This window comes from Camelus ferus, chromosome 23 (genome assembly GCF_009834535.1).
Source record: "Camelus ferus isolate YT-003-E chromosome 23, BCGSAC_Cfer_1.0, whole genome shotgun sequence".
NCBI classification, from domain to species: domain Eukaryota; kingdom Metazoa; phylum Chordata; class Mammalia; order Artiodactyla; family Camelidae; genus Camelus; species Camelus ferus.
In genome coordinates this window covers 17,730,916-17,875,094 of record NC_045718.1, presented here as the reverse complement: position 1 = coordinate 17,875,094, position 144,179 = coordinate 17,730,916, and the positions used below count along the sequence as shown (strand labels likewise).

Sequence of the window (144,179 nt, the reverse complement as noted above, 5' to 3'; positions counted from 1 at the left end):
AGCTTTCATTCATCCACGAGCAGTGGGTGAACATTTGTTTCCATCTGGCACCAGGTACTGTGCCTGGCAGTGAGGATACTGTCGCAGTGGTCCTAGCATGGTCTGGAAAGCAGACATCGGGTAAGTGAGGACCAATGTGTGCATGAACATTACAGCTGGGGAAGGACAAAGGTGTGCAGGTGAGGGCAGAGACAGGTGGGAAGCCGGAAGAATGAGTAGGACAGAGCCTCACAAATCAGGGAAGGGGGTTCTCAGCTCCGGGTGGGAAAGAGCTTGGTGTTTAGTACGAGTGAAGCACAAAGGGTGAGAGAGAAGTGGCAAGAGAGGAGGCCGTGGGGGTTAGCTGAGAGCCAGGTCCTGGAGGCCTCATGAGCCGCGTGAGGGAGTGAGGACTCATCCTTAGTAAATGCAGAGCTTCCTAAGCCTTCTCAGCAGGGAAGTGACTGATACTTTTGGAAGATCCTTTTGACTGGGATGTGGAGACTAGAACTGAGCCTGGTGAGGCTGGAGGCAGGTAGGTCAGTTAGGATGGAGACAGATGCAGAAATTCAGGCAAGAAGACATAATGGTGGTCTGATCCTGGGATAGGGCCATGGGGATGGAGAGAAGGACACTCTGAAATAGATTTAGGACAAGGTGATTGATGCGGAGTGTGCATGGAGGGAAGGGAGGGAAGGGGAGGAGTCAGGGATGATACCAGCTTGTCTCTGGGCACATGCAACTGGTGGGTGGTGGTGTCCCTTATTGGATAAGGGGACATTTTGGGTAGAAAATCTGCTATCTGTCAGGCGTATTCTGCAAGAACTTGTATCCCAACTTCACCCAGGGACCTCTAAATGATGTCTGTTTTGCCCAGAGGAGAAGAAATAGATGAAAAGATCCTGCCTACTTGAGCATTCGGCTTGCCAGGAGCCAAGGTGCCTGCGGTGGATATATGTTGATGGTGGAGCATCCCATACGAGGGGCATCAGACTCCCCTGCAGCAACGGCATTCATCTCCCTGGGCCTCCTCCAGTGGGCCTCCTGGTCCCTCAACCCAGCTTCCCTTTGATTATTATTTGCCAAGGGCATAGCATGCAAGATACCCTCATAGGTGCAGCTGGGGAAACTGTTCTTAAAAGAGTTCATAACCTAAAGGAGCGATAGGATAACCAACTGCAAAAATGACGTCAGGTCCACACGTAGAGTGTTAATAGCCACACACGGCAGAAAGAACACGCTCCCGGAAAACCGAAGTCACAGACAACACTTCTGAATGGGAAAATCAGGGAGAAAGCAGTATTCAAGCTGGTCTTAAAGGAGAGGTGGGATTTCTCTAGGCAGAAATGTGAGATTGGAGTAGGAGGAGGTGTTCCGGAAGGAAGAAACAGCATGAGCAAAGATGGCAGCGGGCACAGGTAATCAGCAGCTCCACCTCCTGCTGTCTTAGGGTACTGGCAGAGAGGGAGTTCTAAAGCTGGGGTCCATGGAGCTTTGAGAAAGTCTGAGAATACCCCACCATGCCAAATTATGTTTATGTATGTATGTGCACTTTTCTGGAGCGAGGGCCCACAGCTCTCCTCCCATTCTCAAAAGAGTTTAGATCCTAGAAAAGGTTAAAAAAACAGTAATCCAGATCTCCCGAATGACAATTTACAGGTGGGTTGAAGCAGCTGTGTTTTGGTTTTTGTTTTTTTTTTTAAAACAAGCTCCTTCGAGAACTGTCCAGTGCACACCTCGGATCTCTAGACAGGCCCAAGGGGGCTTTGAAATGCTAGCCTCACACAGGCTTCTTTCCCTTCGCCCACTCGAATTCCCCACCCCCACCCCAGTCTCCACTGCCTTAAAAGAGTTAAGGGAGGCCGGGTCAGAGGAGTAGAGAGGAAAATCAGGGACTCAAGCAAAGACTCTGGAATCTCCTTCAGAGATGGCGGTGGGTGGGAGCCTTTCCACCCTAAGGCTGGAGAAGGTCAGAACGCCCGGTCGGGTCCCCTCCGCCCCCCAGCAAACCTATGGTCAAATTCTGGGAAATTCCAAACCAGTCGGCATTGCTGCGGCAGACATTCCCGGACGCCGGCGCGCGATGCCCGCCGCGGCCGCTGGGTGGCGCGTCGCCGGGCGCCGAGCGTGGGAAGCGCGGGCGCGCGGGCGGGCTGAGCTCACACACCCGGGAAGCGGCCGCGGGAGAGCTGGCGTCCGCAGCGGCTGCGCATCTCGCTCCTCCCGCTGGGCGCTTGGGGGGCGGCGAGGCGGTTGTGCGGTCCCCCGGGAGGGAGGCGGCTAAGAAAGGTAAGAGCGGGGCCCCGGCCGGGTGGGAGGGGGCGCCGCGGCTGGGCCTGCGGACGGCCTCCGAGGGCCCCAGGGCAGGGGTGGGCCCCCTGGGGGCGATACCCCGGTCCCCGCCGCGCTCGGGTCGCGCCCCACCCTCGCTGCGGCGCGGCCTCCCCGCGCTGCTGCCCGCGCCGCGTGGGTGGGAGCGGATCGGGGCCGGGAGCAGCCCTGGCCGGTCCCCGGGCTCCGCGGCCGGGGCCAGCAGGGCGGGGGAGGTGGATGAGCAGCCCCCTGGGCCCGGCCGGCGAGCCCCAGCCCACTCCTCACCTTCCGTTCCTCGCTCCGCAGTGGGCGTGGTGCCCCTCTGCTGCAGAGGGGGCGCCTGGAGTTGAGGAAGGCAGTGGGGGAGGGAGAGCGCAGAGACAGGTGGTTGAGGGGGCGAGCGATGGTGCGCGAAGGCTCGTGATATTAATGCGGATTTCTTTCTCCCCCCTTCTTCAGGGGGCGCGGAGGTGCGCGTGGAGGAGGAGGCGGGAAGGCCAGAGGCATAGCTCGGGAGAGGCAGGCGCTGGCGGAGATGCCGCTGGGCAGTGTCTCTGTTCAGTAATTCCCCCCTCCTTCCAAAATTAATAAAGGGGGTGTGGTGGTGCGAGTGGAGGAGTTTGATGAAGACCTGGCCCAGAACTGCCCTGAACTGCCCCAGGCCGGCTGTCTGGCTCCCGCGTGCATATCCGGGAGCCACAAGCATGGAGCATCTGCAGAGGCTGGGAGTGGGGGCTGGGGGTGACCATGCCCTGGATCATAACCGCTCCAGCAACAGAGACAGCTCCAGAGAAGGGGCTGGGAGAAGGACGGTGGTTGGGGGGGGAGGGTCCGGAAGCGAAGGAGAATCTCCAGGCCTACAAACCAAGTTCATAGATGGTGGGTTGGCCAGGATGTGGTGGGAGGTGGGGGCTCCAGGGAAATAGGGTAATGTCCTGAGGACCCCCTCCTTCCAGCTTTGTAGCCGTAGACCAAAATTTGGGATTCGGCATTTGCCAAATGTGCCTAATTTTTTTTTTCTTTCCCTTTCGGTTTGTTTTGTTTTTTAGAGGAACGGCAAATGACAGAGCAGAGGAAAGGCTGGCCCAGCCAATCCTGGAGCCGCTGCAGCACTGGTTCCCCAAACAAACACATTCTGGTGCAAGGACAGAGAGGAGGGGGCTGCTGGCACACACCCCTCCCCTGCCCCTGGCCCCGTTGCTTCTCCCCTTTGGGAAGGGCAGCCTGGCCGCCTTAGGCTGCGTGGACAGAGGCTGCCTTGGGCCAGGGTGGTGATGGTGCTGCGGCCCCTCCCTGCTGCCCAGCGTGGGAAGAAGAATGCAGAGCCAGGCAAGTCTCCCTCTGTGTCCTCCGGGGTGGAAGGAGCAGGTATAGACAGGGCTGGGGCAGCCAGGGCCTGGTGTTGCTTTGGCATTGGTGGCTAGAGGGCTGTGCCTCCAGCCCCTTGGGTTTGGTTCCACTCCCGGCCTGTCCCTGGCACTCGGCAACTGCGTCTGTGTGCTTATTGGTGCCACCATGTTATATAACGCTTATATAATCTCCCAGGGCGAGCACTGTCTCCGCTCTCAGGTCACGCAGACACTGTGTCCGTGTGGGAGTCAGGATCTGGGGAGGCTTGTGGGTGGACTTACGCCCCCATTCTCAACCTGGCTCCTTCTCCTGATCCCGGCTGTAAGAGGGGGAGATAGGAGAGGAGGGACCCAGTCCACACCAGCTGTCTGGGGCGGAGGAAGATGGGCATCCTTCCTCATCTTCTTGCCCCTCTCGTGTCCCCCTTGCCCAGTGGACCATCTGGTGGAGTGATGCCATTCTTGTGCCTTGAGGCCAGCTTTTTGTTCTCGGGGGTCCCCTGGCATGGCAGGTGGGTGTGGTGAGATGACTCTCAAAATGTTGTGGTGGAGGAATACCTGGTCTATAGGGTTGGATAAAGAGAGCGAGAAATTAGCTCTGCCTTTGAGGTTTTGAGCATTAGTGACTGGAAGGATGGGGTTGTGGTGGCATTCTAAGAGATTTGGAGCCGGCCCAGGGGCTAGAGGATGGTCAGGGAAGGGTGTACAGGGAAGTGGATCAGACAGCAAAGATAAACATGGTGTTCTTTTACTGTACTCTCCACTGGGCTGTCCCTGGTTACCAGGGCAACAGAAGCAGTGATGAAAATCATGCCTTTCGTTTAGTGGAAAAATCTGGCTCCTCCTCCCTCCTCTTCCTTCTCTAATCGCCTACAGCCTATTGGGAGGGTGATGACTCCAGGGATCACAGGCCCCAACGTGGCCCTTTCAGGCCCCCCGCTTCCCCATTTGTTATCCTCTCCCCTCTTCCTGCATCCCCTGTCTCCCCCGGAGCTCTGTAATTGGCAGTTGCGTAGGAGTTGGACTGGATGGAGGGGGAAGGGCGTGGACGTCATTACAGGGCAGGGTGAGCAGAGCGTGGGCAGAGCTGTGGATGTGGGAATGGCTGGCACACAAGGAGGGTCAGGCATTGATCATCTAGATGGCCCTTGTTTCTGGGATGGTGGGAAGGGTGGGTGTGATGATGGGAGGCCCACAGAGCCTGGCAGTCTGGTGTGGCGGTGGTGGGGAATAGGAAGGCCTTGAGGTTTTCTGGTGTGGTCGTGGCTCCGGGAAAAAGCTAGGATTCATTCATTCAGCACTTTTTGGGTGTCTACCGTGTTAGGTAAGGTTTGGGGAGCTAGGAAGACACAGGTTAAGTAGAGCTTGGCCTGGACCTTGAAGAGATTGTGGTAGACGGGAGGAGGATGGGCATTTGGGGGAAGATCAGCTGGTGTTGCTACAAACCTCGAATCTGGGGTCTCAGGCAGGAGACTGGCAGTATTCCAGACTGGAGGTGATGGATGAGGGTGGAGCCTGTGGGATGCGGGGGAAGGGGTAGTTCAGAGAGCCCCTCTGGCTTGGGGACAGGACCTGGCGGAGAGAAAGTGCTGACATTTGGAGCCTTCATGATTGACAGAAAAATCAGGGTTCAAACTTCTTTGGGGGGAGTCATGTTTGATTTGCTTTTGGACATATTCCTCAAGACGATGGTAGGGTATCTAGATGGAAATGTTTACGGTCAGGCCAATAAAGTTTGCAATAAAAGTCAGTTCTGGGAAGCGATTTGGAGGAAATTGTAGTATGAAGCCTGGAAGGTGTGAGGTTGCTGAGAAGGTGTGGAGAGAGAGATCCAGGGCCTGGGGCATCGGCCTAGAACTGGGTGAGGCTGGATGCCTCGTACTTGTTTATTATCCCAGGGCCCGTCCAGACTGCTGGACCAGTTTCTGCTAATGAACACCCACGTCTTCTACCAAACCACACCCCTTTTTGAAGTTCAGGTTTCTGTTTTAAGTTTTCTTCTCCCTAGTAACTATGTCGGGAAGGGTAAGTCCTGGAAAGACAGATACCTATACACTCATCTCTCCAAGCTCTCCCCTTGACCTTTGCTGTACCGTTCACTTACAAATTACTCAGGCTCTGAGGTGTGCTGTGAAGATGTACCATAGGTCCTTAGCCTCCACCAGCACTGCTTTTTTTTTCTGGTTCCTTTCCAGTCATCACTCGGGAGGAATAAGAGCAGTGGACAGAGCTAGGAGGCCTTTGCCAGCTACGTGATCTTGGACAAATCACTTCTTTTTCTAGGCTTCCGTGCCTAGTCTCAAGGTCTAGTTTCTTTCGGCTCTGAAGCCTTCAGATTTGATGTCGAAAGCTTTTTCCACGTTTGCCCAGGTTTCTGATGCAGGCTTTTGAAATCACCAGCCCATGTTTCTTTGGTGCCTTGTGGGAGGGAGTGGCAGGGATCTGGGCTGCTGGTCCCTAAAGCAGGCTTCTGTCTCCAGAGGAGCCAGCCCTCCAGGCAGAGGGTGGCCCCTGTTCCTCTTGGGAGCTAGGAACTGCTAGAAAAGCAGGTTTTGCCAGTGACCAGGAGTTGGCCAACTACGGCCCATGGACCGGATGCCTGCTTTTGTAAATAAAGTTTTATTGGCACATAGACATGCCCACTGTCCATGTGTTGTCTGTGGCAGCTTTCATGCTGCACTGGTGTAGCTGAGTAGTTGCAACGGAGAACTTGTAACCTACAAGCCTAAAGTCTTTACTGTCCTGCCCTTCAAGAAAAAATTTGCTAACCCCTATCCTAGACTACCAGAAAAGTGTTTGGATCTCCACTGGGGATGCTTACTGTGGTCATTTTGGATCCCTAGGGTTCTTGAAAATTCTGCCTTGGGCCTTCCTTTGTGATCCTGTGAGAGGCTGATGTGGCAGTTGAGATGGTCAATTCTTAGAGTCAGTCCCAAGATAGTAGTCCTGTATCTGGGAAACCCCGTTCATTTTCATCCCTTTCCCTGAAGCCTGGAGGGGGTCTGTTCCCCTGACCCTCCCCTCCCCCCAACAATACTACTTTGAGCCTGGAGGCCTGAATTCCTCATCAGGGACAAGCTACCCTCCCTCTCATTTCCCAGGCCTATGCGGAGGAGGATGGACCAGCCCAAGCCCAGTGTCTGGTGAGAAGGAGTGGCTCCCGGGTCCTGCCAAGTCCTACACACACTTCCCTTGATAGCTTTGCTTTGTCACTTCCGGGCTCAGTGTGCCCTTTAGTTCTGAGGCCCTGGAGGTGCATGTGCAGAGAGAGCTCGCACCCCAGCCTGGCTCATCTGCCTCAGCCTGGCACCCTTCCCTCTCTGCCAGAACAAGGGCCTGCAGCTTGGGGTTTGTGGGGTTTGTTTCTGCGTTGACTTGGGGCCAGGATCGGCACTCAGTATTCTTGTGGCCAACGTCACAGAGTCCCCGTGTGTCCTGGTCCCCACCTTTTTTGACATGGTCCTCAGACTGGAGTCTTGGGGAGACCCCTGGCTGGGAACAGGATGGGGTTCACGTTCTTGCTTTTACACACCAGTAGCACAGAGCAGTTGGGTCACTTCTGCTCATGGCTGAGATAGGAAGTGAGACACTTTGGTGGCAAGAGGAAACCACGTGCTCGGAGCAGCACTGGGCGGGGAGGATGACTGAGGTTTATTCCCATTGCAGCTGGAAGGGAGGAGGCTGGCAGTGGGAGGAGGGAGCAGACGACCCAGAATAGCAAAGAAGACAGAAGCTGAGCGCACCAGAGCTGCTTTTAGCCGGTAATGGTAAGCCTGACTCTAGCAGTCTTATTTCTCACCTCCCCTACACACACGTTTTCCCCAGAGGCCGGATCTCTGACTGTTCTCATCAAAAAAGAAAAAAAGGAAGGTCTTAACCAAAAATCCTCTCTAAATACCTTTCTTTGCAGAGTGTAGGGTGACCCCACACTACACAGGTTTACAGGAATGTTCAGCCAAGTGCACTGACGTGGAGAAACATTCATCTACTACAGAATTACTAAGGATCTGTTCCTTGTGGGGCACTATGTGAAGCTCAGAGGATACAGAGATAAGCAAAGGATTCACAGTGTGGTCTGGAAGGTATATGGGCAGTTGAACCAGTTTTAATACGATCTGCACTAACTAGATCGTGAGCTTCAGGCCAGCACATCTGTGTCAGTCATGTTCATGGCCATCGCCCGCGTGTGGGGTATCATGCTTGGCACGAGGGGGCACACACGTGTTTACCTGGCTGGCCCATCCTTATTTGATCTGTCCTGGAAATGTGCAGGAGGGCTCTGAGGAGGTGAGTGGAGAGAGAGGAGCTCATGGCAGCGTGTGTGACAATCTGGGGCAGAGGTGGACTTAGCTGGGTGCCCTGGTAATGCGAGTGCCATTAAGGAGAAAGCAGGTGGAAGGGTTGACCGTGTGGGAATGAGGGACGCCTTTGGCATCAGGACCAGGAGGAAGCAGGAGAGTGACCTGGTACAGAGAGGTGAGTTAGCGGCCCCACCTCTCTGGATAAAGCCGGGGGCTGGGGAAGAAGGAAGAAGCGACCAGTGGCAGGGAAGGTGGGACTGGGGTGAAAACCAGCATGAGAGGGAACCTAGAGGCATCTCCAGGCCCAGGGTGGATGCACAGCTGAAGCAGGTGAGTCCCAGGCGAAGATGACAGCAGTGACAGAGAGAAAGCAGGGCTCTCAGCCCTGTCCCGCAGTCTCCTCAGAAATGACCGTGTCCAGGTGTGACCCAGAGAACCACGTTTCCCCGCAGTGGGGCAGATGCAAGGAGATTATCTACAGTTTGAAATTATAGTTACTCTTCTTTCTGAAGTTCTTACCTTGGACATTTTCACGCATCTGTGAAGGTAGAGAGAGTGTAAGAATCCTCAGTGTTCCCATCACCCAGGTCCCACCTGTCATCAGCACATGGCCCCTGTCGTGTCATGTGTACTTTCACCTTCCTTATTCCTCACTCCCTTCTTGGATTATTTCACAGCAAATCCCAGATGTCATAATTTCATCCACAAATACTCCATTATGAATCTCTAAAAAGCAATATGTTTTAAAACATAACCCCAGTAGTAATATCACCCCTTGCAAAGGCACTGTCATTCTTAATAACACCGATCATCTGTTCAGTTGTGTCCCTGGCTTGTCTTATTTTTTTTTTTTTTTAATATTGGTTTTGTTTGAATCAGGCTCCAAACAAGATCCACATGTTTCATACAGTTCATGATTGGTCTCAACGTCTCTGTTCATAAAGATTATGCTCAGTCTTAAAAGAATTATAGGAGGAGGGTAATAGTTCAGTGGTAGAGTGCATGCCTAGCAGGCACGAGGTCCTGGGTTCAATCCTCAGTACCTGCATTTAAAAAAAAAAAGAAGGAAAAAAAAGAATCATGTATTGCAATTCTGCTGTGTAGAATTACGTAGCTGCCTCCATCCCGCCAGTCAGCCGCCCTCAGCAGCTTTCCTGAGTTTTGTTGAACCGGTTGTGATTTTTGGAGCATTCTTCATCATTCCTCTTGTCTTGTGGCTTTCTGTAAGTAGTCATTTTCTCCTTCCTTCAGTAAGTGTTTCTGGAGAGCCTGCTCTGTTGCCAGGCACTGTACCAGGCCCTGGGCATACGGCTGTGAAAATGCAGGCTGGGCCCTGGGCTCCTGGAGCTTACAGTCTGGCCACGTGGGAGCTGTTGTGGGTCTGCTTGTTGCCCACCCCCCACCCCATGTTCATCACGGCCGAGCTGCGTCACCACGACAGTCACTTCCATGCTGACAGATCTGCCACGTCCTAGGGCTTGGTACCCATGTCCTCATGCTGTCCTTTTATGTGGTTGATTGGTGGTGTCCCCTGGACTGATGAAGAAGCCAGGTGTGGCTTCTGTGGCAGGTCCCTGTTTCCTAGCCATGCCCTGGGATTCTAGCAGCGTCACCAGCTGAGTTTGCGTGTGTCCATTTGACACTCCGGGCTTGAGCGTGTGCCGCTCAGCTGGTTAGCGTGGAGAGCTTGCTCAGCTGGCGGACTGTGGAGAGGCTGAGTGAAAACATCTGGAAGATGCTCGGAACCATTAAAGGGCTCAGCACACGCCACGGTGCCAGCATGTTCTTTGAGCAGGTCGGCTGTTTCCGTGTCTTTGTGGACTTCTGGTAGGTTTGAGGCGTTTGCTCATAACGATGAGACTGTCTGCCTAATTAGGCCCGTTTTCTCAGCTTGCCGTTCTTTGCCGAGCAGGACGGTATGGGGTGACCGTGCTGCGTCAGAGGCAGAATCTGATGGAACAGATCAGGCCGGTTTGCTAATAATGGTCTGTCTGGGATTTGCATTTGCATTTGTCTGTGAATAAATAATCAGACTTAAGTTTGGATGCTATGACTTTCGATTTTGAGAATGCTCCACGATTCCTGTTGTATTTTTCCATTTGCAGTTCAAATGCAGCTATATTGCAGTTCCTGGATTATAATGTCTGAGCCTTTAAAAAAAAAAACCTTAGTTAATAAAAATCAATATATTCTCAGATACAAAGACTAGTTTTCCTTCACCTCTCCAAGATCTTTCTTTGTGGGCTTAAGAGAGTCATACAGACTATATGAATATGCTGTGATTGTCACTAAGGGCCACATCATTTAGAGTCTGATGATATGTTTTATTTTCTTCTAATTAAGTCATCTTTAATTATTTTGATGATTACTGGTATTGGTTAAAACTTTTGAGCAGATTTCTCTGTGTGTGTGTGTTTATATGTACAGTATCGATGTGCCAGTACGTTACACGCATTATGAAACACAAAATGAAAAGTTAAAAATGGTCAGATGTGTTGTATTCTCTGCCTCCTTCCTGCGTAAACTACTTGGGTCCTGCCTGAGGGCAGCCCCTCTTCTTCGCGCTCAGTTTCAGCCCCTGAGACGTACTCAGACTTCTCTCCGGCCTTTCCCTGTCCTCGCGTGTCCAGATGCTACTGTTCTTCTCATCTTACAAAAAGTCTCCTTTGACCACCCCCCTCTTACAGCTACTGCCTGTTTCTCTGGCCCCAGCCCCAAGAGCGTTCGGGTCTTGCTCCCTTCACTTCCTCTCTCGGGTCCCCTCCAGGCAGGCTTGTCCCCACCACTCCGGACTGACGGTGCTCTTGTCCAGGCCGGCGGTGACCTCCGTGTTCCTGAATCTTGTGGCCCTTCATCACAGTCGCTTCAGCTAGACTCGGCACAGCTGGTCGTGCTCTCTTCCTTGAAGCTCTTTTGTCACTTGGCTTCCGGGGCATGGATTTCTGGTTTCCCAACCTGTCTCATTGGCCATCCCTTCTCAGCATCTCATCTCCCCAACTGCCCAATGTTAGAAGGCCTAGGGCACCTCCTCTCCATCTTCTCTCTTTCTGTTTGTGAGCTGCTCCCACCTCATGGCTTTAAATACCATCTATGTGGATTTTGTCTTAAATTTGCTTCCGAGTAATCCCAGGAGATAAGCAAGACTGACCATGAGCTGATAAAGGTTGAAGCTGGGTAATGGGTACCTGGGGGTTTATTATACTGTTCTGTCTAGTTTTGTTTGTGTTTGAAGTTTTCCATAATGAAAAGTTAAAAAAAAAATTACACACTGATGACCCCAGTTATTTGTCTCAAGCCCAGTCTTTCTCCTGAAGTGTAGTTCTACGTAGCTGTCTGCCTACTTAATGTTTTAACTTGAATGCTAATAGACATGCCCCAAACTGAATTGATTTTCCCACACAAATATATTCCCCTTCTGCTCCCTGATCTTGGTTGTGAGAGTGCCATCCTTCCTGTTTCTCTTCCAAAATACCTATGGTCATGCCTCACTTTTCTTTCTTATGTCCTTCAATCAGTCCATCAGCAAATATTGTTGACTCTACCTGCAAAATATATCTAGAGTATGACCAGTCAGAACTGCTCCCACGGCCGTCACCCTGGTCCAAGCTGCCTTCATCTCTCATCTGCCTCTCCTTTGCCCCTTACGGGCTGTAGTCCTCACAGTAGCCAGAAGGATCCCGTGAGACGTAGGCCACATCATGCCTGGGCTCCAAGCCCTGCTGTGGCTTCTTTCCACACTCAGTGGAAGCCGTGGTCCGTGGAGTGGTCCACCAGACCCTGCAGCTTACACTGTCGGGTAGAAATATAACGAGTTACACATGGGCACGATGTATGTAATTTAACATTTTCTAGTAGTTAAATTGAAAAGGAAAAGGAAAGAGGTGATGTTAGTAATTTACTTAACCCTGTATGTCCAAGCTGTTTTCATTTCTGATGTGTATTTCATTGCTGGTTTCGCACTAAGTCACGCCCGTAGCACATCGCAGTTAGGACTCGCTGCATTTCGTGTGCTCAGTAGCCTCGTGTGCCTGGTGGCTGCCGTGCTGGAAATGCAGGTCTGTGCATTCTGGCCCCACTTTGCTTCTGTGTCCTCCTCTCCTGTTGCTATTCTCTTCTTTCACTTTGCACCAGCCACACTGGCCTCCGTGCTGTTCCTCAAATAAACTAGACGTTTCCTGCCTTAGGGCCTCTATACCCGCTGTTCCCTCCCTTGGGGGTGCTTTTCCCCAGGTAGCCACCTAGCTGACTCTCAGTTCCTTTGGGTCTGTGCTTGGGTCCTGCCTACCTATTGCCTCACCCTCCCCTGTGCACACACTTGCTACCATTTCCTGCATCTCTTCCCCACGATGCTTTTTCTCCATAGCACCACCACCATTTAGCCCACTGTGAATTTCTGTTACTTCATATATTTGCTCTCGCTCTCCACTGGAGTGTGTGTGAGCTCTGTGAGGGCAGGGGTTTGTGTATGGTTTGTTCCCTGCTGTATTTGCAGAGCGTGGAAAAGTATCTGGCACGTGGGAGAGGTGAATAGATGTTGTTGAGGAATTAAATGAAATGTACTGTTGAGAATGATTCTTTTTCAGTGAGAGCCATTGAATTGAGTATACGTTATTGTTTCAGAATATCTGGGTGTCATATTTTGCAATATGACAGTTTGAGGGTCTGGTTCAAGTCACGGTACTTTCAGAGTCCTCTCTCTAAAGATGTTAGTATGGGTTCAACTTATAAATGTTTCAAGACCCCTGAAACAGTGTATTTCATGCATTTCATTGAGAGATTTACAAACTAGCTGGGTATTCTGTCTTAAGTGTTTGCATAGATACAAGCTTTTAGAGATAGTGTCCTTCCACCGAATTTGGTTAACATCATCACGTGACAGTGGAAATGATTTCCGAATGCCGGTTTTTGAAATGCTCTTTCTGTGACGTAAGTCTCTTTCAAAAAGTAAAGGCTTTCTTTCCCATTTTTAAAATGTTGCCTTTACCTTAAAGAGACAGGTTAAATATTTAATTTGTTCAAAAAGTATTCATTACTCAGCACTCTCCCAACAGGCACTCATTGTAGAAGAGGTCAACAAATTTTGGAACCTTGTTTCTGGCTTAAAAAGGAGTATATAATTTCTGTTTTAAGTAGAGCCACTCTTCCAGGTAGTCCACCGTGAGGTGTCTGTGACAGTGTGGTCCAGTGCTTGGCAGGTCTCATCCCTTCGCCCAGGAGGCCCCGTGCACACGTGCTGCCCTGGAGGTGAGCACGGCAGGGATTGCTGGAAGAGATGGCCGAGGTAGCGAGAGGAGCCAGCTGTCTTCCTAAAGGGAGAGGTGCCATGTCTCTGAAGCATTGTGACCGTCTTTCATCAGCTCACCTGTACGTGGAAGATGCTGGTGCATATGCTTCACACCCGTGTTGTTGATCTCCAGGGTGTATCAGCTGTCTACATGCCGTTGGAGTCGTCGTTCCAATTGCGGTGACCAGAAGTACCATTTAAAAGATGAACGGCTGGATTGAGAACTGTAGCTCTTGCGGGGAACAGAGGCCCTGGGTACTTCCTGCTGCAGTAGAGACCATCTCCCACGTGCCCTGGACTCGACATCGATGAGTAAGGCTTGTCCCCAGTGGGTCAGTCTTCATTACTTAGAACACTAGCCAACCCCTCAGCATCCGTTCTTGACACACGTTTGCACAGGGCCTCCTGTGGGAGAGGCTCCATGTTTCTGGTTGGAGTGGGTGGGCACAGGAAAGAGGGAGTGTGCCGCTGTGAATGGGACCTGGCCTCCGTCCTCAGGGAGCTGGCGGTTAGTGAGGGAGACAGACACCCGTGCTAAATACAAGACAAAGCATGAGAAGGATGTGGATGGAGTGTAGGAAAGTGTTACATTAGCTGGAAGGGGTTGGGATTTGGAGGATGTCTCTTGGAAAATGAGCAAGGAGTATCTTGTTCGTGGCTGAATCCTCAGAGCCTCACACTGAGCTTCAGCCCTATCAGTAAATACAAATTTGATAATAGTTGGGTATTGAAGGAGTGGGGCTTCCCCCGGAGGTGCAGTGTGGAAGCCCAGGGACGGAGGAAGAGAGGTCTCGCTGGGAGGAGGTGGTCGGCGTGCCCCGAGGGATGTGTGCCCCAGGAGAGGGGCTGTGTATCGCCAGGTTAGGGCCAGTCTCTTAGGGCCTTGACCAGCCTCCTAGGAATTTGATTTTGGCAGTTTTCAACCTCTTTTTGTACCACTTCTCCTTGGGAATTGGGTGGAAACTATAGTCTCTTTCTCTAGGAGAAAATACATCACGACAGCACGTGATTTGACATCTACCATCAGCGAACTCACAGATCCCAAGTTATAAAACCCTGCCAGAGGCCGGGGAACCGTCAGTGCTTACTGAGCTCTTTAAACGGGGATAAGATGCTTTTTTCCCGCTGGAGTCTTCAGGAACTGACTCAGATGAGTGTGTAGGCATTCTGGATTTTAAGGGCACTGGTAAGTGGCAGGCACAGTATTGGCCCGTTTGAGCCTGGGGAAGCAATGGAGAATTGCCCGGGGAGGGGGGCCCTCTGTCCGCTGACATGGAGAGATCTAGTGTTTGCTCCATTGAGTAGGGGATGAAAAATTTTACCTGAGGAAAGATAGAAAAAATTAACTTTTAAAACTTACTAATTCAAAATATGAAATGCTTATGCTAATTTTTTTTTTTTTTCTGTAATAATGGTTTCCTGCTCAGATACCCAGCCAAGCAGTAATTACAGACATAGAGAGGCAGTGTATTGCATTTCCGGGAACAATGCATATGGAAGGGAGTCATTAGAGTTTCATATCACCAAGGTATTGGGTTCAGAGAACTCCTTGGCAATCCTGACTCATCAGGGAGGGCTGCCTGGTGGAGGAGTGCAGCAAGATTTCACAGGCTGCTTAGAAAAGCAGAAAGACTGAGCTAAGGGCTGGGCTTCTTTTAAAATTGCTTGGTTTTTGTTTGTGTTGTCATAAAAATTCCTATAAAGAGTATCTGTTAAATAAATTAAAAAAGCAAACTTCCTGTCCTATAGGAAGGACTCGTGACATGCGAAAGGAGGCATACAGATAGACTTTTTGGAGATTTAAGAAAACCCGTTGTGGGCAGCACAGTGTTGCCATTTCTGCCTTTGTGTGTGGTAGGTAAGTTCATTCACAGAGGGGTGAGTTTGAGGGGCAGTGAGGCAGTGTTTTGTCCCAGGGAACAGCATTGATTGAAAATTGGCCCTGTGCCAGGCGGTGCTAGCTGCTAGTGAGCACCAGAAGGCACCACTGGAATGGAAGGGGCTGGCTCTCGCCCTCCTGCACGGGGTAGACCCTGGGGTCTTGAGAGCAGCCGTTGTCTGATGTGTATGGCAGGGCAAGGACTTGGTGGTGGCGATGCAGGCTCTGCGTCCCCTTGGCTGACGTCTTCCACTCATGGGATTTTGCTTTGTGGGGAGGTTAGTCTGTGACGGAGTTTTAAATGTTCTTTCAAGAAGAAGAGCCCCCCCCCCCCCATTTTCTCCAGAGTGGTGTTCAGACTGCAAGTCCAGACACCTTAATGGATCGTGAAATCAATTTACTGGGTTGGGACCAACATGAAAAAAAAGAACATAATAGAAAATATTGGATTGTGTGGTGTGTAGTAAAGATGAGTATGATTTCATGAGGCTGTTTCAGTTATAAGTGTAGACGTGTCTATATCTACACAGATACATAGATATATACATGTACGTACCTACACACATGTGTGTATGTACTGGGCCACCTTGTAAACTTTTTTTATTTTTTTATAAGGGGAAAAGGTAACTAGATTTATTTATTTACTTATTTTTTAAGTGGAGGTACTGGGGATTAAACCCAGGACCTTGTGCATGCTAGGCAAGCATTCTACCACTGAGCTACCTCTTCCCCTAAACTTTCTTTCTTCCTGTGGGTTAGGGTCCAAAAAGTTTGAGAAACAGGTGCTGGAAGGATTTCTTTGCTCTTGGTGTAGACAGCGGGTTCCAGCCGCTTCCCCTCCCGTGGAGGCCATCTCTGTGGAGACAGATGTGGTGACAGGGCTTTTTTTAAAGAGCAGCAGAGTCAGGCTCTCACAGCGTGATGTGAGGTTTGTCTGCGGCTGCTCGCCCGCCCCGTCCCCACTTCCCTGTGCCCAGTGTTTCCTGCCGTGGAGAGCTGGGGAGAGAGGCCAGGCGGACCTCCCCAGGGATGGGAGCAGAGGTCGCCTCCCTTCGCATGTCTCCAGGTGTGAGTCCCTGGAGGAAGAGGGCCAGCCCTGGGCCTTTCCTCTCCCTTCCAGGCCTGATTAACTGCTCCCATACCAAGGTCAGGGCAGGGGGAGGAAGGGCGTTCTGACTTACTACTCTGCCCCACCGTGGTTCTCTGTTTCTCAGGTTCACAGGGAGGGAGGTTAGAGGTCACACCATCTGGGATGGCTTGAGGGGTTCCTGGTAGGTGGGAGTGAGCCAGTTCCCCCCTCAGAATTACCACTCAGCTCCGTAGTTCTCTGGCTCCATCTTTCCCGCAAAGGAGAGGAGCCTTTCTGGGATGGTAGTTGCTTCTCCTTCCGCCAGCCGTGCTGACCGGCCTGCAGAGCGCTGACCCACTTGTTATACCTCAAATAGAGGTTTAAATTAGGACCTTTAATCTGTAAGAGGCTTACAGCGTGTTGGGTGGCCAGCTGCTCCGGACTCCCTTGTGGACAGCGCAGCACTTTGCCTGGCTGTTGTTGGGTTGAGGGAATCACGGGGGTCGGTGGCTTCATTGCAGGAGCGACCGGGCATGTGGCCTCCCTCGTCGAGGCCTGGGAATAGCAGGGGTCCCAGGGAGGCAGAGCTGTTTGCCCGATGACATTCCTTTTGCTGTCGGCACTTAGAAGCATGGGCCCTAGGAGTGGATGGGTGCTTCTGGGGATGGAGTGGGGTGCTGGTCTGTCCTCGTGATGGTGGAGTCGGGGGCCCAGAATTCCACGGGTCTTGGATGCTGGTGCTGCTTCTCCTGGGCCCCGAGCCTGGCTCCTTGCTGATAAGCAGTCAACTCTGCTGGCTCCACATGGATTTCCCTTCCACCTGTCCATCAAGAGCTATGTGTCCAGCACGGTGCTGGGTGCCCTAGGGGACACACAGAAGCCTAGGACTTGGGGCTGCCCCCAGATTGCTCATTGTCTTTTCGAAAAGGCCCAGCCAGTGCCTATCAAAGCATTCATTCATCCCACAGACATGTACTTACTTGGCTGGGAGCTGATCGTGGTAGCCAATTATAAAGTTCCAGAGTCACGGGTATGGGGGGAGTACTGTGGGAGAGAGCCCCGGGGCGCTGAGAGCTGGGCCTGAGGGGTGGGATTTGGAGGAATGCGGAGAAGGGAGGATGTGGAAGGTGGGAGGAGTAGCGGGAACAGAGGTGGGGAGAGTGGTCCTCCCCTACGTGCAGGTGGCTGGGACCTCTTCCTCCCCTCCCACTTCTTGAAACAGCCCCAGTTTTAGTCCTAGAGACTCACTCCTCGGACAACATAGACATAGTTCTCAGGTTCCTTCTTATTTTCTCCCCCTGTTTATCATTATAACAACAGTAATGGCTCCTGGCTTTTATTGAGCACTTACTGCATACCACCATTCTATGTGCTTTATGTGGATGGTCTCATTAAGTCTTCCTCTGAGACTGCTGTTAACATATTATTGTGCGCATTTTACAGTTGATAAAATGGAGGCACAGAAAGGTTGAATAACTTGCCCACAGTCACAGAACAAGGATGTGGTTGGGTCAGGAGTCCACCTGGGGCAGCCTGAAGGCAGAGGCTCTGCTCTTAACCCACTGGTTCCCGAACTCGTCTGAATATTGGAATCACCAGGGGATCTTTTAAAATTTCCAAAGCCTGGGCCAGTTACATTACCTCCCAGACCAGTCACATCGCAGTCTCTTGGGGGTGGGACTCAGGCATGAGTAGTTTTGGAAGTTTCCCAGGTGATTTCAGTGTACCAGGTTTAGAAAACACTATCTTAATGTCTGCATTCTCAGGCTTGTGAGTATTTGATTGAATACCTTTTTATCTCTAAGGCAGAGGGGCCTTCCCCCAGGCCCGTGTCACCCTCCATTCCTTGGGGAGTAACTCCAGCTTCTTGTCTGAGGGAGCAGGACCCTCTCGCCCTACATCATCTGGAGCTCCCCAAGAGTGAATCCTGAATTTGGCTAAGCTTCTGAGAAGCTTAGGGCAGAGGGAAGGCTGGTCCCTGGGCGTCAGTGCCCCCTTTTCCCGCCGACTGCTGCCATGGGGCAGAGACAGCTTTCAGAAGCCTGGAGACCTCCGACTGTGGTTTCTCACGTCTTCTGCTCCCCTGGGCCCCTGACTTCAGCGGGGAAGGGAGAGGGTCACATGAGGGCAGATCGCTTCTCGACAAGTCTCGCTCCTCTCTCCTGTCCCCGGGTGAACCTGAAATGGACACGAAGAGCAGCGTCCTTTGGGTGGCTGGGAATGGCACTAAATTTAGCAAAACTGTCGCTGGTGGGGGGCCACCCTGTAGTGAGCCAAAGCCAGCCCCAAGTGGACTAGATTTATAGTCAGCCACACAGCCAGCGTCCTCTGTGCTTGAGCACGTCTGCGGTTATATAGGATCTTTCCATTTCTAAAGCCCGGAAGCTTGTCTGCTGTCCTGTGGGGTCCCCTGGCTCTGCCCCTGTCAGACTTGGGTCCGCCTCCACCGTCCCTCGGGTTGGTTTTCCATCTGTCCTTCCCTCCTGAGTCTGGAGTTCTCACTTCAGTACCTTTGCCTTGGCCTGCAAATTCTTCTATGCCTCTTGGCCAGCGTTGCCAGCCTTCCTTCATTCGCAAGGCTGGCCCTGGAGCGCAGGACCTGAACTTTGGTCAATTTTTCATAGGGCATCTGGCATCTTTGGACACCTTTTGGTCAAAGTTGCTGAGTGGAGAGAAGGAAAGAGCCAGGTGATTAGTTGAACAAGGCTTTGAGGGATGGAGATTTCTGTTCCTTCTTCTCAGAAGCTTAGCCAAATACTTGGTACCCAGCACCCAGAGTGAATGATGATGGGGAGTGGCTGTGGGTGGGCTTTGAGAACCTGACGCTTGGGGATTTCTTTGGTTGGCTCAGTCTTCTGCCGTGACACGGACCATATCTGGGAGGAGGTGAGCTTTGTGGAACTGAAGAGTGGAGATCTGCTGGTGATGGAACATTCACCCCTCCTGGGCCTCCTCCTCCTTCTCAGATCTGAAAGTGGTCGCTTGCTTGACACAGCCTCTTTTGCCTTAATGCTCTGGGAAATAATGAGCGGGTTACGTTTACTCAGCCCTTTCCAAAGTGGATGATTACACTTTGGTCAGGGCTGGGGTCTTGTCTATGTGACATGATTTGTTAGTTCAAGGCATGTTCTCAGGCGAGGCAATTTTGCCCCCAGGGGACATTTGACAGTGTCCAGAGACATTTTTGGTTGTCACAACTGGGGAAAAGAAGGGGTCTTATTAATTAATGTCTAGTGGGTAGAGTCCGGGGGTACTGTTAAGTACTGTACAATGTACAGGGCATCCCTTCTCACAAAAAAGAATTATCCAGTCCAGAACGCTGATAGCACTGAGGTGAAGAAGCCCTCGGATAGGCGGACAGTCTTGAAAAAATGGCCTGGAGAGGTTGTTTCATCCAGATCCCTCCTCTGTTGGAAATGTCTTGAGCCCAGGAGCTATCTAGCCGTCGCCTTCGCCCTTTTACCCCTGCTTCCCCCGTCCCCCACCGCGGCATGTGCAGTGCCCTATAATAATTGTGCTAAGAGGTTGTTTCTAGGGAGCTGCTTAAACCTCTTATGGTCCAGTTTCCCATAGAATCCCTCCTTAAGCACCTGCATGCTCGGTGGTCATCTGGGTAGCTTGGTCAGCTGTGTTCCTGGTGAGGTTCCAGGAGCTGAGGGATGAACTTTCCCAGCACAGCAGGGAAGCCATTCCGTGCGAACATCACAGGGGAGTGATAAGAGTCTAGCCTGGAGCTGTTTTCCTTCGCTCTCCCTGTTGTCGAGGTGTTTGCTCTGCCTCGCAGAACCCAGTTCTGCTTGCTAAAGTTCTCGTAAATGCAGGAAACACATACTCATTGCCCCAGAGAACATGATGTTGCTTCCCAGATAAAACATCCAACCTGCTGCCAGATACCTCGGCAGCCCAGTGATCTCTGCCCTGCCAGCACCGGTCTCCTGCAGTCGACAGGGCTGCTGCGAGGCCAGAGCAGGGGAATGAGACGTCTCCCAAAGTGAGGGCTTCAGCTCTCTCTCCTTGGGGTGTGGAGGTTAGCTGCGGGTGTATTCTAGAATACGCTGGCATTTTCCTTTTCAAGACCAGCTTCACGGTTCTTCCCATGTGACTTCACTGCCTAGACGCCTTAGTTGTGATGTCAAATAGGGAAGGTGGAGGGGAACTTCGTGTGTGATGTGGGGGAAGAGGAGGCTGTGGGAGTGATGGCAAAGGAGATGCGAAGGGCAGATGCCAGGGTGAGGCCAGCAGCCTGAGAGATGTACACATTCTCTCCTGAGTGCCTCTGACATCCTTGCCCCAGGTGACTTCTCAGGGTTGTTCTCCTGCCTCCAACACAGTCACTCAATTTCCATGAGTGGGAGGGAGACCACTGTGTTTTTAGATGGGCCCAAGTCAAACAGGAAGGTAATTCTACTTAGTGGAGTAAATACAAGTGTTGTTGGAGTTACCTATTTTTCACTCTTTTTATTTTGAGTTTTCTGTTTCCTTTTGTTGTCAGAAGTCACTGAGGGATGGGTCACCTGGCAAATACCCGTCTTCTTGGAGTTCAGGGTCACTGCTTTCCTTGTTCCTAAGTAAAGGGCTAGGAAGATGACTGTGGGCTCAGGAATTGGGTTCTGGATTTCTGCTGTCTGAGCTGGCAACCAGGGCCGTCGAAACCAAGAGCCTCCAAAGTCCTGTTCAGCAATGGTGAACATTTGAGTGGACTGAACGGATGAGTGTGTGTTTATTCAAGAGCAGGAGCCTCCGGGTGAGTCCGGCTTGCTCATCCCAGCCGCAGGTCTGAGCACACCCAGGGTCACATCCTCTTAGTCCAGGATTGGCTGAAGTCACTTCCTTGTGTACCCAGGGCTGCCCACACCCAACCACTGTTTCCTGCGCTGGGTCAGGGCGTGCCCTTCGTTCTCCTCATGACCTCTTGGTAGCTTATCATCATCTGCCAGCTTTCTGGGTTCTTTGGTCTTGGTCCCTGAGCCTCCTTCCAACTTAGCTACCACCTTACTCTGGGTCCTGAGGCTTCTGCTGGGACTTCCTGGCTTCTGAGCCCAGAGCCACTTCCGTGCTGCAGCTGCCACTGGACACGAAAGCCCTGGGTTGCTGATTTGGAGCTGTGTCGTCTCCTGAGTCATCTTGGTCCTCACTCCCTTCAAACCCGGCCTCCATCATTCTGTCTTATCAAAAAATCTTGCTTCTTATAAAAATTATCTTATATTTCAGCATGCATCCATAAAACCCAAATACATTTTCAAACTCAGTCTCCTGGAACGTGCAGCTTGACAAATTAATTTGGAGTTTTGAAAACGTGTTTATTTAATATGGTTTTGAAGTTCTGTAGAGTAACGTTTCTGCCATTTATTAAAAGGCAATTGGAAAGCGATCAGAAATATGTATGTATCTTTTAGATTTCGTGAGCAGAGACCACAGGCACTGAAATCTGTTGGGGCAACAACCATTTGGATAAAGATTCATTTTTCTTAATTTTTTTCTTATTAGCTATTTTTTAAGTAGTTTTTTAACTGACACATAAAACACACACAGAGCAAATCCTATGTGTTGGGCAACAACCATTTGGATAAAGATTCATTTTTCTTAATTTTTTTCTTATTAGCTATTTTTTAAGTAGTTTTTTAACTGACACATAAAACAGACACAGAGCAAATCCTATGTGTTGGGCACAGAGTGCACACAGCCTGTAACCAGCACCCACGTCAAGCAGAAGAACAGAATGTTACCAGACCCCACTCCAGAACATGCCTTGTGCATCTTTCCAGTAACTGACCGCCCTTCCGAGGGTAACCTCTGTTTTGACTGCTAAAATTACAGATTGGTTTTGCCTGCTTGGCGTCTTTATGTAAATGGTATCACACAGTATGTTCTCTTTTGTGTTTGACCTCTTTCACTCGCCACGTTGTCCGTCACACTCCTCTCCGCCGTGCGCCGCTGTAGTTTCCCGCTCTTGTGTCTGTGTAGTGTTCCTCTTGACTCACGGAGCACAGCTGATGGGCCGTCGTATGGTTGATGGACACTTGGGCTGTGTGCAGATTTTGGCCATCAAACAGCACTACTCTGAATATGTTGGAATGTGTCTTTTGACGAATGAAGATATGCACATATACACACACAGGTATGTGTGTGTAAAACATGCATATTTTATGTACGTGCGTGTTTCTGTTGGGTACACACCCAGCCATGGGGCTGCTGGATCACAGTTGTAGTAGACAGTGCCGAAGCAGTTGGACCAGTCGTTCTTCCACTAGCTAAGCAGGAAAGTTCTGGCTGCTCCATGCCCTTGCCAGTGTTTGGTATTGTCTTCTTTCTTCATTGTACTCATTCTGGTGGCTATGAAGTAATACTGTACTGTGGTCTGAACTTGCCTTTTCATGATGCTGACCACTTGGGTATCCTCTTCTGTGAAGTGCCTGTTCAGGTCTCTTGCTTATTTTTCCTGTTGGATTGCCGGTCTTTCTCATATTGGTTTATAGGAAGCTCTTCATATCCTGTTGAGGCTATGAACTGCACATATCTTCTCCCTTCTACAACTTTTGGTGTCTGTATCTTGAGTGATCTCGTGGAGGTTAACCCACGTGAAAGCATTAGGGTTATATGTAGTACTTTGCACGGGAATCTTTCTTTGTTAGTGGTGTTGAAGTTGGGGCTACGTCCTGTCATTGCTCATCTACAAAGGCGCTCTTGTAGTGTTGGTTGTGTAGGGTCAACCAGGGACTCTTGAAGTTCTTGGCATATTTAGGTACTGGCGCCTTTGAGATCACGTAGAAATAAAAATTGTTAATATCCAAGTGCTTGCTGTGTGCTGTAGACTGTTCCAAACTTTCACAATGAACAGTCTCATTTATTCTGTACATGTGCTTATCTGCTAGTCACTATTATTACCCCCATTTTCAAATAAGGAAACTGAGGCTCAGAGACGTTTTGTAATTACTTAAAGGTCACATAACTAGGATTTTTTGACTGCAAAGCTCATGCTCTGTAATCAAGTATACTGCATAAAAAATTGCTGTTCCTAAAATTGATGCTTTATTAGAATGCCTGGAAGAGTGCCTGGCACGTAAGTACTGAATAAACACCTGTCGAGTGAAAGGATTTGACAGTGGTGAGTTGGATGACGTCTTTGTTGAGCAGGGAGGTTTGTTCTGGCAGGAGGATGTATTGGTGTGAGAAGCAGTTGTGCTCCGTCACGTTGTATCTCTGGCCTAGAGCAGTGCTGTTCCCGAGGAGACATCATAGTGGACATTTGTGGAGCGAATGGCTCAGGCGCAGGCAGACTGTAAACCCGGCTTAGCAGAAGGGTGCCGCAGAAGCCACTGCAGGGCCAGGGGCTAAGACAGGCACATCAGCAGGGGCCGTGGTGGTGGCCCAGGGAGAACTCAAGAGTCCAGCTTGCCGCATCCTGCTTGTACGGCCGCAGGGCAGCCCAGTTTGTGGAAACAGAACAGGGTCCGGTGTCAGCGGGGGAGGCTGTCCCAGTTACGGGCAGTCAGGTCAGAAGAGGTCCCGGCAGCAGTGCAGGGCTGGCAGGCTCCAAGGTCAGGTAATCCAGAGTCACAAGGTTGCAAGCAGTAAAAGTTCAGGCAGGCAGGAGAGGGAGCCAAGGAGCTCTTGCAGGGAGCCATTGCCCCAGCCGGCCGGCTTCCCTCCTGAATGAGGCCTTTCTTCTCTGGCCGCTGAGGGCCTGCGAGGAACACACCAGCCCTCGCAGGGCTGGGCTGGGTGGGGTGAACCCCACTTAGCCTGTGCCGGAGCCAGAACTGTCGCAAACGTCTCGTCAATCCCTTCATTTAACGGGCGAGGAAATTAAAGCTTAAGTGCAAGATTTCTCAAAGCCAAGGGGAAAGCCAGCCTTGGAGCCAGGCACCGCAGAGTGTTTCCTCCTTCCTCATGTTTTCCACCCAAAATTAAGAGGTGGTGAGAATTGCGGTCCTGGGAAGGAGGAAAGACCATGGTGACAGCCTTAAAGAAGAAAGATGGAGAGTCCCAGGAGATGGGGAGAAGGAGGAATCTGACTACAGGGCGAGGCCTGTGAGAATGGCAGTGCCAGTGACGGGGCGTGGGAAGGACGATGCTTGGCTGATGACTGCAGTCTTGTCTAGAATGTAAGTTCCAGGAAGATGGAGACTTTTTCATTGTTACTGAAACATAACAGGCAGAAAAGTACAGAGAGAGCAAGGAATTTTTTCCCCCGTTTCTTTTCTTTTTTTTTATTGTGGTGACTACGTATAACATAAAATTTACCACTTTAACCATTTTTAAGTGTACAGTTCATTGGTATTAAGTACCTTCATATTTTTGTACAACCATCACCACCATCCATCTCCAGAATTCTCTTCATCTTGCAGAATTGAAACTGTACCCATTAAAGAACTCCCCACCCCCTGCGCCCCCCCGCCCCCAGCCCCTGGCAAACACCCATCTACTCTCTCCTACTCTAGGCGCCTTATGGAAGTGGAATCAGACAGTATTTGCCTTTCTGTGCCTGCGCTTACTTCACGTAACATAATGTCGTTAGGTTTATCCGTGCTGTAGCACGTGTCAGGATTCCCTTCCTTTTAAAGGCTGGATATTATCCCATTGTATGGATGTACCACATTTCATTTATCCATTCATCTGTTGCTGGACACTTGGGACAAGAACTTTTATATGGTTTACTTTCCAATGACTGGAACAGAACCTGGCTGAACAAATAATTGTGGATGAATTTTAGTTACGTTGAATATAAACTGGCAGTGGGCAACCCAGGTGGGCTGTCCAACAGGGGTTCCAAGATGAGTCAGGACTCAAGGTGAGGTGAGGGATAAGGCCAGCAATGAGAGAGTACTCCCAGGGCACAGGGGCTGAGATAGGAGCAGGGGCCTGGGCTCAGCTCACGTGGGAGCAGAGCCATGAAAGATGCAGGAAAGGTGGTTTCAGTAAGTGCCATGTACTTGAAGTGCCACATACTTAAAAACAGGAGAGAGGTTGTAAGAAGGGGATGCTGAGCGCCATCCAAGTAAAGGAGGGTGGGAGTTGGCAAATAGTGTTGGAGCCAAGTTGAACTCGGCTCTGTCTGATGTCTTTGTTGACCTCAGAAAGAAATTGCTATAGCATAGTGGTAGAAGGTACACGCCAGAACTTGAGATTGGGGGAAACACGTGAAAGAGAAACCAGAACTACTGAATGCTGGGCGCTAGGAGGCACCCGGACTAGCAGCAGGTGAAGCAGCAGCAGAGAAAGATACATGAATCACGGATTGTTCTAAGATTTCATGGAAGTCTTGAACTTGAGTGTGACCTTGAAATATGGCTGGGCTCTGTACAATAAAGAGGAGAGAGGAGGATGCCCCAAGTAGATAAGCCATGAGAAAAAGAGGCTGGTGGAAGGAATAGGGGCGTGCATGAGGGCAGTGATGAAGCCAGATCGACGAGGCAGAGGATATGGGGGGGGGGAGTGGAAAATATGGTTGGTACGTATATTATTTCCCCCCTTTTAAAGTTGATAAATAATGGTGATTGGGAAGCTTGAGTAATCCGCATCTAAACACTACATCTAATGTAACTTAGCAGTCACGTTTGTGATCACTGGACACCAATCTCCAGGCAGCCCCACTGCCTGTAAATATAGTAGAATATTTGACCGTGGACATTGGTAGATGGAAAGGCTCGGGTGTGTGTGATGGGCACACCAGCCCCCACTACGAGCGTGGCTGTTTCTGAGCTGTGTGCTAGAGAGTCAGAGCCCCCCCACTCAGTGTGACTGGTGTTCACTGAGCTCCAGCTGCGAGCCATGCCTGGTGCCAGACGCTTGGCTATAAAGACAGAAAGGCTGAGATCTTTAAAGTGAGACTTGAGCCTGGACTGTTCCTAGACTTTTATCTGAGTCTTACAGACTTTCCTTTCCGCAGAGCCTGGGGAGATGTTGGGCTGATGACTGAGAAAGTAGATGTCACATCTGCCACCATCTCACTCTTAGCAGCTTCTACACAGACGCTGAGCAGCCGCCGCTCTGCCCTGGGTCTAGGCAAAAGTCTGCACTCTCACGCATGGCCCCTTCTGAAAAAGCAGTTTGATAAATTCTTACGTAGACCCACAAGATTGGCCCCAGATTGTAAGGAAATATTCAGGAATGGTTTTTAAAGATGATATCCAGCTAACTCCCCCCAATCCAGGATGCCTGGAAACTGTTTATCTGAAGGAAAATGCCCAGAGAATTCCCATAGGATGTAAATGAAGGATCCAAGGTGTGTGAAATGCGAGTCCTCTGTACAGGGTACCAGTGCAGGGACCGAGGCAGGAGAGACCAGAGTCCTCACCTGCTCCTGAGTACCAGGGTTTTTCTGGCAGAGCTGGGAGGCACGAAGCATCACCCTACCTGCTTCCAGCTCTGAGATGCCAACAGGGAAGCCAGGAGCCTGTAGGAGGCTTTGGATCTATGCAGGCTCTGACCTGTTTTATCTCTGGCACCACTGTTTACTCCAGCCCCACAGCAGGTTACCTTTTACATCCAGCCTAGTCCAGCCTGGCACTTCAGAGGCTGGGTTTTAGAGCGCCTTACATACAAACAGTAAAATAATAATGATAGCTAAATTCATCATGTGTTTACTGTGTTCCAGATGCTGGTCTGTTTTTATTAATTTATTTAAACCTTACAGTGAGTCTGTAGGATAATTGTTACGTGGGATAGATGAGGAAATTGAGTCACAAAGAGGCACGGTGTCTTCCCTGCAATCACTCGGCTAGTCACAGGTGGAAGTGGAAACTGAACCCGCCTGCCCCGAAAGCCTGTCCTCTTCGCGGGGGGACGGCCCCAGTGGGATGTGTAGGAGCCACCAGAGGTCAGAGCAGAGAGGTCAGCTGCTGACCAGTCAGACTCCGAGATCCGGTTTCTCCCTGCTGGAGCTGGCTGCCCCCACTGCTTGCGGCCGGGGGATGGGGGGGACTGCCACACTGTTGTATTACCCAAGGTTGCCAGGATTAGCCTCTTCCTCGTGTCAAAACAAGCCAAGCAGGAAAAATAATCAACAAACAGCTCATGACTTCCAGCAGAAAAAGCTCTGCAGCTTCTCCAGCAGGAGGGAGACGTCTGCTGCAGAGGCTCGAATGTCCCAGGTTATGTCCTGGTGGTAGGCATATGCTGAAGGGACCCCGAGACCCCTGGTTTTGCAGGTCAGTGCCCTGAGGCCCAGCCCACGGGGTGCCCTTTCCCTGCAGCAGCCCTCCTCCTCTGCCCCCCATCACGCCGCATGAGACTTGCTGCTATCCTGTCCTGCCACGGGCTAGCTTTGGGTCCACGGTAATCCCAGTTTCCATCTGCAGGGTAATGAGATTGGCTTTGAGCAAGAAAATTTTTTTTTTTTATTGCAGTGGAACACTTTCTTCAAGTAAAAAGCTTTCTCAGAGGCACACCGTATGAAACTGTTAATATCGAAGGTGTACATTTTCAAAAAAGTAAACACAGGGAAAGAACCTTAGGCCAGTCAGAACTCCCTACAGATTGCTCCCCGAGCCTGCCTGGTTCTGCTTCTGCACTTTTCTGCACGTCACTCCTGCCCCTTGGGTTGCCTTTGCTCTTTCCATTTTTATTGAAAGTTTTGGATTCATCAGAGCCCCCTTCAGCTTCTCCCTCCTTCATGGAGCCTCTGCCTCTGGTGAATCCTGCTCCTCCAGGTCCCTTTTGCATTTATTAACTGCTTTAATCATTGGACTCCCCCATACTGCCTAGTGGTGGCTTCAAAAAACTTATGTGTATAAGATATTTGCACATACATGATATTATTCATAATATTATATATCCAGATAGCATACATTTGCATATGCATTTATGTATATACGTATACATGCATGTGCATACATATGTGTAAGCACACACACAGCCTTTAAAGAAAGGCTGTCTTCATGTCCCTCAGCTCCTGATAAATAATAGGCCTACAATAAAGTTTTGATTGTGGGGATCATCTTCTGTGTCCTCTAGAGCATCTTGCCCGTGTTAGGTACTCAGTAAATATTAGCGTCAAATGAGTGCATGATATGGTGCATTGAACCTGGGAAGCCCTGGATATGAATCTTGGTTCCGCTGGGGAAATACACTCACTTTTCTCATCTGTAAGATGGAGATGATAATGCACACCTTCCACGAGTACTTACTGAGTGCCCATCACATTCCAGGCACGGTTCTAGGCTGTGGGGATTCAGCCGTTCTCAGACAGAAGTCCGTGTCCTCGTGGAGCTTACATCCCAGCCAGTTTCAGGAGGAGCCCCCCAGAGTTGCTGAGAGAAGAGTAGGAACAAAGGGTCCCCTCTTCCTCATCAGAGGTGGAGCCACAACCTGGGGCTGCGGCAGGATGGAAGCTGCCCTGGTGACCTGCTTGGGGCACAGGGAGTCCCAGGGTGGGATTTCCACTGTGAGAGAAGAGGAGGAGGAAAGGCCATCTGGGTTGCTCTGACGGGGCAGCAAGTCTCTCTCCCGCTCCCCAGCCATGTTGCCGTGCCTGACCGTGAGGCTGCACACCTCCACCGCCCCTCCTGCCCTGCCCCTGACACACTTACTGCCCCCTGGGCAGGAGGAACAGCACCAGCTGGAGGTTCCCTGGTCTCAGGGCTGCAGCCCAAGAGCCCTGCCCGCCTGTGCCTCAGAGTTGCACCAGCTTCCCCGTTCCAACCCTCCCCTGTGGCAGCAAAGGCTGACCTGGCGCAGGTGCAGAAGGCACGGGGAGTTCTTGGCCACATGGAGCCCACCCAAAGAAGAAGCCTTTCAGTACCCCACGGAGACCCCCTCCCCAGCTTGTGCCAGAGGCAGGACACTGGAATCACTGAGCTCCCAACAGACCTGGGGTCAAGTTCTCCCACCGAGTGGCCCCGGGTTAATGTTGATGCTGGGTAGGATTTGCTGTGGATTTGGGCTCCTCGTTGCCTTGTGCTATAACCATTGGCTGATGCTCATACACATGTCCCTTCCTGCTTTCTGCTTTCTTCCTAGAATGAGGGAGGGCAGCCTTGGGTGATGTGTTACCTGCCCCCTCCGTGTGTCTTTTCCGTGTGGGAAGTACCCATTTCTAGGGTGTCTCTTTGGGAAGTAGAGGCGGGGTGCCGTGGCCATAGCCATCCTTGCACTTGGCTCTGTCCATGGCTGTGGTCACCTCTGACTGCCCTGCTGGGCCTCAGCCCATGCCAACCTCTCTGCACGGGGGCCCAGTGTCCATAGAAGTTTGTCCCTCACTTGGGCTGATTTTGAGTAAGTTTCACTTTACCTTTGTAAACTTCAGTTCATTCATCTCTAAAATGCGAATGATAATAATTCCACTTACCTCACAGTTATTGAAAGGATTCCATAAAATAATGTCTGGCTCATAGGAAGTGCTCTGTCTCTGTTCCCCCTGGATTACTCACCACATCTGTGTGTTTTGGGTGGGCTTGTTTGCCTGGCCCTATGACCATGAGCTCACTGTGGGCAGGATATGTCTTCTTTATTCCTGTGGTCTCAGTGCCTAGCAGCAGTGCCTGGTACGTGGTAGGCATTCAACAAATACGTGCTAAGAGAACAGTGACCTCTGGATTGGGGCTGTGGAGAGGGACAGACTCGGCATATGTGGAAGCATATAGGAGTGCGGCGTATGGAAGGGCAGTTAAGCGGAATCAGAGGGTCCAGAATGGGAGAAAGCGAAAACCGGTTGGCGGGGTGGATTGGGACTAGACACGTGGGGCCCTGGTGGACGTGAGGAGAAAGCCTAGGGGAGGCATCAGGGACCCATTTCAGAGCAGGGGAGGGACATGAAGGTCCAGGATTTTTAGGGAAGATCCTGGTGGAATAGTCTGGACTCGAGAGCCTGGAGCCGTCAGGGTGACCAGTTAGGAGGTGCTGGGGACACACAGCTGGGAGTCACAAGCTGATGAGCCATGTGGGCAGGCAGCGTGCTATCTGCTCACCCTCCACCTCCCCCTAGTGCCATGAGGAGCCAGGCCAGCCCTTTGTGACCTTCCCTGTCCAGGTCTGACCGTTCCGGCCTCGGTGCTTGGCTCTTCACAGCCTCCTCACTCTGACACACCTTGTGCAGGTTGCCAGGTTACCGCCGAGTCCTTGCCCTGCAGCCCCCATGCCACTCGATTCCCCCTCACTCTCTAGCCTCTCTGTGTCTGTGTGTTTATTTACTATTACAAGGCCACATGCTTATATTTGCTCTTCTCACCAAGAACAGGCACGTTCCCGAGCCCAGGAGCAGGACCTGGAGCCTGGGAGGGAGGTGCGAGGCAGAGTGTGGAGAGTTCTCCTGGGACAGCGCAGGTCCTGGACCAGACAGCGACCGTTTGGTCCTGCAGTGGGAACCTGAGTCTGCCTGCTCGCAGGTCCCCGGTCCCGGAGCACATCCATCAGGGCAGGCGCTGCTGTTCAGAGCTACTGTGGCAGGGGTTGGGTCCCAGCCTCAACCATGGGAGAGCACAGGTCTTGACCATTGAAGTCACTGGCTTATTTCTGCTGCCTGCACCCTTGTCAGATGCATGGCTGGGGTAAAGGAGTTGCTTGTTGCCAACCTGTGTTAAGCACCTGCTGCATACAGGGTTGTACCTGGTCTCCACTAGACTGGCACATACAGAGCTAAGGCGACAGCACAGGTCTGCGTGGGCAGGGGGGTCTCCTCACCATCCCTGCCATTTCACGAGTGTTTACTAGGTGTTGGCCAGTGCGCTAAGCACTTCACATACATGATCTCATTTAATCCTCAGGGTAACCGCATGTCACAGTTGTTATTAGCAGTTTTATGGATGAAGAAACTGAGACAAGATGAGGTTAATTAACTTGCCCCAGGTCACACAGCCAGTAAATTGAGTCTTCCTGAGCTGGATCCTCCCTGTCGGTCCCTGTGCTATGCCTCTCACACAGGTGGGCACCCAGAACTTGAGGCTGCGCCCTGGGAAGTCCTGGGGTCAGCTTATTGCTCTGCCCGCTCGTCTCCTGGCTGAACCGTCTTGGCTGATCCTCCTTGCTTTTCTCATTTGCTCATCTGTAAAATGGGAATAACTGCATATGCTCCACTAGGCTTCAGAGGGGGGATGAAACGGGATAATTTGTCATGGAACTGCTTTGTGCACTAGAAGGAGTTGTACACACATTATACCTCATTTAAATAAGCCAGTAGTAAAAGCCTATTTTAAAAATACTTAGGAAAAAGGCACATGTGCATTTGCCTTTTTCTCCCTAAGGCAATGTGGTTGGTTAGTCCCACCTTTGTACTTGGAGTTGTCAAGTGTGAAACGGGGAGTGGCTCATCAGGGAAGGCCCGTGTTGGGAGGAAGTCTCCTAAGAGGAAGATGTTGCCGGCTTGCCTAGCGCAGTGGTTAAAAGCCTGTGCTTACGAGTCTGGTCCTGGCTGTGTATCCTTGCACTGGCTCCTTATTCCCTAACTTGTGAAGTGGAGGTGATGGTAATCCCGGCTTCTGAGTGCTGTTGTGAGGACTGAGTGAGCTGTGATGCACGCGGAGGGCGGGTACCAGGCCTGACACATGGTGGGCGCTTAATGCATATTGAGGTCCGTGTTCGTGATGAGGAGGATGCTGTTTGGGCAGCTAAGAGGCAAGGGTCATCCTGGTTTGGGGGCTAGCCTTATGTGAAGGCTCTGTCAGAAGGGGTGTAGGGAGCATCCACATCTGGTGGGAATGAGGGCCAAGGCCACAGGGCAGCCTTGGGAGGAGGACCAGACCCTTGTTTAGGGCTGTCAGCCAAATGGAGGCTCTGCTTCTCCCAACCCTCCTCTCCCAAAGCTGGGGTCAGTGGGGGTCAGGGCTGCGGGAGAGGTGTGGTCCTCCCGCGGTCCCCAGGGAGAAGGCCATGTCCTGGAGGTCAGCTGGTCAGGCTCCAGCCTGGGCCTGAGCAGGTTATGAGTCAGCAGGAGGAGAGATGCTCTCCATGGCATAGCTTGGCTTTGTCATTGTGGCCAGGGAGCAAAGTTCACTCCCGAAGGGTTTCTGCCATTTTTTAACTTGTTAACTTGGTTCTGCATGTGAGAACATGAAAGGGGACAGGGAGGTAAGAGTTGGGGTTGGGGTGGGAGGGAGGTTAATGGTGGGAGTGGCTCACTGGAGCCCATTTCTCTATTTCTTGCTCAAAGGTGATACAGTAACTGGGTACAGCCTAAAGGTAGACAGTAGTCAGTCAGAATCTGGGCATTTTATGATTCGAAAACGAGAATTAAGCATTGGTATTTTTGGGTGCTTAGAAGAAGAAGTTGTGCTGTGTTTCCATTCCTGTGTTCATTTGTCCAGTCAGCCAGCAGACGATTGCTGGAAATGGATGTACCATCCGTGGTGACGTAAAGGGCTGTGAGACACAGTCCAGGGCCACAAGAAGCTTCCTTGCGGTTAGGCTGTTTTATAACTGTTCCCAAATCATGTTAGCTCTGGAATCTATTTTAGGAACTCCTTTGGTTATGAACCATATCTTATATTTAATTTTGATTCTCTTTCTCCTCCTGTCCTGGATTCTGTAGCCCCGTCTACAAAACGCCGTGTGCCTGGTGTTATCTTAGGTGCTGGAAATATTCAGACGAATTAGAGATCCTTGGTAAGAACGTGGTAACTAACTAGAACCGGTGCCTGGAACCGGAGCTTCCCGAGGACTTGAAGCCTTTTCCGTGTACTCACCACTTCTCTGTCTCAGAGGACCCTGAGCTGCTGTCTGGGGCCTGTCAGTGTGTGAGATGCCTGGACCTGGGCGTCAAGGCAGAGGGCGTTGCTCCTCTGGTTCCCTGGCTGGTGCATGCTCCTAAGAACGGTAAGGATGTCGGCCCACCCCGAGGCGCACCCGAAGGCCGGTGAGGCTCCTGTCTGTCCTCCTGCCTCCTGAGGGCAGTGACACTCCTCCTTTGTTCCTTTCTCTTGGTCTGCTGCCGTCTCCAGTGAGGATGGCGGTCTGCTCTTTGCCTAGCCCACACCTATAGTTGAGTAGCCACGGGGAGCTGTTAGAATCTCTGGTCTTTGATCCTCTGGGAGAGAGTGGGTTTGACAGTGCCTTCCCAGTCTCTGAGATGAGGACGGCTGATTTCTCTCTCCTCTGTTCTCAGCCTCGCGTAGGGCCACGTGGCAAAGGAAACCTTGTGACCCGTCCCCAAGGTTCAGAGTTGACACTGCACTGTTTTCAGTCCAGGACAAGCCGCCTTTAGCATCCTTTGGCCAGAAGGTGTTTGCGAAAGCACAGGTTGGGTGTCCCTTTGATATTTGCTTGGGGACCCTTTCCAGAAGCTGGAGTAAGAGGAGGAAACTCATGTGTGACAAGCCTAGATCAAAGGAAGGAGAGACTAGCAGGAACCTCAGAGGACCAGGGCGTCCGGGAAAACCAAGTGAGCCCATTTCTGGTGTGTTTACTGGGGCCTCGGGGGGTCATGTCGGCAGGGAGGCCTGCCTAGCCTGAGCAGCCAATCAACAAGTACTGATTGAGTGCCACTGAGAGCTTAGCACTGGGGAGAAAGAAAGAGAATTCTACACCTGGCCAGGCCGTGGCTTTGAAACATTGAGACTCTAGTTTGGAGGCACAGGTGAGCACTCGTTACAAGACGTGACAGTGTATTATCAGTCTCTAAACTGTAGCACAGGGTCACACGTGCTGTTGGCATTTGGAGAAGGGAGGAAAGTCACTGTGGCAAACATGGATTGCCATCTGTCCTGCTTGGGAAAGACTGAAGAAGAATAGAGATAGACACGTTGTTCCATCAAGCAGAGACTGAGGGTGTCAGTTCCTGGTCCGGTGTCAGCAGTGTCAGCAGGCCTTCTCCTTGTAGGGGCTTGGCCAGGGGAAAGGCTCTATCCAGGGAGCACTCAGGACAGGGGCAGTGAGCTCTGGGGTCGGAGAACAGGGTTCGGTTCCCAGCTAAGGGAAATTGAGCAGATTGGTGGACATTATCAGGCTGAGTGTTTTTCACATAGACATATTCGGCAAAGGTTTGCTTGATATATTCCTAAGATCACGATTGAGAGATGCCCAAGGAAGACACCACAGCAAAGTTTTAAATGGGGTGTGGAGGGTGAGGGTGCGGATGGAGGGGCGGAGCAGCTGCACTAGGGGAGCAACAGGAGGGAGGGAGGGAGAGCTCTTGCGGGGGAAGAAGTTTCTGCTTGGAGGTCAGTCCGCTGGCCTGTGGCCAGCTCAGGCCGCTTGTGGAGGGTGGTTCCTGTTCTTGATCCCAATTAGGAGGGAGAATGTCAAACTGGAAGGAGCACAGAGGAGGGCTGTTGGCGTGGGGGGAATGGTTCGAAGCGTGGGAATATTTACCCCCGAGAGGGGAAGATTTCAGCAGAACTGGGTTTGCTGGGCAGTTTTGTGCCTCTAAGGGACTGTCACGTGATGTGGGTGTCAGGCTTGCTCTGTGGCACTCCAGAGGGCAGCCCCGGGGCCAGTGGGCGACAGTGGCTGGGAGGCCGACGTTGGTGTGGGGAACCGGGTCATCGCCCCCTCGTCTGAGCTGTGGAGGACGAGAGAGGGAAGATGGGAGACCCTCCGAGGTCGTGAGCACCTTCAGTAGGGCCTCTGGTGTTTACAGGGAAGCTGAGTGGCCGCCATCCCAGGGACGCCGATCACGAAAACAGTGATAACAGCTTTGGCTTCCTGAACGCCTGGCGCGCACCAGGCAGCGTCACCAAGTGCTTCGCTTGTGTGGACTCGTTTAATCTCTTGCAGCCCCGGGCAGGGGTATGAGTAGCTTTTTAACCACTCAGGAAAAAATGTATAGATGAGAAAGTTTACGGATGAGAACGTTTAGGCAGAGAATGAAGTAGCCCACCCCAGGTCCCACACCCTGGCCTCTGGCCCGAGGCCAGTCTCCTGGTCTTGGTGAAAGGTGAGGCCAGATGTCCCCCAGGGAGCCTTACAACCCCGGGTTTCTAAAGGCCACTCACTCCAGCCGTTTGGACGGGGTCGGGCAGCTCTGTCGGGTCTGGGGCAGGAATGGTGGTTCCTGCTCTCAACGGTAGCTCCACGGGGCCTGAGGTCAGTGTGGGGAGCTCTGTAGTTAGGGGCGTTCCAGCTGGTGTCAGGACCTGGCCTCTCTGGGGAGGTGTCTGGGGAGGCCCCAGGCTTATCTTAGCATCTCGGCTCCTTCTGTCCGGTGTCCTCTAATCCTCTGGTGACTCTGGGCTCTCGGAAGCACCAGGGTCCTTTTCCCGTGTCAGCCTCCCCAGAAGCTTCTTGACTGTGTCTTCAGGGCGCCCAGCCTGCAGGTGTCCCCTCAAGCCCACTTAGCTCTGTCACCTCAGAAGGGCACAAAATGCTGTCTAGGGGTCATGACCCAGAGGGGTGGCAGGACTCGAGCTGTCTTGTTTAGGGGGCGAGGGGGGATTAGGAGCCAGCTGTCTTCCTCCTGCCCTGATTTCCTGGTTCTCCAGCCTGTGGCGGCCAGCACAGCCCCTGCTGGCCAGGGGTAGGGGGTCTAAGAAGAGGGCCCAGCACCGTGCCTGACACACGGTCAGCCCAGACACATTTTTTTTTGAATAAATAAACAGCCCCTTCTTGTTCTAGGACTCACTGCCTTCTCAGTGCTCACACTGGGCCCTGAGGATTTTGGAGATTTTGGAGGGAGGATGTTGGAAAGTGGTGAGGTGCCCCTCTCACCCCAGATTACGTGGCACTGGGAGAAACTTCTCTGCGTCATCTTTTGTGTTTTAAGACAGAGCTGTTAACTGCTGCTCTGCTTTGGGGGAAAGAACAATGACCTCAGAGGCCTGAGCCAGATCCTGTTCTGAGAGTGACGGCTGCCTGCCAGTCCCAGAGGGCTTCAGAGAGCTGAACCCACAAGTGTTGTTTGAACACCTTCTGTCTGTAAATAAAACAATCACAGGACCGCCTCTCACCCCCTGATTCTGGCCATCAGCCCCTCCTGACTCTTGAGCTCTCTCTATGCCCGGGATGTACTCACATCGTCAAAGATTTTGTGGAACCTTACTTTCATTCAGGCTTCATATTATGAAAGCCATATAAAATGCATCCCAAATATTGCCCCAAAGTATGACATTAAATATTATGTTTTAGCCTCCCTCAGCCCCTCTCCCACCCATCAGATGAGAGCCTTGTCCCTGCTCCAGCTCCTGACAAGGCCGGCACTTTGCTGAAAGTCCAGACCTGCGCCCTGGTGTGCATGGTGGCCCCTGCGTCTTTCCTCTTCCTTCTTAGGCTGCGGACAAGGTCATGGGCGTGCCCCTGCCTGGGGGGAGAAGGCAGTATGGAAATTAAAGCACGAGTCAGAGTTGTGTGGGGAACCCCCATCCTACTCGTGTTTGTGGCTCCTCTGTCCAGTTCTGACTCAGCTGAGCAAAGCAATAGCTGGTCCTGGGGCAGGAAAGAAGCTCCATCTTTGAGACTCACAGTGCTACGCTCACGTGGTCACCCAGAAGTCAGTACAGCCCCGTGAGTCATCACTTGCCCATGTTCCGCGTACCCTCCTGCCTGAGCTTCCCTTCTCGATTGAGATGAAGAACCCCAGGGGCAGCAGTAACATCTGAGGGTCTCGGCCTGTGCCTGGAGGGCATCTGGCTGAGACCCCTCATTCCCCCCGGCCGCATCTGGCCTGTGGCACACCATGCAGGGGTGGGGTCAAGCTCTCTTTGGTCCACCTCACGTGGCCTAGCCACACTCCATCTCGCTGGAAATTATTTCCATCCGTTGACAGGGCTAGGGTTTCAAGAGCAGCCAGCCAAGAGGCGCGTTGGGTTACTCCCTGAGTCCCAGGAAGGGTCTGCCCCCTGCATTCGGGGCAGCACTAGAAGCCCCTGGTCCGGGGCTTGGCCACTGGGGTGACCATGTTCACTGAGCCCCAGCCTATCATCGGAATGGCAGGTGCCCATCCCGTTACCACCCTGGGTTTTGCTGGAGGCTGAGCCGCGAGCCTTCTGGAGCAGTGGCTTAGATTGAACATTCAGTGGCCTAGGACGGGACAGGCATTTTGGGCTCTTTCATTTTCTCAGGATGTGATGGGCGCCAGCTTGGGCAGGACACTTTGGAGCCTGGCTTTTTGGCCTGAGAGGCAGACTGACTCAGTCTTGCCCAGCAGAGAGCATCCACTTACAAACAGGGCATCTGCCATCCCAGGCCTGACCTTCCCCTCAAACAGACACGCGCCGTCATCATGCTGCCCTTGGCGTGTTCCTCACCGGAGTCTGTGTCAGTGCCGGGGCTCCCTTCCATTTGTTCAGGACTTCATGGGCCCTCACTCACCCTCCATCACCCTGCAGTCAGGGGAGTCCCGTGTTCGCTGGGCCAGCGCCTGCCAGGCCACTTACTGTCTGCTGCCTGGCTCCAGCTCCCCGCCTATGGCGGCATTCAGTGTCTGCAGCTCACCTCTGCCAGGACCTGCCCTCCAGCACAGGCTGTCCCCAGCCCTTGTCTCTCGGATTTTCGCTTGGCACATGGCGCCGCATTGTGTCCTTGGAGTGTTTGTTGTCACTGCTGGGGCCTTGTTTCGCTTCAGCTCAGCAACCCGGGGCGGAAGTGCCATGGTCCCTTGGGTTGGGAATTTGATGGGAAAGACTCCTCGGTGGTTCTGGACTAGTTGTTCCAGGGCACTGACGAGGTGTGGTCTTTAAGGCTGTAGGACTGACCACGTCATGGTCATTAGTGTTGATGGAAGCTGTTAAGGGCAGTGTGCATCCAGGAACCTCCTCTGCATGGATACTGCCAGACTTCTAATCCACGAGCACCATTTTTGACATCCCCCTCCCCACCCCATCCCCCTCCCCACCAGCGTATTTTCAGACTTTTTCTGATTATGTATATTTATAAATTCTGTTTATGTTCCTTCTTACAGCTCCCTGAGATTAGAATTTCCTTACCAAGTATTTAATTGCTCCAGCAGCTTGGCTTTTAATTGCCACCTCAGCCCTTTTTTTTTTTTTTTTTTCCCTCCAGTCCCCTTCTCTGTCTTGGGCCTGCCACCTGAACACACTCAGTCCTATCTACTTAGTCATGTCAGTATGAAGCTAGGCGTGGTTGTGCTGGGTCAGGGCGCGGTTGAAAGACGGAGACTGCCAGGTACTGTAGGTCTTCGGAGATGTTAGGGGACCTTCTCTTCCAGTGCCTGGTGTGGTACCAGGCACAAAATCATCATTGTCTGTTGACATTGTCATCATCGTCGTGATAGCTGGTATCAGCTGAATATTAACTTCGTGTTGGGCATTGTGCTGGATGCTTCTGTATCTCATACCATCCTCAGCCTCGGAAGTATGGATGAAGCTGAAACTAGAAACTTAGGAAAGTCAAGTAAGATGTTCAAGTCCATTAACTGATAAAGAGGCTGTAGTTGAATGCAGATTCAAGCCTGTCTCATTTCAGAGTCGGAGTTTCTCGCCGTCTGTATTACCTGTGTTTGGTAGTAGCGTGCCCACCGGATGCTCGCTGAATGGCAGGAATCGCTCCGCCCTTCTGGCTGGTCCCTGTGGTAGCACTGTCCGTGGAGGGGGTAGCATCCTACATTGCTGAGTGCTTAGATTGCTAGGCTGTGTATTGATGGGGTGTAAGTGATACACAACAAATGAATCTGTTTAATCTACACAGTTTAATGAGGAAGATTTCTTCCATTTTGCAGATTAGGAAACTGAGGCTCAGAAAGGCTGAGTTAACTTGCCCAAGATCACACAGCCAAAGAGTATACAGTCCGAATTTGGGTGCCAGTTATCTCTTAAACAGTACAAGTCTGTTCTTGCTGTGTTATTGTCCACAGAAACAAGGCTCATTCCTTCCTCTGTCCTTTTCTTCTTGCTGCCCCCCTTCCTTAGCATGGGACGCTCTCTCTGGGCCTATTTCTTTTCATCCTACTCTTTCTGACAGGCCCAGGGTGGGGTCCTCTTCTCAGACAATGCCTTCCACACTGACCTTTGCAAAGTTGGTTCTTCAGTTTTAATATCTCGAAACTTTACTTGTGGACATGTCCTCCTGTTAAAAATCATCTGATTTAAGATTGGTGCTCCATACTCTGTAGTAGACCTATTTGTCTATCTTATTTCTGACCAAAGGAATGGAACAGAGAGCCTAGAAACAGACTCATCTATATCTGGACACCTGATTTATGACAAAGGGGGCACTGCTGGGCAGTAGGGAATGGACGGTCATTTTAATAATAAACAGTTCTGGGTCAGTTGAATGTCCACAAGGAAAGAAATGAATCTTGACCGCTACCTCACGTCATACACAAAAATAAATTCCAGCAAGATCATTGATCTCAATGTGAAAGTTAAGACGAAATAAAACTTCGTCTGCAAGATAACATAGAATATTTTTATAACCTTTAGGTAGCCATGCATTTTTTTTAAAGAAGACACTGAGAGCACTAACTGTAAAGAAAAAGATTGGTAAATTGAATGACATTAAAATGAGGAACGTCTCATCATTAGACATCAGTAAAAAAAAAAAGACAAGCAAAGTGGAGAGGATACACATAGGACCTACAACTGGCAAGTGGATTTGCATCCAGAATATATAAAGAATCCAACAGATACATAAGGAAGAGAACCCTTCCCCCAGATGGGCAAGAAATGCCCCATCCTTATAAACTGAGCGGTACATAGTTTTCATCTCCCAATTCCAGGTTTTAACCAGTTTGTCCTGGATCGTTGGCACAGCCTGGTGGCTGGCCTTGGGAACTGTCTAACCCGGCGGCTCATCTCGACCTTTTCTTCTACGTGCGGACTGTGGACCCTTCCTTCTGCATGCCTACATCACTCAGCTGTTTATTCTGCCACAAGTGCCTCCGTTCTCGTGAATACGTAATGCGTATGTCTCTTCCTCTTTCCCTTTGCCTTGTTAACTTTTGGTCAGCTATTTTAAGACTATTTCTCTCTGGCTGCTTCTCCCCCACCATCCCTCCTGCCCCCTCCCCCTTTTTCATTTCCCTTTTTGTACCTCCTTGTTTAAACTTGTAGTCGTAAAAGTTATCCTAAAATATCCGAAAGCCTTTGGGGGAGTAGACTCGTTCTGTGGGCTCCAGAGGCAGAGAGAAGACTTGAGGCTGGCAGCTAGCTACCTCGAGAGAGATGGCATCTCAGCTATGTTCTCATTGTCTGAGTCTCCCAGAGGTGGGATGGCAGGTGGTGAATGAAGTAGAGGCCAGGTGGGGCCTTGGTCATAGTGATGTTTGTGGAGGGCCCTGTGCTTTGGATGGGCAGCTGGATTATGATAATCCTTTCCAATCTTATCAACAAAGCCCTGCGCAGACCCTCGGAGGATGTCCAGAGCAGCAGCCCTCCCCTGGGGGAGAGGGGCAGTGTATCGGAATGATTGCTTTGTCCTTCTGGTAGGCCGGGGTGGGGCACACATAGTAGCACTTTAATGGTTTCATGTATAGTTAAAAATGATTCTGAAGCACCCTTAACATGGGGCCGGCTGACAACCACTGACCTCAAGGGTAACACAGCCCTCGTCGTCTTCTGTGCCCCTTTTTTCCTCCAATTGTAGCATCTCTGAGTTACATCTTTTCAGTTACATTCCTCTTTGTTTCTTTATTTTATTTAAATCCTCACTGGGGCAGGGCTTGCTCCTGTAGCGTATTTTGGACACGGTACCACAGAGAAAACACAATGGAATCTCTGTAGATGTTTTGACTTTAAAAATTTAGGGACAGTGTTTAGAAATCAGGAGTTTAATGTAATAAATTTAGATTCTCTCCTTCTCCTGAAAAATTGGACGATCTTGGCCCTTAGGGGTCTCCAGCTCCAGGTGGCCCCAAGCGGGCAGGCCTGGGGAGGGGGCTGTTCCTTCCCCTGGACACATTCCCTCCCAATGGCTTCCATCCTTTGTTATCTGCCGAGCACCGCCCCAACCCCGCACCGAGGTGTTGGAGTTTGTGACTTCCTCCAGGGGGTAAAACAGGCCTTTGTGTGTTGGCCTGAGAACCCAACCAGTACATTCAATATTGTTTCAGTGGGAGGATGAATTCCAGTTCTTTAAAGAGCAGGTTTTGGAAATATCAAAGTGCCAATTTGGGGATGCTTGTAGGGTCCTCAATTAGAATGTGTCTTGAGGTCATGGCCCGTGTCTTGTACTTCTCCTGTGTTGAATGTTGGCTTAGCACCTAGTATGTACTTAATGATTTACCTTGTGGGGTCACTGAGTGCCCTTTGCCTGCCCCCTCCCAGGCGGTGAACAGAAACACCTTCTCACTGTGGACCCGAACCTGTCGGTGCTGCCTGAGCCCAGCCCGCAGCCTGTGATTCATCTAGAACACCCACTCTGGCCTTTGATACTCCGGTGGTGCTTGGGACCAGTCCCCTGCCCAGCTCCGTACCCTGAGAGAAATGACTTCTTTCCTGGTGACAGGTCCAGGCCGTGTTCAGGAGGCCCCAGTGAGGAGAGGGGAGGACGGAGAGGCCTGCCCTGGGCCTGCACTCTTGGCTGATGTCCGCCAAACTGGCATTTGTGGCAATTACCGAGTGCTTGCATTCCAAACCCAGGGCAAGGGCTGGGTAAAAGTTCAGCTCATTCCCTTTAAAGAAAAAAAAAATCTTCCTCTTTGACATTTCAAAGTTGTGACCCAGATCAGTCAGAGGCCACGGAGAGCTCGTGATGTCTGGAGAGTGTGTTTAGTTCCCGAGGCCTGAAGCTGCAGAGAGGCTGAAGAGAGCCAGTGACCTGCTGGGCTTGAGTCGAAGCCCCTGCCTTTTCAAGTTTGCCCCGGCCCAGCCTCCCAGGACCTCACAGGGTAGACGGAAGGAGCCAGCACCTTCCCCTCACTCCGAAGTTACCTTTACCCCCTGAAATCAAACACTGCGTGCGGCACCCTGTAAAATTGCTTCCTCGTAGGCTCGAGCATGCTCACAAAGTAAACATCCTCCCGTGTTTTTGGAACGGAATCCATTTCTGCTTCCTGGTCATCCCATTTGGGTTCTCCTGTTCTGGGCGCCACGCAGAATCAGGTTAATAGAAGGAAGACCTAGAATTGGGCAGAGGCACCTCAAATGACTGTTGGAGTCCTCGTTGAAGCGTCAGGAGAGTAATGGGGTTGTGGGAAGAAAATGAAACGACATAGTTGAAAAGTGAAATGAAACAGAGCCTCCCGAATGTAGTGCTGTCACAATGCTTTGCAAGTCAGAGTTGGTTCCTGCCGAGCCGCTGAGCCGGGGCCTGCCTTTGCATGGACCCAAGCTCAGTGGTGCTGTGGTTGAACCACAGCCGGCCTCTGTCTGTAAGTTCTGCGGCTTGAGCTCTCCTGACCCTAACTTGCTCTTGCTCCGTCTCTCGTGACTTATTTGCCTCTTCTCTCTCGCTTCCACCCACCCATGACATCTCCATCGCCATGGCAGTGAGCAGCCACGTCATTCTCCAGGTTCACGGGGTGATGGGCCAACCCTGTGCTGAGCCCTACTTCCTTCTCGTTCTCCCTCCTGAAGCAGGAGGCTCCCTGGCAGTGCTCAAAGCCCTTTGTTTATTTGATCCTGGGCTCTTGGATAAATCAGGAATGTCCTGACATGAACTTAGGCATGTTTTTCTTCCATGGAAAAGGAAACTACGGCAAATGGTATTTAAGTAGGCAGAGGACCATTCCGGGGGACTTGCTTTGGTGCCATCAAGGCCACATTCCTTTGGTCATCAGACCAGTAGGTGACTTCTTTATTGGCATGCTCTACCCTGGAGCCCAGAAGGTGTGAATTTGAAGCACTTTCTCCCCTGCTGAGAGCTTGGCACAGATGCTCCGGGTTTCTTTTAAAGCCGTGGAGTGCCATGGTTGTCTTCCAAGTGGTCTTCTTTCTGCTGGGTGAAACCTTGGCCCAGAGTGGTTGCTGGAAGGAGGCTGCTTGGAAGGCGAGATACAGGATAAGGTGGCCGCCTGGCCTCTCATTCTCAAGCCATCTTGAAGTTGCAAGGATCCTGATGTGGTATACGTTGAGTCAGCTGTCCCAGGACCTGACTGTGTCTCTCACTTCCCATCCCGTCTAGGCTCTTGTGGTGCAACTGGTCGTCAGAAACCTTTGCGGGTCTGTATTCTTTGGGTGTGGTGGTGTGGGGACCCAAGACTCCCTGGGTCTGGTGAGGTATGCGGGGTCCAGTGAGCTGTTCTGGAAACATTTCTGGGCCTGGGGGCAGGAAAATGTTGGGAGCTGTGTGTTCTGCTGCAGCGGAGATCTGTCAGTATCCAAAAACAACCCCACTCAGTCTCCAGAGCATTGGTGGGAACCCCCGTCCCTGTTGGAGTTTCCAGGTTTCCAGGTGTGTGAACGGCCCTGCGTGACACGGCCAGTGGTGGTGGTGGGTGGGCTGGTGGACGCTCGTCTCGCTTGGCTGCCTGCCCTGGAGAAAGGAAGCCAGTCGTTGGCCACTCCAGGACCAGGCTTGGCGGCTGCTCTGTTTTGCCGCTTTTCATGTTGTCAGAGGATCTTCTTGGGAACAAATGACTCAGCAACCTGAATCTCTGGGACTGAGCAGCCTAAGTGCCTTTTGAGAAGTGATTGGACGTATTCACCTAGGCCCTAAAATTCTGATCCCGGGAGGAGTGGACGTCCAGACTGCTTTCACTCTTGGTTCTCCAGGCTGCCGTTCAATATGGTTTCTCCAGATCCTGCCCCAATGGAAGGATCTCACTCACGGGGTAAGCAGGCAGTATTTTAATTACCCTTCTGGTCCTTAGGAAATTCCAGGGAGAAAAAGGTCCTGGTTTGGGGCCAAAAAAGCAGACAGCAACAAAAATCAGCTACGGCTGTAATTCTGGACTTGTCTGTGGCAGAAAGAGTTAATAGGATGGTGGTCTCAGGGTGGGGACCATTTTTCTCTCATGTTCAGGAGAAACTCATATAGTTCAAGAAAGGATGACGCCACAGCTAGCGTGGGACAGCCCGGTCTGGATTCTGGGTGCTGTCACTCAAAGAGTTAAGCTAGTGTTGAGGCCGAGAAGCCCTCAGAGAAGGCGTGAGCCTTCGGGGACCAGGCCCTGTGTGCCCCAGAGCAGGGAGGTCTGGGCTAGGAGAGAGGCTGAGAAGAGTGGCCAGGGAAGTGGAGTGTAGGCCTAACTTTTTTTTGCCTTGTTTGACCAGCCTTGGCACTGCCCTCCGGCTCTCCAGGGGAAAAGCTGCAGTTCTGCTCTTGCAACACAAGGAGCAGACTGGAGAATTTAGATCTGCGTCACAGAGCTCAGAGAGAGAGAGAGAGAGAGAGAGGAGAGGGGAGAGAGGGAGAGAGAGCGAGCGCTCCGTCGATACGTCTGCTAGCAACAGCCGTGCTGCAGCAGAGAGAGAGAGAGAAATCAAGAAACAAGTCATAGCAACACCGGGCACCAGGTTCTGCCAGCTCACTTGCCAAGCGTTCAGAAATCTGTCCGGGGCCGGAGGCCTCTGAGTAGCCTAGACTAAGGAGATGACACGCAAGGTGGCACGGGCGGTTCCCGCGGGGAGGAGGTGGGGTGGCTGTGGGGGGCAGGGGTGGGAGCAGGAGGTTTCGGGGCGACGGTGGAAGGTTTAATGGGACCAGTTTCTGGAACATTCGGGACTGCGGCACCTTACGGCCGACCGAGATTTGGGTCTGCGCAGGCGACGATGGGTGGTCCGATGGGCTTCAGGACTTGATGGCGTAACCCCCTTCTTCCCCCACGTACGTATTTGCTGGGATCGGGGGCGATGTCTCTGCGTATGTGGGTGCTCTGTCTTTCTCACCTTCTTTCTCGCTTTTTGCTATTTTTTTTCTCTGAGGGAGGGTTTTTTTCCACTTTAATTTCTGTTTCCTTAGTGTCAGCTGCTCAAGCCTGACCAGGGTAGAGGAGAGAGGAGCAAGCCGTCCCCGGCGTCCCACCTGACCTCCCGGCCTTTACCCCCATTTCCTTCTGTTGGACAGACAGACAGACAGACAGACTGGTTTTCCAGGTTGTTTGGGTGTCAGCATCTGTCTGTCTGTCTGTGCGGTTCTCAGGTGGAAGGTAGGGAGTGAGGAGGAAGGCGAGGGGGCAGTTTTCCAGGGCTTGCCTCGTTGAAACGTTCGGCCCTGGGAATCTGGGGCTGGTGGGGAGCAGGTGGGCAGGATGGGGCGTGGGCTGGGAGAAGTGGGGTAAAGCTGGTAGGTCTGTCACTGCGTAGTTGGGGAAAGTGGGGAATGGTGACGCAGTCACTGTTGGATCTTGTTAGGAGCTCTTGGGGGACAGGTAGTGAGGCTCCCAGGATCTGTAGGACCAGCCGAGAGGGGTTAAGGATGAGCTGAGAAGGGAAGCTCGCATTTAGAGATTAAATGTCATCCTTTTGGCGTTGGAAAGTTGTTTACCTTGCGCTCTCTGTGTCTCCATGTTGGCACCCTTCCAGTTCACATGTGATGGCCTTCCTTGTACTGCTGCATCATTAACTAAGTGACTGAGCTGGCCTTCCATTGGCCAGGGGAGGGCTCTCACTCCAGACACTTCCTCTGATTGGTGGGTGGGCCAGTGGCAGGTGAAAACCTTTTTTTGATTGGCTGAGGGCAGGGTATCAAATCTGAATTTGCATTTCACTTGCTTAAAGGAGAGGGGGGGAGAAGCCCAGCAGCTTTCTAAAATCTGTTTAGGGGTGTGCGTATGCTCCTGTGTCTGCCTGCTTTTGACTGACCAGTTGAAGCCTCTTCCTGTGCCTTTTTTATTTCATGCACTATTAGGAAGAGGAGCTGAGGGCTCCCCAAACTTTTTCTCAAAGGGGCGAAGGTTGGGGGAGAGGGGTGGGCAGAGGGTTGACCAAACTGGAAGGAAATATTTATTATTTAGTTTGGTGTCAGAAAAGGGAATTTTCCGATCAGCCACACCTCAGTGTTGCGGCAAAATAATTCTTGGCTCCCCTGGAAACGCATGGGCAAGGTAGGGCAGAGCTGCTGCCTCCGCCGTTGCCACCACCCTGGGCTTCCTGCTGACTCTGGGCTACTCCCCGGGGACAAGAGATTTGCATTGACGTCCCCGGCTGTCCAGAGCCCATTATGGGAAGGACCTGCCTTCTGGAAGCTGCTGCTCCCTGGTGCCCGGAAAGGTGAGGATGGGGACTGGCCCGGGGACGCTGCTCAGAAACTGCGTGTTTGGTGGGGTCTCTGGGAAAGCCATGGGCCACGAGAGGTTTGGAGGTCCCAGGTTAGAAGGGCTTGTCATCCTGGGGAGTGAGGAGAGTGAGAACAAAACTAGGGCAGCAGGCTGCTCGCCTCTGGTTGGGGGAGGAGGACTTGGAAAAAATCAGGGTCCCCGCTCCCCATCCGGTCCTTGATGCAGTCCCTGCGTCCGTGGGGAGGGGGTTTCGGAGCCCTGCGCCTTGCGCAGTGGCCCCCACCCATGACTGCGCATCTGGGAGCGCAGTGCGCCCTGGGTCTCCGGCCTAGGACAGCACCGCCCTTCTTATTACATAACAGAGGGCACGCTGTGCCTTCTCGGCCCCTCCTTGCAACCCCACCTCCTGGCTCCCCAGGGCCCACAGAGCTGGGGAGGGTCTGAAGGGGGAGCAGTGGAAGACTTCACCCCTGGAGGGTGGCCCTTGTCCAGTCAGTGATAGGAACTGGGTTTGAAGATGGAAAGGGGCTGCGGTCCCCTGTCTTGGGGTATGGAAGGAGAATGCCCTTCTGAATGCCCCGTGTCACCTATGGCCCCCAAGACCTCTCGGGGGATAGGGCGATGCCCTTCTTTCTCTCTTGTGCTTTCTGCTTTTTGAGAGGAAGTTTGTGAAGGGAAAGACATGACAGTTGTGAGAGTAAAGAAGTTGGGGGGGCACCCAGTTGGGAGGTGGTTGACAGTTCCCTCCCCTTGTCTCTGGTTTTTCCCTTTCCCTGGGTCGGTGGAGAATATGTTTGAACTGCCTTTATCATAAGGCTGCCATTTTGGAGGCATTTCTGCTGGTCTCCGACATGGTGGCGTTGGTTTTTCTGGTCCTGCTGTGCCAGTTCCGCAGAGTGGGCGGGGGGCGGGGGCTATGACGGAGGAGGGGAGGGGGGCAGACGCGCAGCAGAGGCGGGCACAGCGGTGGCTGCCGCAGTGACGGTGGCCTCGGGCAGGACCGCCCAGTCCCACCCTCGGACGCAGCCCTGGGTGGGGGTCCCACTGGCTGGGACCCTGGCTTTGCCAGAGCATGGGCACTGCTAACCGTAGGCCTGGGTCTCCCATGCCTTCCTCAGCCTGAGGCTTAGAGCAGTTCAGGGGGTGGTGGGGCGAGCTGAGTTTGGTGGAGAGGGAGTGGAGGCAGAGATACGGCAGCTCGTCTTGGACGTGTCGGACCTGTGGTTTGTGTTCCCCAAATAGGCTGTGTCCCTGGCAGTCTCCCCATGGGGACAGGGAGTGGGATCCATGGCAGCTCTGAGGATGTGTTTGGATGGCCCTGCCTTTTTGCCGTTCTCTCTCTCCTCTGTCCCTCCCCATACCCCCTGCCAGAGCCGTGGTTCCAGCTGTAGTCCTCCAGCGAGGCTCCCTGCTGCCCGTCAGGCCCTCTGCTCTCCAGGCCCTTCTGCGTGCAGCGGCCATCTTGTCTTCCTTGCTCAGAAATTTAAAATGGTTTCTCGTCCTTTCCAGAATGAGGTCCCTTCCCTCCAGCAGGACGCTGAGGGCTGTCTGTAACTTAGTCTTGTCTTAGCTTTCCCATGCAGTCTCTCTCGGTTTCCCTCGGTGGACCACGTATTCCAGCAGAACCAAGCGACTTACTTTCTCCTGCTTTTTCTCTCTCTCTCTGTCCTCACTAGTGATGCTTTCCACGCCTCCTCTCCACCGCACCCACCTGCGGCAGCCCCGCCGTCTTCCGCGGACCTTTCCTGATCACCTTCGCGGGCGGCAGTTCTCGTAACCACCCCTGCCCCCTTCGCCTAGGCTCCCATGTGCTTTACCCCTCTTTTATGCCCCTTTGGTGGTGCTGTGGCTCTTTGTGTGCAAGTCTCGTGTCCTCTGTTAGATTGTGATCTCCAGGAAGCCAGGGAAAAGAAGAAGGGAAGCGTGTACCTATTTGGTGCTTTCTGTTTGCCAGGTATCGCATCAAGCTCGTTCTCGGCAAGAATTTCGTCTGTTCTTCACCGCAGCCCTGCGAGGCACGTCCCATGGCCGGTAAGTGTTCTGATCGTGATTCGAACCCTGGTCTCTCAAAACCTTTGCCTTTTTCTTCTCTCAGTCTTCAGTGTCTGCAAAATGCCTCTTACGAGGTCGATCCTCAAAATGTGTCTATTTAAGGAGTTTCTAAGTCCCTGATGTTCTGTGGGAGTTTGGGTGGCTCATCTTCCTGCGCCCAAGATCTGGGTGGCTTAGCTCTTCTGTGCCACCCTCCCTACTGCCTTATTGATTTTCTCCTCTTCCTTTGAGAGCCAGGTTCACCCAAGATGGTGGGGGGGTTTTTTGGTAGCTGAAATTGATGGACTCACAAACTTCAGTTATCCTGGTCACCTTCCTCTTGGAGGAGGTGGGGTGGTCTGTAGCATCTTCGGAGCAGAATGAGCTCCAGAACCCGGAGGTCAGTGGAGGCCACAGAAGGCAGGGAGCAGAGACATTGCACTTGGGCAGACCTGCGTGTGCATCCTGACTCTGCGTCATCTTAGCTGGGTGGTTTTAGACGAGTCATTTGATTTTTTTGTCTTACTGTCCTCAGCCAGTGAGATGGAGCCACTATACCTACTACACAGAAACACCTAATATATTTCCAGGCAAATAGGTTCCCAAGAGAAAGTGATGCAGCTCCCTTCCCCTTGCCCAGTTGTCTACCGGGGACTTAAGAAAGAGACATAGCAGGTGGCTCAAGAAGAAATGGGGGAGAAGGGAGTGTGTGTGCCTTCAGCAGAGGTATCAGCAGGGGCAGGGGAGGTGGTAACTGGGCAGCATGCACCTGAGACCTGCACGGTGGTGCCTTCCCCCACCCTGGAGTAAGTACCCGCTTTTGCATCAGGAACACCTGCGTCAGGAAGACGCCATGGGCACGGAGCCGTGAGCATTGGCAGTGGCAGAGTGAGGGTTAACCAGTGAACCTTCCTGGGAGCCTTCTGATGCCAGGTTAGTTTCCCTTCTTTGCAGTGACTGCCTGCTCCCTGGCACTCTTGCATCCCCGTGGGAGGGGAGTTGGATGCCCTGAAGCCCCTCGTCACTGGTTCCGGGGCTGCAGAGCAGAGAATGACGACAGCCCGTGAGTCGTCAGCCGACGGCAGCGGGGACCCTGGTGACGGCTGCTTTGTTGTTTTTTTCCTCTTTGGATGATGACTCAGTGTGTCAGGAGCCGAGAGATGGAGCACTCAAGCCGAGTGGCCAGGATGTTCTGTCAACATGAAAGCAGCAAAAACAGCTTGTCGGGGCTCAGAGCTGACCCTGAGCTGGGGTCATTTTCAGGAGGGTCTTGGCAGGGGAAGGGCCACTCCCAGGCATCGAGTTGGGGGCGACATCGGGTAACCCAGCTAGGTTTTGTGGACCCTGTGTTTTAGAATCTGAAAAGAAAATGCAGCTGTTTGTGTTATTAGATGAGTTTGGCAAACAGGATCGTAGCTTGAGGTCTTCTCGCTGGTCCCCACTGAGAGGCATTTTCCCAGGTCCAGAAAACTCTTTGGGGTTTCTCACTGTGGCTCATTGCCTTGGATGGAGGGCAAGTCCCTTCTTGGGGCAGGGGTGGGCCCGACAGTCCTACTGCCTGTCATGGGGATGTGGTGTCTTAGGTTTTCTCTGCTGGCATCACGTGAAGACGGTGGATCCACATCACCAGCTTCAAGCTGAAGACCACCTCCCAGCGTCCCCTTCCCTTATCATCCCAAATCACAGCTTTTCTTCCCCGCTTCATCTTCCTCACCTCCGCCTTAGGTGAAATGGCGGACCTTGAGTTCTCGACCTTGTGTGTGTGCGTGTCATCATGGCGGCTCAGGGTTCTAGGCTTTTCTTGAATCTGCAGCATTGCGCTCCATGCGCGTGACATCCCCCCAGCCCCGCCCCGCCCGGCCTGCCCGGCCCCGCCCCACCCCGCCCCGCCGTGCCTTCTCAGGAGCAAGAGAGAAGATGGGCCTCCATTGCCACTGAGCCTCAGCCAAACCACTATCCCCGGCATCTGGCTTCCCGTCTCTCCTCCCGCTTCTCGGCCAGTGTCTGGGGCAGAGGAGCAAACAACTTGTGGGAAGAGATGGAGGGGCAGCCTGGCCGCAGAGCCCCCTGCCTCCTTTCCCCGTGTGCCACTTCTCAACCTCACGCTTTCCCGTGGATGATGCCAGCACTGACATTTGTCACCGAGCACCTCCTCCTCTCCCCATGGACCTCCCCGCGTGACTCATGTGGGATCCAGAAGGAGTGGCTCTGGGGCCTTGGGAGCCAGAGGGAGCAGGGAGACCTGGTCCAGGTCATAGCGGAGAGAGACAGGCAAGGGATAGGGGCTCGCCATCCCCAGCTGAGCCTTGAGTGGGCTTTGGGTTCAGCCCCAGCCCCTTTGCGTCATGTCTTTTTCAGCCTGAGTAGAGAACAGCTTGACCTAAAAAAATTGTATATATGTGGGTGTTGGATCCTTTGTGGCTCTTTGTCCAGAAGCTGTGCATGTGATGAGAGCCCGGCTCTGTACTTCAGAGCACTCTGTTGTGGCTCAGGTTTGTTTTCGGAAAGAGGTGATGGACGGGCCGTCCTTGATGAGACCCTGTGCCCACTGGGACTGGCATGGTCTTGCCTCTGTCAACGGATGGTGAGCCGCAGTAGAGGGCCGGGTCTGGGGGCCGCATATTAAGCCCAGAGGGGACCCTGACTGGGGCCTGCACATGCACTGCCTGGTTGGCCCTGGGAGCTGAGCCCACCTTTCACTTCTTCCTTGCAGAGAACTCAGAGAAGTTCAGCTCCACGAATCGGTGACGGCCTTTTGGAGACTCGGGCTCAGCTGACGATGGTGCTGGTGAGCAGAAGACAGTCGTCATCCTGGGGGATAAATGTGTATCCGTTTGCGTTTATTTGGAACAAAAAAAAAAAAAAAAAGGAGATGCCTGGCAGCCTGGCTCTCTGCAGTAAGTATTCGTCTGCATTCTTTTATTCCCTCAAACGTCGGAAGTGGATAGATGCTTATCGAACCCAGCCAGCTCCTGTGCCTTCTCCATTCTTCCCTGCACACCCCCGCCCCTGGTCCTCCAGAAGAGAGGACTAGATCGATTTTCTTGTGCTGCTGGAGAGCTGCAGAGAGGCTAGAACTCAGTGTTCAGCCTCCACACATCCCCCTCACATTCAGGAGAAGAAGTCGATTCTCCCTAAAACGGAGCCAAAAGGCCAGGTCCCTCAAAGCAGAGTGTTTACGGGCTGAATGGAAGGGCCCTGCCTGCCCTCACTGCCCGCAGCAGGGAGGTGAGGCTCTCAGTTGGCTGGCTGGGGGAGTGTGGGCCTTGCCAGAATCTAGCATGGTTCTCTGCCAAGTTCTAGCTCCAAATCTCTAGGCCGGTAGGAACCTAGACTATATATAGCATTGTGCTAAGCAATTCTTATCAGACGTGTCTGCCCTCCCCTTCGGGAGAGGAGCGCTCTGTCAGAGAACCAGAGCCTGGAGAGTGTGAGCCAGCTCCGTGGGGCCTTTTATTCCAGGAAGGGCTGTGCACACATGCATGTGTGCGTATGTGTGTGCGTGTGCATGCGTGCACACACAGGAGGGCCAGGAGGGACTGGTGGTTCTTGATGGATACCGGGTTTGGAGGAATGGCTGGGGCACACAATGTGGCTGAAAGCACAGTGTGGTCTCCGGTGTGTCTTCCTGGTTTCCTGTTTGCCTTGCTTTGCCCAAGGATGCCTTTTGACCTCTCTCTTCCTCCTTTTGGACCTCCTGTCTTCCCTGCCTTCCTCCAGCCCTCCCTCGTCCTTCCTTTGATTTTCTGTAGGCTATATGGGGCAGGCCCAGCTGTGGGCATCCGGGAGCTTGTCTGCTCTCCACCCTCACCCGCCTTTGGGCTTTCTGGGAATCTGGCTGGACTGGCAGAAGGGGGTCAGCTGTCCTCAGAGTTGCTGGGTGGTACAGGGCAGAGTGGGCTGGGTATCTGCCTCCGCCCTTTGAGAGGTGCTGTTGAGCCCCCAGTTTGCGTGATTCTGTGACCGCAAGTGCTAATAGATATGACCTGATAGATGTGTCTTGTCAGCGTGTCATCATGAGGCTGCTTGTTGGCAACCAGATGCGGCAAGGAAGATAGGATTTAACCCCGTCCTTGCCTCCCAGGTAAGTCAGGTGTGGGCCGCCCTGTTTCCCTGCCCACCCAGGGCGTTTTCCTTATTCAGTGGGGAATCCTCAGACTTCTTCATTCAGAATCTCCCAAACAATTGCTCTCTTCTTCCCATTCTCCTCCTCCTGGCTTTTCTGTGAATGGGGTTAGTAACCAGCCAGGGTTGGGGGCAGGGCGGCCAGCCTGAGTGGTCAGGCGCTGGACGTGTGGGAGATGGCGGGGTGTGGCGGTTGGCAGAACACTTGGGGCTCCCACAGTGACTGACCGACTGGGAGTTTGCTCCGGCCCCTGCGTCTGGCACGAGATTCTGGGTGCTGAGCCCTCAGAGGAGCGGGGAGCCTGCCTGGCCCCTGGGCCTTCTCTTTCCCGTGTCCTCTTGTCCTGAGACCTGAGTCCAGGGCAGTGCTTGGCGTTTATAGACTGTGGGCCTGGTAGTGGACATCTTTCCTTACTTTGATTTTTTTTTTTGGTTTTTGGGGGGTTTTTTTGAGTGAATCACTTTTTCTTTCTAGGCCCTCAGTGCCTTACTTTAAAAAAAATTCCCAGCGAACCATTACAGAGCATCTCCAGGCAGTTGACGCAGAAATGTTTTTTTGCCTCTGCCTCACTTGGTGCTGGTCGCGGTGGTAGCAATGGTGATTAAAAATGACGAGGCCTGAGGAACTGGGGAGGCCTGTGGCCTCACGGAGACGGGGCAGAAAGCAGGCCGTAGGCGGCCGCCACACCGCCGGGAAGTCTCTCTTCTGTCAAGTGGTTTTCCTGCCACGTTCTGGGCCAGCAGGGCCCGTTGAAATGGGCTGACTGCAGATTTGTCTGGGGTCTAATGATAAAAGGGATGGTGCTGGTCACTTTATGATGCTCTTGGCTAGTATCAGGGGGCACCTGGGGGATCCCAGCCCTCTGCCCATGCCCGTGGATGTGGGTGTTGTCTCACCTCCCCACCCCCACCCACCCCCACCCCCGGAAGTCTGGTGCATTCTGCCTCCCAGTGTTTTACCTTCTCCCTTCCCATCTGAGATGAGTCTCTGAGTTGGCTGCGAGCAGCCTGAGATCCTCACTGAACGAGGAATCCAGGGCTGTTTGGAAGAGTCCGGTGTCTCTTCCTTCAAGGAATTTGACAAGTCTCAGCCCCTCCAGCAGTAACGTAGGGAGGAATGGCTAGGGGTGTTGGACCTGGAACTTGAATAAAGAGGAGAGATCAGCTTTGGTGCAGCTGGGGAGACGAAGAGGAGCGGCCAAGTCCCTCAAGATGTGTCGGCTGGAGTCTGGCCAGCGCCGGCTGTCGGGCTGGAGCCAGATGGGGCTGCCAGCCGTACCCGGGAGCCTCCACTCGCCTCTGTGCAGTGCGCCCCCGTTCACAGCCCTGCCCTTGGCTTGGCTGGCATCACCAGAGTGGGAAGCAAAGGGGAAGCTGGTTTTGCTCTTTGAGACACATTTGTCTCTGCGGCCTCTGGTGTTCCGGGAATTGCAGTTGGTGCTTCCCTGCTGCTGCTTCTGGTTTTGTCCCTCATCTGGTTCTTTCCTCCCTGCTCACCAGCGGGGCTTCTCCTGACATGACGTGGAGCATTATGTGTCAGCAGTCGGGCGAGCAGAACAGTTGGCATCCCCTGAGAGGGGGGCCTCTCAGGCCAGGCGTCGCTGGCATGGCTTTCTTGACCTTTGGATCCCTGCGGTCTGGGAGCTGGGAGGCAGCGTGGGGCCTTTCCCACGTGGGGTCCAGCAGAGGTTAACAGAGCTGGTGGCACTGGAGCCCTGGTGGTGTGGCTTGGCCAGGAGATGTGGGGGAGGGGCTCTGCCAGGGGACCTGATTGGTCGGCACCTCCCCAGTCCATTGAATCCTGGTCTGGTCGGGGCTGTGAATTGTTTAATGCATATCTTGGCTGCGTCCCCTGGCGCGAGTGCCCCCGAGGCTGCAGCCGCAGCTTTAGAGAGGATCTGTACCTCGTGCGGGTCACCGTTTTGGGCGTGTTGCCTCCTCTGAAATATGTGAGAGAGAGCGCCTTTTGCACTAGCCGGCTGTCTGTGGGAGGCCCTCGTTTTGCGCTGCTTTTCTGGGATTTGGAGTGTCTGGGAGGAAAGTGGAGACTGGGTTGGGTTTCTTGCTAGCTCTTTCCACAGGAGCTGCTCGTGGGCTGATGAGGCCAGAGAACACCTGCAGGTCCGCAGGCCGGTACGGAGCCTGACGCAGCAGTGTGGAGCCCCGGCAGGGGAGGAGCTGGGGGCGACGAGGAGGGAGAGAGCCATGCCGGGGATGGTTGTGCAGCGTCTGACCACAGGATCAAGTCCAGGAGAGGGTCGGAGGATGTGTCCGTTGCTCAGCCGAGGCTGTCTGCTGCAGCCTGAGTGGACATGTGTGTGCGTGGAGCCCAGATCAGGGTCTGTAACGAGGCATGAAGGCCTGAGACGGGCATCAGAGTTCTCGGTCTCAGGGGTGCAGTCCAGGGAAAGGGAAACTGACCTTTGTTAAGGGCCCCCCTTTGCTTATCTGATTTCGTCCTATGGTGTAGGTGTTACTTCCCTTTTATGGTTAAAGACACTGTGATTGTTAAGAGACTTAACCACGGTCACACACGTGGTAGAGGTGGCCTTGTTGAGATTTAAACCCAAGTCTTTCTGACTCCAACGCCTGTACTCTTTCTTCACCCTCTTGGGCTAAAGTCAGAAATTTTGAGGAGGTAAGACCCGCAGAGGATAGGCCGCCAAACCAACTGATGTAACCCAGAGTGAGAGGCCAGGCACCCAGGTGACTTTGCAGTCACAGGGATGACTGCACCACGTCCCTTTTTGGGGAGACAGAGCAGATGCATGTACCCTTTGGTGTCCGTGGACAGGCAGCGGAATACATTCCTTCTATGAATATGTATTCAGCCTCTGCTGTATGTGTGCGGGGGATTGTTCTAGGTGCTGGGATGCAGAACTCAGTACAACCAAGTTTCTGCTCTCGTGGGGTATACATTCTAGTGGGCAGAGATCATTAATAATAGTGAATAGAATTTAAAAATAAAGCAGACATATGTGGAAAAGGAGGGGACCCATGCATAAGGACGGGGATCCAGCTGTTGATCGGAGAGGGAATTCGAGAGACTACAGGACCTCGGCTACCTGGGGAAACCATATTGACTGAGCCTCCAAAGAGTTAGAGCTGATAGGGCTGCTAAGCCCTCTCTGTGCCTATCAGCTCTGAAAATCCCTCCAGGGTGCACGGAGCTCACAGGAACTTGTGGTGAGTCAGGAATCGAGGCGGCAGTAGACAGCCAAGCCCTTGGTCACCGGCAGACTCGGGTTTTTTCCATCAGCCGTGGTTGCGCCTGACCTTCCGACTCCCACCCTTCCCGGTCGCCAGCTGGCACCTCTGCTTCAGCCCGGTCACCGTGCCCCTCTCTTGTCCACGCACCCCAGGGGAACATGTGGGTTACGTCTCTGCCGAGTCATTGGTCAAACACAGGCCTGCAGGAGGCAGAACTCAGCTGAGCCTCTCCTGCCAGAGGGCCTGATTCCAAGATTATGGCGATTGGGAAGGGACGGGCGGAGGGGAGGCGGGGAGAGTCACCTTGTGTCAGATGCATGGACAAGCTTTGTGTCTGGAGAGTTGAGGCAGGCTGGTGGCTGGAGGCGGGGGGAGGGGTGTTTCCTGTGTGCGGCTCCAGGGCCCAGGACTTGTTTACCCGGCGGGAGTGGAGTGGCTGCCGCCCGGGTGAGTCAGGCCACGTGATTCTCCCTCTTTGGCACCGCAGTCCTTGACGCCTGGTCCACCCTGACCGCGGAGGCTGCCACCTGCTGCCAGGGGGCTGATGTTGCACAAAGGTGGGGTGTAGGTTTTGGTGGCATGTGGTTGAGGGGGCACAGAGAAAGTGGGCCTGTGTCCCCTGGTGGAGACGAGTCAGCAGCCACGGGTTCTGGACTTGCTCACTTCACCTCTTTGGGCTCAGTTTCGTTACCTGTAAAGCGAGAGGGTTGAGCCAGAATCTTTTTGGAGGTTCCTGCCAACTTTGATCTGGGGGCGCCCTGGATGTTCGTGGAGATGTTTCTTAGCCAGAAACTCAAGATGAAGAAGACTAGATCTGAGTGGCAAGAGAGGTGAGGAGCCTTGAAGACACCTCTTAGAGCAGCTGGAGTCCTGTTTTCCGCAGGGAGACGGTCGGCATGATTTAGGGCAGGTGGGTGGAGTTTTCAAAGGACCCTCCTGAGAAAAGTGCGAAGGTAACGATGGTGTGAAGGTAACTGAAGGTGATGGATGAGGAGCCTCCAGGTGACCGAGGACGTGGACCCCTGCTCCCAGCAAGAGGCTTGTCTGGAGATGGGCCGTGGAGTGGCAGGGGGTGGCTTGACATGCCGTGTTCTAGGAAAGATGTGCCATCCTTTCTGGCCCTGAATCCTGGAGAAGACAGGACTGCAGGGCCCTTGTGTCCTGTGCCTTTGCTGAGACTCATCTTCAGAGCCTGTGCCCCTTTGCTGTCAGAAAGTTTTCCTTTATATTTAGCCTTCTTTTCTGATGTGGTTGTTTAAGCCCTTGTATTTAAAAAAAAAAGAAAGAAAGAAGAAGACAGAAACAAAAATATCTCAGAGCCACCAGTCCCATTTTGGGTTTTTAGTCTTGAGTCACTCTTTAAAAGACAGCAGAAATGAAATGCATACAGCAAAGCCCAGGGTCGCAGACCCTTCTGGACGGTTGTGCAAGACCAGGCTGGGGCCAGGAGTGGCGGGGCCTCAGCCTTGCTTCTCCATGGCAGCCTTCGTCCTTGCCGTCCGCTACGTCTCCTGGGCTGCGTGGGTAGGAGCCCTGAGGCTGAGGCACACATTGTGCAATCTGCTAGACAGAATGCAGAGCTTTAAAAATAGCTACACTTCTGCAAGATGCTATCTGCTTGCCACTGTACTGGACACTTACCTGGGGTTTGTAACTATGAGGCCCCCTGCCCCGGATGGTGTGGGGACCAGGGATTTGGGCTAGGATGCCAGAGGGAGAGGAATTGACTAGTCTCATGCACCATGCGATGTTTCACGGCTCTTTTCACCTTTGCTCGCTCTTTTGGCCCCCATGCAGCCCTGTGAGGGCAGGTGGGTGGTGTCACCCCTGTAGTGGATGACACCGAGCCAGAGAGAGTCCTTCCCAGATCCAGCTGCTTCAACCTGCTTCATTTGGGCCACCACGCAGGTCCCCTGACTCCACGGTTGTTACTTTCTCGGGTTCTAGTTGTGTTCTTCCAAGGGCCAGTGGGGTGGGGCAGGGATGGGGGCGTGGATCTTGGACAAGTTCACTTGATCTCTTTGGGCCTGGGGTCCCTTCTCTATGTATTGAAGGGGTGGGAAACCTCAGAATATCTAGCTCGTCCTGTTCTCCATTCTTTCACCTTCTTGGAACTCTTGTGAAAGCTGGCCTGGACTTCTTGGCTGGGAAGCCAGCCATTCACCATGGGTTTCTGGTGAGGTTCCCTACCCATGGAAGCTTCTGGAATATGTGGTGCTTCAGACCATTCTGACACATCTGTATGGCCTTTCCAGCATGTGCATAGAGCCATGTTTCTGCTAAGTAACATCCTTAGAAACCGAGGCCCCAGCGTGAGGTCTTTGAGGTTTTTCCATTGGATTCATAAGGCCCTCCTGGGGCTTTCCCAGCATTCACGTTGCATGTGTGTTATCTGTTCCTTAGCTGCTTGCTGTGCAGTGCCCGTTGGAAGAATTGGCTAAGGTACAATGTCAGGTAAGATACTGGAAATGCTGGCTTCAGCTCTGATGGTTTGCTCTGTGATTGACCTGGAGAAATGGCCTTCCCCATGGTGGAGAAGGTGGGCTGGAGCATTCTTGGATGTCAGTTTTCCTGAGTACTCAGCACCACCCCAACCCTTGACAAGGGATGCCGAGGCAAAGCGCAGGCTGCACGTCTTCCTGGCCAAGTGGCCTGCGTGATCTTCATTTAAATAGACCAGAACTTGTGTGAAGGGGCGAGAGCAGCGTTTATTTTATTTATAGCACCTTTAGCCATGACGGCTTAGGCTTTATCCCGGGCTGTTCCTTGAGGAAGCATTGGGATTGGACAGGGGGCAGTGTGCTTACAGGTCTGTAAGCGTCTCTCTATTTGTACCCCGAGTGCAGCCTCGGCTTGTTGAGAAACCCTGTGATGGGGAGGCCCCAGGGAGTTGTTATGGAGGATGCAGCCCTCAGTGACTTTACGTGTGAAGATGTGTCTTGTCGGACCCTGTTTTCCTGGAGGATGAGAACGAGGATGGCTGGACCTGCAGTGGGGAGGCTGACTCAGGCTAGACTTGAGGGAGAACCATGGCGTTCCCTTTGCTCCGGGCTCCCAAGGAAAGACAAGTCTTCTTTATCTGAGACGGGGAGACTGGATGTCCTGGACAGGGTCCTTCTGGGCCTGAATCTGAGGCTGCCCTGGAGTGGCTTGAGGTGGGGGTGCCAGGGTCCAGTGGGAACTCTGTGATGGGTCCCTCCATCTTTCCTTCCTGCCTTTGAGGCAAGCCTGAGCCTGGGGTGGGGGCCATGAGCATCGCGTCCGAAGCGCTGACCGCGTTCCCCTTGCAGAGAGAACATCTGGCGCTGGCCCTGTAGGACTGATGTTACTTGCAAATAAAAAAGGGAGAAAATCCCCCTCAGCCCTGCCAGGAAAGAGCCCTGAGCTACTCTGATTCTGAATTTGTGTCACCACCACCCACCCCTGCCGACTCCCCCAGCCCTAGGGACCTTCAGTAGGCATCGGAGATGTAAATGAGTGTGTGTTGGCTGGGGTGCAGACATGGTGAGCTGGAAAAAGACAGGAGCTGGAAGAGAAATATCTCAGGCAGGTCCACCCCTCAGGGACCACCAGCATTGCCTGCTATGCTAAGGGCGAGATGTGTGTTGAGCTGGGCATACTATTTAGAGGTGACCCAAAGCCTGAAATCAACCAGTTAATGGCTAAATGAAGGTTGTATTAAATCCGGAGAATCTTGTAGCCTTTTGTATTATTACTGCTTACGGATTCAGCACCAAAAGGCCTGACAGGTCAGGAACCTTTCAGTCCCCTCCCTGATCTGTAAGGTCATGCTTATTTTATATCACTTTTTTTTGTCTCCGTTCTCTTCTGTTTCCCACTCTCACTCACCCCTTAGGTATACAGGAACATTTGTCCATGCGTTTGTGTTGTCATTTCTTTAGGGTGCAGTTCTTCCAGTGTCTCTGACATTGTCCAGTGTATTACTTTTATTTCAAATGTAAACAAAACACAGGCTCACTGCAGAGATGAACCATCTCTGAGATGGGGCATCTCCCCACCTGGTCCTGGAGCGAGTCACCCAGACCCATGAGGAGCTGGGAATCAAGTGTGTCCTTGCTAGGACCAGCTCAGCCCACATCATGCCTTCATCTGGGGTGGGAGCTGCTTAGGCATGAATCCCCCCGGTCCTATGAGCTGTTTCTTCTTTTAAGCTTGAACCCTGAGTAGTGGCCTTGAAAGTCTGAGACCACGTGTTACTCTGCTAGGGGAGGAGGGGGACAGAGAGGGAAGAGAGGGACACAGACAGTGAGGAAGGGAACACGGGCTCCTGGCCCCTGGCCTCTCTCCAAGACAGGTGAACTCTGTGTTCAAAAAGGAACTCATTTAATCTTTTGGCCCTCGTGGTAGTTATTTGTGTTTTCTCTCCCTTTCTCTTTTCCCTCCTCTCTCTCCCTCACCGCCCCCCTGAGCACGCCCCCCCCCCGCCACCTCCAAAAGAATTTAATCTGCTGGACAACAAACAATACTGTTATAAAACTTTGAAAACAAGAGGGCGAGGCCTCCCTGACAAGGAGAAGAGCATGCCGGGTAACGGCCGAGGGAGCCTGCCAGGCCCGAGATGGAGCCAGGCGAGAGCCCTGTTGGCTGGGCACCTGGGCGCCCGCCCCCGCCCAGCCCACCAGCCGTGCCATCCCCGGTCCAGAGGGGAAGGAACTGAAACGAAAGTGGGGGCAGAGAAACACCCGAAAAGGGGAAGTTGTACGTGTTGCCCTCTCTCCCATCTGATGGGAATGCACCAGACTGTGAAACTTCCTCCTCCACCTCCCTCCTTTCCCTTCTTCCTCCTCCCTCCTCCTCCCTCCCTCCTCCCTCCCTCCTCCCTCCCTCCCTCCTCCCTCCCTCCTCCCTCCTCCCTCCTCTTCCTGCCTCCTCCCACCACCCACTGTTCCAGGTCCTGAGACTGGCAGACAGAGGTCCTGATAACAGAAAGAGGCTGGCACAGCAGTGCAGGTCCAGCTACTGGCCAGGCCGGCTGCCGGGGAAGCAGGAGAGCAGGGTGCTCCAAGTTTGGACTCCAGAACACCCTCTGCCTGCCTGGCCTCCCTCCCCTCACCTAGGGAAGTAGAGCCAGGCCACAGGGTGTGCCCGGTGCTTGGGCTCCGCCAGGTGGATGCCCAGGTTCTGGGTAGGTCCACCGCTAGGAGGTTAGCGGGCGCAGCCCTGCCTCCCTAGTGCCTGCCAGGGCCGTGCTCCAGTGGGGGATGTCTGCCTTGGGGAGATGCTCTGCTCTCCTTCCAGGAGAAATGGGGGCTGTGCCACAGAGGCCAGGCACACCTCTGGAAAGCCTCCTGGGGACGGAGATGTGTTCCTCCCAGCAAGCAGGCGTGCGGTCCTGTGAGTGGGGCTCCTGGTCAGAGACTGCATCTGTAGTGTCTTGTGGTGGCTGAAGGAGGGGGCAGCCCAGCTCCACCTGGGGAGGTGGGGAAGCTGGGTTCTGGGCATCTCTCCCTCAACTTCTAAAGTTAGATTTCACCTAAGGCTGAAGTTTCACTTCTGAGTCCGTCTGCACTGAGTCAAGTAGATGATTTGGGAGTGAAGAGGGAGCAGCGCTGGTGGTTCTCCTTTGGATACATGTTGGTTTGGACCCGTGAGCTGGGGGGAGGGCACTGTGCGTGTGTAAGAGACCATAGGCACGCTCACTCTTCCTCTTGTGGAAAGCACTGGCTTCCCTGAAAGCAGTTCCGGGCTGTGCCCGTCCTCTGCCCAGGCTAAGCCACTCTCTGGGGAACGGGGAGGGATCCCCGATCCTGTCTTCACTCCACCCCTCCTCCTTCCCTTCGCTGCCCACTGTCTCTGCTGCCCCTCGGGCCCCATGGCATCCCCAGGGCAGGGTGGCTGTGCACATCCTTCCAGCCAGCCAGCCATCCTGAGCGACGGGGCGTCCGTGCCCTGTCCTGAGTCTGGGAGATTTCCAGACCCAAGTTTTTCCGGTGGTGTTGAGGCAGAACAGAGGCCGAGGAACACAGGCCCCCATACCCCTGCCCCAAGGGCAGCCAAAATTGCCGATGCTCTGCCCACGCAAGCTGGGAGGGCAGTGACTTCTTGCCTTGTCCCCTCAGGGAGTGTTTGAGGGGCTCACTGGGTGCTGAGTGTGTCATCCCCACTTTGGGATCCAGGCCCTGGGGAGTGTGCTGGTCCCTGGGTGCTGAGCTCTCCTTTCCAGGACTGAGCTGCCAGAAAGAGAGAGCCATCCCCGTGTTGCCCCCGCCCCAGCCCCATATTCATAGACCTTTCATCTTATCACCCTTTCCTCTGATTCATTAACCACAGCTCGTTGGCAGCAGGCCCCACCCTGACAGCTCAAGACAAAATGTCCAGGACAGTGGCCCGGGGCTCGAGCCGAGAGTGACCGGAAGCTGGGCTGGGCCTCTCGGTTCCGACATACAGTGGTCTGGGGCTCACTCAAGGGCAGAAGTTCCCCCTTTTCCAAAAGGGCCTTCTCCAGGCCCCTCTCTCACCAAGATGACCCTTCCTCACTGCCAGGAGCCCTGAAACCAGCATTCCCAGTGGCAGGAAGATGGATGAGCTGGGCTCCACGTCCAGCGCTCCTCCCCCGCTCTGGCTGGAACTTGCGTCAGTCATGTAAGTAGCTGTGACTCAGCACCCAGCCGGGTCGGGAGGGAGGGAGAAGCCGCTGCCTCGCAGGAGCCTTCGCAGCGCTCTGGATCTGAACGGGCAGTGGGAGCGAGCGCAGAGCAGGCTGGCAGCACAGGGCTCCTGGAGGCGAATATCTGTTTGTTCCGTGGGTTTGCTTACAGATTTCATAAACAAGCCTTCCTCTCCTTCCCGTCTCCCACCCCTGTTATTTCTGGGGGCACCATGCTGGGCTTAGGGTTTCTCAGACTTTAAACGGCGCAGACAGCATCATTCATGGAACGCAGTGGACGCTCTGTCTGCAACCTCCAGACTGTTCTTTAAGCCGAAGCCCGTGAATGGTATTTAACCCTCAGATGTTTTCGTTTGCCCTGCACGGAGTTTTTTGTTTCTTTTTTCTTTCTTTTTTTTAATGTATCCGGTTCTGCATGCCTTTAGACAAAACGTGGCCTCTCCAGATCACTGTACTTCTGCTGCCCATGGTGGCTGCTTCTCTGTCTCGAGTTTCCTGCCCAACCTCTCCATGAATTGTAAGGCGCAGTGACCAGTCTGTGCTAGCTCCTCTCTTTTTGCGGGGACCATCGGCGCCTGTTCCAGAGGAGGGCAGGCCCCAGTTCCTAGAGCCCGGGCTGAGCAGGAGTCACAGCCGCTGTGTTATGATTCACAGTGCGGTGACCTTTCCTCCACCCTCGGGTCCCTGCCCAGGCAGAGGAGTGTCATAGGCACGAGGGGGTGGAAAACCTCCAAATCGGATGTGGGCACAGAAGTGGACTGGGGCGGCAGCAGGCTCCCCAGGCCCTCTTCCGGCACCACCAGCACCTCCTGGAGCCGACACGCCCTCGGAGTCCTTCCCCCTTGCTGGTCAGCTTGCGTGGTGGGGCCACTAGGCTGAGGGGGGAGAACCCCGCCACCCGCCTTTGACGGCAGAACGCTGAGCAGGCTGGGGCTTCTCAGGCTGCCTTCTTCCAGATCGAGTTGGCCCTCGGGCTGAGTGCCAGGAAGAGCACGCCCGTTCTGGCTACATCAAACCACCTGGCTGCGTGCAACTAGGGAGTAAAATCAGCAGCTGGCCTCAGGTAAGTGAGTCCCTGCTTGGCTGACTTGGAGAGAGAAGCCTGATTCTGTTGGGAGGCCTGAGACCTCAACAGACCCCTGTGTCTGATGGACTTGGAAGGCAAAAGCTTCGGGTACTAAGATGACTATTCCCTTCCTCTTCTTTTAGGGTGTTTATAGCAATGCACTGTTAATGATTTTTTTGTCTCTTTTTTCAGAGGACTAAGAGTATTTTAGAACTCGAGTTGGGAGCCCAAACACGGGCTCATGTCCCTTAGTTCCCTTGGTGACAGTGCGTCCTCTGCTCTGTGCAGCCTCTCCTCTGAGCTCAGGGCTGATGCTTCCTGGGTAGCAGGAGAGACGTGGATTGATCCCCTCAACGACCAGGTGTCAGAAGCGTGTTCTGAAGGGAAAGAGCTTGATGGTGTGAGAGGGCGGCTTAACCGAGAGCCGGGCTAGACGAGGGAGCTTTCCTGAGCACGGAGTGGCCGAGCTGAGACCTGCAGGAGGACTTCAGACCACCCTGCTGACCTGGGTCGGGGGTTGGGGGTGGTAGGTATGGGAGGGTGGTTGCAGAGTGTTCCAGAAGGCGGGAGCAGCATAGGCAGAGGCCTTCTGGTGGAGGAAGAGGCAGTCTGGGTCACTGTAGGACGCCCTAGGAGAGGATTCTGTGGATAGTGGCAGTTGGAAGTTGCTAAGGAAGAAGAATTTGGCTAAAGTGAAAAGCAGGAAGGCTGAGAATTACCAAATGTTGGTCTTCTCCAACCACTCATTTCATAGGATTCAGACCACATAGTAATGACTGTCATTGATACTCACTTCTGACCTTAGAGCCTTAGTTGTGATCTGACTCATAGCACCTTCCCCCACCAGCTGTTGACTGCAATGGTCCTTATTCAGAGCCCTTGCAGGCACTGCCAAGTCCTAGCCCCAGCTCTCCCATCTGTGGCCAAGGTCTGGAGAGCCCAGTGCTGGTGTCAGATCCCGCAGGCGTCCAGCACGGGCACTGCAGGGCAGCTCATCTCCAGTGTCCCCCCAGCTCCCACAGCCAGGCCATGGAGACCCCAAAAGGCACCGGAGGTGCAGGAGAAAAAGCAGGTATCAAAGCACCACGCCTCTTGCAGAACAGATGTGCTCCCATCTCCCCTCAAGTTTTACATGTTGTACAGTCAGGTACACCCCCCACTTTCCATGCAGAAATACTGCCTGGGATTCCCACCTGCCCTCAATCTTGTTCATAATTTAAGTTCAAAACCAGAATGAGACAATGGTCCAGCTGCAGAGCAGACGGCAGTGGGCAGAGGCGCAGGGACACAGACGTCGGAGTTACAGTGGGATCAGCACCGCTCACCAGTCCTGTGACTGTGGGCAAGTTTTTGAACCATTTTGAGGATCAGTTGCTTCTGCAAAAATGGGAATAACACCTGCTTCACAGGGCTGTTGTGAGAATTGAAGAGCACAGCTTGGTGTTCAAATTTTATTTCCTTCTCTTCCCTAAAGCAGCACATCATGTTATTTTCAGGAGGCATAAAAAAATATAAGCCTTTATCTCAAGACCTGAAGAGTTGGTAGGGAACCTGAGAGATCAGTCTCTGTCTCTTCTTTTTCTTGGTTAAGGAATCAGAGGAAATGCAGGCATATATCCTTAACTTCAAACAGCCAAAAAAAGATGGTGCAATTAGGAGATGGGAAATCTCATTTGAACACCATTTGTGAATTTCAGTTTCAGGCAAAATTTGAAAACAACACAAAACAAAACTCCATTCTTGTATTAGAGGATTATCTTCTTAATACAATTTAGGACACCGATTTTTTGTGTCACAGTAGAGGATAAATCAGTTTGCCAGTTCATGGGGTGATATTGGAATGTCCCGACAATTACCTTGGGCTGGGAAGGAGGAGCCCACGCTCCTCCCGAACGGGACACGTGGGAAAGTTGCCCTGCTTCAGGTGCAGCTGGCCTTCGCAGAGAGGCTGGAGCCTCCCGGGCAGACGGGGAGCTTGTTTCCTGATGAAGTGAGATAATATTAGAAAATGCTTTGGATACTGTGAAATACTGTACAAAGCAGGGCAAAATGGATGTAAATGTTAACACAGTTTAATAATAGTTTTGATTGTTTTATTTTACTATATATATAATAATTTGTAGGGACTGGTTGTGGAATTGAATAAATTAACCTAGAATTTGTGAGTTTCTGTATTTCGACTGTCTATGTGAATTACCAGCTTTGACATTCATGTTCTTTGGAAATTACTGTGTAAGTCTCCTCCCTGCCTTTCTAATGGGTCCGTATATTATGTCCCATCACAAGTGGAACTGCAAGAAGACGTTACTGCTCGGGGCAGAGACTGGGTCTTCTGATCGCATCTCCCTTCTTTCTTCAGTGAGATCCTCTTCTTCTGGAAGCTGGTTTCACATGGTGGCTTAGATTTTTCCATCTTTGTATCTAGCACCATTTGAAATCAGTGTTTTAGGAGTAAGAATTGCAGCACAGCCAAGGGCCGACTGCAGAGGAGCTGCCGCTTGTGGGACCGGCTCTCCTCCTCCTGCTGCCTGAGCTGGCTCAAAAAAGGATGAACTTGAAAAGCAAAGTCACTCTTGAGTATGTTGGGTTGTGGAGGCAACAGTGCAGGGACTGGGTTGTGTCCAAAGTGAACTCGGTGGATTGAGCAGGGCCAGGCGTTGTTATCTTTCTGAGGACAGGTAGCAGCAGCCGCCAGCAGTAACCTGTTGGCAGGGCTTTGAGCGCGTGACTGGGCAATGCTGGGTTCGGTACTGGATTGCAGTAGGGAAGGGGGAGGTATGAGTCCCGGGAGGACTGTCTCCCATCAGCGCCGTCCGCCTGCTCCTAGATGCCCTGGAACATTCAGCTGCAGGTGCCGCACAGCTGAAGTCAGACTTGCCACCTGCACTGCCAAGGTGCAGGACCCCCGGAGCACCACTGGACCCATCTCTTACACAGGCTGACCGATTTCTCCTGGTGTTCAGAGTCTGTTTTTGTCTAGCACCATTTGAAATCGGTTATGATGTAGGGGGAAAAGCAGCAGCCTCGAGGTCTCATGCCAAGTGTGGTGAGCAACAGCCTGTGGCTTCCTGGAAGATGGATGGGCAGAGAGAGGGGAGGGGATCACGCTTTTCCTATGAACTTCCTTAGCTGCATTCGTGATACGTTATACACAGGTAATAGATCATTTAATGGATTTTTCAAAACAAATAACTGTAAGTTTCCTGATGTCCTCAGTTTGCTGAATTGTGGTAGTACTGTAAACTATAAATTGGTTGCTGTTAAGTTACCTTTCTGTTAAAAGAAGTCTGTTCATGCATCTTCACCTTAATAAATGTTTTATTATATTCAGTTTATCATGTCTCTGTTTTTCATTTATTACTTTCTATTCATCATTCCATGATGATGAACAGTGGGGCCTGAGAAGTTAATTTGCTGTGCAGACTTACCTACTTCACAGAAAATCTGAAGTAGGTTACAGCAGACAGGTTTTAAAATGTAGCCCTTTAAGACGAGAATGAATTCTCTGAGCCACGAAACAGAATGAGAAAAGATCACAGAAGAGAGCAGGGCTGCAGACCTGGGCGAAGGAGCCTATTTGCTGATGAGGACCTGGGTGCCCAGTGGGCTGCAGCCCTGGCACCTCCGTGGTCAGCGCTCCTTCAGGAACGTGGGCTTAACTGAACCTGTGCTCGCGCGGCTCTTAGAGGGAGGAACACTGACGAATTCAGGTGCAACAGGAGATGCAGGAGCCCTACTTTGGTTCTTAGTTTCTATCAACCCTTGAAGACAGGGTGAACCAGTTCTGTAAAGGTATTCAGAGAGTAGCCAAAGTCGACTTCACAGGGGAGTAAACTTGGGGACTCTATGTCCCCTTGACTGACCTTTTTGCACAGGAGATGTGTGGCCACCTCTGAGCAACTGTGGGACTTTTTATTTCACGCCAGTGCTTCTTCGTAAGTGGTGGCATCTCAGCCACCTGGGAAGCCTGTCTGAGTCCACATCCTGCCAGTCTTCCCAGATGCCTGCCCTGCCTGGTGCAGTGAGGGTGGGACGGGTGAAGCACTGCTGGTTAAGCTCCCCAGTGAATGGGACCCCCCTCAACCCTGCAGCCACAGCACTATTTCAGGCTGTTGTCTGAAGAGTCACATGTCCCCAGGATGTGGCGGTGGGAATAGTTAGGACCCTGAATTGATTTATCACTTCTCCACTGAGGTAAATGTAGACCTGTTGGCATAACCGCTTTGGGTCAGGTGTAACAAACTGATCAACTTTTGATGCATCTACATGTCCCAGGCTCCAGCCTAGGAATTTCCAATAAAGTGAGTAAGGCACGGATTCTGCCAGCAGGTTGCTCTGACGCCAGCCCCCAGATGAGAAAGTGCTAGAAGATGGAGTTCAGTGTCAACACACAAAAACAATGACTTGGGACCCCTTTTCCATAAAAGTAGTTTCTGGTGCTCCCATGAATGCTTAACTTTACACAGTGCACATGGGTAGGTCATGAGGAGCAAAATGCACTCCCCAGGTAACTGAGGTGCCACTCCCACAAAACTATTTTTCTTTGTTCATCTGGAGGCTGACAGTTCTTTACCTAAAATGCCCATTCCAGCTGGTTTTCCCTAATTGTTAAGCAGAATGTTTCTCCTGGAGACATCTTGAGTCTGGCTTTCGAGGCCGTTCTTCCCACCCAGGTAGAAGATGCTTTGTCAGGCGTGGGTCCTGCTTACCGAAGTTTTGTCAGATATTTACTGTAAGCATGTAAGTGGAGAGGGAGTTGGACTGAAGGCGCGGCCAGCCTCATGCATGTTGTGCCGGCAAAGAATTCCCACCCCTGGAACTAAGTGCTGGTGAGTCCTAGTAAATGTGAGTCCAGGAATCTTTCTCCAACTTAGGGGAAACAATGTGCTAAATCTCCAACCTGGAAAGTCTTCATGTAAGATGTTGGCCCAGCCCTGCGTTTTGAGAAGCTGGTGTATGGTTTCGTGGGGGTACCCAGCAGACTAGTGCGTCCATATTTTGGGGTGGTTTAAGAGTTTTCCATGACAACTAGGAATGTTATGTTTTGTGTTTATTTTGCCGTGATAGGGCCCCATGCTGTGTTCTTATTACATTCACCCAGGTGAAGAATAGTAGAAGAGTGATTTTCAGGTCTCACCCCTACAGTTCCTGGTTATATACCACTGAAGGAATGGGGTGTGGACACTTATTTGTTTGTTAGAATGTTTCCCCAGGTGGTTCCTCGTGCAGTCTGGGTGGAGGGCCCCTCCTCTGTGGTCTTGCTTCTACTCCAGGTGTGGCCTGAGGACCCCTGGCATCGATGCATTAGTTTGCTGTGGCTGCACTTCAACAAGACCGTCGCGTGACGTCACCTGCACACTAAAATTTGAGAAGCATGGTTGTATGGGGTCCTACCCAGGGATCGTCCAGTCACTGAGTCCATGTCAAATACAGACGAAAGGGGTATTTTCCCTTGAACCTGTTTTAGGTGGCGGTGGGTGATCGGATGACTGGTCTTTTTCCCGAACACCATGAATCGTGCTCGTCTAAAGGACGGTAATCTCCAGAATTCTCAATGAAGCTACGAGCCCTCAGCATCAGGATGCCAGATCTTCTGCTTTCCTTCCCCGTGAGGCTGGCCCCTGTGAATACAATAGTTCATTTTTTAAAAAGCTACGTAAGAACGCTGAATGTTTTGAGCCTAAGTGGTTGCCCAGCTAATACGAGTTTTACGACCCCAGACAGATTTTCTGGACTAGGAAGTCAGGAATCAAGGCGGGAAACTTTCTCAGTTTCAGCAATTTTATCACATTCTGCTGGACTGTAAGTCAGAGGGAAGGAAAAATAGTTTATTGACCACAGACCGCGATATTATGCTTCACCCATATGTGAGCCGTAAGGGACAGAGTTTAGCCCTTTGGCAAAAGTTAATTTCCTAGAAGGCAAGCAGAAAAGAGCTAGTTAATTAAAATGAAATTAAAAATGGCTTATGGGAATCCCAGCAATGACTGAAACCTCTGACTAATGACAAAGTTTGATCAACTAAGGAAGGGACTGTCAAATGCCCTAACTGTCCACAGGAGGGCAGCAGTGCTATGAGAATAAAGGCTGACCACTTTGTTCTAGAGGATCCTTTTCTGGATGAGCCTAGAAATGATGAAAGCAATATAGTTTAGGAAAAAGAACAGTCTGTGTACACTGTTTTTTGCATTGTTTCTGGGAGTCAATGGACTCTTCAGGTTAAACCCTGATCTTGAGTACAAATACAGAAATTTTTAGTGTGCGAAAGTTCTTGGCTACAATATTGGCAGGAATTAACTAAGTTTTAGAATACCAGAGTTGCCTATTTTTCTTTTTTTTAATTTTTCTAATTTTTATTTTTTAACACCTTTATTGTGGTATGGTTCCTGTGCAGTAAACTACACGTATTTCAGATGTACAATTTGATCAATTTTGATAGGTGTCTACGCCCACCACAATCAAGATAGCTGACATTTCCATCACTTCCCAAGAGGTGTAATTTTCAAATTCCCAATTTATCCTTTCCCATACCCTTTAGCCTCTTGGAATCATAAGTTTGTTCTCTATGTCTGTTTCTGTCTTGTAGATAAGTTAATTTGTGAATTTTAAGATTCCACATATAAGTGATATATGGCATTTTTCTTTCTCTTTTTGGCTTACTTCACTTAGAATGATGGCCTTAAGATCGATCCATGTTGCTGCAATGGCATTATTTTATTTTTTATGGCTGAGTAGTATTCCATTGTGTGTGTGTGTACACACCACATCTTTATCCAGTCATCTGTCAATAGGCATTTGGTTTGTTTCCATATCTTGGCTATTGTAAATAGTGCTACTGTGAACACTGGGGTGCATGTGTCTTTTTGAATTACACTTTTCTCCAGATAAATGCCCAGGAGTAGGATTACTGGATCATATGGTAAGTCTATTTTTACTTTTTTAAGGCACCACCATACTGTCTTCCATTGTGGTTGCACCAATTTACATTCCCACCACAAGGGTAGGAGGGTTCCTGAGAGTAACCTATTTTTCTTAAACCTAGAATATTCTTTATTAATTTTAAATTCCTGCCTACTCCAGCTGTCTTCAGAATTCTTGAGAGGATTCTTATTGTTAGTTACCATAAAAGCTCTAACTATTTTATGCCATTAAAAAAATATATACCATGGTCTCTGCATCCTTTAATTATAGTCAAAGTGATGTTCATCTAGTGTTGATATTAGAAAGACTGCTTCCGGGCTTTTTTTTTTTTTTTTTTTTTTTTTTTTTAAAACACAGATAGCCTCCTTCGGTTAGCCAGACAACGAGATCTTAATTCAAGTTTTAGGAGTTTTCTGACTTCTTTAATAATCTGAATTACAAAATCACAATTTTATTCTATAAGTATAAGCATTCACTTTATGTCTTCATAAGTTCATATGCAGAAGTGGACTGTGGGGCTTGAGAACCAGTAATGCAGATGTTTGCAACCTTAGCTGCATATTAGAATCACCTGGGAAGCTTTAAAGAAACCCGATGCCCAGGTCACACCAGGTCATCGACAAGACACGTCTGGGGGGTGGGACCCAGGCATCAATAAAACTCCCTAGGGGTCCCAGTGTGCAGCAATGGTTCAGAAACACCATGAGGCCTGATCTCAGAGGTTTAGTAACCTTATTTGATACAAATCTGCAAAAAGCAATAATTTTTTTGCATAAATTAAAACAAACTCCGTTATTAGTTACACACACAAAAAAACGTTTATACATTCGTGGTTGGGACTTGGGTTTTCAATGACTCAGCCACACCCATGCATTACAGTGATGTGGAAGGTACGTCTTCTACCACACACACGTATATAGACACACATGATTCACACAAGGCCAGGGGATAACGAAGGCGTGAGCGCTGGGCAGACATCAGGAAGTGCTGCACAGAATGGACAACGTGAGCTGGGCCTTGGAAGATGCCCAGGATCAGACAGCACCAGAGGCACTTCTGGACAACAGTGAGCTAGGAGTTCAGCAGAGAGCACAGGGCAGACGGTCTGGCTTCAATGAGGGCAGGTTCTTCTGAAGTGTAGCAGAAAGAAGGCTTGGGAAGAAAAGGGGACAATAGTACAAAGCCGTCAAGTATCATGAAAGAAACGTGGACTTCATGCTGTAGGTAACGTGGTGGACGGAACACCTTTGAGCAGGGGAGGCACAGGACGGGCTGGGAGGGGAGATGCCTGGACACAGTTAAGGCTCAGACGTGGAGGACAGGAGTGATGATTGTGGGAGGAGAGTCCTTCCAGAAGAGGGACCTCAATTAGGAGCATGCTCTGATTCAAGATAAAACACATGGAAATAAACTCATCATCACGAATAAAAACCTCTCCAAACCTGCATTTTATTTTTCAGAATTCAAGTCTCAAAAAATGAACAATAAAGACAGGGGGGCTTCCCATTCAACTATGAATATATTCTTGCAGTTTTAAGAAAATTGTAAATTAAAATACATTTTTTCCCTCTTATTTAAATAAATATTTCTAGAGAAAAATGGTTTCCTCATTATGTGACAAATTATTTAAGACGTAATTTATATTTGCATACATATTTCAATTTCACATATAAATATGTTCAATTGGAAAGACTAATTTTGAAGTGGCAATTACTATAAAAAGCAGTTTATTTTGTAAGCAGAATGATCTTTGGTTGAAAACACTTGAGGGCTTTAGCAAGTACTAGTCACACCTTTCTTCTGAGCAGGTGCTACATTTTTGAGAACTATGTGAAAATGGGTACAGTAAAGCTTCAACTCTAATTAAGAATTCCTGTTAAGTTTTGCTCAAACTTGTCTTCCTAAGATGCCTCACCAGAGATTACAAAGGGAAGGGACACTTCCAGGACCTTATAAACAGGTCCTTAGGGAGTAAAACTGTTTACTCTGGTTCACTCTTGATCCACTCATATCCTTCTCAAGGCAACATTTCTTTGGCCCAATTTGTGCTACTAATTGGAAAATTGTACATCAAAACCTGTACAAATGTTGTTTGGGGCAGAGGGCAGCCCCTCCTCTTTGACCGCTGGCTCCTTTGAAAGCGGCCCTGCCTGGTGTGAGGACTGAGAAGGGGCTGGGAGCTGCCCCACCTGAGATAAAGAGCTACCTGAGCTGTTCCTCTTTCCTTCCCTTTGTATGACTGACAGCAAATCCACGAAGTTTGCTTTTCTGAAATACGTGGCTGAATCTTTACTCTGCCCTTTACAGATGAGAGGTGCCCATGGAGACAAAGATCCTGATGCAACTTGAGGTTACCTGATGAATTTACTCCCCACAAAACTGCCTACCGTCAGATGATGGGTTTGACATCTCCTTACTCAAGGAGAGAGAAAACCACCTAGAGCCAGAATTCAGCGTGGATTCTAATTCTCTTAAAGAGGGGACTTCTTTTTAAGAAGACTACAAGGCCACAGTGTTCACGTCTCACTGAGCTGGCCTTCCTGTTATGTGTGTGAGAGCCTCACTTTTCACAGAAGCAGGCAACTGAGGCTGAATTCTTCTTGATTTCTTAGACTGGCTTATTGTTATCAAAAGAGATGAAGAACAAGGCCGGACATAAACTTTATAGCTTCTCTAAATCATCAAGGAGTGACAAATAACTTTTAAGAATACTATTTTACCCTATTAAGTTTGAGAGTATTTTCCAGTAATTCTCTTAAAGAAGTCAAACTAGTTCAAATTCCCAGCATTCACTGTTCTTGTTTTTAATGTCCAAGGCCCAAAATAGTGTACACAGATTTGTCAAGGCTTTTTATGATAAATACATAAAGCACATTTTGTGGTTGTTAAAGAATGAGTCTTCAGAGTTGGCTTTAATCTTTGAAAAGAAAAAAAAATTCAAAAATGACTTTCTTTACAAATGAAATGCAATTTCATTTTGAATCGTCATGCTGACACTGGAGATTTTATAGAGAAAATACTTTCCCACATTTAACACTACCAGGAATACTGTGTTGACTTGCCCTCTAAATAGAAGGGTTAAGGGAAAAAAGCAAGGTGTTCAAACTCAAATTCTTACACGTTTCAAAGAAGCATAAAGGAGGGTGCCTATTCTCAAGCCACGGTAAAATGTTAGCATTATCGCTTAACAGTTGCATTGCTGACAGTGTATGAAATCAGCTGATGATTTTTATAGATGTTTTCTTTTAGTATTGAGATATAATTTACGTCTAACATTGTGTAAATTTAAGGTGAACGGCATGATTTGATAATGTGTATGTTACAAAATGATTAACACACGAAATTTAGTTAACATCCATCACTTCCATGTGGTTTGAACTTTATAAAGATTTACTTTCTTAGCAACTTGGCAACATACAATATAGTGTCACCGCCTTAACTCCAGTCCCTGTCCTGTCCTTTACATCCCAGTCCTTGTCTGGCTGATAACTGCTGGTTCCTTTTCTGAGCACTTTCACTCAATTCCTGTCCCCACACACCCTGCCTCTGACAACCACGAATCTGATTTCTTTTCTACTGGCTTGGTTTTTTTTTTGGACTCCACATATAAAGTGAGATCATACAAGTATATCGTCCCTCTCTGTATGATTTATTCACTTAGCATAATTTCCTCAAGGTCCATCTGTGTTGTTGCAAATGGCAGGATTTCCTTCATTTTCATGGCTAAACTGTAGTCCACTATACATCAATTTTTCATCCACTCATCCATCAGTGGGCACTTGGGCTGTTTCCATGTCTCAGTTCTGTAAATAAGGCCGCAGTACACGGGGAGGGGCAGGGATCTCTTCCACTTGGTGATTCTGTTTCCTGAAATATACACCCAGGGTGGCATTACTGGCTCACATGTTGGTTCTGTTTTTGATTTTTTGAGGCCTCCGTTCCATTTTTCATCGTAGCTATACAAATTTACTGTAGGCTTAACATTTTAATAAAATAAAAACAAGGTGATGCATGGTTTTGGGGAAACCATTTAGGGCGTCTGCTCTCCTGAGGTAGTTGATTTATCCCGGTAAGCGCTGTATGAAGTACTAATCTCTGTTTTCCTACGAAGCAAGGTAAGGAGACAGCATCAGAGATGAACATACTTAAGTACAGAAATTACACTCCAGAAGCCCGTTTAGAACATGGACAATTATAAAAAACTATTACTAGTAAGAGTCGTTGAACTAGGAAATAAATTATTCTTTTCAACTAATTTCAAATGTTCAACCAGTTGCCCTCTAGACCCCTTTCTCTGTCCCTATATTATATATATATATTTTTTTCTCTCCAAGACAAGAAATGGAATAGTTACATATACTTAGTAAATATTTCTTTGTTTTAATTTAGGGCCAGTGGGGAGAGACTAGAGAGAAACACACATTCTCTTAACATTGCAATTTAAAAAGTGGCTCTGAGATGAAACCTTTAAAAAGCAATGATTCCAGCTGTGTTCAAGTTCAGTTTTGCCTTATTTACTCCTCACTGTCAAGGAAATGATGTGTTCTGGTAAGAGAATCTCCTAAGTGACTAAAACTCACAACACACTTTTTTTGTAAAAACAGACATCTTTCCAAAAGCTATCAATCAAGTCCAGCCTTGTCCAAAGAAATATAATGCAAGTCATACAGGAAATTGTGAATTTTCTAGAAGTCACATTAAAAAAAGGAAAAGAAGCAAGATTAGTTTTAATATAGCTCGCTTAACCCAGTATTCACGTACTATACATTCCTTTGCACTAAGTCTCTGAATCTGGTGTGTCCTTCGCACTCAAGCTCATCTTATGTAGGATAAGCCTCGTTTGCCGTCACAGCAGCCACCGAGGGCTACGGAGTCTGGAGCTGGAAAACGCAGTCCCAGTTCCTCCTCAGGAAACAGGGTAGACAGACCACACCAAACGTGGACCAGTCGGTTACTCAGAGCGTGCCCGCCCCAGCAAGCACTTTGGGATGCCGACCCCACGTCAGAGCTAACGGTGTTAATTTTGGAGATTCTACTAGTTCTCCTGGTGGGCGAGGCTTCACTGAACCACCACCGTCACAGCACTGTGTTTGTAACAGAGCCATCTTCCTAAGGACTACTGTGGTGGGCGACTCCTCCTGAATCCTCCAAAACCACTATATTTGTCTATTTTTTGAAAGCACTTCATTTTTTTCTAGTGGTACTGGACTCTTAAAAAAAAATAGAATTATAAATAGAAATTTAACATATGAGAAAAATAAATAAGCACTAATATAATTTTAAAGAAACATTCATTAGATATAACAAAAAAGCTATTCGAAGATGATTAAAATGTGAGTGTGAATGACTAATTCCAGTTATGTTATTACCTTCAGCATTCATTAAGTTATCTTCAGATGTTTACAGACACTTTGAAGTTCAGGTCTGTCTGAAAACTACCTTCCTAGTTGGCTTTAGCCTCAAAGGAACCCTAGGAGAACCACGCAGACACACAGGGCTAACCATTCTAGACTGCCGTTCTAGTTGGCATGTTTTGTCTTCCCCTTTGCTCCTGTGATCAAAGACACCACTTTGCTTTTAACAAGAAATTGCCCCTCCCCTTCCTGTTGGCCTTTGTAGAATCTGCTCCCAAACTCATGACTGTAACCTAGGGTAGAGCCTCAGATTATAAATCGTGGGAACGTATCTCCTCTCTTCCCAGCTACGCAGACACACGTTCTGGCACAAAAGAAGAGCTTCCAGTTCATCTCACATTCAAAGACAGAAGGTGGAGGGGGTTAAGTGACTTAAGGCAATGCATTTCATGATTGTTCAAAATCTGAGCATATTTTTGGTTGGTTTCTCTTCCATATGCTAGAAATATTCTGGTCAAGGGAAACACGTAAGTACCTTTACAGAGTTATTTACAAGGTGAAATTGAATAGCTTCACAAAACTAAAATGTGTTTTGGTTTCTGTCAAAGAACATTTTTCCTCCCTGCATTTAAAATGAACACATTCTATGATTTTTTCCCATTGGGCTAAAAATTCCAAGTTTTGGACTCGCAGCTGCTAGAAGGCAGAGGAAGGCAGACAGTCTGATGAAAGGATGAGGGGACACTGCTCTACTGGGGTCAAAGCCAAAGCTTGTCAGTGCACATTATTTTATATTAAACAGGGAAGGTCTGAGAAAACATCAATAATCTGGCAAAGGGAGCAGGAATCCTAGTGTCCTCTGAGGTGTTTACTGCTCACACATCTGAGCTCAGGTCATCCATATCTAAATAGTTATCGAATGTTTTTTCAGAAGAAAGGACATCTCTGAAAAGAAATGCAACAGAAAGCAAGATACCTTTTTTTTGATAAAAGCAAACCTTTCTTTCATCTCCTCTTCTCTGGGAGAAATACGATTGACTTCTCTGTGGCTCTCATCAGTTAGATACGCACTGAACAGAGGAAGGGAAAGGGCCGAATAAAATAGTGACGTCAAACCAAAAGGAAGCAAGATTGGCTAATAAGTGGGGTAAAATCAATGACAGCGGAAAATGGAAGTAAAGCTGACAATTAGGTTCATAAATTATGACTCTCCTGATTCTCCCTAGGAACTTGAAACAGAATTTAGTGCAAGAAGTGACTTTAACTTTGAAGGCTTATAGACCATGAAGCAGATCGAGTCTAAATGTCTGTGCAATCTGTCTGTCTCTGAAACCACTTAGCCTGAAATGAATAATGGAAAACTCAACATGATGAGATTGTATGAGGAGAAGTGGTCCTGGTCTCTGGCACCACAGAATCTAAGGCGACACACAGAGCTGGTATTAACTCCGGGTAATACTGTCTCAGAAATCAGTTTTATGATGCTGTGTATTTTCAGATGGATCTTCTGCACTGAAGACAGTTTCTTCCTGTGGCACAACTGTTTTTGCCCTAGGGAAGATTTCTGTAAAACTTCCATGACCCCTTGTTCTTCTGGAATGGTTCTAAGTTTTATAAATGTGCTCTCTCAACTAATTACAAAATCTTTGTTATTCATTAGTTTCTGTTTCAAAATTTTTGAAGTGCCTGATGAATACTCAAGAATTTGAGAACCAGGGATGTTTAAGTTAATTTGTAAGTTTTTGCCCCATGTCATTATACACCCCATCACCTCAACTGCATTTACCATTTATAATCTATCAAAAAGCTTTAATAAGATTCATTTAAGCAGACCACTTAAAAAATTATAAAGTTACTGAATCAGTCATTATTAATGTAAACATTAAAATAGTTTAAAAATTACAACAAATAATAAATATCCTTAATGGAAAAAAGAAAAAGAATCTAGTTACAGTTACTAAAATATATAAATTATGCAGTAACTCTAATGAACTTAGCGAACTCTCACTTAACCAGTGATGATTTACCGTGAGTAGAGAAAATCATGCATTTATGAAAACAGTATTCACAACAAATAATTGAAAACATTAAAGTAAACAAAAGGCATTTGTTTTTTGGAACCACACAGTTAGGACATGCAAAACAGGACTCAAGCAGTAGCAAAAGAGAGGGCAAGGGCTAGACTCCAAGTCTGCAAGGTGTGGCAGAAGAATTGCTAAGAAAGGAGACTGGAGGGAAAAGGAAGGAGGGTGTAATGATCCCATCAGACCAGCTGGGGTCCTAGTCTATTCTTAGTTGAGAACTAACACACAGAAAACTGTAGCAGAATACTTTAACCTTGTGTCCATTTTTCATCATAATTTAAATGATGTTTAACGATCTTAAAGATGGCTACTTACACAATTTTTGTGCTTTGCTATAAAGCCTGTAGCAGGGAAATTTTGTCCCCAAATTATCCTAAATACAAGTGTACATCAAATCCAGTCTGTATCAAGTTTTAACAGTTTGGGATCATCTGTGCACGGTATCCTGCTTCCAAAGTTATCCTTAGAGAAGTAACTGTATACATTTTTCAGTCTTATAAAAGAATTTCTAACGCAACAAAAGCAATTTGGGCGGGGGTGGTGTGGAGAGAATATAGACACTGAACAGTACTAAGAATATAATAAAAATATTTACTTTTGGAAAAGAAAAGCAAACTAAAGCTACGAATTACCCAACATCCTTTTAAAAAAGCATACACATAGAAGAGGAGTCTTTAAAAAATCCAGTTACTTTAAGCAGGTGAGGCATTTCCCAGTAAGCTTGCTGGTGCCTCTCACATTCACATGGGCACATCGGTAACAGTCTACACCCTGGTATTCATAGTGCAGTCAGGCCAGCAGCAGCATCAAGATGCTCGTGAGGCATGAGGTCTCAGACCTCTACTGCTACTGAAATTGTAGCCTGGGGGTACGATGCTCAGATAACTGTTCACCTTTGAAACCGGTATTATCATTAACGAGTAGCTAGATGAGAGTTTGGTTAATACTTGTTAGGGAACCTTCAAGTATTTTAGTGCAGGAATGGTTTATACAAAGAAGGAGAGTGAGGAGCAGAAAGCTATTTTGTTTTGCTTTCTTTTGAGGTTATTTCTAAATAAGCCTTTTTGACTTCTCAAATATTTCACTGACGGTGCTTCCTACTCAGACTGTTTTGTATCTGTAACTTTAAAAATATACTGCTGATAGAGAAATCAGATATGCGTATCATGTGTTCTGTAGGTATAAGATTTAAGATTCAAATTCAAATGTGGGTATTTTTAAAAGATAATTGAGAAATATAAAACAAGTTTGTGCCCTATATGAGTGAAGAATGTACTTTTATTACATGTTCCAAACCCGGTGATTAATATAAAACGAATATATATCATGAAACTATGAATACCAATAGTTTTTAATTATTAGTTTGATTCCAAAGCTATTTCCAATGCAATAGGGCAAAAAAAAAAACAAAAAACCACTAAAAATCAGAAATATCAAAGTGCCTAATCTTGGTCTATGCTCCAAGTTTTATTCTAAGTATTTCATTAGATTTTAATTATTTCATTAAAATTGAAGTTTGATTTTTAAAAACTCTATTCTCCTTAGAAGATACATATTTGTATCTGTTTTGAATTCTAAGTCCCCCCCCCTTTACTTCATTTCTATAAATTAAAAGACAGATAAAATTAGTGAGGTGCCTTGTAAATCTTACCCCTCTCAGCAACTTTTAAGTTTAACCCCATCAGTTTTACTGCAACCTAGTAAATTAAAAGAACATAAGAGGGAAATCAAACAGTGTTGCTTTTAATTCTCCAGTTTAACTTGTATAAATAACAGCTCTAAAGGAAAGGAAATCAAATCAGGTATCTGGTAGCTTCTTACAACTACCCAAGTTAAACAGACAAACGGAAGCTTTCACCATAAAAATTCCAGTGAATCCAGCTGTCAATGTCTCCACAGCAAACCAATTTAAATTTAATCTTGGCCATTAGTTCAATCTAGGAACTAGGGTACATCTAGGGCAGGGAAGGCCCCATAATGACCTATGATTTGCTGCAGAATTTAAGCCTCAAATCCCACGGAAATTTTTCTTACATCATAACAGCTCAAGTGACCTGCACGGATTACTCTTGTTGCAATGATTTTAAAAGCAGCTGAAAATATTTTTAGCAAAGAAATGTTAATTCGGACAGCACACTCATGCAGGCACATTTTTAAAAGACAACACACAATACAGAGTACAAACAAAAACTGCACAAAAGTATGTCAACAGTAAGAAAGATCAGTAAGTTAAAAAGCATGCTTGATTTTACCTTTTGTTTTTGGAAAGACATTTGTATACGCAGGCACCAACTATTCCTCCCAAGACGACAGCTACAAGAGATTAGGAAACAAATGATACATGTAACTGTGAAAAATCATTGCCAAGATTCAAAATCTAACAGCAGAGATAAATTTGGGTCAGATTTCCATGGTCAGAAAATGTTATTTTATTTAAGAACATATACACTTATATTCCATCTGGACTCTTCAGCATCTAAATCCAATTCCCTGGATTAAACAGTCCACAATTAAGTCCCAGAAGAGCCCTTGATTAATTCAGAAAATAACTCAGAGCATATTTGGGAGACAAACTCATATGAGTAATTATCTTGAAACAACACACTTTATTTAGAGTTTGTTAGTACGTGGACATGTAGAATATAAAGCAGTAGACAAACGGCAATACAAGGGAGTATATTATATAAAAGTAAGTAATAATTTACTTTATTTCCAGCTATAGAGCTACAGGAACTCAGTAATCAATTAAAAATATTGCTCTTCTTTAAAGTAATGTCTTGATTTAATTGGTATCAAAGTTTGAGGTACTTACATACAGCAACAAAGATGCCAATAATGGGTCCTACACCTGAGGAAAAATGAAGATGGTTTGGGAGACAATTGAGCTCACAGGGTTCTCCAGACAGCAGCTGCATTGTAATTTGATCAGATCATCCCTAACTATAAAGAAAAAGGTATCAATCTAGTTTTGGCAGGACTGCTAGTGCTTCCACGTTATTTTGATCACAGAACCCTTCTAAACAGAGTCCAAGGTTAGGATCCACCTTAGCAAACGCTTAGCAGAAACCTCACTTTTCACTGTTTTGTGCTATAAATACCACAGCAGATTATTAGTAAAGGTTACTAAGGCAATCAGAATTGCCTAGATTAGAGCAAAATCTTTTAAAAAATGTACTGTCCCATTATAGGTGGTTTAGGGAGGTGGGGTGTAGCTCAGTGGTAGAGTGCCTGCCTAGCATGCACGAGGTCCTGGGTTCAATTCCCCATACCTCCATCTAAAAAAACCAAATAAATCTAATCACCTCCCCCTTAAAAACAAAACAAAAAAAAGGACTCCATTATAGTTTAGTTCAACATTCAGTCTATTATTACTAATGGTTTTGTTAGAAATTTAACATGTCTTTTTCCCTAAGTGGGTCCGTTCAATAAGTCATAAATGGGCTTCTATTAATCTATCACAGAGATGCTTTTTCAGAGTCTTGACAAACAATACTTTATCATATCATCACAGCTCCTATTCCCTCTTCCCTCCAATTAAGGCATCGTCCTAATTCCCAAGAGGACTCTCTAAGAATGTAAATGAAACACCAGGACACATGGATAGCAATTACACACAGAAATGTAAACATGCATTTCTGACTACCCAGAGAGCTATAAATAATACTACCAAGTCTTAATTCTTCTTAGCCATGTTCATCAGTAGTACCTCTGCTTCTGACTGTCATTATTTTTATCATCTGTAACTCAGAGTATAAAATGTCACGTTCAGCTCTGCCTTTTTCATTTCATAAATATCATCAAGTGAAAGCATCCTAAGATGGCACTAGGTTTACTTGGCACAGTGGCAGTTTGACCACAGTGTTCAGAGGGAAAACGTAACAAGCCTAAAGTGCATTTTATAAAGTAAGATTACCTTTACTAAACTAATCTAATGTAAAGAAAAGTTATAGATATTTTCTTCATTTCCTTATCAATAAATCTTTAACTTTCATTACAACTATACTTCATCAAGCTCTTTGACACAGACTGGGTGAACTGTGAGCCTGCATAAAGTGTGCTTCCCCAACTGGTAGAACTTTAAGGCCTGTGTATACAAGGTACCAACAGAAAGAAAATGTATCTAAAAATAGCCAGTATGAAGTAACAGTATCACATGGAAAGCAAGTTATGTTTTATATATTTTAAACTACATATAACCATATTATTTAAGAAAGTAAACTTATCGTGTTAGGAATCCTAAGTTGAGGAACCTCTTAAAAACTGTATTATCTATATGTGTCCACACATACTACCACTTACATTTGTCATGGTACCTGTGACTTTACAATTATTTAGAATGTACAATTTTACAATCACAAATAGAACAATTATTCCTTCTCTAACTACAGATAGAGGTAATATGTAGAAAACTAGGGCCTCATAATTCAGAGTAATTAACAACCAAAATAATACCTAAATGCTTATTGTCTTCAGGTGCTGATTCATCAGTGGGCCTGGGATGTCCTAGAAAAAAGGAAAATGGAAGTAAAAAATAGGAGAAAAGAAAAAACTATAAAGCTTAAAGTGCTCTAAATACGTAGGCTTTGACTTTATTTTTGTATAAAACCCTTATAATTTCATTTTCCTTAATAAAATATATTAATGTTTCTCATTAAAAGTAGTACCAAAATATTATATATTTATATTCAATGTCAAAGTATTATTCTTCCTGTCTAGTAACATTTCCTGGGACAATACTCTGTGGTGCAGCAAGCAAATTTATCATTAATGTGTTGTCAGAATTAGCCTATCAATTCAACATGATTATACTTAAATTTAAAGATATAAAAAACACAAACACGTGGAGGCAAACAAGATGCTATCAAACAAGTAGCGGATAAGTGATGTAATCAAGGAAGGAATTTTAAAAGACACCTGGAGACAAATGAAAACAAAATATAACAATCCAAAATCTCTGGGACACAGCAAAAGTAGTTCTAAGAGAGAAGTGTATATCAACACAAGTCTACCTCAGGCAACAAGAAAAATCTCAAATAACCAAAACTTCCACCAAACCAACTAGAAAAAGAACAAACAAAAGCCAAAGCTAGTACAAGGAAAGAAACCACAAAGATCAGAATAAAAATAAGTGAAACAGAAACTAAAAAAAAAAAAAAAAAAAAAAAAAAGAAACAAACAAAAACAGGAAAGATCAATGAAACTAAGAGCTGGTTCTTTGAAAAGATAAACAAAATTGATAAACCTTTAGCCAGGCTCATTGAGAAAAAAAGAGACATGGCTTAAATAAATAAAACCAGAAATGAAAAAGAAAGTACAACCCAAATCACAGAAACACAAAGGATCATTAAGAGATTACTATGAATAATTATAAGCTAGTAAGATGGACAACCTAGAACAAATGGACAAATTCCTAAAAATACACAATCTTCAAAGACTGACTCAGGAAGAAATAGAAAATATGAACAGATCAATTACCAGTAAAGAAACTGAATCAGTAATTTAAAAACTCCCAAGAAACAAAAGTCCAGGACCAGATGGCTTCACAGGTAAATTCAACCAGACTTTAAAAGAAGAATTTTAACACCGCTCTTTCTCAAGCTATTATAAAACACTGCAGAGGAAGTACCCTTCTGACCACATTCTACAAGGCCAGCATCACCCTAATACCAAAATCAGACAAAGAAATTACAAAAAAAAAAAAAAAAAAAAAAAAAAAAAGAAATTACAAGCCAATATCACTGATGAACACAGATATAAAAGTCCTCAACAAAATATGAGCAAGCCAAATCCAACAACACATTAAAAGGATCACACACCATGATCAAGTGAGATTTATCCCAGGGATGCAAGGATGGTGCAACACCCACAAATTAATCAATGTATAACCATATTAACAAACTGAAGAATAAGAATCATTTGATCATCTCAGCAGATGCAAAAAGAGCTTCTGACAAAATTCAGCATCCAATTACGATAAAAACTCTCCACAAAGTGGATATAGAATGAACATACCTCAACATAATAAAGGCAATATATGACAAGCCCACAGCTAATATCATACTCAACAGTAAAAAGCTGAAAGTATTTCCTCTAAGATCTGGAACAAGACAAGGATGCCCACTCTTGCCACTTTTATTCAACATAGTTTTCCAAGTCCTAGCCATAAGCAACCAGACTAATCCAAATTGGAAAGGAAGAAATGAAATTGTCACTGTTTGCAAATGACATACTATACATAGGAAAATCACATAGATGCCACCAAAAACCTTCTAGATCTTATCAATAAATGTAAAGTTGCATGATACAAAATTAATACAGAGATCTGCTGTGTTTTTATACACTAACAACAGACCATTGGAAAGAGAAATTAAGAAAACAATCCTGTTTGCAATCACATCAAAAGAATAAAATACCAAGGAATAAGGAGGTAAAAGACTTGTACTCACAAAACTGTAAGACACTGATGAAAGAAACTGAGGACTACATAAACAGATGGAAAGACATACCTTGCTCATGGATTGCAAGAATTAATATTGTTAAAATGACCATATATCCCAAGGTAATCTACAGATTCAATGCAATCCCTATCAAAATACCAATGGCATTTCTCACAGAATAGAAACAATAATTCTAAGATTTATATGGAAACACAGAAGACACCAAATAGCCAAAACAATCTTAAGAAAGAATAACAAAGCTAGAGGTATCACATGCCCTGATTTAAAATCATACTACAAAGCTATAGTCATCAAAACAGTATGGCACTGCCATTAAAACAGACACACAGATGAGTGGAATACAAGAGAATGTCCAGAAATGAACCCACCCCTATATGGGAAATTATCTACAATAAAGGAGGCAAGAATATACAATGGGGCAGAGATAGCCTCTTCAATAAATGGTATTGGGCAAACTGGAAAGCTACCTGAAAAAGAATCAAACTGGACTACCCACTCACAAAATATACAAAAATAAATTCAAAATGGATTAAAGACTTAAATGTAAGACCTGAAACCATAATACTTGTAGAATAAAACATAGGGAATATACTTTTTTACTTCTGCCTTAGAAATATTTTTTTGGATATATCTCCTCAGGAAAGGGAAATAAAAGTTAAAAAAAAAAAAAGGGATTACATCAAGCTAAAAAGCTTTTGCACAGCAAAAGAAAAGTCAGTAAAAGGAAAAGGCTACATACTAAATTGGAGAAGATACTTGCAAATGATGTATCTGACAGGGGGTTAATATTCAAAATATACAAAGAACTCATACAGCTCAACATAAATAAAAAAAAGATCCAATTAAAAAATGGGCAGAACACCTGAATAGACATTTTTCTAAAGAACTCATACAGATGGCTAACAGGCACAAGAAAAGATGCTCAAGATCACTACTCATCAGGAAATGCAAATCACAAGAACAATGAGGTATCACCTGTCAGAATGGCTATCATCAAAAAGACAACAAATAACAAATATTGGTGGGGATGTGGAATAAAATAAGTTATTGTACACTATTGGCAGGAATGTAAATTGATGCAGCTACTATTGAAAACACTATGGAGAGTCCTCCAAAAATTAAAACTAGAACCACTATTCAATCCAGCACTGCGTATTCCACTTCTGAGTATTTCTCCTAGTGAAATAAAAACACTTATTCAAAAAGCATATGCATCCCTATGTTCTGGAGCATTATTTACAATAGCCAAGATATGGAAGCAATGTAAGTGCCCATCCATAGATGAATGGGTATATATACATATCTCATATCTTCTTTATCCATTCATACACACACACACATATACACACACATATTAATACACAGAATGGAATATTACAGCCATAAGAAAGGATGAAATCTTGTCACCTGCAACAACATGGATAGACCTAGAGGGGATTATGCTAAGCGAAATAAGTCAGACTACACATATAAAAATGTTGATGTACAGAAATAGATAAAAAGACACCCTAAACTATTAAGTGATGATTCAGAAAATGGACTAGAAAAAGAGAAAGAGAAATACTCTTTTACTCTGTATGCTTACATAGTGTTTGAAATTATACAAATTTATATTCATATACTATTTATGTAATAAAAAGTTCGAAAAAGCAATATATGTCCATTCATATAAAATCTTTTTAAATGACTAGTAAAAAATAAGCCAAAGGGGGAAAAAAAAAAACCTAGGAAAAAAGTTCATTTTAAACCAGCTTTAATTTACAATGATTTCAACAAGAAAAATATTTTAGAAACCAAACAGAAAAATGAGGAAAGGACATGAATAAATAAATATAAATGAAAAGAAGTTCAGCTACATTGATAATAAAAGAAATGCAAATTATACATGATATCATGTCTCACCCCTCACTGTATAAAGTTCTAAACAATGTAAGTAGGATAAAGAACTACTGATACTCAACCTGGATGACTTGATCCTGGAGACACAGTTGGAGAAGTGGGCTTGGAACCTGGAAAAATAAATTTGATTCAATTCACCAGCCTTATCAATACAAAATTATGCATTTAATTTTGATTTGTGATTTTTTTTAAAAGATTATTTCACAAAACGAGTTATTTCTCAAAATAAGAAATACATATACTTCCTAAACTTTGCTATTCTCCTTCTTGGAAGTTAACCTAAATATATATTTATATAAGTACATAAGAATGTATGCATAAGAACACTCACTATGGCTTTGTATTATATAATGGAAATCTGAGAAGTTAACTAATGATAAATCATAAAAATAATGTGTTCAGAATAAATATGAATCTTTCAAAAATACCATTCACACAGTATCATATTACATAATTTGTAATATGTAACAAATTTTCCACTTAGCATTTTGCTCAGATTTTTTCATATTTGCACAATCAGATCTACCTTATCACCATTTTATGTCACCACTGACCCTTTTCATTGTCTTTCTCTAACTGATGATAAAAAATGTTTGATAGACTCATGTGGAATCTTGATTTTCAATATTTAAAAAAAGATCCCTGTAGTTTATCTTCTTTACAAACTTGTCCTTACAACCAATTCTCTCTTCTTTCAAACATTGAACTGTATCAGTGTTTTTAAATCCTTTATGAAATGCTTATTATGGTCATCTCTTTCTAAAGAGGATATCAACAAACACAGTATATCAACAGTGCATATTCCCATGAGGACCATGTGAGAAAACATGGATGGGTCAATGAGTATAAATTTCATATGCAATCTTTATATATCATCCACCAAAAAATCATCTCTTTTCCACCAAAACTTCATAGCACTCACCAAGGTACTCAAGGGGCTACTGAGTATCATGTTTACAGGACTTAGAAAAAAGTGCCCTAATTACCATGTCAGCATGAATAGTTCCCATCAATCCTTTAAAATATTAGGACAATATGAAATAAACAAATTAGAAGTCAATAATGGACATCTGTTTGAGTCATTAAACAATGGTAAACTAGAGCCCACAGAAGTGATGCTAGTTGAGTAAGCAGAGCCTCCCTAGCACCCTGAGCCCCCTCTGCCCAGGCTAATGCTCTCTACTCTTCCTCTTGCTTCTGCTGCAGCCAGAGAGAAGCCAGAGACAGCAGCTCTGAAATCAGGGAGACAATTCCTTCTACCTGAAATAGTCTCTCAAGATTTAAGCAGAGCAGCTGATCAGCAGTCCATGCCGGAAAGCACCCATTTCATTTCAATAAGTAAGGATTTTTCCTGCCTTTTAGTTGCTATGAAATTTACTTTCTGTTGCCACATAAAAATGCTCAGTAAAGAGAAAAATAATAACTGTATGAGGTGGGGAGTGGTAGGGGTGCCAGAAATACAGGTCTTCTTCTGGTGACAATAGAAATTTCCAAGTTTGTAAAATGAACGAAACTGGTTGCGGTCCAGGAAATGAATGAAACATAGTCCCGAACCCAGAAGGTACTCTGTGAAGGTGTGAACAGATCACTTTTCATTTTAAAATAATCAAGTTGATGACATAGAAAACATACATATTAAAAAAAAAAAAAGCCATGGACCTTCTTCCTCACTAATATTAATTTTAGAGATATTGTAATTCATTCAAGCTATTTTTAAGTGCTTCCTAGATGCCAAGCACTCTGCTGTTTTTAATCTATCCCATTTTAAATTTACTATCACTCAGTAAGGAAGGCATTACATTATTTTACATGTAAGTAAATATGTTTAAAGTTTACTTAACTTGCCACCTGCTTATATCTGCAGACTACAGAAAATGATTTTAGAATCACTAAGTGTAACAACTAAAATAGCTGTTAATATATTCTTCCTCCTTTCATTATTAAATTGATGAACGAGTGTAAATCATAGGAATTTAAAAAATTTTTTAAAAATCACAAGGAATTCAAAGGATTTTGAAATATATAAGCAGGAAGTTACTAAACCTGGGACACTGGGAATTGGAGGTTGAGTCGACACTGGAAAACAAAAAATGGAGATTGGATCAAACACTTGGGAGTGACTGCTGGCATTTCCACCAGGAACTTAAACGATTTTTGAAAAATACACGCAGGCAGTTACTAAACCTGAGACACTGGAAATTGGAGATTGGGTACTGGGAATAGTCGACTCTGGAAAACAAAATAATGTAGACCGAATCAAACACTTGGGAAGTACTACTTTCTTTTCATTATTATGAATTATGCCTCTCATTCTTGACTGACTTAGCTAAAACTTCCTATGCTTCAATTTACTCTGAAAAATGGTCACTATTCATTTTTATAGAAGTGCCGAACTAGAGAAATTTATACACCTGTATAATGTACATAAAATGCTAAGACACTATAAAGACATACAAAATTACAACAGCAGACTTCTTTGTGAATGTGAAGTCATACACCTATCACAGAAATGAGTATTAGACAGTTCAATACAAAAAGTGTTTCTTTTCAATTATTCTGTATCACTGATATTTAATGTCCTTAAAATATAACAAAGAAAACAAAAAGGAAAAATAATATTCATACCTTTAACACATTTTGGTATTGGAGGCTCCCATGCACTGTTTCGCATTACAGAAAACTGTGTTGCTGCCAATAAGAGTAAAACCTTCCTTGCATTTAAATATAACTTTCGCTTTGTAGTAAAATTTTGTTCCAAATCCTGATATGATTTCTCCATCTTGGAGTACTGGATATTCACATTTGACCACTGAAAAGTGAGGAAGTTCTAGAATTAATGGAAAGCTACTTTCACATTATGACCAGAAAAACTAGTACAAAGTTATAATTTCCAGTGGGAAGAAAGAGGCAAGGAATGAAAAGCAAGATGTTAACTGAAAAGAAAAAAAAAAAAAAGGCTTTATTTGTGCATTTGAATTCCAGGCAAACAGATTTAGACAAATGTAATCTTTCCAACCTGAGACAGACTATCATTACAGTTTATTGGTCTTTCTTACATTTTCTTTACATTACTGTCAAGTTCTGAGAAAGGTCTGACTACCAGATAACAAATTCAGGGTAAGTTTAAAAGCAACTTTTATACTCTTCAGCTTTTTTTTTTTTTTTAATCATGCTGACACTAATTACGTACTCTGCTTTTTTAAAAAGGTAGCAAAGACTTTTCTGAGAAGGTAATACTTGAGGTCAAATTTAAAAGTTGCAAAGAAGCTACTCATGCTAAGATATGAAAAAGGAAGATTTCAGGTAGCAACAATACTTAGGAACTGGGATGTTCAAGAAATACAAAGGCCACTGGAGTTTGGGCAGTGTTTTCCAAACATTCCGGACTGCAACCCAGACATTAAGAAACACATTTAAAGTTGTAAACTAGTATATAAGCACACAGGCCTGAGATAATGTTATGTGATAATGTTAAAAGTTAATATTTAGCCTTCACACCAGTGTGCTCTGATATTTCTCACTCCTCTTTGTAAAGAGTAAAATACTCAAGGTTGACATCAGGGTTCATTAATGGGTTTGGCAGAATTCAGAGAAAAAACAAAACTAAAAAACACTGGGCTGGGCAGTGAGTTCCAGAGAACATCTTACAAGATTAAATCTGAGCAGTGGATGAGGGCCAGATAGCAGAAAGCCTTTTAAACCAGAAGAGTGTTCTTCCTCCTTTCCTGTGGATCTGAATTTCCAGCAGGTATCATTTCTCTTCCACCGGCAGAACTTCCTTATTAATTCTCGTGTTCAGGTCAGGTAATGACAAATTCTCTTAGCTTTTATTTAGCTACAACTGGTTTTATTTGTTTCACCTTCAGTTTTGAAAGGTTTCTCCTTGATAGACAATTCTAGCTTAAGTGCTTCATTCTTCTTTCAGCACGTTAGCAGAAATCATCGCCCTTTAGTCTCTGCAGTTCCTTAAGAAAAGTCACTTATTGTTCTTACCTTGGGGCCAGGAGAGTGAGGATGTAATACGTTTAGGTTTTGTTTTTCCCTCTCACTGGGTGCTTTTTTCTTTTGTCTTCAATAGTTTTTCAATGATGTGTTTAGTTTAGTGGGGGTTTCTTGGTAAATTTTTGACATTTATTCTGCTAGGGTCAGTGAATTTCCTGGACCTGTAAGGTTGTTGTTTTGGATGAAATTTGGATAATTTGGGGCCAGTATTTACTGAAATGATTTTCTACCTTGTTCTCTGTCCTCTCTTCTGAAATATCAATTGCATATATGTTTGACTCCTTGCTTTCCCTCCCATAGGGCTATCTTTTTTCTGGTTTTTTTTTTTTTTTCCTGTTTCTTTTTTGAACCATTCTTTTCAAATCATGTTGCATTTCTACTGTCCTATCTTCATATTCACTGATTTTTTTTCACTTTTGGGCCTATCCATTTTTTTTTTTTTTTTACTTTACATTAGGGTTCACTCCTGATGTTGTACATTCTATGGGTTTTGACAAATGCATGACATGTAGCCACCACTATAGTATCATACAGAGTAATTTCATTGCCCTAAAAATCCCTTGTGCTCCATCTATTTATCTGTCCCTCCCTCTCCCCAAACCACTGGAAACCACGATCTTTTTATTGCTTCTCCAGCTGTGCCTTTTCCAGAATGTCATTTGGTTGGAATTGTACAGTTTGTAGCCTTTTCAAACTGACTTCTTTCATTTAGTAATATGTCTTTTAAATTTCATTTAGTTTCATTTAGTAATATGTCTTTCATGGCTTGATAGATTTTTTTTTTTTACTGCACATATATTTTTAAATTTAGGTATATGTATTGTTCATTGTTTCTAAGAATATTTAGAGCTTTAGCTTTTTAAACTTACAGTTAACAAAAAAATAAAGCTAACCACAAAATAAGAATTAACTCAAAAAAATACTCACACCCTGCTATTAACAGCAACATTATTTATAATTGCCAAGATATGGAAGCATCCTAAGTGCATAACAATAGTTGAATAGATAATGGAGATGAAGTATATATATACACACACACACACACACACACACACATATATATATATATATACATATATTTGGAATACAACTCACCCATAAAAAAGGATATTTTGCCATTTGCGTGGGCCTATCCACTCTTAATTGCACCTAATGATTTTCTTTTAAGTTAGTTTCACTAGATATAAAGTACACACAAGAAAACTCACTCTTTTAAGTCTACAGCTGTATTAGTTTTGATAAATTTAAATAATCATGTAATAACTACAATAACATGAGAAAATTCTGTTACCTCCAAACACTTTATGCCACTTTGTAATTAACCCTCCCAACCTTTCAACTACCTTCCCTAACTAACCAACCACTGATCCGTTTTCTATCTCTATAGTGTTGCTTTTTCAGAATGTCATGCGTTGCTCCCATGCTTGGCTATTGTAAATAGTGCTGCTACGAGCACTAGGATTCATGTATCTTTTTGAATTAGAGTTTTCACTTTTTCTGGATATATATCCAAGGAGTGAGATTGCTCAATCAAATAGAGAGCTCTATTTTTAGTTTTTTAAGGAACTGCACAGGTTTTCACAGTGGCTGCACCAATTTGTTTATTTTTGCTTTTACTCCTTTTGGCTTGGGAGACTAACCTAAGAAAATATTGATACAACTTATGTCAGAGTGTTTTGCCTATGTTTTATAGTGTCATATCTTTTTATGTTTTATATATGTCACATCATATATTTAGATCTTTAAACACCGTTTTGAGTTTATTTTTGTATACGGTTTGAGGGAATGTTCTCATTTCACTGTTTCACATGCAGCTGTCCAGCTTTCCCAAGACCACTTGTTGAAGAGACTGTCTTTTCTCCATTGTATATTCTTGCCTCCTCTGTCATAGATTAGTTGACCATAGGTGTGTGGGTTTATTTCTGGGCTCTCTATTCTGTTCCATTGATCTGTGTGTCTGTTTTTGGGTCAATACCACACTGTTTTGATGTCTATAGCTTTGTAGCATCGTCTGAAGTCTGGAAGGATTATACCTTGAGTTTTGTACTTTTTTCTCAGGATTGCTTTGGCAATTCTGGGTCTTTTATGGTTCCATATAAATTTTAGGATTATCTGTCCTACTTCTGTGGAAAATGTCATGGGTACTCTGATACAGGTGGCATTAAATGTACAGACTGCTGTAGGTAGTATGGCTATTTTAACAATGTCAATTCTTCCAATCCAAGAGCACAGAATATCTTTCCATTTCTTTGAATCATTTTCAGATTCCTTTATCAATGTTTTATACTTTTCAGTGTATAGGTCTTTCACTTTCTTGGTTAATTTTATTCCTAGGTTGTTTTTTTTTTTTTCCAGATGTGATTTTCAAACAGGATTTTTTTTTTTAACTTTCTCTTTCTAGTATTTCATCATTAGGGTAAAGAATGCAACAGATTTCTGTATATTAATCTTGTGTCCTGCTACCTTGCTGAATTCATACATTACTTCTAATAGCTTTTGTGTAGAGACTTTCTCTATATAGACTATCATGTTATTTTCAAATAGTGACAGCTTGACTTCTTCCCTTCTATTTTGGATAGTGTTTATTTTCTTTTCCCTGTCTGATCGCTGTGGCTAGGATTTCTGGTATTATGCTGAACAGAGTTAGTGAGAGTGTGCATCCTTGTCTTCCTGAATTTCAGGAAGGCTTTCAGCTTTTCACTTTTGAGTGCTATGTTGGCTATGGGTTTGTCGTAAATGAACTTTATTATGTTGAGAGATGTTCCCACTATGTGTGGCTTGGTAAGAGTTCTTATCATGAACAGATGTTGAATTTTGTCAAATGTTTTTATGCATTTGACAAAATTTCCTTCTGCACAAGTATGGTTTGACATACAGAAATCAGTGCGATACACCACAGTAATAAAAAGGAAAGACAAAAACTACACACTAGAAGGTTTAAGTTGTCAAATTTACAGGCATAAAGTTGGTTATTTCCTTATTGTCCTTTAAATGTCTGCAAGATACTTAGTAGTCTCTTTTCACTCTGAATATCGGTAATTTTTACCTTGTTTTCCCGTCAAACTGGCTATAGGTTTACCCACTTTATCAACCTTTTTCAAGAACCAGGTATTGATTTCTTTGATTCTTTCTATTTTCAATTTCATTCATTTCTCTGTATCTTTATTGTTTCCTTCTATTTCCTTATTCTGGGTTTAATTTGCACTTCTTTTTTGTATCTTATGGTGGAAGGTTAGATTACTGATTTGAGACTTCTCTTTTTCTAATATAAGTATTTCATGCCATGAATAGACTTCTAAGCAATGCCTTTGCTGAGTCCCACAGGTTTTGATATTTTGATATGTTGTGTTTTCATTTTTATTATATTCAAAGTACTTTCCAAATAGCCTTCTTACTTTGTCTTTGATTCAGGAGTTACACATGTCTTGCCTAAATATTTGGGGGTATTCTAGATTATTTCTGTTTTGATTTCTATATTCATCTCATTTTGATCAGGTAATGTACTCTGAATAATTTTCAGTTCTTTGAAATTTGGTTAAAAAATTATCTTATTGCATAGAATATGGTATTACAGAATGTTCTGTGTTCACTTGAGAATAGTAAATATTTTGCTAAATATTCAGTGGATCCTTTATTTCAAGAGTCCAAACCCCTCCAGGGCCTCCCCACTTTTGGTCATGTGCTAATGACTTAAATACTGTTTTTTAAATAAGATTTGTCCAGAGTTTTCTAATCATTATCTGTGAGGCAATTAGACTTTTACAATTTACTCTACCATTTCCTACAGCCAAAACTCTTGTAGTAAAAAATAACACTTTCTTATGTGTGAGACAGTGTGTGTTCAGTTTTTTGATGCTATCATGGAAAAAATCCTACACAAATAGCTCACAACGCAGAGTGAGAGGTGGCAAACTCTACTACTAGAAGTATTACTATTTGATTTGACTCATATTAAATTAAATTAGAAACCATTTAACAGAGGAGCAAGCACATATGGCTGTTTTTACTTGTAGGTAAAACTATTTAGATAGTGTTTCCACAGTATTTACAAATGAAGAAGGAAATGAATGGAAATGTCATTACCTTTACACTCAGGAGGCTCACTATTCCACTTGTCATTCCCAACGCAAACAAGCGTGCTGTTTCCAACAAGTGAATATTCATCTGGTCCATTAGAAGGATCACAACTATAAGTTACCACTTCATTGTATTCAAATACTTCCTTGTGGCTATTGGTGTATTTTCCATTTAGAATTTTTCCAGGTGGTTGACAAAAAATCTCTTAAAAACGGGAAAAAAAAAAAAAGAGGACATGAAAAGCAAAAGGAAAGGTAAAAGATTAAACAGCACTAGTAAAGTCCTATGAATTGCCTTCAATAAAGTCAGTAACGTATGATTCCTACAAGCCAGTTGTGAATCCAATATCCATTTAGAAGGAAGTTTCTATGAGAAAATGTATTATCCTAAATTCAAACTATTAATGTAGAAGCAAACATTTAGCATATAACTTCTTAAGTAACTATTTTAAATACCTATCTGAAATACATATATTTATCTGCAAGGTCATACTGAGTTCTGTTCTCATCATTAGAGATGCAGAAAATTTAATGATATAATATAATTATGATTAAGAAGAGAACTCAGTGCTAGTTGAGAAATGCTTCATAATTTGTAAATATAGCTATTTGCTAAAATCAGTTGTTCACATTAATACCAAGCATTACTGTTACTTTTCACTTTCATCTTTACAAGTGTATGGTGAAATTTCCCAGAGGCGTCAGATTGTGTGAATTTGCAAAAGACTGAATCCAGATGTCTTTCTTTAAGCCAGATACTGAAGAAATTTGAAAATATGTAAACCAATGCCGCTATTCTCATTATTTGTTTTGGAAAGGTTTGATTTTTCATGAAAATTATGTTGCATATATTAACCAGCACTGAGCTTATTCTTCTTAAAAATGAAGTAATAAGTAATTATTTTAAAAACTTTTCAGTTTTAATTCTAGTATAACAAATATCAATAGATACAACCCATATAAAGAAAAGCTCTTTGGTGTCAATGCTAATTTAAAAGCATAAAAAGGTCTGAGGTCAAAAGTTACAGAACTGCCGCTCCATATTCTAAAGAGGGAATATACTTACTTTCACATATTGGGGAGCTATCACTCCAGTACACAGAATTGTCATTAGCTTGACAATACCGAATAGCTGGCCCAGCTAAGTAATAACTAAATGAGAAAAGAAAAGTTACTATATTCTTCAGCAATTACAAGATGGACATCATAAAAACAATTTTATATGGTTGTTTTTCTGAACTACAGTAACTTGAGGGAGAAGTTTCTTAAAAAAGTATAATGGAAGTGCTAACTAAATCTGCAACTTAATCAAATAAAGAGTTTTAAAACATGCACACACATTGACCTACAGCAAAATGTCCAAATAATTCTGTCGTGCCTGTCAGTCTGGCCCCCTTTGCTGTCTCAGGCAAACGCATCACACATTCACTTCTATGCTTCTGCTCACATGATTCTGCTCAGTGAGGACTGAGCAGAGAGATCAGGCCCTAGAGCTTGCCTGCCTGCATTCAGGTTCCAGCTCTGAGACTGGCTTCTTAATTTGAGCTTGGACAAGCCCCTAATGTTTCTTTTGCTCAGTTTCCTCATCTATGAAAAGGGGGATAATAGAACATACTTCAAGGGCTTGAGGATTGGATGAATTAGTATCTGGCACATAGTGAGTACTAGGTAAGTTTTAGCTCTTATTAATACTCTTTACATCAGAACACAAGCACATCTCATTTCATTGTTCTTCACTTTATTGAGTTTTTAATAAATTGAAGGTGTGTGGCAACTCTGTATTGAGCAAAACTATTTGCACCATTTTCCCAACAATGTTTGCTCACTTCATATCTCTGTGTCACATTTTGGTAAATCTCACACATATCAAACATCATCATCATCATCATCATCATCATTCTTCTTTGTTTTGGTGATCCGTGATCTGTGGTCAGTGCTCTTTAATGTTACTACTGCAACTCACTGAAGGCCCAGATTACGGCTAGCATTTTTTGGCAACATAGTATTTTTAAATTAAGGTATATACATCTTTTTAGACATAATTCTATCGCATACTTAATAGACTACAGTAGACTGTAAACATATGTAAAAAACTTAATTTGATTTGCTTTACGCAGTGGTCTAGAACTCAAAGTGCACTACACCCAAGGCATGCCTGTATCTTTTCCAGTAGCAGCTCAGGAATACTCCTACTCAATGAAGTCTTCTCTGATGATTTAAATTCACAGTACGCTCTCTTCCTTCTGGACTCTCATTGGAATCATCATGAATGACTGAACAGCCTATTTGGTACTTTTCATTTACAATTTTGTTTGATGCCTCTCTGTATATATCATGTTTCTCAATAAGACTACGACTTCTCTGAGAAGAGTCTATGTCTTAAACTTTTGATACACCTAAAAGTCCCTAGCAGGCTCTCCCTATATAATCAGTCACTTCGTGTTTCACTACTTTTCCTTGGTCAAGTTAAAAAATACGGAGTGTAACTGCCTGTACCTTACTTCCAGCTGACTTTTTCCCAAAGGCTAATTCATTGCTTCTAGATTATAATGTGTTAGGAGAGGATTCTGGGATGATGGCAAAGTAGGTGGCACCAGGAATCTGTTTCTCCACCTTGACAACAATTTCATTCGTAGACTCTGCCTGCTATCACTATTTTGGAAGTCTGGAATCTGTTCATGGCTTGCAATTTCTGGAAGACTTGGACAGGTAGATTATCTTAATTTTGGTCAATTTTAGCTCTTAGCACAGTGGCAGCTACCCGTCTCCCACCCCAGCAGGCATCTGTGAATGTGTTCCACGTGGACAAAAAGGACACTGCCCTCCAAGTATCAGGGACTTGGGCTCTGATCACTGACCGCTGCTTCTGATCACAGAGAAGCAGAAAAGGAGGTGAGAAGCCATTGTTGTCATACCTCCCCCAACTTCTGGAAGCTCCTTCAACACTGGGATTTAAATACCAGCTCCCACTGTTCCCCTGCTTCAGTTTTACTTTTTCCACTAGCAGGAGCCAGACATTAAACACTGGGACATTCAAAAACAACTGCTATGTGGGGAAAAAAAAATTAGGAAACGATTGCACATGCCCAGGGAAAGGCTCAGAAAAGACCTGAGATGACCTTCAGTTTATACGTCAGACTGATCCTCAGCACAGAGACATCACGCGACAATCAAAAAAACAATAGCATAAAACAACAAGCTGTAGGAAAGGGAAAGATTTCCAGAATTACCACATTATTGGATTCAAATGTTCAGCTCAACAACAACAGTAAAAATCACAAGGTATACAAAGAAATAGGAAAGAAAAATATGGCTCACTCCAGGGAGAAAAATAAATCAACAGAAATTTTTTTTCTGAAGGAGACTTCATGGCAGATCTATTAGACAAAGACTTATTTTAATAAGTGTCATGGGAAGGCATTCTCAGATGGAAATTGGTGGATGGCAGCCCTGCCACGCCACTTTCCTTCAGCAAAGTGGCCCAGCAGCAGACAGAGAGATGCAGATGTTTGTGAAGACCCTGATGGGCAAGACCATCACTCTCAAGCTCAAGCTCACCATTGAGAATGTCAAAGCCAAAATCCAAGACACGGAGGGCATCCTGTTACATCACCAGTCTGATTTCTGCAGACAAACAGATGAGGGGAACCACACTCTCTCAGACTACAATATCCAGGAAGAATCCACCCTGCACTTGGTGCTTTGCCTGTGGGGTAGCATCATCAGGCCTTCCCTCTGCCAGCTTTCCCAGAAGTACAACTGCAAGAAGATGGTCTGCTGCAAGTGTTAGGATCACCTGCACCCTCGTGCTGTCCACTGCCTCAGGAAGAAGTGTAGCTAAACCAACAAACTGTGCCCCAAGAGGAAACTCAAATATGTCCTCTCCATTGGCTCCTCTTCTGCCTACAGGGTGGCCTCCTGCCTAAGCCCCATGGCCTTGGAGCCTCAATGAAGTCTGAAAGAAAAATAACTGTCAAATGGATGCACAAAGAACTAAAGGAAGAAATGTAGAAAAGTCAGGAGAACAATATACGAATAAAATGGAAATATCAATAGGAGATAGGAAACCTAAAAAGAATCCAAAAGGGAATTCTGGAGTTGAGAAGTACAATATCGGAAATGAACAGGCATTGGAGGAATTAAAGGCACGTGTGAGAAGAAAGAATTAGTGAAACTGAAGACAGGGTAAGATAAATTTTTGCCTGAGCAACAGAAGAAAAAAAGATTGAAGAAAAGTGAACAGAGCCTGTGGGACCCATGGGACACCAATAAGTAGACCAACATATACACAGTAGGACTCTCAGATGGAGACTAGAGAGGGAAAGGTGCAGAAAGAATACTTGAAAAAATAATGGCTGAAAAAATTTGATAAAAGACATGAATATAAATATGCCAAAAGCTCAAAATTCTAAGTAAGGTGAATACAAAGAGACCCACACTGAAGACACACAATGATAAGACTTTCAAAAGACAAAGACAAAGAGAGACTATTGAAAGCTGCAAGAAAGAAGTGAATCACCACATACAAGGGACCCTCATGAAGATTATCAGCGGATTTGTCATCAGAAACTCAGAGGCCATAAGACAGAAGACTGATATACTCAAAGTGCTAAAAGAAAAAACAAAAAACAAAAAAACTGTCAACCCCAAATCCTCTATCCAGCAAAATGGAGCTTCGTAAGTGAGGGAGAAATGATAACATTCCCACAATTAAAAGCTGAGCAAGTGTGTGATCACTATATCCTCCAGAAGAAATGCTCACTCTATACAATAACCAAGACATAGAAACAATCTGAAGTCCATTGACAGATGACTGGATAAAAAAGCTGTGGTATATTTATAAATGGAATACTATTCAGCCATAAAAAGAATATATAATGCCATCTGTAGCAATAAGGACGGACCTGGAGATTGTCATTCTAAGTGAAGTAAGCCAGAAAGAGAAAGAAAAATACCATATGATATCACTCATATATGGAATCTAAAAAAAGAAAAAAGAAGACACTAATAAACTTATCTACAAAACAGAAACAGACTCACAGACATAATAAAGAAACTTATGATTACTGGGGGAAAGGGGGTGGGAAGGGATAAATTGGGAGTTCAATATTTGCAAATATTAACTACCATATATAGAATAGATAAACAACAAGTTTCTTCTGTATAGCATAGGGAACTATATTCAATATCTTGTAGTAACCTAAAATGGAAAAGAAGATGAAAACGAATGTATGTATTTATGTCTGACTGAGAAATTATGCTGTATATCAGAAATTGACACACTGTAAACTGACTATACTTCAATTAAAAAAAATAGTCAAACAAACAAAAAAAAGAAATGCTCAAGAGAATACTAAAAAGGGAAATGAAGGCACTCAAAGCCCTATGTATAAATGAATATCTCAGTAAAGGTAAATACACAGTCAGTTATAAAAGCTAATATTGTAACCTTGGTTTGCAACTATACTTTTTGCTTTCTATGTGACTTAAAAGATGAAATATTAAAATAAATAAGTAAATTATTAGAGTAGAAGCTAGTATTACAATTATTAGTGTAGAGGGTAGTATGACAGCAGCAGCCAAAAGGGGTGGGGATGAAGCTGTAAAGGACTGGGTTTTGTAATTCACTGAAGTTAAGCTGGTATAAATTCAAACTGGAGTCTTGTAACTGTAGGATGTTAACGTAATTCCCATGGTAACCACAAACAGTATAGCTACAGAATATACACAAAAGGAAATGAGAAAGGAATTTAAACATTTCAATACAAAAATCAATTACACACAAAAGAAAACTGTAATGCAGGAAATGAGGGACCAGAAGAAAGCTATAAGGCATATAAAAAAACAAAGAGTACAATGATGGAAATAAGTCCCTCCTTATCAATAATCGTATGAAATGCAAATAGATTAAATTCTCCAATCAAAAAACAGAGATTGGCAGAATGAGTAAAAACACATGATCCAACTATATTTTTTCTACAAGTGACTCATCTGACATCCAAAGACACAAATAGGGTGAAAATTAAAGGCTGGAAAAAGATACTTCATGCAAACAGTAACCAAAAGAGAGTAGAGTGGCTATTCTAAAATCAGATAAAATAGACTTTCAATGAAAAAAAGGTTACAAGAGTCAAAGAAGAAATTTTATACTAATAAGGGTTCAATAATGCAAGAAGATATAATAATTATATACATTTATGCATCTAACAACAGGCCATCAAAATATATGAAGCAAAAATTATGGAACTGAAGGGAGAAAAACAGATTTCTACATAATAAGCATTTCAGCAATAATAGTTGAAGACTTCAATACCTCACTCACAATAATGGATAAAAAAACTAGACAGAAGATAAATAAGGAAATAGACTTCAACAAAAAAGTAAAACAACCTGATTTCACAGACAAATACAGAGCACTCTACCCAACAACAGAATACACAGTGTTCTTTTTTTTTTTTTTTTTTTGAATACAGTGTTCTTAAGAGCACATGTGGCATTTTCCAGGAAAGACCACACATTAGGCCATAAATTAGTAATGTAAATTAATGTTATTCAAAACATAATTAATTATATAATAAGTAATACATAAGGAATAATACAATAATTTTATGCCACAAATTAATATTAATCAAGATTTTAAAAGATGGATACCATACAAAGTATCTTCTTTGACCATAACAGGATGAAGTTAAAAATCAGTATCAAAAGGAAACTGGAAAATTCATAAAACTGTGAAAATTAAACAACATGATTTTAAACAACCAATGGATCAAAGAAGAAATCAGGGCAATTAGAAAATACTTTGACATGAATGAAAATGAAAATATAACATACCAAAACTCATGAGATGCAGCAAGAGCAGTACCAAGGGGGAAATTTATAGCTATAAATGCTTATGTTAAGAAGCAATAGCTCTGAAACAACAGACCAAGTTTACAATTTAAGGAACCAGAAAAGGAACTAAACCCAAAGCTAGCAGATGGAAGTAAATAATAAAGGTCAGAGCAGAGATAAACAAAATAGAAAAGAGCAAAACAATAGAGAAAAATCAATGAAAAAAATGTGGGTTCTCCAAAAAGGGCAACAAAATTGACAAAGCCTTAGTTAGAGGGGCTAAAACAAAAAGAGATTAGATTCAAATTACTAAAATCAGAATGAAAGTAGAGACATTACTACTGATTTGACAGCAATAAAAAATATTATGGGAGTACTATGAATAATTTTATGCCACAAATGGGTAAGTCAGATATATTGGACTAATTTCTAGAAACACAAAACCTCCAAGATTTAATCACAAAAAAACAGATAATCTGAACAGACTTATAAGTAGTAAGGAGATTGAATCAGTAATCAAACATCTCCCAATAAAGAAAAGTCCTGGATTTGATAGTTTCACTGGTAAATTCCACCAAACATTTAAAGAAGTAATACCAATCCTCAAATTTTTACAAAAAATTGAAAGAGAGGGACGTCTCCCAGACTCAGTCTGTGAGACAAGCATTACTGTAATAGCAAAATTAGACAAAGTCATTTCAAGAAAAGAAAGCTAGAGACCAACATTCCTCAAGAACACTGATGCAAACCTCCTCAACACGATACTAGCACACAATTCACTGGCATGTTGAAAGGATTAAACACCATGACCAAGTGGGAGTTATTCGTAGAATGCAAGGGATGGCTCATGTAAAAATTAATCCATATTGAAAGGAAAAAAAAAGCATGATTACCTCAATTGATACAGAAAAAGCAGAGAAAACTTCAATATTTTTCATGACAAAAATACTCAACAAACAAGGAACAGATGGAACTGCATCAAGATAATACACTCCATACATGAACATCTCACAGCAAACATCATGCTCAATCATGAAAAGCTGGACTCTTTCTTCTAAGATCAGATCAGGTATGGACAATTGCTTTTACCACTTTTATTCAGCATGAAACTGAAAGTTCTAGCCAGAGCAATTAAGCAAGAAAATGAAATAAAAGTCATCCAAATTGAAAAGTAAGAAGTAAAATAATCACTGTTTGCAGAGCATATGATCTTCTACATACAAAGTTCTAAAGATTACAAACACACACAAACACACACACACACACACACGAAGTGTGAGAACAATAAATGAATTCAGCAAAGCAGCAAGATACACAGATATTTTAAAAAGTGCATTTCCATAGTGTATTACATTTACCCTCTAAATTCACATTTTTAATAAATGTTCAGTATCCCCAATATATACTATCAAAAGAGCTCTGTAGAACAAAGGCTATTATCAAATGCTCAGTACCTCTTTTTGAGATGCTTCACTCCTTTGTAGCAGTCTCAAATATAAGGTTTCCAACCAAGAGATCTTGACCAACATTATTGTCTAAGCTAATCGGTCAGTTTTGGTCTGGTAACAGCTTATAGATTCACCTTGCTATAAGAATATCTTTAGTTGGAAATTCTACCTCCCAGTTCCATAAACCCTATTTCAACTCTGAGAATTGGTCACTTTAAACAGGGTGCACTGTATTGTCATAAGTTACCATGATTAATACATTTTTAATGTTTATGATAGGATTATTATTACATATAGTAGTAGTATACAACTTTGCTTTTCTACAATGTAAATGTCTTTCTATTCATTACACATCTTTTCAGTCTCCATAAGAAGCCCAGAAGTTATTTGGCTATAGTACGACTTGTCAGAGAGAAAGCAAAATGAAATCAACTTTATGGTAGCAAAATGAAAGTGCATTTAGTAACATGTAACTGTATTCCCTCTAAAGAGCATCTTACTTACCCAGCATTACAAACATAGTGAACCTGTGAACCAAATTCAGTACTTCCATTGACATAGTTAATGTTGCCATTTTCGGGATCTCCTAGATTCGGACATGATTTTTCTAAAAGAAAAATTTCAAATTTGTTGTTTTATATCAAGTACAAAATACATTTGAATCAAATTCAAAATTCTACATTGCTCATTTGCATTCACGGGAATATAATTATTTTTTAACGATTCGTTTCCTTTTTTAACTATTCTAAGGCCAATCAAGATTCATATTTACCCAGGCAACCAACTGTGAAAAAAAAAAAGACTCCCTGGAGATTTTTCAAAGCCTGGAAAAATGCATTGCTATCTAAAAACCTACATTCACATGAGAAAACTATCATTGCAGTAGTAAAACATTCACCCTAAAAAGTGCGAAAATCTCTAGAACAAGAAAAAAAATTTTTTTTAATTAAAACAAAATGTTTTACTTACTTTTACAGGATTCCTGGAGAGGTGACCAAGTATTATTTTCCCAACAAACAGTAGAGATGAGACTACCAGGAGACAGGGACTGGTAACCTGGGCGACACTCATACCATACAGTGTCCCCAGGACTATAACTGGGTTTAAGTTCATCCTGGGGCTTCATACCTTGGAATCTCGGTGGCTCATCACAGGCATCTAGGACTAAGAGATTAAGAACATGAATATATTTTATCTCTTTTACCAGCCAAGGACCATGATCTGGCATCAACTAGGCAGGACCAAATAAATGAAAGGTTCTTAGCAAGATTTTAAATGACTGTCCCATGCTTTTACCCAAGTGATGGCAGCAGTGGAGTATGTGCCTTGCTTGTTTTAATTAACAACTTATTAGCTTTGTTTGTTTGGGGGAATAAGGTGAATTTTCGTCAACAGTAAATTGAAGAGATGGCATCACTATTTTTGGTTTTGAAATATAAATATATTTTAGGTATGCATCCTTCTCTATTTTTTTTCTAAATTCATTTCAAAACTCACCTCTCCTCTAAGAAGTTTTCTATAGTACATAGCACTCTGCTCAGATTACTCTTCCATAGTTTGAAATACAAACATATGATCACTTGTCACTTTAGGCTCAGTTTCCTCTCAGGAGCAAAGTCCTAGAGGTCAGGGATCATATGCCTTCTTTTTATACCAAACTCTATCTACTCAGTTGGCACTCAGGAAATGCTATGGTGGGGGAGGGTATAGCTCCGTGGTAGAGCACATGCTTAGCATGCACAAGGTCCTGGGTTCAATCCCCAATACCTCCATTTAAAATAAATAAATAAACCTAATTACCTCCCCACCAACCCCCTAAAAAATTCTTGAAAAAAAAAAAAAAAAGAAATGCTACAGTAAGAGGTGAGTATAAAATATGCATTGTGGGATTCATAAATCAAAATAAATATGGACCAAAATATTTCAAAATATAATGCTTATTTTTGTTTCCTATTAGTGAATTGAGCATTTTGTAAGTGATGAAGAGACACCATTTAAATATCAAAATCTACTATTTGCTTAGCATTACATGAAAAAGATTTTGCTTGCATTCCTCAGAAGCTCGCTGAGGTATCTGTGTGGACTGTTAATCCATCATATTCTGACAGTAAAGCCACTATATTGCTATGCTTTTAGAATTTTTCACTTCTAGGGTTTTTTGAGGGAAAGGATTTTTTTCTCCCTAGAATAATGTCATTTCTACTTCACCAAGTCCTCTTCCTTTTAATTATCTGTGTACTTGAAAACGTAACAAATCTGTTAGAAAACTTATGTAAAATAATGTGATGGAGGCACATCAAGTCCTAAAGGGTTAAGGAAAGCAGAGGCTCTTCCTATAAGGCTAAGGACCCAAGAAGAAAGGAGACAGACCTACTTTGATCCCTGAGGAATCTTTTGTTTCTATCTCCCTGGACTTCAATCTTCAAGAGACTGGTCAAGAGAACTCTATAAACAAGTGAAATGTTAGCCTCCTTTCACACCATATTCTAAACTCTAAAGTCCTCTCTCGTTACACTGTAAACCTTTCATTTACATCATGTCCTGAAATTGTTTCAACATTTAGCAAACGTCTTCAACACTTCCACTGAGCTGCTCTTGATACGTGAATGTTCCTCAAGCCACTGCCCAAATCAAAAGCAAAAACCAAACAAAAAGCCTTAGTTATTGAAAATGTTGTTTAAAAAACAAAGATTAGTATAGAGTTGAATTTTATTAATGATATTAAATGTGCTGAATACCTTGAGCCAGACATTCTCATTTTACAATAGGAAAAAAAAAATGAGGTAGAAATGCCAAATAATTCTGTTCTAGATAAATGCACATACCATCATTTTAGAATATCCTGGAAGCGCCAAGAAAGAAATCAAGTAACAACATGCACGTGATTAAATTATACAAGTGTTCTTTGTTTTACACCTTCAATTTCAGTAACCATCTTGAAAGTACAAAAAGAAGAGAGAATTCCTAATATGACTCTCACATACAGTGCTCTGTATGGAAAAGGAAATGACAATTGGATAGTTTACTCCGTTCAACTAACTTGAAGTATTTCTTCCCAATAACAAGCATCATGAAAGACATGCTTTCAACGATGTGCAGTTTAGAATGTTTACTTTGGCAACCAGCTGATTACAACTTCATACGCTGTAATAACTGAGTCTAATATCACACTTAAAAAAAATTTAAAAACCCCTTTTATTGTTTATCTTTTTGGGGGGGAGGGAAGAGATAATTAGGTTTGTTTGTTTGTTTGTTTGTTTGTTTACTTACTTACTTATTGTAGTGGGGGTACTAGTGACTGAACCCAGGACCTCATGCATGCTACACATGCCCTCTACCACTGAGCTATATATACCCGCCCCCAATATCACACTTTTTTTTAATCATCAAATTTTGTCTCTTGCTTAGAATACTGGTTTCTTTTTTCTCTATGAGAATTTTCAAACTAAACATTCCCAGCTTCAGAAAAATAGTATCTTGACTGAGTTTCTTCTAGGTAGTTTACAATATAATCATGATTAGGCTGCAATGTTCTGCTTTAACACTAGATACCATGACACAATGTGATAGGCTGCGTTCAGAAAATTCCCCAGCATTCCAGGCAGGTTTCAGGAAGGTGAAGCAGCCCTCTGCTACGGATCAAGAGAACTTACTCACTTTCCACACACTTACAAAACCTGTGCCAGCACTTCCTACTTGTTTGCATAAACTAAAAATAATTCTGACACAAGCACACACCCACAACCCTGACCAGGTGGTACAAATCGTGGTCTCTCCAAAACCAGAATCTCAATGAAACCTGACCATCCTGCCCCTTCTCTCACTGTCTACAAAGCCTATTTTTAAACTTTCTTTCCTTCCTCAAAATGGACACCCTAACATCTATACCTGTCGATTTTATTTCTCATATCCCACCCATTTCTAGGCCTATAAAAATCACTTAAATCACGGTCAATGTGATTCAGTAGTAGTAATTAAGTAATCCTTCTTGGTAAATTCACTCTGACATGTTCTCCCCCAGTAATTTTAGTTACCCTGTCTATACTGTCTGGAGCTATTGATCATTCTCTCTCTACTCCCTCCTACCTAAGAAGCTCTCTCTCCTTGGTTTCCAGGTAGCAAACCACCACCTGGTTTTCATCCTGTCCTCTGGCTATTCTCCCTTCTCTGCCTGATTGGATAATGTGATGTCCCTCGTAGGTTGTTCAAGGAATGCTGCTGATTTCGTTCTGCAAAGTCCCCCCGGGTGAGAATATATACTCTCATGACGTCACTACTACTGAAAGGAGGGAGCTGCCTCCCAAGTCCCTCTCTCCATCCCACATCTCTAGCTGGGATGCCTCGTATATGTATTCAGTTGCCTCCCCAGCACGGCTGCACTTGGAATGTATTACGCTCTCTCAAATAACACAATGAAGCCTCAGTGTGGTCTCTTTTGACTCTTACGCCCAGCACATAAGAACATGGTTTCCACAACTTAAAATACCTGTTCCATCTCTATTTCTACCCTTACTGTATTTCAAGCCACTCACATTTATTTTCTGGATTGCTTCAGGAGCTCCTGAAAAGGCCTCCCTAATGAGTCCTGCCACCTTGTCATTCAGGTCACTGTCACAGTGCTACCCGAGTAATACTGACATGCTGCAGTGGCCAAGGCTCTTCCAAGTCAGATCCTTTCAGTGGCTCCCTGTTGTCCTCATGGGAAGTCTAAGGCTCCATGCCACAGCTCGGACAGCTTTAACACCAGCTCACTCCAGCACACTGCTCTAAGCCCAATTCAACCCACTCGCAGTGCCCACTAAATAATTTACTGCAGCACACTCGACCTCCATGCACCATGTCACCTCAGCTTTGACCACAGACTGTCGTTCCTCCCACCCACTCATCCTTCAGTTTCCTCTGAGATGCCATTTCTTCCTTGAGGCTCCTGCCACCTCTCATTCAAAAAAACCGGGTTAAGTGTCCCCATGATGCCCCGATTTGCTTCTTTGATGAAACTTTTCATACTGCAATTGTTTGTTTATACTCCCTACGAGGCTGTAACCTTCTTAGGACCATGTCTCATCTGTCACTGCATTTCTAGCGCCTAGCACCAGAGCTGAAGCAGCACTGTTATCAGTTTTGCACACTCTTGGAGCAAATTCGTTACCGTTCAGCCAAGCTGTTCCAGGGGTATTTTCAAATCATCACTTTTTTCACTGCTGGTTTGTGCCTTTTGTCAAACAGTTTTTCATTGGTTTCGTTACAGACATTTCCCTTTATCAGAGTTTTAATTTCTTTCAGGTGAAAACATTTATGCTTTATTATTTTATTATGAACACATTCTTCATTATTGCTATGATTAGAAACTGTATTTTAACAAATCGAACTCCAAATACTGTGGGTTATATTTTTTTCCTGAAGTATGGTAATGAAAGATCCCAGAAATTGTTTCTAAGAACAGAGGTGATATTGATCATTTTGTAAATAGCACATTTAAGTACTATCTGGACCAACTGTATTTTAGGTGCTTTTAAACTAATTTACTCTTCGTAGTCATTCTGTGGGTTAGGTACGATTTCAACTTCTTTAAAATGAGCAGTCTGAGCCATGGCAAGGTGAAGTAATTTGCCCAAGAATATATTCCCAGTAGGCAGCAGACGCACGGTCAAGCCAGGCAACCTCGTTCCACTACCAACACTACTTTCCATCACTGGCTGTCATCTGGAACCCTCCCATGGTTACAACAACACACCGTGTCTGCAATTTAATCCTCAACAAATGGACTTCTACTGAGCCTGGGGAAGTTAAAGCAAACTTACTTTAGATTTACATTGTGCTAAATCAAACAAAAGGTCTCAAGGTGCCCAACAAGAACAGAGAATAACATCATAGTCTGAATTTTATGATAGTCTCTCTTTGTTCTTTCCTAACTATCCTGTTTTCCACACTTATTCACTCTGTGATCTACTCCTTGGCCTTCCTCCGGCCTCCTTTGTCTACTGTTGCCACACTGGGTAGCTAGGCAGTCCATGAGCCCTGCCACATCTCTCAGCCTTTGCTCACACTGCTCCCTCTGCTCTGAGCACCCTTCCTCCTGCTCAGGAGCAACTCCTGCTCAGCTCTCATCTTCGTTGACTTAATCCACTCAACATCTCTTCTAGGAAGTACCCTCTGCTTCCTGCGGGGAGGCAGTGACCAGCCCCTTCTCTTGGACTCTCCTCCGCATGGCTATCTCAGCTCACTATCACGTGATTTTGTGTTTAATACATAATATAGTGGACTCCACTCATCCATGTGGCCACGGCACCTAGCACAGTATGTCCCACATCGTAGCTATTCACAAGACTTTGGTTTTCAGGTACCACTGCTGTCAAACAGAAAACAATGGTAAAGAACAGAATATAATGAATCTAATATTGAAAGTAATCATCTTAAAGTTTTATGCACTGGAGAAAGATTTGACCACCTAATTTCTTTTGTTTCCTGTCTGCCAGTATTATGGTAACCCAGCAGCTGGCCAATAAGCAGTGCTCTCCTTGTACTGTAATACGCAGAGTAAGGAAACCAAGCACCTGCTGTGGGAGCACTTGTTGATCTTGGCTTCTTTCACCAGGAAGAAAGAAAACACCAAAAATGGGCAGATGAGATCACCCATAAAAGGAGAATGTGGGTTTTGTCCCCCGAAGTAGACCCATTCTGGAGGAATGAGACTCGTCCTGAAATTCGACAAAGGGTCCGTTTTGTGTTCTCCTACCATTTGGCAACTACCTCTGAAGTGGCAGGGCTCCCGGGTACAACACTGTCTGCTTACAAAACCTCGTCGTGAGCTGCTTCAGTGAAGTGTTTATTTTATCCAATACTTTCCCTGCCCTGCGTAATGAGTTCTCTTTGGTACTTCATCCAAGTTTCCTACCTAAACAGATTTATCTTTCAGCCTTAAACTTAACCTTGTTTTTCCTCCTCTTCATTTCTTAGTTCTATTACCTTCCATGATGCATCTTACTCATTTCATCCATTTCCCTCCATTTTAAATAGTTTTCATCATCCCCTGCAACTCCCTACCTTTAAGCCTCTTCTAAACATTATTATTTTTTAAAAACTTCCTTTGATTTCTTGTTACTACCACTGTTCCATCACCCACACCACTCCTACCTAGAAATAAATGTTTAAAATGATAAGTAACAAGCAAGACTGGACAATTGTGAGCCTTGAGGAGTCTACAATCAGGGGAAGATAGATTCTTTCTGACCCTCAGCTGCCCCGGCCTTAGATTTGTAGGCACCACAGAAAGGCCATCCTAAGCATGGGTCTTTAGAGAACCTTCCTCCTGGAAGGAGAAGTTTCTCCTGGGCTCTAAGCCTCAGCCAAATGTTACCTTTAATTTTCTGGTACTTGACAGTGACACAAGAGTGTTGATAATGCGCAAAAGAAGATGGGCATGTGGAACCAACAGTGTGACAAGACAGCGAAGATCCCTGCAGTCTAGTGAGGAGGGAACAGAAAACATAGTTTGGGAGGCTGACTACCCGTTAGGGAGGATTTGAGCTAGAGTGTGTATTTCTACTGGAAATAGTGGGTCAGAGAAGGTCCCTCTGAGGAGGGGCATCACAACCAAGTAAGAATAAGAAGGAGTCAATAACCCAAGAGGCAGGAGGAGAATGTTTCAAGGCCACGGGAACAGCAAGTGCAGAAGCACCAAACTGGTGGAGTTTGGACTGTTTGATGAGCAGAAAAGTCTTCTCTTGCACCAGGCATTTTTTAAATGTTGTCAAGAGAACCTTGCTCCCTTCCTCCAGGCCTCTCTTGGGTTATAACATATTCATTAATATTATGTTTTGCCTACTGTCTGCCACACCCAATACATTTTAGCAAATATTTGATTTCCTAATGTTGCCTGGCACTGGGGATCTCACAGAGAGCAAAACACAGCCCCTGCATGTATTCGTGTGTGTGCACAGACAGACAAATAGTGAACGAAGGCTCATGAAAACAGGAATGGTGTGTTATTGCTCACCAATGCATCCTCATGACCAGCTCAGGACCTGGCATATAGAAAGCAAATATTTGTGGACTGAATGCTGCTAAGGAAAAATGCAGAATACAAACTGTATATGTAATTTAGGATCCTAAAACTAACTTGGGCATGGAAAGACATCTGCATATAAAGACAGAAGGAAGTTTACTAAAGTATTGAAAATGGTTGTCCTTTTGTAAGTCTTATACAATAAGTATGCTTTCTTTAGAATATATATATTTTTAATCGAAGTATAGTCAGTTATGTCAATTTCTGATGTACAGCACAATGTCCCAGTCACGCATACACATACAAATATTCGTTTTCTAGAATATATATACATATATATTTTAAAGTACTTATTCCACTCCATGAAACACAAAACAAACTTGGAGGTTTAGTTTATGAGCTGTAAGGGATAACCAGATGAACAGCATATGTTGTTCATTTCTTATGATATTCATTATACTTGGCTACCAGTGTTTTTTAGGTTGTTCTGGATATCCCCTCAAACACGACCCAAACGTATGAAAGAAGGAAAGCAATGTCAAAAAGCCATTTGGCTACAAAACTGAATACTGCCTATTGAATGAAAACAGGAAGATGAAAACTCTTGGGAAAAAAAAAACCCAAAGCCTGCAAATCAATGTCGATAATGATCTTGGGTATAAGGTAACCTGTTAAATTTAGTTACAAAAAGCACCTTCGCCCTTCCCAAACCCTATAAAATCTAGGATTCCAGAGCCTGCCGGAATGCTGGAGTGCTACCTGCACAAAACGTGCTTCCCATTCCAATATTAAGGAAGTAGTTGCTTCCTTGCCCCACACTCGGCAAGGCAGGGCTGGTCACTTCCCCTAAGGTCACACCCGCGTACAACTGGCCCCGGCTTCCCCAGCCTACCGAGCGGGGCACAAAGCATTACCCGGCCCAGGGAGCGCAGGGCAAACACTCCCACGGGCTCAGCACCAGCCTAGCAACATCCCCAGGCACCTGGGCACTCAAGAGCAAGGCGTCACCACCAGCGCGGGTTCCGTAAACACCCAGCAAGCTTTTGCTAGGGACCCAGCTTGGACCCGGTTAAACCCCAGGCGCGGGCACCACCAAGCAAGCCTTCCCCTCGGGTACTGTGTGGTACCCTCCCGCCACCACATCCCCTCAAAGCACGACCCGCGGACACTCTGGCTACGCCTCCTACCCCGACCCCCGGACGAACCAAGACCCGCGCGCCCGCCCCAGCCACCAAGCAAAGCTCCCCCCGCCCTCGCCTTCGGTCGACCTGCCTCCCCCGTCATCCCTCCACGTCCTCCGACCGCTCCAGTTCGCCCCCAGGGCGCACACGCTCTCCAGACTCCTACCGGAGAATATGGGTATCAGGAACATTGGGGCGTTCAAAAGAATCCCAACGAAGCACCTGGAAGAAAAGAAACTCGCGGGGCTGCAGGGACGCGCCTTGCGCGGCCCGCAAGACGCCGTCATTTTCGGGGTGATCAGCAGGAAACCCGAGACCTGCCCAGCAGAGACCCTTCTGGAGTCTAGTTCCCAAAGATAAACGCAAAGCGTCAAGTGCGTTCACGCGGACACGCCCAAGTCGTAAATAACTGTCCGAACGGGGTCTGGCGGGGCCAATGGGCGGGCTGCGCGGCGACGACGCGGGGGCGGGGAGGGGCGGGGCCCGGGCGGGAGGCGGGCACTCGGGGAGTGCGGTCCGCGCCGCGCCCCCTCCCTCACGGCCTGGCGGCCTCTGGCTCCTCCCTCTGCAGACCTACCCGGAAGCGCCTCGGCCGTTGCCGAGTAACTGCTGTTTCATGGCCGCTGAGTAAGCAAGGCTGTTACCACCCCACGCCGGAAGGGTGGGAAGGAAACAAGGGCTGGCGCTGTTATCATAGTCCCTTTTCCGGAACACTGACTTAATAAAGGGTATCGACTTAAAAATAGAATCCTAGCGCCCAGGCAGCGGGTCACCATGAGGCAGACACCCCTCAGGACTCCACTTTGGTCCTGGAGCGCTCCAGCCTGTCCGCACACCTGGGCCCTTGCTCAGTGTTTGGCATTAAGTCAGGCGTAATTCGGGACAATAGTTGAGATTTCCGTGGTGAGCGGCTGCTCCTGAAGCCTCTCATGGCCTGACGGATTTCAGAATCACGAGTGTTTTGGCCGTTGCTCTCCCAGCTGCTAATGTCAACTAGTCACCCCTGTACTCCCAGGAGAGCACCCCTGGGAAGGTGAACTATTAAACAACGCTTGGCCATTGGTATATTGGGTCCCAGCTCTATGGCCTTGTCTTGAAACAACTAAATGCTTTATTGAAGAAGAAATGTACATGCATGAAAAAGGTAAGGACAGGGGTGCGTTAAGTGACATGTTTCTAGAAAAAATGAATGTCATTAGGGTTGGGGTGGGTAGGAGTGGGTAAGAGTGAGAACTTTTCTGTTGAAACATCTCTCAAACAATGCTGGAAAATTAAGAATCAGTAAGATTTATTTGCATAGTTGTGAGTAAACCTGTAATGACTACTACAAGGTAAGAAAAGTAACATGACGGGTATTAAACAGCAAATCAAAGGAGTTAACATTTTCTTCCTATTAGTTGGCAAAGAATAAAAAATGTCAACCAATATGTGAACATATTGGGGGGGACCAGCACCCTCAAAATTTTAATTTTTAACGTAACTTTTTCGTGTGTTAGAAGTTTTAAATATACATAACATTCAAACTACTAGTTACATTTAGAGTTTATCCCAAAGAAATCATTAGAACTATGAGCAAAGATGTAAAATTTTGGAGAAAATATAAACTCTTAAATGTCTAGCAGAAGTATAAGGAATTTTTTACAGGCAGCTTTATGGAGTGAAATTCTGTGCAGCAAGCAGTGAAAAAATTTATTAATGTGAGAAACTACGGTGTATTTGTAAGTAGAAAAAGCAAACTCCAAATCAGTATGTTCCTTTTGCCATTACTTTTATTAAAACAAAAGTAGTATTTTGATACACTTAAAAAAAGATTAGAAGTAAATCAGAATTAACTAATAGTTGAAAAGCTTATGAGTATTTCATTTTTTGTGTGCTTTTTCAGTTTTCTGTTCTGATCCTTTGCTACCTTTGGAATCAGGTAAAGAAAAATTTTTTTTAAAAATCCAACGTGTATGTCAACTGCTATTTTATTCATAGGATGAGAATAGAACCTGTATCACAAAGGGTTAAGGTATGAGAGGATGGTAAGAAAATGGAAGCTTTCTGAGTAAACCTTTTAATGTGTCTTCCGCAATTATAGAACTTTATATATATTTAAACAATTTTATATCTGAGATGTACTAAAGATTTTCTGGGTTCAACAAACTTTGGAATTCCCTCCTCCTTTCAGTCCAACACAATGCTTAGATTCTTGACCAAGCATCCAAGACACTAAGTGTGGAGGCGATGGATAAAACAAACACCTTACTATCTTGGATTATAAAATCTAGAGACTCCATGATGACAATTAAGGGAGATATAATTAAGGGAATAGTGAATAGGAAACTCAATGAGGGGGAAGTATCATTTCTGTTAATTCTTATAGATTTAAAAGTGTGACATAACAACTGTTCTATGGCTTCATGTTGACACTTATTTACAAAAACAGAAGAATTTATTGTTCTCTGTTAACTATCTGTACATAATGTTATATGTCAGTTATATCTGAATAAAGTTGAAAAAAATTTTCCCATCTATTTCTAATCTTGAAAGTGTTTTTTTTTTTCTTTCATGAGAAAATTTAAAAGGAAAAAAATGGCTAGTGTTTGGTTTCCTAGTTACAGGTGCAAGATTAGATTTAAGAATTGGAGTTTTACTGGCACTTTGTTTCAGTCAGTAAAATTTCTATACCTGGGGTTCATCAACCATTCTTAATATAATTGAAGGCTGTCATATGGATTTCTTTAACTTATTTTGAGGCTCCATTTGAAAGGTTCTAAGCCTTGTTCCCTATGTTTCTGAACAAGCTCCATGAGGCAAGAACAGAGTTTTCTTGCTGTAGCTCCAGTGCTGAGACAGTTCTAGACCTCTACTAAGTGCATAGTAAATACCCATTAAATACTGAATGAAATAAATGGGTGTTGCCATCAAGTGCATTTAACATGTCTCTGCCAATCCTTCCCCAGCGTGGACTTACAAATGCTGGGGAGGTTCTGAGAGATTTTGATTTTAATAATTTTAGATACTAGGAACAAAGTAGGATTTGTCTCTGAAAGAAATGAGCTACAACTGTCTGCACAGAAATCTTTTCTAAATCAGGCACGGCAAGCTGACCTGTGAGGGGGAGCTACTGTCTACCTATTAGCCTCGAGGTCATTTTAGTGACTGAGTTCAAAGGGAGAGTAATGACTGTAAACTTCCTAAAGTCCTGAGAGGAATAGAACTCAAGAGTTAAGGCTTTGAGTGAAGTAGGGGCTTAAACACTAGTGGTTCCTCCAACTCCCCTAAAGATCTTGTCAACTGCCAAGAGACAATGAGGAGACAATGGAGAATATGCTTGTTTGTAGACCAGGTTTGGAGCTATGTGGTCGCTCTCCTGTAGCTTTAGGAATGGTGGTAGGGTGGAGGTAGGTGTCTGGCGATGTCATTAAACAGAAGCCAACTTCGTTAAATAAAACAGTGTTAGATGATATTTTGCTGCCTAAATTGGTATATTTACATTTTGCTTTTCAGAGGCAGGGGTAGCAGCAGGAAGGGGCTTTCCCTGTCATGGTGGTTTACAGGTTAGGTATTTGTGAAAACCTGAAAGAGAATGGCTAAACAGAGGATAGTTGAGCCATCTGTTTGATGTTGGTCCTGGGAGCTCTGCCACCTTTACTTGCATCTCGAAGGCACCTGCCAGACAGTTGACCTTCTTACTTAGCTGTTATCTCAAAGGCATTACTGTGCTATGCCACACCCACCACAGGGATTCTGAACCCAGCCAAATACAGAAGGGAGGGCATTTCTTAGAAGGAAATGGTATTCATTTTGTTTTCTCTTGGCTTTTGAAGGCTTTAAAAAGTAAATATATTACAAAGCCTATGCCACAAGATGAAATCTTTTATTCCTTTTTCTTTATAATGGTGGAGACAGAAAAGTGCATTTAAATGCCATAGACTTAAACTAACTTACATCTCACACTTAAGTGTACAAAAAGGCAAACAAAACAAAATAAAATTAGAATGTTAGCACTAGGAATAGCTTTGGAGATCAGCTGGTCCAGCTCTTGCTTTTCAGATGAAAAATGTAAGGCCAGAAGTGAGAATTGCTCCATGATACAAGTTAGGCAATATAGTACTTTACCCAGCATTAGCAGAAACAGTATTTCCCATAAGTAACTGATATAATGGGGAAAAACTCACCGATTTCTTGCAATTAAAAAGTCACAACCATCAAATATTTGTTAATCTTATTGCTCACTGACCCATTCCATTATGGGGGAGAAAAACAACATTTTTTCTTGTGATGGAGAATTTTAATTCTAAGAAAGGCCTATTTCCAAGAATTTAATTTTTAGGTTTTTTAAAAGTTATTTCTTCAAAAACCTAAGAAATAACGGAGAGTTACTGAAGTTTCAGCTAAGCAAAACGATTGAGCATTTTTTCATATATTCTTGGGCTACTTGCCTTTCTTTTTTTGGTGACTTGGGTGCATGTCCTTTGGCCAATACTTTGGAAGATTAGGGGAGGGTTAGTCTTTGAATTTTAAATTCTAACGAAGCCAACTACCCTTGTTTGTGATAGAAGTTGCAATTATTTGTCCCAGTTTGTCAGTTGCTTTTGTTTGTTTTCTTCCTCTTTGTTGCATGGTTTTAAATTGAAATTCAAATTGATGTCCAGCTTACTCTTTATATTTATCAGGGTAAATATGGCAGAATACAATCTAAAAACAACTATTAAGATCCAGAATTACACAGTCATCTGTGAATCTGTTGTGCAACATCCAGAAATGTCCTGTTATTTTTCTAGAGATCATTAGCAAGGCACGTAATATCATACCAAATACATTTTTGATCTACAAAGATGTGGACCCATTGAGACTCCAGGGCCACTCATTTAGAAACTATCAATATATGTTTATTAATTTGACAAATTCTTAAAAGCCGTGCTTTCTTAGTTCATTTAGTGTATTCTGAATCCATATAAAAATAAGCTAGCTACTTCTATGATAAAAATTATTCTTTTATTTAAATTTTAGTGTGTTTTTTGTATAGATCATAATATAAAATTTTTTGGAAATAGAGATTAGGAAATATTAATTTCCTTAATTTTCTTCTAGGCATTTTCCTTGACCCCTCTTTCTGTCGTCATTTGATGCCTTTTTAATAAACAGAAATTAATTTTTTTCCTGAAGAAAGTAAAAACTGATATAGCGTACATTTTATTCCAGTCTGTCTCTAAGGAGTGGGTTCTGTTCTATAAAAGAAGAAGAAGGTGTTTTTAAAAGAAAGCTATCTGTGTGTATATAGAAATATATATGAAGAAAGATTAGCAGAAAAAGAATTAAAATATTAACAGTAGTTATCACGAGGCAGTATAATTATATGTGACTGATTAGTTTTTCGTATCTTCCTCCTACATTTTCCAAATTCTCCTCAATGAGCCCGTTCCATATCATAAACATTTGAAAATAAGAAAGAAAAATGACAAACTTGGAAACAGAAATACTGTGTGACATCTTCCTTCTTTAAGTAATCGAGACTATTTATATATCCTAAGTGTATTTTTCCCGACTAGATAATGTGTGCTTTCAGCACAAGAGAAGAGAATGTAAGAATAACAGCAATCCAACCAAGAGAAAGGAGCTTCGCTAGATACTGGGGGAGCTTCAGCATCTTCAAGTGCACGAGTTTGAATCTCTGTGAAGTCACTTGACAGATTTTATGAGTCTCAGCTCTTATTCTGTTGAAATGAATTGGCCCTTTTCCAGACAAGATTTTAATTGAGGTGTTCTCCAGGATTACAGTAACTTTGTCAAGGAAGGACACTGAACTAACAGGATATTTTTATTTAGATGACAGCATGGTTGATTACTGAATTCCCCGGAATTTATTTGTTGATAATCACAATGCCAGCATTTCACATAAATTACAAGTTCCAAAGAAGTGTTTATTGCCCTCTGTTGTGGTTGCTATGTTGCACACAAGAAAGTATGGCGTAAATTGAGATACTGAGTAGATAAGAGTGAGAATAATGAATGACTTGACCTTTCCACGTTGCTTCTTCATCAAAGGAAGAGTGTTCTCAGAGCTGAGCAACTAAATAAAAAGAGCCTCATTTCAGAACACGTACAGGTCTCTCATAACACAGAAATTATTTCCTTGAGCCTCCTTTTCTTAATGATGGTTTTATCAGAAGAAAGTAAACAGGATCTTGGTAGTTTGGAGGTGAGTCAGCTTCAAATACCATATCCTCCTTCCCTACTCACAGTCAAGATTGAAAGAAGCTACTGTATAATCCAGGATATCAGTGTGGCTCCCTTGGCCACACTGAGGCCGCTCCTTTATTTTTAAGGATAGGAACACTGTCCTTCCACCAATGGACAAACCCTGATGAGGCCCGTCTGCTCGCCTGACATCCCCACATCCCTCATCATTGTTCTCCTACCTCACAAGACTTCCCAGCATCACGTATTACCTGCATCACCTTTGAACACTCTCATGTCCTTCAACATGGGGCTGTGTCTTCAGAGTCTGCTTCTTTACCTGTATTGCCCTCTCTGCCCCTGCACCTGCCCTGGGTAAACACCTTTTAAGCTCAGTACAGACTCTAACTGACTCCTTGTTTCTACCATATGTTGCCACAAATGATTAACTTTGCTCCTGTGGCACAGTGTGGTCAAACTTCCAATTTTAAAAGGAAAATTTGAGACAATTTCTTAAAGACTTACTACTTTTTTTATTAAAAGGGGGAAGGTAGTCAATGTGCACAATTTGAGATGCACCTTGATGTAAAATATGGTTTCCAAAAAGTTGAAGATAAATGAAATTCTGATAAGTTCATTCTCAAATACTTACTGTATACTTCTCATTTGATTAAGTCTATAGTCAGAAATTTGGGGAGAATTTAAAAAGTGGCCTTTACTCATAAGTGAATTTAGTATGGGAAAGAAAACACATAAGCACAAAGTTTGGTACCTTACAAGTGACTACTCAGTGTTTGAAGAATGAATGAATGAGCAAGCGAATGAATGTAATAGAGTTAATAGGTAAAAAACAAGACATGAGATGTCAAATACAATGGAATGTGTTTAGATAAAACTTGGGGGAAATGATGGGAGAAATGGTTGTCATTTGGTGAAAAAAAAATCAGAATTCAATGTTATATGGTCAATAGAATTTCAAAGTATAATCTTGCAAATGTAAAATACTAACTACTGGTGAGGCTTTTATAGGCAATTTTAATATTCTTTATATCTTTCTGTATTTCATATGTTTTCAATAATGAGCTCATGATAGTTTTCAAGAAAACAATTTAATTTTTTTTAATGGCATAGAAAGGAAGCTGCTGTGGGTTCCAAAGAAAGACATCACTTTGGACTGAAGCTTCTTGGGTGAGTGAATTCTCAGCTGGGTGAATGCAACCTAGACCGGGAGAAAGGTGGAACCATGTTTTAGGCAGGAAACCTGGCAGGAATGAGGCCACATCAAATGATATTTTAAGCACTTTGTAGAATATTTTTTAAATGAACTCTTGTAAAGACAACCATTTGACTTCACATTCTGCCATTGTTTTGTCTATTTATATTTGGTGGCAGCACGAATGGCTATGAATCAGTTTTGCACAACTTTTCCATCCTCGTACCCCGATAGCAAAGGAAAAGGAATGCATCACTCAGGAGCCTTGGAGGCACAACTTAAAGTATCCCTGAAAGCACAATATTCTCTGTCTTATTTATCTTAAAATATCTTGCTTCGTTTGGCTTCTGGTTCTTCACATATGTATTTGTGTTTAATACAGAAATACTGCTGTTTTCCATTTGAACTATTGGAATAACATGAGAAAAATATTCTAGAAAGCAATGCAATTTTTACTTCATGACTTCTGTATCCTATTGGTAATTTTGATTAGTAGATATCATTTACCACAACATTGAGACATTTAGGCTTCACAATGTGAGCGGCTTTGCACTGCAGTCTTACACAAGGCTTCCTTCTTCCCCTGCAGTGACGGTGTGAGTTCTGTTTTCTGTTCAGTGAATGCTCACAATTAGGAGAGCAGCAGTAGTTCTCAGGAGAGTATATGAAAACTGACAATAAGTAGAAGTATTTAATCACTTTTAAATGTCAGTAATAATAATCATGTATAAATAACAATAATTAACATTTTCTGACATTCATCATGAGGTGCTGTATTAAGTGAGGTAGAAACTACTATTTTCCCTACTTTACATGGAAGGAAAATAAAGTTTCGGTAGGATAAGTATTTTGCTGAGGGTCCCGTAGCTAGTAAATGAGTGTGAACACAGGTCTTACTAATTACAAAGCCCAGGGTCTTTACCTGGAGTGCGCCTCTGCCTCTTTGCGGGTTATTTAATGAGCACTTTCTTTTCCGTGAATGAGATGATGAGTTACACCATACCAGTTCCTTCAGGTTTCAAGTACAGGCTGGCGTTAGGGATTTAAGATTGGAACACAGATTGTTCACTCACTCCACACTTACCAGTGCTTCCTCATTCCTCAGGTAGTCTTTACCTTCTTATGGAAGTTAGCTGATGGCCTCACTTGAGACAAAGAGGAGACTGTGAGTCAGAGCAGAAGTTTCACAGCACGAGGAAGGGCAACACTGAGACTCATGCATGAGGAGGAGTAGAGGGGTGTACGGCCACGCGATACGGGCCTCCAAGGAGAAGAGACTAAGTGGTTCCATGACTAATGGCCTGAAAGTGGTCTTGGATGATGAGTGGTCCACGGGCTGTGAGAGGATGCAACCTTAGTGAGTATATGGTCAGGAAACGGTTGTGCTGTTGGTTGATGGCAGTTAATGTGAACAGAGGGTAATGCAGGAAACAGAGTGGCCTTAATAGCTTTGAACTCCATGCATAATTCCAATGAAGATTTAAGGCTTTGTCTGACTGTGGACAAAGAGGCTTTCTGTACAGAAATGGGAACGGATTAGAAGCAGAAACAGTAGGCAAGGATTAATGGGCTCTGAAGGGAGGAGTCAGTATTATTCCTCAGTGATCACGACTTTCTTGTTTAACATTCATCACCAATTACTGATGCAGTAAATACACAGTAAAATATCAAATGTGCAGATAATATTTTTTTCACTCGTGAGTTGTCAAGCTGGGGAGGTTAGATTGGAGAAAAAACTTACAAGTCTTGTGAATGAACCAGAAAGTTTTCGTAAAACCTTAATATGGACAGATACCGTTACAGAAATATTGTCATTTTGTTATAGGCTAATAACTCAGAACAGAGTGTAAGAGGAGAGATTGCGTACTGTTCTCTAGGATACTGGCTCAATATACCAGAGGAGCTAAAACAAATCCAATTAAATAGAGAAAAAAGGAATATTGAAAGAGAAAAAGGAAATGTTTCAGCTTTGTACAATACAGTTCTGGATCCTGAATTTCAGTGATACAGAATCAGGTTCCGAAATGGGCAACTACAATTATCAATGGAATATGCAGGTGGTTTCAAAATTTTGAGTTAGATAATTGGGACTAAAGCCCTAACTCTTAATGACATCGTACTCACGTGTTTAAGCAAGTCACTGAATTTCTCTATACCTCAAATTCTTCTCGGCTTTGGGAAAACAAAACTGTTGGGCCTCTCTACTGCACAGAGTTGCTTTGGGGAGCAAAGAAGACAGTAAATGGTAAAGCATTTTGCAAACAAACATGTTGACTCTTGCTCTTCTTATTATTAATCTTGACTACTGTACAAGTGGGGATCAAAAATCATTCAATGCAAATTATTTTGTGTGCCTGTAGGTGGTCCCTGCTCACAGTGGGCTCATTGTCCTGGAGGAGGGAGGTGATGAGGAAGGTAGCGGAGACTCAGAGGACAAGATGAGAGAGGATTTAATGAGCGTGGGGAAAGCCCACACAATGCGGGGGAAGGGAGGAAAGGCATGTGGTAACTAGACATCCTGCACCTGGGAAAGCTGAGGATTGAGGAGGCATATGAAATCATCAGTTATGTGATAAGAGTCTAAGACAGATCTGCTCACCAAGTTCAGTGTTAGGAGGTTAAAACTGTGAAACCTGGGGTGAGTTTAGGACAAGGTGAAGACGCACCATCTAACTTGGTAGAGAGTTGGGGCAGCATTCCCTGAAGGAGACGAGCAGCAGTTTTACCCAACAAAATCCTTCTTTCTCCCGATGCAGCAAAAGCCCTGGAAGGTATCACTAACTGATCACAACGCTGCTTTCTGCTGGATACTGACCGTCACCTCAGCGCTTTCACTAGTATTTCTAGCTGGTCCTTCCCCTGCTAGTCTCACTGTCAGGCCACCCACCCCATTCCAACTTCCCTCTCTAACCAGGGCATAAAAAAGAATCTCCTCTTTTTTTTTTTTTTTTGAAAAAGCATAAGCAGTTTGAAGACTTACTAGGAAATTAAAATGAGACGAAAATAGAAAGATACACACACAGAAAAGATCTCACTTTAAAAACACTCCTCAACGAGGCCTACTCTCACCACCGTGTTAAAGATGGTATCTCCCCCACATCCGCATGCCTGATCGCTCTTACTCTGCTCTATTTTTTCACAGCCTTTATCCCCTGTGATATAATTTATTAATTATCTTATTTCTAGTCTCTTCCTTCACTAGAAAGCAAACTCCATCAAGGCAGGGATTTCTGTCCATCTTCACTGATGGACACATAGCAAGCCTTAGAACTGCCCCTGGTCCAGAGAGGTGCTCCGTAAATATTTACTAAATGAAAGGTGTGCTGAACACCACTTAAGAGAGTTACCACAACGCGCAGCTTCAGTAGTTTCTGAATTGTCTCCCGGATCAGAGGTTGACTCAGCCTCGCCCTTCCAGGCTTGGCTTGGTCCTGCGTCTCCCACAGAGCAGGCCACTTTGTTCCACACAATGCCATCTCTTATCAGTCTTTTTGGCTCTGAGATAAACTGCTCTTCTGGCTAAATGACCAGTAAGTCTCTCACATGGCTTTTTCTTCTTTACCGTAAGGACCTTTGGGTCTTTCTCTTCTGTGAGGAAATCTCGAGCTGCAGATAAAAATAATCAGCCCGCCGTATGTAACCACACTTACTTAGCTGACTATCAGCTTCACTCCCGTGGACAATGTGACTGAAGGAGTCCTCGGCCCCATTGTTTCTAAAAGGAGGGACTCTGCATTCTGGTAATTTAAACTTAGTACTTCCCTCTAATTTTAGTGACGCATTATTTCTAACATGCAAATAAATGGCATTTTGTTATCTCAAGAAGTGAATCAAGCCAAAAATAAAATTTTTTTTAATGTTTTGAAATCTTTATGAATTATACCTACATAAGAGGTTTCATTATAAGTTGCTTACCTGTTTGGAACATTTGCTCCCTGACCTTTAAAATGAAAGAGGACCGTGATCTTTTCCTTTTTCCAGCCACACCCCTGGTTGCTGTTAGAGAAAATGTTCCTGCCATGGACATTATACTTTTATAGAATGTGGAAAAATCAAGAGGCAGGTTTTAAGAGATATAACACATGAAGAAATGGTGTATGATGAGATTGTTCAGATTAGGCAAGATAAAAATTTCTAAAGAAATTTTTTATAAAATGGTTATTGAATCCTATTTATGCTTGAGGATGACTAATGTGAGCATCACGTGGGTGAAACAAATCAATAGTTAGACTTGGGAATTTGATCATCCAGTTGACGAGCAAGGTCTAGTCTGTAAGGATGAGGAATGAAGTAGCTGAAGGGGAGGAGTGGGAGGATCATTTGACTGTCTCTCAGAGGAAGAGAGAATCATTTGCCCTGGATCATATTAACTGCAGACTAGCACAGAAATAGAAAATGAAAAGTCTCAACTAATTTAATTCAGTCTTAATTTTTCAAAAAGCCTAAAATTAAAAAAAAAAATAACATACATCAATGAGGAACATTAAGGGGAACAGATTATTGGCATGAGGACTTTGGCCAAAGTAAAGCATCAAAATACTTTTTTTTTGGAATGGAAGAGGGCATAGTGTATTTATATGTCAAGCCACAATACAGAGGACATTAATTAGGAAGGATAAAGATTTAATTTAATTTTAACTCTCTACTCATTATTTTACCTTGAAATTGAGTTCCTGACTAGATTGTTTGTGAGAAGTTCTGCTGTGATATTCTGCCTTTTTTTTTTTTTTGGAGTTTATGTTGGCATCCTCTGTGAAAATTCAAAACTTCGATTTCCATAAAGCCTCTCTAGGAGACTGTATTTGTTGGGAATGTTTGCTCTAGAAAACTGTTCATCTGAAGTTAAAAACTGTTTCTCATGAGTATAGAGTTTGCCCCACAAGCTTTTTAGCATTGATCTCATTAACGCTGACTTCACTGGTTTTGTTATTATTAAATCAACTGATATAGAAGCTGTGTGTGTTCTCTTCCCAGTCAAGATGTTGATTTAGTAAATGATGTTTATAAAAGATTTATTATTTTTTAAACACCCAAAGCAAAGTCTCAGTTCTTCCACGGTGGCTGCCTGTGGTATGTGTACCAGTGGGACACACTATGTACTTTAGTGCCCTCTAAGGGGTCTGTTTATAGAGGGCAGTGTCTGAAGTGTCCCGGCAAAACTCTGGGATACCAGTGTTCTCATTAATACCTTCGGAAAAATCCCTTCCTCCTCCTTTTTCTTTTGTAAAACTTGAGTCCTTAAAATTCTAAACTTCTTTAAAAACAAAGTTCTAAATGTCCTATATATTTATTTTACTGTAAATACTTTTCTATCCATAATGTATGTCAAAGCTCTTCTTTATAAAAATGACTCCATCAGTTCGGGTTTTTTTGTTTTTTGTTTTTTGTTTTTGGAGGACTTTCTTTCACTGCTCTTTGGCTTCCAAGAAGAGGCAAGTACAGTTTTTAACATTTTCTAGGAGAATAAGGCTGTAGTTAACCCTTTTAGGGGGCTTTAGAATTATCCAACAGGGAACAGTGAGGGGTAAGATAAAGAAGACCACAGCAAACAACATGCCTAGGTGGTAAAACAAGGTCACTGAATGCATGAAAAATACAACCTCTCTCCTCTTAATATCTAGTCCCATTAGAGGATGCCAATGAGGTTTTTTAATATAACTATAAATTCTGCTGTTAAAAACACCCCCACACAGGCTTATCTTTCAATTTCCCCTCTGCTCCTGATTTAATCTATCTAGCGCAGTAGTCTTATTACCACAGGGTTATAAATAAGCAGGGAGACAGCAGTTTGAAACCTTTGCCCAGAACAAGCCCTGGAGCCCTGGGCTCAGCCCTCCATGGTCCTGCACATGTCTATTGTGTGAGGCACATGGTGGACGCTATTCCCCTCACACAGGTAGATTCGAAAACTGGTCTTTGTGGCTTTCAATTTCTGTAGATGGTCACAACCACCATCCTGAAGACTATTATGTTATAAACGAAAGGGGAACTCTATTCCTCCAGCCACATTAAAACAGGAAGAATGATTCTTTTTTGTAATGGTTCAAACAAAGTACAGAAACGTTGTACTATGGCCTGAATTCACTATTATTTTCTTTCTAATTGAAATTACAGTGTAAGATGTTTTAATCTCTCTTTTTACATTTCATTTATTATAAGTGGAGGCTTACTGTTAAGGATGCTAGGGTTCCTTCGCAAACCCTTCATAAAACTTACTAACTGTGAGACCATCACGTGTTCCCAAAAGGAAGAAAAAAGCCACAAAAACATTAGTCTGGCACACAACATGATCAAACAGGAGCTCTCACGCCGTGACAGTTCATCCTGATTTTTTTCTGTATGCAATCTTAATTTTTTTCTAATATAAAAAGTCACTGGTTTTATTTATACAGTCTCATTTTGTGTATTCAGATAAGTCTGTTTTTTCTTTAAACTGTAATATTTTTGTCATAAAAATAACATAATTACAAAAGACTATAAAACAGAACAAAAGACAAATGTTATCCATAATCCTACTACTCATAAATGCTGGGTACTTTTTTGCCTTCCAGTACTTTTTTCTATGCATCTAAGGTTTACATAGTTATACAATAGAAATAAATATTATGACAGAAGCAAACTAATATAAATTATTCTAGTGGGTGTAACCTAGTGTACCCCAAGATTTCTACTGTAGAGTTAACCTGTTTCAAGTTTTATTTGTAATGAAACCCTAGGTCAAAATGCATGCAGTATTTTTGTATTTTGCATTATCTCATTCGGCTGGATTCCTAGGAGCACTGGTTGGCATGAGTATTTGTATTATTCTCTGCATACATTGCATAAATGTTTTTCAAAGGGTTTTTGCCAATTATAGTGGGTAGGACTGGGGCCCAGAGGTTTCCAGGGATGGTGCCAGCTTATTGGTGGGTAGACTGGGTCATGCCATGGTAGACATGTGGGGCTGCAGCTGTCCTGGGGCTGGTGTCCACACACTGGTGGGTGTCGCTGAGTCCTCGGGTCTCTGGCTGCATGCAAGGGCCATGTGGGTTTAGGGGATCTTCAGGCAGCCTACTGGGGAGTGGGGCTGTGTCCACACCCAGCTAGTTGCTTGGCCTCAGACCTCCCAGCAGTAGTGCCCGCAGGCCAGTGGGTGGATGCAGGGTTGGGTCCTGAGGCCAGTAAGCTAGAGGAAGGGAGTCCAGCATGGTACTTGCCAGCACCAGTGTCCACTGTGTCAGAATGAGCTCCTCAAAATGGCCACTGCCAGTGTCTGTGTCCCCAGGGTGAATCCAGTTGCTTCCTGCCTCTCCAGGAGAGTCGCCAAGATCAGCAGGTGGGTCTGACCCAAGTTCCTTTCAAACAACTGCTTCTGCCCTGGGTCCTTGGGTGTGAGATTTTATGTGTGCCCTTTAAGAGGAGTCTGTTTCCCACAGCCCTCTGGCTCGACCAAAAGTAAACTTCACTGGCCTTCAAAGCCAAACATTCTGGGTGCTAGTTTTCCTGGTGCAGGACCTGCAGGCTGGAGAGCCCAGTGTGGGCTCAGACCCCTCACTCCTTAGACAACCCCTGCAATTGTAGTTATTCTGGCATCTGTGGGGGTCACCACCCAGGGGTGTGGGTCTTGAATTTATCACGACTCTGCCCCACCTACCCATCTTGTTGTGATTCCTTCTTTATATCTTTAGTTATGGAAGGTCTTTTTTGGTAGGTTCTGGTCATTCTCATCAATAGTTTCTCTGTAAATAGTTGTAATTTTGATGTGCCCGTGAAAGGAGATAGGCTTTGGGTCTTCCTATGCTGCCATCTCCTACACTCAATAATGTCATCAATTCTGAAGTAAATTACTGACATCAACTTGGGCTTTTTGCTCTGCACACCCATCCATCTAGTATAAAGACAACCAGGAAAAGAGACGGCACAAGCAGGGCATTTTCTGTGGCATTTGTTTTCAGTGCTTTGAAAATATGCTGTATAAAAGCTGGGCTTCACTGATTCTCCCCACTCTCTGCCCCCTCCTCTCCTCACCATCCCACACTCCTCACTCCAGAAGGAAGGGTCATCACAATATCGCCAATCTCAGGATAGTGTGGTACATTTGGAACCAGGTAGTTTTGCCTCTGACATTCATAACAAGGTCACGTTCACAAGCAAAAGTGACTGTCACTGTAGAAATATGCAGGTTTCACCAAGATGTGCTGATCCTTCTAGGGAGTGGGGTACACTGACCAGCAGGACCAGAATGTTTGCATTTGCAGGGCTGCTCCAAAACCCGTTCCCTTGACAGGCACTTGTGCAGCACGCACTGGGCGCTCTCCCCAGTGAGGCTGAAGGTCATCTCTCTATCTGGGTGGGGGTCACATTGGTAAGATACAGTTGCCCTCGGTATCCACATGGGATTGGTTCCTGAATCCCCGTGGATACCAAAATCCATGGATACTCAAGTCCCTTATATAAAATGGCTTATATAGCGTTTGCATGTAACCTAGCATATCTTCCTATATACTTTTAAGTTATCTCCAGATTACTTATCATACCTAATATAATGTAAATGCTGTGTAAATAGTTGCCAGCCTGGGGTAAATTCATGTTGTGCCTTTTGGAGCTTTCTGGAGGTTTTTTTATTTTTTAATTTTTTGATCCCTAGTTGGTTGAATCCTCAGTTGGTTGAATCCTTGGATGTGGCATCTGTAGATACAGACGGCCTGTTGTACTTTTTTTCATAGGGAAGGTCTCCAGAGAAGCTCCTGTGTGGTTCCTGATAAGAATAGTTGGGGGTTTGGACAAAAAATTTCTGAAAAGAACGCAAGAAATTTAGGTTCCCTTAGAGTTTCAGTCAAAATGGTTATACAATAATTGTGCCCTGTAACTGTGTTATGAATAGTGTTTTTTTTTCTATAAGAACATAAGTAGATGGAATTTAAATATGCAAGGCTTTTTCAGGGAGGGAACTCACTTGGGTGAGACTTAAATTACAGTTTATTGCAAAAGTAAAAACTACCCTCCAGCTAGGTAAGTTTTTAATCAGTTTGGAATGCAATTAGGTTCGTTTTTCAGCAACAGTTTGATTGCCTATTTTTATGTCAGGCATCATAAGAGTCTTGGGTTGACAGTGAGGTACAGGATAGACAGGGTTTTGGCCCTCAAAGATCTGAAGTTCCAGGGAAATCTTTGTGAAGTTTATTAAATGTGAACTATCATTTTCAGCTGATATAAATGTTTCTTGATGACTCAAGATCATTAACATCAGGACCAATACCAAACATACAATAGTGTCACCAGAACACATTGATTCCCGTAGGACACTTCGTAGCCAGATTAAAAGTTACAGGGAACGCCTTTTTTTCTTCTTCTTTTGTTTTTTAATTCTTCCAAGCTATCAGCTGTCACATCTTGCTGCTTTTGGTGTATCTCTTTCTAGCAGTTCTTTCCCTAAAACTAATCTGATGCTTGTAATCTGATAATAATTTAGGAAGATACCCAAGCTTGTCAATGTGTATATAAAAAAATGAGGACCTTAGTATGTCAAACAATGATTAAATTCTCCTACCTGGATTTTAGCTATGTGTTTATGTTTTTCCAAAGTTTACCTATATTTATTTTCAACTTTTTGTGTCTTGGGAAGGCTGAGTTTGTTGTATATATGAATTTTATATGTATTAGTGTTCTTAAAGTTCCATCTTAATTCCATAAGATGTCAAAATAGATTTCCAACAAATTAATTTAATGAAATCCAAAGTAAAATATTTTTAAATATTTTTTTAAATATCTTGCCTTGCCTTAGTAAATAGAGTAGGATACATGAGTGATGTCTTGGTATATAAAATATTTTTCTCTATTTATCAATTTCTGAATCTTTGGTGTACTTTATTTAAATGGGTAGTTTGGAAATTTATGGCACCTCACCTCATCATTTCAAATATTGACTCACCTCACTGTACCATAATAATTTATCATAGAAATGTTTTTGTTCTCTGTAACACATCACTTTTTAACATGCTATTTTATATATTCTATTTTTAATTTGTTTACTGATTTATTTTCTTGTTTATTGTCTGCCTACCTAAGTACAAAATGAACTCCATGAGAGCAGAGACAAGACTTCTCTATTGAGCCCTCTCCCTATGTGGAACGTCCTGGCACATGGGAAACCTTCCTCAGTAAATACTATGGAGTAAATAACATGCTGAATAAATAGTTCAGAAATATGAGGGAATAAAACTTTAAGAGAGATTACTCCTAAATGGTGAAATAAAAAAGTAAATAAATAAATACATTTTGGTGTAACTGTATGTCATCTACTTTCGCCCCACATCTTCCCCACAAAATTCAACACCACCATTAAACTAATTACTTATAGATTAAGTAACGTGAATACATGATGTATAAGACCTGCTAGACCTTTAAAAAATTCTTCCAACAAAGGACCATTTACCAATAATTCAGTTAAATGACATGTGAAACACACTAGGAAAAAAAATAAGGGAAGACATCCAGGCTGCAGAGTTACTCTTTCTACTCACCTTCACACACAGACACATTGCTTTTCCAAAGGCTTTTCACTCCAGCCAAGACACGGTGCCTAGCAGAGCTGCCTTTTAATTGGAACCTAAGTAGAAAAGGGTAGTAAATGGGTGAGTGATGCCCGTCTCTCCCTTTATCTTTTCATTCATAGATGCTCAACTTTTTCACTTCAGCCTAAATACCATTTGGTTCTTAGGTTCAGAACAAGCTAAAAGTCTCAGTTCACTGGGGACCTGAATTCAATAGCTGGAAGACACTCAGAAGCCAAATTATTCTTAAGTATTACAGTATCCCGTCATAGTGTCACCTCAGAAGTCCCTGAACACTGAGCTGGACTCTTCCCTGTGCTCTAGACTCACACCGCATCCCTCAGACAGCCCTCTGCCACCCCTCTTATCCTCCTTAGTGGGTCTTGAGGAAGAAGAGCTTCTGATCTGGGTGAGCAAAGCAGAGAACACCTGGAAAGAGACCTGGCATTGTTCTTGCCACTGCAGTTGTAATGGCCAGAAAGAGGCTCATGCAAGTCTCTGCCACCCTGGAATGACCAGATTATTATTGGATCCTGTTGCCCCTTTGAAATCTGCTGATCATTTCTGGGTGGTAGACTTTGTAAGGTCAAAGATTCCTGGAAATTAATTTTTAAAAACAAGGAGTGTGGCTCTTTTGTGCACAAGCCACACATACTCCTTGCTTGGCCCTGCAATAAAACTTTCTCTGCTCAAAACAAAAACAAAAACAAAACAAACAAAAAAAACCCTACTATATTACTCGGTTTGCCACCTCCCGCAGACAGACAGTGCATACTACCGGGAGTACTAGATCCGTATGAACAGCTAATAATACAACCTGAAACAGGGACATTGGCCACTATGACCCCAGTGTCAGGTACTGATGCAAAGGTGCACAACAGAATTAAAAATACTTATCCATGCACTATACTAATTCCACTGTTGATTGCTTTTTATTTCCCTGAAACAACCTATGCCTTTGTCATAATCACTCAAAGTTACGGTTTATACGAGGTTCCACTCTTGGTGTTGCAAATTTTATGGGTTTTGACAAATACATAATGAGATGTATGCAATATTATGGGATCAGGAAGAATATTTTCATTTTCCTAAAATTCCTCAGTGCTCTGCCTGTTAATCCCACCTCCCACCTAACCCCTGGGCACCACTGAGGTTTTCATTATCACCATAGTTTTGCCTTTTCTATAATTAATTTTTTAAACTCTGAATTATTTTACTACGAATTTAAATAACAAATAAAAAGAATCAAATGACTTCCTAAATTATAACTATAATGGTAACTGAGCCCAGCTGACATCTGGGCAAAAAGGCTAGAAGGATTCACAGAAAAACGTTAACTATCACGAGTGGTAGAATTATGGATGGTGATCTTTTTAATCTTTGGGTTATGCGTGACTTCCAAATATGTCTACAATGAATATATATCAACTTTTACAATCCAATAAAATTCTATGTTTAATTTCTTTTTTTAAAAAATGAGGCCTGCTACAGAATCCTATCTGTGAACTACCTTTCATAATTTGTAGAATGTCTCTGTAGATTCCCCCTGCTGCTAATAGTTCAAAGCACATGAACCAATAGGAAAAGATAAAAATGACACCATATCCCAGCCCTTAATTCTCCCGTCCCTGGCCTTACTTAACGAGCTCTCCAGTGCCTCAGCGTGCTTCTCCACAATGTGCATGATGCTTATGGGGAAAGTTGTCTCATGGCTTTTCTTGAACGATGGTTTAGATTCGTGGGTAGATACTCAAATTTTCACCCAGGGGAGTGAAGTGGGTTCCAATAAAAGAACTTCACAGAGCTGGGAAATCAGGTCAGGAAAAATTACAACATAATCACTATTGTGGCATATTAGTTTCTTACAATATATTAAAAAATATTCACTTTTTTACAGCCATACAGAGGCTGGAAGCTGTACATTATACACAACACAAAAATTCTCGTTACCATCTGCCACCATATAACTTATTACAGTACTGTTGACTTATTCTCTATGCTGTACATGACATCACAGTGACATTTATTTTATTACTGAACGTTTGTACCTCCTAATCCCCTTCACCCATTTTGCTCATTCCCTCAATCCCCTGCCCGCTAGCAACCTGGAGTTTTCTCTCTATCTAGGAGTCTATTTCTGTTCTGTTTGTTCACTCATTTTGTTTTTAAGATTCCACACATAAGTGAAATCATATGCTATGTATAATCTCTGATCGACTTACTTCACTTAGCATAATCCCCTCTAGGTCCATTCATGTCATCACAAATGGCAAGATTTCATTTTTTATGACTGAGTAATATTCCATTGTACATGTATATCACATCTTATTTATCCATTCATCTACTGATAGACACTTAGGTTGCTTCCATATCTGGGCTAATACAGATAGTACTTCAGTAAATATAGGGTACGTATATCTTTTCTAGTGTTCTTAGTTTCCTTTCAGAAAATACCCAGAAGTGGAATGGCTAGATCATATGGTAGTTCTATTTTAAATTTTTTGAAAAACATCCATACTGTTTTCCATGGTGGCTATGCCAATTTATACTGCCACCACTGGTGAGTGAGGCATCCTTTTTCTCCATATCCTCACCAACTATATTTGTTGTCTTTTTGATAATAGCCATTCTGACAAGTGTGAAGTGCTATCGCACAGTGGTTTTGATTTGCATTTCCCTGATGATTAGTGACATTGACCATTTTTCATGCTGGCTATCTGTCTTCTTTGGGAGAATGTTCAGGTTCTCTGCCCATTTTAAAAATCAGATTGTTTGTTCTTTTGATATTAAGTGGTGTGAATTCTTCATATAGTCTGGATATTAACACTTTATTGAATATATATGATTTGCAAATATTTTCTTGCTTTCAGTAGGTTGCCTTTTTGTTTTGTTGCTGGTTTCCTTCACTGTATAAAAGCTTTTTTAGTTTGGTGTAAGTCCCATTTGTTTATTTTTGTTTTTGTTGCCTTTACCTGAAGAGACATCCCCAAAATATTGCTAAGTGTATATAATTTATAAATTATAAAAATAATTTATAAATAAAATAATAACTATATAAATAATAATAATTTATAAATATAAAATAATTTATAACATAGAATCATAATGTTGTACACCCAAACTGTTAATATTATAAATCAATATACTTTGATTAAAAATAAAAAGATGACAAGGACTGTCCACCAATCAACAACAAATACAACTAAGGGCATTGAGTCCTTATGAGCCCAAATAAGAATTTGAAAAATGAAAACAGCACAGAATGACCTGAGCTTTGGGGAAATTCTTTCATTGTTCAGAGGAGAATAATAAGGAATGAAGTAATCTACTTCCTGGGATTATATGTCAAGAACTGACACATTTAATTTCCTCAGTCTTTTAAGTTTAGTCACTAAGGAGAATGATCTTTATACTGGGAAGAGTTTACAATCAGAGTAAGGAAATAGGGCAGTTTTACCTAAGTTCAAGTCCCCAGTTTGAGATAAATATCCTCCTAAAAATAAAGAAAAACCAGGGGGACCATTCAGCACCTGACTCCAGTTTTCAAATATCTGACAGACTACTCTGTGCGAGACAGATTAGACTTTTTTTCTTTGTAGCTCCAGGAACAAATCAGGATCATGTGGAAGAAATTATGGGAAAATTTTAACTGATTCACAAATAGGTACCTCCTTATCCCAAATGACATCATTGCCTGAGAGGAGACAAGCAGCAGAAGGGAGACAAATGAGTCAACACCTAGAAGCAAAGAAGGAAAAATGATTATACTCTATACATATTTCCTGCTTAAGTCATCATGAGAAAAATAATAGGAGGATGTTACAAATGACTGATTTAAACATGGGAGACCTCAAAGAAGAAAACACATCTCCCTCAGCAAATTAATTAGTCCTTTATTTCTAAGGACAAGCTTAAATTCTTACCTCTTTTAATTCATCTTCTTTCCTGGCCTCTTAAGTGCTTAATGCAATGTTTTCCTTATTCATCACAGGACATTTTTGTACTTGTCTTTAGGCAATTTCACGGAATTATTTTACTCATGGGTACTTCCATCCATGAATTATAATCTCCTTGATTTAAGGGTCTTATTGAAAGATGTACACTCTCCAGCAGCTAGCCTAAAGACTGTTAAGCTTGGGGTGCTCAAAAAATATTTGTTGATTGAAGGAAAGAATGATGCCTTAACCTGGAAGACTCAGTAGATGAGAACCAGAGGAAACAGATAACCATCTTCACATTTTGAATGTGAAAAACAGGAGTACTTACTGTGCCATAAAATCATTTAGAGTGGGTCACAAAATTTCGACCATTTCATCATCATTTATTTTCCATGTATTAAATCTCTCAGTGCAATTACTGTGAGAAATGTCACAAAAGATACTCAGCCAAGCTATTCACGTGTTCCAATATACAGCAAGGCTAAAGCTGATAAAGTAAAAGATAAAGGGCACAATGCAATGTCATATAACAGTGAGATAGTTACTGGAACAGCAGAGAACTTTGCCTCTTTATTACCTAAGACATGTACCCATTCATAACAGAGACTGCTGGAATCTCCAGCATCCACTTTCCTCCTCTTCGTTAGTAACAGGACCCTGTATTTTGAACTGGGCCATTGGCCACCTTCAATGAAGACTTCGTTTCTCAGCTTCCCTTACAGCCATGTGACTACCTTCTGGCTAGAGGGATGAAAGTGGAGTTTCAGGAAAGTGACTTTATGGGCGTATGTGTTCCCTTCCTGCATTCTTCCTCTTTGCTGAATGGAGTTTGGACCATGAGTTGAGATGGGATCTCTAACGGCAGGATCCCAGGTTTCTGTGGATCATGGAGCCACTGGACGAGTCCCGGGCTGCCCATGGTTCTTAACCTGAGAGAAAAAGTAAATTGCTATTTTGTTGAAACTCCTGTTATTCGTGGGTTTTTTTTTGTTTTTTTGTTTTTTGTTTTTTTTTTTTTGGTCTTTTACAGCTTAATCTAATCTTAACAGATAGACCAGCTCTTCCCCAAACAGTGATACGTAAAGATGATGGGAATCATAGGGGTTTAGCAGTGAGTGAATATTTTTGCAGACAGTTAGTCACTTTTATGTTTAAGCAGTGATTGAATTTTATTTATTATTGTTGTTTTTATTGTTTTTAGTTGGCTATGTTGTAAAATCTTTTAAGTGTGCCAACAAATATTTAATCTTTGAAATTTCTGCAAACATTTTGAGAGCCACTTGATTAAGGAAAGAAGATAATTCCTCCACTGCATGTGTTTCCTTCTGCCTGTCTCCTATAATACATTTCAAAGTTGAGTTAGGAGCATAGGGGCTTTTGACCTAATAAAGGCTACTCTTAACGTGCTTGCTATGGCTAAGCTAAAGTGTTGGGGTGAAAATGTGAAGCAGGTTTCAGAATCGGTACGACTGTAAAAAAGTGATTATTTTTTAATATATTGTAAGAAACTAATATGCCGCAATAGTGATTATGTTGTAATTTTCCCTGACCTGATTTCCCAGCTCTGTGAAGTTCTTTTATTGGAACCCACTTCACTCCCCTGGGTGAAAATTTGAGTATCTACCCACGAATCTAAACCATCGTTCAAGAAAAGCCATGAGACAACTTTCCCCATAAGCATCATGCACATTGTGGAGAAGCACGCTGAGGCACTGGAGAGCTCGTTAAGTAAGGCCAGGGACGGGAGAATTAAGGGCTGGGATATGGTGTCATTTTTATCTTTTCCTATTGGTTCATGTGCTTTGAACTATTTAGCAGCAGGGAGAATCTATGGAGATATTTGGTAGGCTGCAAATTATGAAAGGTAGTTCACAGATAGGATTCTGTAGCAGGCCTCATTTTTAAAAAAAAAGAAATTAAACATAGAATTTTATTGGATTGTAAAAGTTGATATATATTCATTGTAGACATATTTGGAAGTCACGCATAACCCAAAGATTAAAAAGATCACCATCCATAATTCTACCACTCGTGATAGTTAACATTTTTCTATGAATCCTTCTAGCCCTTTTGGCCAGATGTCATCTGGGCTCAGTTACCATTACAGTGAGGCTGGTTAAATTGGACGCAAACACTAACTCCACATCTATAAAGTACAGATTCCCAGGTGCCGTCACCACCCCATCCCCCTGCCCCAGCCACGAGTTCTCAGATTTCCTAGGGCTTACTTCCTCATGGGCGTCTCTGTTTCTATGCCTCTGTGTCCATATCTGCTGACTCAGGGTCCAATGTGCAATATTCACCTGCAAAGCCAAAGTCCTTTTTGAACTTTCGTGAAAGAGTCACTTGCATCTAATTACTTTATAACTTTATTAACTTCACTGAGGACTTGGAGGGGTCTCATTTTGAAGTGAGGTGGGAAGCCCCATAAAAAGACTGGCAGGACCCCCAAGCAGGGCCACTACTCTCCTGCTGGCACCGTCCAGATCCCTGGCCCAGAAGCTCTGTCTCATTTTTTGCCTCTGAAATGGCTTACTTACCCCTAAAATTCTATTGGTTCCCTGAGCTCACTTCTGATTGGTTATTTCCTTCACTCCTGATTGGCTATTACTCTCACTTCTGATTGGTCCATTTGTAGTACTTCATTTGCATGGAGCTCACTCCTATTGGTTATTTCTCTCACTCCTGATTGGTCCATTCCCCTCACTCCTGATTGGTTATTTCTCTCCCTCCTGAATGGCCTATTATATATATAAGTTAGCTTTTATATATTGTTATAATTTAAAGCAAATCTTTACACTCATACCTTATATGATTTTATAATCTTCTTTATTATGAACTGTATTTTGAAAATTTTCCCCATTATTATGCACAATATCATCTAATAGTGGCTGTTGATTGGTTATTACTCGGATGGACCATAATCTATCTAATTTCCTATTGTTGGAAATTAATTTCTCATTTCGACCCTTGGAATAAGTGCCAGGAAAAGAAATGAGATGGAAACTTAAAAGACTTCAAAGAAAGCTTGAGGACTCAGATCTTAAAGACTATCCAAGAGAGAAGAGTTATAGATTTGGGCTATGCCTAGGTTTAAAAGGGCTTTTGGTACATGTTTCCAAATTGTCCTCCACAAAACTTTGACCATGATCTACTAGTAAATCATGACAGTGCCCACTTTCCTGAGCCTATATTACTACTAGATTTTGTCAGTTTGCCAATCTAATAAGCAAGCATGCATTTCCTTTTGATTTTAAAGTATATTTCTCACATTATGTGAAGCTAAACTTTTTTATTTTTATTATTTCCATTTTTCTTTTATAAATTATTTGTTCTTAATTATTTACCATTTTTCTACTTGTGTGTTTTTATGTTTTCCCACTTGATTATCGTTAAATTATTTTAGTATGTACAAAGGTGTTTTTTGATATTCAATTTTATCAATCTTACAGTAGAATTTTTCTTAATATACACCTGTAGAGGTCTCAAATCAGAAACATATTTGCCTAGATATTCATCTAGTTCTGTTATGGTCTTATTTTTAATATTTAATCTTTAATCCATATGGACTTTACTGTGGCAAATGACATGACGCAGGGATCTAACTTGTCTTTTCAGATAGCTACCTTATTAATCATTCCAGTTTTTCATGCCTTGAAATGCCATGTTTATCACTGCCAAATTCGTACAAAAACTTGTGCTATTTCTAGGACTCTGATTTGTTCTGTGGATCTATGTCTCTATTTCTGCATGATATCAATTATTTTATTCTTTTAAATAAATTTTAATGTCACTTCTATTTTATTCTGGTACTAAACACCCCTCTTTTACTATTTCAGGAATTCCTATTGGTCAGTCTCATGACATTTACAATTATCTCATCAAATTATAAAAAAAATGCTGTTGGAGCTCTGATTGGAATTACATTAAATTTGCAAACTAATTCAGAGATAACATCTCCATAACATTAAATCCTCTTTTAAATAAAATTCTTATTCTTTATTTCTTCAAGGATATTTTTTGTCTCTCCCCAAAGTATTTAAGTCTTCTAACTATACATACTACATCCTTCTTGTTAAATTTGTTTCTAGATGACTTTGTCACTATTGTGAGTGATATTTCCCCCCACTTTGTCCCACTGGTTGTTACTTATATAAAGAAAGTAACTAACTAATAAATATTTACTTTTTACTAGACATCTTACTAATATCTCCAATTAGGTCTGATAACTGTTTAGTTAATTCCTTTAGGTTTTGGGGTAAACATTCATCAGCTAATAAGAAGTTTTTCTTCTCTCTCTCAATATCTGTATATGGAGGAGATCAATCATTTTATTGATTTGAATTTCAACAACAACTTAACAAAATAGGAAGGATGTCAAGTGTTTTTTTTCTTTCTCCTAGCTTAAATATATGCCTCAAACTTGCCTCTAGATTTTAGCCATTGATTATAATGTTGCTTTTTGGGGAGTAGTATCTTGGACTATATTTACATGACATATAAAGAAAGATAGGGTTTTCTATACTATTATAAAATAAATTTATGGATTTCCTAGTTTTGAACCATTTCTGGAGTAGTCCTACTTACTCATTTTGCATAATTCTTTTTATATTGCATTTACTTAATATTTCATTTAAGATATCATTTATTTTAGGAAATGAGCCAGAAATATATTTTCTTTTCATTTGCCATTTTTGTCAAATTTTAGAATGGGCATAATTTTATCTCTGCACTCTGTAACAGTTTAAATAATATTTTTATTATCTATTCTTGAGGTTAAAAAGAAGTTACAAAACTAGGCTATTTTCTTTATGTGGAGGCACTTGTTTGTGGTGCTTTTAAATACACCCACAAATTCTTCGATGCATCTCCCTTCAAGTGGTGGAACCTGATTCCTCTCCATTTCAATACAGATTCGGCTTAGTGACTTGATTCTAATGAATAAAATAAAAGTGTAAGGGATAGTGTGGAACTTCAGAAACTAGATCAGAAAAGGCACTGTGATGTCTTCCTCTGCCTTTCTGACTGTTCATTCTAGGAGAAGCCACCTGCCCTTAGGAGAGGTCCATGAGGTGAGGAGCTGAAGTCTCCCCCTAAAAACCCTGTGAGTGAGCCTTCTTGAAAGTTGATCTTCCAGCCCAGTCAAACCTTTAGATGACCACAGTCCTCATCAACATGAAAGACACTATCAAGAGAGGGAAAAGACAACCTACAGAATGGGAGAAAATATTTGCATATTAAGTACCTGGTCAGTGTTTAATACATAGACTAGAGAAGGAAGTCCTGCAACTCAGTAACACAAAGACAAACAACCCAATTTTTAAAAAGGCCAAAGTTCTTGAATAGACTACATTATCCAAGGAGGACATACGAATGGCCAATAAACACATGAAAAGATCCTAAACATCACTAGACATTAGGGAAATGCAAATCAAACCCACTTCACAACACGTAGGATGGCTATAATAATATTTCTTTAATAGAAAATAAAATGTTGGTGAGAATGTGGAGAAAATGGAACCCTTGAACATTGCTAGTGAGACTATAAAAGCCATTGTGGAAAGCAGCTTGACGATTCCTTGAAAATTAAACATAGAATTACTGTTGTGGGGAAGAACAAGTCTGATTCTACATTAGATCTCTGTTTTTTTTTTTTTTGACCTTTGTATTCTACTCTTTTTGCTACAAGTTAAGAATGTTGCATATGGCCTGAAATGTCTAGGACAGCCCATTCTCAAGGCTCTGACCTTTAAGAGTATAATGCATTTTCACTTCCATAGAGATAAAAAGTTGCAGAACAGAGAATAACATTTGTCTTGGAGGTTTATAGGAACATCGTGACTTGACCCTACCTGACCTACATGGACAGCTGCAAGAACAAAAGATTCTGACATCAAGAAGTTTGCAACAATCAACCACATACCCTCCCCTTTTTAGCATAAAAGAAACATGTACGCTGACTTGGGTAAGAAGGTTCTTCCCGGGCAGTAGTCTACCAGTTTCTCCGTCAGGGGCTTTCTGAATAAACTCACTATTCTTTGCTTCAACAACTCTCTCGATTTATCGGCCTGTCGTATGACGAGCAGTGAGAGCTTGGACTCGGTAACGTTACCATATCACTCAGTACTTCCATTCCTAGCTATATATTGAAAAGGATTGAAAACAGAGACTTACAGAGACAGATAAATCACCTGATTGACCTAGTTTTAAGTACAACCTGATAAATTGTATTTTTTCCTATGAAATGGTGTATTTCATGGATGTTCTCAATTTCAATACAATAGAGAGGATATGCTATTTTTAAAAAGTATTGAGTCTCTTCAGTATCTATGATGAAATCTCCTTTCTAATTCATGTGTAACTGCAGATTTGTTATTTTGTGACATTACAACTGGCCAAGCTCTGCTTGTTTAATTGGCTCCTTTAAAGAAACTAATCTTAGATTTATTTATTATTTCTATTCATTTTATTTCCCTGTTATTAATTTCTCTTCTTTATTTAATTCCTTGATCCAGCTTCCCTTATATGTTACCGTTTTAAGTCATTTGAACATTCTTAAGTAAAACGTTTTGTTCATGTATTTTGAAAATTTTCTTATCAAATAACCAAAGTACTGGCTATTTCTCTAAGGACAGTTTTGGCATCAGCATCCCAGAAATTTTCATGAGTAATGTTGGCATCGCATTGATAATGAGCAAGCTGAATAATGGAAGGTTAACCAACACAGGCTGTTGAGGCAGACTGGCCTCCAGTTAAATTCTAACCTCAACCTTTGGCCTGGGGATTTCGGCAAATTGGTTCATCTCTGTCTTGATTTCTTTCTTCTGTAAAATAAGGCTACTTGTAATTTTCACTTCAAAGAGTGACTTTTTAAGGTTAAGTAAGTTAATTCATGTAAAGCATGAGAAGAGTGCTTGGGGCGCCTGCACTCAACAGTCATTCTTTGTTGTCATTCGATAGGTCATCTGCAGTGGTGGTTTTCATTTTCTCTTTGACCAGTATCCAAAACTTTGAATTTTTATGTATTCTTCTGTTAGTAATTCCTAGTACTATTGCATTATAATGAGAGTATATCGCTCTTTTGTTTTCTTCTATGTTCAAATTTATTGAGGTACACGCTGCGGAGTGGTATGATATCAACTCTTATAAATGGTTCTGAGAGAGAGAATTTACATTCTCTCTAAGGTACAGAGTTCAAAACACATGTCCCAAAGTGTCCTTATCCATCCACATCTTACATTTGATACCTTTGCTTATCCAATCTGGTGTTTTCAACTATTATTATTATTTTATTAATTTATCTTTGTAGTTCTTGCTAAAACTTCTCTGATTTGATTAACAACAGGAATCGAGGACAAAGAATGCTCATAATCCCTTCATCTCACCAGGGGTTGGCACCGTACATTCCGTAAGTTCCACAGGCCCCACATATCCCACAACCTGCATTTGTAAATGAGGTCTTATAGGAAATTAGCCACTGGGGGATTGAACCCATGACCTCATACATGCTAAGCACGCACTCTTACCACTGAGCTCTACCTTCCCCCTAACACTTTTATTCTTTTTGATGGTGTTATAAATGGAATTTTTCTGTGTCATTTTTAAAGAAATGTGTCTTCAAATATGATGTGGTTTGAAGTTTTTATTGACTGTATTCAGAAAGCATTGTCCTTCAAAAGGGGAATTTAAGCCATTCACGTGTGCTGTTGTAACTGATGAGTTTGATCTTGCTTGTAGTGTCATTTCCCTTTTATTTATTTAACAATACCAGGGGCTGGGACCCAGCACTGAACCAGACCAGTTCCGTTCCTGCTCTGCTACTGCTGCTTCCAGCAAGAGAGGAGGAAGTTTCCTTGCTCTTCCTTCTCTCACTTCTTGTCTGTTGTAGGAACCAGGTGATTTTGCTCTTTTGATTGCCCTTGTGGTTTTAAAGTTACATTTTTCAATTTTATACTAGTATGGAACACTGTTTCTTGTTATTTATCATGTCAATAATATATATTAATCTACTTATCCCCTGTGTATTACAGGTTGAGCCTAGTTTTTTTCTTTACTTCATTCCCAACTTCCTATGTGTAGTGACAGAATCTGTTATTTTATATCAAGTTTGTTATTCTTCTTTCCGAAGTCCATTAGTTCTCTTTCCTAAAAATTAGTCCTGCCGTTATATTTAGTTTCAGATCCATATTAAAATATAATTTTGGTGACACTATTTAGCTAATTTTGTGCCCCATTACTATTTTGTCCTTTTCTTCTTTAAAAATTTACTCATGGGTTTGTGAGAATTATTCTTTTTCTAGGAAGTATATCTAATTGGTGTATGTTTTGGGTTTTTGCTCATGTAGGACTTTATATCTGTGCCTTGTATGAACATAGAAATTGTATGGCATAATCTTTTTTTTTCAAAACACTAATCTCTGCTATTTAATGTTTAGAAGAGACACTTGTGGCGAATATGAATTTTTTTCTTTTTCTGTTTATTTTATCTCTGGGTAGTTACAGTATTTTTTCAGTATCTGAATTTCATAAGTTTCCTCCATGTATGGCCAAGTTTCCTCTTATCATTAACCTTGCGTTTGTTTGGTAAACCTTCAAGATTCAAACAACCTAGTTTTTTTCTCTCTGGCCTGGGAAACTGTCTTCATTATATGCTAATTAATGCTTTATCTCTTCCTTCTTTCTTTTATTTTTCTCATGTCTATAGATGTGTGTACACATGTGAGTGCATGTGTGTGCATGTGTGTGCACGTGTACAATTTACAATTTTGTCTTTGGTTAATTCTGGAGAATTTAATCCCATTTTCTCACGATCTCTTTGAGGTTTTTTTCTAGATTTATTTTTTACTGGATTATTGATGCTTTTTAGACTCCCCTATGTACATATTCATACGTAAAATGTATTGATATCAGGTCATTAAATCTTACAAGTGCCTCTTATTGCTTCATAGATTCTATGTTAAAAAAACAAGAGATTTCTAACATCCTGTTTTGGACTTGTTATTCCTCTGTTTGTTGGAGAACACTGATTTGTAGAGGAGTATTGTCTCTGATTTCTTAGATTGGTCTTTTTAAATTTTCAGTTGCTGTATCTTCTCTTGTGGTTGGCGATGTTTTGTTTGCTCACCACAGGGAGAGCTTTAGGCTTATTCACAATGAGAGGTGAGAAGGGATTGTGGAAAGCTTTAAAATCTCCTAATCTCAGACAAAGTGAGGAGGGGCAAATAATGATTTATCTTAGTTTAAACTTGCTGAATCATAGGTACAAGAGCTTGGTAGAATAGGATGAGGCCAATGATCAGGGGTAATTTTTGCAGGAAGATTTAATATAGATGTCTTTTTTTTCCCCCCTGAATTTATTGCAGCCATAACTGAAAATTAGTACGCATTCTTTAACTGCTCACCAAGTTGAGGCAATGGCTTCCAGCATGGTTCCCTGCCCCAGGGAAGAGTCAAGAGCAAGAACTTCATTAAAGTCCCCACTCTGTGTGCATTTTAATCCATTTCCCAGAGCTGCTGTTACATTTAGGATTTACCCTCCCAAGCCCTGCCCCGGGTGTACACCCATTAATCTTAGTTAAGCATGTTTGCTGGTTCAACCAGCATTTTTCCTTTTACTGATTTGGCAGGCTGGTCCTTTTTATCCAATGAATATCTGTTTTTAGGTTTTACATGTACCATATTCAGCAGAAGCATGGTGCCCTCCCCTAGTTTATAATACAGATACAGATTGCTCCTTTTCTAGATTCCTTGGTCATAAGCTTATGTTAAAGCTACCATCTCTGCCCAGAACTCCTATTGCTTACTTTTTGAAGTACAGACGTTGATAGTCTGGTTTGCCTATCTAAGATTGAGTGGGAGGTTGGCACTGCTGTTCACATTCCAGAGATAGCGCTCCCAATTAACCATTCATAACAAGAATAATTAACTGTTGATCCAAACTGGGTATCTGTGTTTACATGCACCATGCCACTGAAGAGTTCTGGAGGTTTCCACATGATTTTCTCATGAAAGATGCAGACTGGGTGTAGAGTTCAAATGGGTTTGTTTCTAAGATTCGGACTGGAGTGTAGCATACTGAACAGCCTGGATACTTCTGATTGTTCCACATAATTGACCCCTTTGAGGAAATGCCATACAACCTCAGAATCAAGCAGAAATGGAGCACCACTTAGTAAAAGACTAGCCTGCATCTCCAAATAAAGGTCATTCACGGCTAAAGAGTTGTTTTCTCATTCCATGGGCTGCAGAGCATGGTGCTGGTGTCAGAATCACTCAGATGATCAGCACGTGCATTGCAGAGTCGTTCATCCCCAGCTTCCCCCCACCCCACTCCCACTCCATGGAGACCCTGAAAGCACCGGAGGTGCAGGAGAACAAAGCATGTATCAAAGCACCCGTCCTCTTGCAGAGCAGGTGTGCTCTCATCTCCACCCAAGTTTTACATATTGTACAGTCAGTAACAGCCCCCTTCCATGCAGAAATACTGCCTGGGATTCCCACCTGCCCTCATTCTTGCTCATAATTAAGTTCAAAAACAGAACGAGACGATGGTCCAGCTGCAGAGCAGACGGGCCGGAACACAGACGTCAGAGTTACACTGCGATCAGCACCACTCACCAGTCCTGTGACTGTGCGCAAGTCTTTGAACCACACTAGAGATCAGCTTCCTCTTCTTCAAAAGTGAGAATAACACCTGCTTCACAGGGCTGTTGTGAGAATTAAAGAGCACAGCTTGGTGTTCAAATTTTATTTCCTTCTCTTCCATAGAGCAGCAAGTAATGTTATTTCCAGGAGGCATAAAAAATACAGGACTTAATCTAGAGGCCTGAACAATTGGTAGGGAATCTTCTTTCTCTTGGTTATGGAATCAGAGGAAATGCAGACATATCTTCTTAGCTTCAAAGAGCCAGAAGAA

General features: G+C 44.5%; 1 protein-coding gene, 3 long non-coding RNA genes and 1 pseudogene across 11 annotated transcripts; 4 read left to right on the top strand and 1 right to left on the bottom strand.

The window, feature by feature from the left end:
- Positions 1 to 7,319: 7,319 nt before the first annotated feature.
- LOC116659425 lies at positions 7,320 to 15,716 on the top strand. Its single transcript, XR_004314815.1, has 3 exons — positions 7,320 to 7,408; positions 13,360 to 13,538; positions 14,209 to 15,716. It is a non-coding gene; the product is annotated as an uncharacterized LOC116659425 (long non-coding RNA).
- Positions 15,717 to 43,762: 28,046 nt separating this feature from the next.
- On the top strand, positions 43,763 to 66,489 carry LOC106729104. 8 transcript variants are annotated; one of them, XR_004314811.1, is made up of 6 exons: positions 43,763 to 44,479; positions 44,641 to 44,701; positions 44,837 to 46,086; positions 48,049 to 48,125; positions 48,955 to 49,058; positions 50,839 to 66,489. It is a non-coding gene; the product is annotated as an uncharacterized LOC106729104 (long non-coding RNA). The 8 variants fall into 8 exon arrangements; XR_004314810.1 differs by having other exon boundaries at positions 44,641 to 46,086; XR_001365383.2 differs by lacking the exon at positions 44,837 to 46,086 and having other exon boundaries at positions 43,787 to 44,479.
- Positions 66,490 to 71,504: 5,015 nt separating this feature from the next.
- Positions 71,505 to 111,821, bottom strand: LOC102508849 (membrane cofactor protein). The gene is given in 15 exon segments (XM_014555879.2): positions 71,505 to 74,178; positions 76,406 to 76,499; positions 79,766 to 79,826; positions 80,326 to 80,361; positions 81,966 to 82,016; positions 85,933 to 85,980; positions 87,914 to 87,946; positions 88,055 to 88,099; positions 88,496 to 88,538; positions 88,540 to 88,679; positions 93,956 to 94,153; positions 95,015 to 95,100; positions 102,735 to 102,837; positions 103,200 to 103,394; positions 111,583 to 111,821. Coding segments are annotated over 15 exon segments (1,269 nt in total). The 5' UTR covers positions 111,704 to 111,821; the 3' UTR covers positions 71,505 to 74,163.
- LOC102508611 lies at positions 97,448 to 97,900 on the top strand (annotated as a pseudogene).
- A 204-nt stretch (positions 111,822 to 112,025) lies between the features above and the next one.
- Positions 112,026 to 129,101, top strand: LOC116659423. Its single transcript, XR_004314808.1, has 4 exons — positions 112,026 to 112,560; positions 113,299 to 113,334; positions 118,713 to 126,109; positions 128,842 to 129,101. It is a non-coding gene; the product is annotated as an uncharacterized LOC116659423 (long non-coding RNA).
- Positions 129,102 to 144,179: the final 15,078 nt, after the last annotated feature.